At 47.4% G+C, this 144,179-nt stretch overlaps 2 protein-coding genes across 3 annotated transcripts in view; one reads left to right on the forward strand and one right to left on the reverse strand.

Moving 5' to 3' along the window:
* Positions 1-9,463: 9,463 nt before the first annotated feature.
* LOC144672721 (nck-associated protein 1-like) lies at positions 9,464-111,321 on the reverse strand. Of its 2 annotated transcripts, XM_078534666.1 has the most exons (31): positions 111,089-111,318; positions 103,859-103,969; positions 94,664-94,756; positions 91,141-91,197; positions 86,207-86,349; positions 83,340-83,430; positions 81,342-81,479; positions 79,769-79,817; positions 72,229-72,385; positions 69,714-69,770; positions 67,140-67,236; positions 65,224-65,333; positions 61,483-61,615; positions 61,037-61,118; positions 59,112-59,170; positions 56,183-56,328; positions 54,415-54,547; positions 52,843-52,962; positions 52,563-52,702; positions 48,488-48,619; positions 42,156-42,374; positions 36,950-37,080; positions 36,089-36,186; positions 35,556-35,649; positions 32,035-32,117; positions 28,806-28,886; positions 24,507-24,600; positions 19,722-19,835; positions 14,910-15,019; positions 12,130-12,219; positions 9,464-9,845 (listed from the first exon to the last, which is right to left on the reverse strand). In XM_078534666.1, exons 1-31 carry the CDS (start codon positions 111,182-111,184, stop codon positions 9,729-9,731), a joined length of 3,375 nt encoding a protein of 1,124 aa, XP_078390792.1. In that variant the 5' UTR covers positions 111,185-111,318; the 3' UTR covers positions 9,464-9,728. The 2 variants fall into 2 exon arrangements, 1 of the variants encoding a protein (XP_078390792.1); XR_013574154.1 differs by lacking the exon at positions 24,507-24,600 and having other exon boundaries at positions 111,089-111,321.
* Positions 111,322-129,192: 17,871 nt separating this feature from the next.
* Positions 129,193-144,179, forward strand: part of LOC144672643 (gametocyte-specific factor 1-like) — a 15,373-nt gene continuing 386 nt past the window's right edge. Inside the window, exons 1-5 of the mRNA XM_078534506.1 lie at positions 129,193-129,296; positions 130,390-130,528; positions 138,546-138,632; positions 141,721-141,792; positions 144,053-144,179. The exon at positions 144,053-144,179 is cut by the window's right edge and continues 386 nt beyond it. Of these exons, the coding sequence (XP_078390632.1) occupies positions 129,204-129,296; positions 130,390-130,528; positions 138,546-138,632; positions 141,721-141,792; positions 144,053-144,075 (414 nt within the window). The 5' untranslated portion in view covers positions 129,193-129,203 and the 3' untranslated portion in view covers positions 144,076-144,179. The remainder of the gene's footprint in view (positions 129,297-130,389; positions 130,529-138,545; positions 138,633-141,720; positions 141,793-144,052) is intronic.

Here is a 144,179-nt window from a genome sequence, read left to right on the forward strand (position 1 = left end):
GGACAGTGTGATAACCCACTGTAACACCCAGTACCAGAGTGTGAAAGGACAGTCTGATAACCCACTGTACCACCAGGACCCAGACTGTGAAAGGACAGTGTGATAACCCACCGTACCACCCAGTCCCAGAGTGTGAAAGGACAGTGTGATAACCCACTGTACCAACCAGTCCCAGAGTGTGAAAGGACAGTGTGATAACCCACCGTACCACCCAGTCCCAGAATGTCAAAGGACAGTGTGATAACCCACTGTACCCAGTCCCAGAGTGTAAAAGGGCAGTGTGATAACCCACTGTACCACCCAGTCCTAGAGTGTGAAAGGACAGCGTGATAACCCACTGTACCACCCTGTCCCAGAGTGTGAAATGACAGTGTGACAACCCACTGTACCACCCAGTCCCAGAATGTGAAAGGACAGTGTGATAACCCACTGTACCACCCAGTCCAACAGTGTGAATGGACAGTGTGATAAACCACTGTACCCCCCAATCCCAGAGTGTGAAAGGACAGTGTGATAACCCACTGTACCACCCAGTCCAACAGTGTGAATGGACAGTGTGATAAACCACTGTACCCCCCAATCCCAGAGTGTGAAAGGACAGTGTGATAACCCACTGTACCACCCAATCCCAGAGTGTGAAAGGACAGTGTGATAACCCACTGTACCACCCAGTGCCAAAGTGTGAATGGAAAGCATGAAAACCCACTGTACCACTCAGTCCTGGAGCGTGAAAGCACAGTGTGATAACCCACTGTACCTCCCAGTTGCAGAATGTGAAAGGACAGTGTGATAACCCACCGTACCACCCAGTCCCAGAGTGTGAAAGGACAGTGTGATAACTCACTGTAACACCCAATCCCAGAGTGTGAAAGGACAGTGTGATAACCCACTGTACCACCCAGTCCCAGAGTGTGAATGGACAGCATGATAACCCACTGTACCACTCAGTCCCGGAGTGTCAAAGGACAACGTGATAACTCACTGTACCACCCAGTCCCAGAGTGTGAAAGGACAGTGTGATAACCCACTGTCCCACCCAGTCCCAGAGTGTGAAAGGACAGTGTGATAACCCACTGTTCCACCCAGTCCCAGAGTGTGAAACGAGAGTGTGAACACCCACTGTACCACCCAGACCCAGAGTGTGAAAGGGCAGTGTGATTTCCCACTGTACCACCCAGTCCCAGAATGTGAGAGGGCAGTGTGATAACCCACTGTTCCTCTCAATCCCAGAGTGTGAGAGGACAGTGTGATAACCCACTGTACGACCCAGTCCCATAGTGTGAAAGGACAGTGTGATAACGCACTGTACCCAGTCCCAGAGTGTGAAAGGACAGTGTGATAACCCACTGTACCCAGTCCCAGAGTGTGAAAGGGCAGTGTGATAACCCACTGTGCCACCCAGTCCCAGAGTGTGAAAGGACAGTGTGATAACCCACTGTACCACCCAGTCCCAGAGTGTGAAAGGACAGTGTGATAAGCCACTGTACCACCCAATTCCTGAGTGTGAAAGGACAGTGTGATAACCCACTGTACCACCCAATCCCAGAGTGTGAAAGGACAGTGTGATAACCCACTGTACCACCCAGTCCCAGAATGTGAAAGGACAGTGAGATAACCCACTGTACCAAACAGTCCCAGATTGTGAAAGGACAGTGTGATAACCCACTGTACCACCCAGTCCCAGAGTGTGAAAGGACAGTGTGATAACCCACTGTACCAACCAGTCCCAGAGAGTGAAAGGACAGTGTGATAACCCACTGTACCAACCAGTCCCAGAGTGTGAAAGGACAGTGTGATAACCCACTGTACCCAGGCCCAGAGTGTGAATGGACAGTGTGATAACCCACTGTACCCAGTACCAGAGTGTGAAAGGAGAGTGTGATAACCAACTGTACCACCCAGTCCCAGAGTATGAAAGGACAGTGTGATAACTCACTGTACCACCCAGACCCAGAGTGTGAAAGGGCAGTGTGATAGCCGACTGTACCACCCAGAACCAGAGCGTGAATGGGCAGTGTGATAACCCACTGTACCACCCAGTCCCAGAGTGTGATAGAACAGTGTGATAACCCACTGCCCCACCCAGTCCCAGAGTGTGAAAGGGCAGTGTGATAACCCACTGTACCACCCAGTCCCAGATTGTGAAAGTACAGTGTGATAACCCACTGTACCATCCAGTCCCAGAGTGCGAAAGGACAGTGTGATAACACACTGTACCTCCCAGTCCCCGAGTGTGAAAGGACAGTGTGATAACCCACTGTACCACCCAGTCCCAGTGTTTGAAAGTACAGTGTAATAACCCACTGTACCACCCAATCCCAGAGTGTGAAAGGACAGTGTGATAACCCACTGTACCACCCAGTCCCAGAGTGTGAAAGTACAGCGTTTAAACCCAGTGTACCACCCAGTCCCAGAGTGTGAAACGAGAGTGTGATAACCCACTGTACCACCCAGGCCCAGAGTGTGAATGGGCAGTGTGATAACCCACTGTACCACTCAGTCCCAGAGTGTGAAAGGACAGTGTGATAACCCACTGTACCTCCCAGTCCCAGAGTGTGAAAGGACAGTGTGATAACCCACTGTACCACCCAGTCCCAGAGTGTGAAAGGACAACGTGTTAACCCACTGTACAACCCAGTCCCAGAATGTCAAAGGACAGTGTGATAACCCACTGTAACACCCAGTCCCAGAGTGTGAAAGGACAGTGTGATAACCCACTGTACCACCAGGTCCCAGACTGTGAAAGGACAGTGTGATAACCCACCGTACCACCCAGTCCCAGAGTGTGAAAGGACAGTGTGATAACCCACTGTACCACCCAGTCCCAGAGTGTGAAAGGACAATGTGATAACCCACCGTACCACCCAGTCCCAGAATGTCAAAGGACAGTGTGATAACCCACTGTACCCAGTCCCTGAGTGTAAAAGGGCAGTGTGATAACCCACTGTACCACCCAGTCCTAGAGTGTGAAAGGACAGTGTGATAACCCACTGTACCACCCTGTCCCAGAGTGTGAAATGACAGAGTGACAACCCACTCTGCCATCCAGTCCCAGAATGTGAATGGACAGTGTGACAACACACTGTACCACCCAGTCCCAGAATGTGAAAGGACAGTGAGATAACCCACTGTACCACCCAGTCCCACAGTGTGAATGGACAGTGTGATAACCCACTGTACCACCCAATCCCAGAGTGTGAATGGACAGTGTGATAACCCACTGTACCACCCAGTCCCAGAGTGTGAATGGACAGTGTGATAACCCACTGTACCACCCAGTCCCAGAGTGTGAAACGAGAGTGTGAACACCCACTGTACCACCCAGACCCAGAGTGTGAAAGGGCAGTGTGATTTCCCACTGTACCACCCAGTCCCAGAATGTGAGAGTGCAGTGTGATAACCCACTGTTCCTCCCAATCCCAGAGTGTGAGAGGACAGTGTGATAACCCACTGTACGACCCAGTCCCATAGTGTGAAAGGACAGTGTGATAACGCACTGTACCCAGTCCCAGAGTGTGAAAGGACAGTGTGATAACCCACTGTACCCAGTCCCAGAGTGTGAAAGGGCAGTGTGATAACCCACTGTACCACCCAGTCCCAGAGTGTGATAGGACAGTGTGATAACCCACTGTGCCACCCAGTCCCAGAGTGTGAACGGACAGTGTGATAAGCCACTTTACCACGCAATTCCTGAGTGTGAAAGGACAGTGTGACAACCCACTGTACCACCCAATCCCAGAGTGTGAAAGGACAGTGTGATAACCCACTGTACCACCCAGTCCCAGAGTGTGAAAGGACAGTGTGATAACCCACTGTACCAACCAGTCCCAGAGAGCGAAAGGACAGTGTGATAACCCACTGTACCAACCAGTCCCAGAATGTGAAAGGACAGTGTGATAACCCACTGTACCACCCAGTCCCAGAGTGTGAATGGACAGTGTGATAACCCACTGTACCCAGTACCAGAGTGTGAAAGGAGAGTGTGATAACCCACTGTACCACCCAGTCCCAGAGTATGAAAGGACAGTGTGATAACTCACTGTACCACCCAGACCCAGAGTGTGAAAGGTCAGTGTGATAGCCCACTGTACCACCCAGACCCAGAGCGTGAATGGGCAGTGTGATAACCCACTGTACCACCCAGTCCCAGAGTGTGATAGAACAGTGTGATAACCCACAGCCCCACCCAGTGCCAGAGTGTGAAAGGGCAGTGTGATAACCCACTGTACCACCCAGTCCCAGAGTGTGATAGAACAGTGTGATAACCCACTGCCCCACCCAGTCCCAGAGTGTGAAAGGGCAGTGTGATAACCCACTGTACCACCCAGTCCCCGAGTGCGAAAGGACAGTGTGATAACCCACTGTATCACCCAGTCCCAGTGTTTGAAAGTACAGTGTAATAATCCACTGTACCACGCAATCCCAGAGTGTGAAAGGACAGTGTGATAACCCACTGTACCACCCAGTCCCAGAGTGTGAAAGGACAACGTGATAACCCACTGTACATCCCAGTCCCAGGATGTCAAAGGACAGTGTGATAACCCACTGTACCACCCAGTCCCAGAGTTTGAAAGGACAGTGTGATAATCCACCGTACCACCCAGTCCCAGAATGTCAAAGGACAGTGTGATAACCCACAGTACCCAGTCCCAGAGTGTCAAAGGACAACGTGATAACCCACTGTACATCCCAGTCCCAGAATGTCAAAGGACAGTGTGATAACCCACTGTACCACCCAGTCCCAGAGTTTGAAAGGACAGTGTGATAACCCACTGTACCATCCAGTCCCAGAATGTGAATGGACAGTGTGATAACCCACTGTACTACCCAGTCCCAGAATGTGAAAGGACAGTGTGATAACCCACTGTACCACCCAGTCCCAGAGTGTGAATGGACAATGTGATAACCCACTGTACCCCCCAATCCCAGAGTGTGAAAGGACAGTGTGATAACCCACTGTACCACCCAGTCCCAGAGTGTGAAAGGACAGTGTGATAACCCACTGTACCACCCAGTCCCAGAGTGTGAAAGGACAGTGTGATAACCCACTGTACCACCCTGTCCCAGAGTGTGAACCGAGAGTGTGATAACCCAATGTACCACCCAGTCCCAGAGTGTGAGAGGACAGTGTGATAACCCACTGTACCTCCCAGTCCCAGAGTGTGAGAGGACAGTCTGATAACCCACTGTACCACCCAGTCCCAGAGTGTGATATGACAGTGTGATAACCCACTGTACCACCCAGTCCCAGTGTGTGAAAGGACAGTGTCATAACCCACTGTACCACCCAGTCCCAGGGTGTGAAAGGACAGTGTGATAACCCACTGTACCCAGGCCCAGAGTGTGAAAGGACAGTGTGATAACCCACTGTACCCAGTCCCAGAGTGTGAAAGGACAGTGTGATAACCCACTGTACCACCCAGTCCCAGAGTGTGAAAGGACAGTGTGATAACCCACTGTACCACCCAGTCCCAGAGTGTGAAAGGACAGTGTGATAACCCACTTTACCACCCAATCCCAGAGTGTGAAAGGAGAGTGTGATAACCCACTGTACCACCCAATCCCAGAGTGTGAAAGGACAGTGTGATAACTCACTGTACCACCCAGACCCAGAGTGTGAAAGGACAGTGTGATAGCCCACTGTACCACCCAGACCCAGAGTGTGAAAGGGTAGTGTGATAACGCACTGTACCACCCACTCCCAGAGTGTGAAAGAGCAGTGTGATAACCCACTGTTCCACCCAGACCCGGAGTGTGAAAGGGCAGTGTGATATCCCACTGTACCACCCAGTCCCAGAGTTTGAAAGCACAGTGTGATAACCCACTGTACCACCCAGTCCCAGAGTGTGAAAGGACAGTGAGATAACCCACTGTACCACCCAGTCCCAGAGTGTGAAAGGACAGTGTGATAACCCACTGTACCACCCAGTCCCAGAGTGTGAAAGGAAAGTGTGATAACCCACTGTACCACCCTGTCCCAGATTGTGAAAGGACAGTGTGATAACCCACTGTACCACCCTGTCCCAGAGTGTGAAAGGACAGTGTGATAACCCACTGTACCACCCAGTCCCAGAGTGTGAAATGACAGTGTGATAAAGCACTGTACCACCCAGTCCCAGAGTGTGAAACGACAGTATGATAACCCACTGTACCACCCAGTCCCAGAGTGTGAAAGGACAGTGTGATAACCCACTGTAACACCCAGTCCCAGAGTGTGAAAGGACAGTGTGATAACCCACTGTACCACCCAGTCCCAGAATGTGGAAGGACAGTGTGACAACCCACTGTACCACCCAGTCCCAGAGTGTGAATGGACAGCATCATTACCCACTGTACCACTCAGTCCCGGAGTGTGAAAGGACAGTGTGATAACGCACTGTACCTCCACGTTGCAGAATGTGAAAGGACAGTGTGATAACCCACTGTACCACCCAGGCCCAGAGTGTGACAGGACAGTGTGATAACCCACTGTACCACCCAGTCCCAGAGTGTGAAAGGACAACGTGATAACCCACTGTACAACCCAGTCCCAGAATGTCAAAGGACAGTGTGATAACCCACTGTACCACCCAGTCCCAGAGTGTGAAAGGACAACGTGATAACCCACTGTACAACCCAGTCCCAGAATGTCAAAGGACAGTGTGATAACCCACTGTACCACCCAGTCCCAGAGTTTGAAAGGACAGTGTGATAACCCATCGTACCACCCAGTCCCAGAATGTCAAAGGACAGTGTGATAACCCACAGTACCCAGTCCCAGAGTGTCAAAGGGCAGTGTGATAACCCACTGTACCACCCAGTCCTAGAGTGTGAAAGGACAGTGTGATAACCCACTGTACCACCCTGTCCCAGAGTGTGAAATGACAGTGTGACAACCCACTGTACCATCCAGTCCCAGAATGTGAATGGACAGTGTGATAACCCACTGTACCACCCAGTCCCAGAATGTGAAATGACAGTGTGATAACCCACTGTACCACCCAGTCCCAGAGTGTGCATGGACAGTTTGATAACCCACTGTACCCCCCAATCCCAGAGTGTGAAAGGACAGTGTGATAACCCACTGTACCACCCAGTCCCAGAGTATGAAAGGACAGTGTGATAACCCACTGTACCACCCAGTCCCAGAGTGTGAAAGGACAGTGTGATAACCCACTGTACCACCCAGTCCCAGAGTGTGAAACGAGAGTGTGATAACCCAATGTACCACCCAGTCCCAGAGTGTGAGAGGACAGTGTGATAACCCACTTTACCTCCCAGTCCCAGAGTGTGAGATGACAGTCTGATAACCCACTGTACCACCCAGTCCCAGAGTGTGATATGACAGTGTGATAACCCACTGTACCACCCAGTCCCAGTGTGTGAAAGGACAGTGTGATAACCCACTGTACCACCCAGACCCAGGTTGTGAAAGGACAGTGTGATAACCCACTGTACCCAGGCCCAGAGTGTGAAAGGACAGTGTGATAACCCACTGTACCACCCAGTCCCAGAGTGTGAAAGGACAGTGTGGTTAGTGAGTTGAAAAGCTGCTGTATATAACGGTTCAGTTCAGTAAGCTCAACTCTGACAGCTTCTTTCCATTCGCCTTGAGTCGCACTTTTGGAGGCTTCCATGACTGGTTGGCAGATCAGCGATCTCTGTGTCCGCTGATGTTCTCGAAACGTGTCTTCTGCTTCTGTTTGGACTTTGGCACAAGAAAGGGAGACAAAATCGGCAACAATGTGATGTTTGCTCCCGCAGTGTACAGGCCCCTGTTGTGACTTCAGTTATCTGGTGGCCTTACTGTTCCCTCCAAATTGGCACAATCCTCTTTGGCACCCTCTTCTTATAAAGTGTGTGTTTGGAACATTGGAGAATTATTGGTTCTTTTAGTGGAACAACATTAAAAAGAAAATTGAAACATGTCTCCATTTTTAATCCATATTTGGAGCAAGTTGACAAGCAGCAGAGCCAAGCGGTTAAACAGCGAGTGCCAATTTGCAATAAGGATACATGAGGCCTCGGAATGAGCAGTCGCTTGTTCCGTGTAATTTGTCCTTCGCAGGGCAGAGGAGCAGGTGGGTTTGCGGCAGTGACACCTTCCAGTCTGCACCTGGCACTGGAAGGATCTGCCAACTTGCCCCCTTTGACACCCAGCCCTCATATTACGCTGCATTGGTGACAAACGCATTTGAAGTTGCTCATTTGAGTCTCAATGCAGCTGCTGTGAGCATCATCCTGCTGCACAAAGCAGGCGTGACAGGCATCCTGCTCCGAAACCTGGGCAATGCTCAGATATTTGAAAAGAATGCTTATTAAGTGTTATTGCAGAATTCTGATGGAACGCACGTGCAGTGGTTAGAAGCAAGCCCCCTCGGCCTGACTTATGTGCAACTGTGGTTCTGTGCCTCCCCAGAAAACGTTACCTATTCCAAACTGAAGGCAGAAACCGCAGAGGGCTTTGGTTTTGTATAATTTTCTCCACTTGAAAAGAGTTAGGAATAAACATGCAGATTCAAAATCCTTTCTTTATGATGAATTCCCCCCACCCCCCCGTTACTACTATCTCTCCCACCCTTCTTAATAGCCCCATGCCCTCATTGCTCCCTCTGTTCCCACACCCCCTCTGTTCTCCAAACCCCCCTTCTATCCCTCAATGCCCCTCTTATCCCACCACTGCCCCTATTTCACCTTCTAACCCACAGCTCCCAGAACAAAAACACAGTAAAAACTGGGAAATAAGAATATTGGTCTGAACTGGTCTTGTAAACCTTAAAATGGAACACCAGTAAAACTGGGAAATAAGAATACTGGTCTGAACTGGTCTTGTATACCTTAAAATGGAACACCAGTAAAACTGGGAAATAAGAATACTGGTCTGAACTGGTCTTGTATATCTTAAAATGGGACACCAGTAAAACTGGGAAATAAGAACACTGGTCTGAACTGGTCTTGTATATCTTAAAATGGAACACCAGTAAAAACTGGGAAATAAGAATACTGGTCCAAACTGGTCTTGTATATCTTAAAATGGAACACCAGTAAAACTGGGAAATAAGAATACTGGTCTGAACTGGTCTTGTATACCTTAAAATGGAACACCAGTAAAACTGGGAAATAAGAGTACTGGTCCGAACTGGTCTTGTATACCTTAAAATGGAACACCAGTAAAACTGGGAAATAAGAATACTGGTCCGAACTGGTCTTGTAAACCTTAAAATGGAACACCAGTAAAAACTGGGAAATAAGAATACTGGTCTGAACTGGTCTTGTAAACCTTAAAATGGAACACCAGTAAAACTGGGAAATAAGAATACTGGTCTGAACTGGTCTTGTATACCTTAAAATGGAACACCAGTAAAACTGGGAAATAAGAATACTGGTCTGAACTGGTCTTGTATGCCTTAAAATGGAACACCAGTAAAACTGGGAAATAAGAATACTGGTCTGAACTGGTCTTGTATATCTTAAAATGGGACACCAGTAAAAACTGGGAAATAAGAATACTGGTCTGAACTGGTCTTGTATATCTTAAAATGGGACACCAGTAAAACTGGGAAAATAAGAATACTGGTCTGAACTTCTGGACTCTCTCCATTATCCTCTCTCTTCTCCCCCCCACGATGCTGCCATTGTCCACAACCACCCCCCCTCCCGCTTCCCCCAACCCCACCCTCTTGGATTCAGCTCCAAGGATCAATTTGAAGAGGAAACACACGTTGAAATCTCCTCCCATCCGTCGTTGTCTATCCTGTGGTCATCATGAGGGGTCTGTACACTTCCCGGAAGGCATTCCTCAGCAAAACATATGGGAAGGATGGCTCCAGCATATCCATTTCCAGGAAAGGGGACTCCTCAATTAACTGTGGAACACAATGACACTCATTAGTTCAGCAAAGGCCTCTCCCGTTAACCTTTCCCCTTTGCGACAGGGCTACATGTTAGTTGTGGTTCAGTGAGCAGCTCTCCTGCCTGAGAAAGCTGTGCACTTAAGTCCCAGCCCGAGTGTTGGATGGGCTGCTGCCTCAGGATTTCCTCTCCTTGCGTTTTCTCTTTGCCGCTGACACGCGCTTGCTTTTTTTTTTGTGTGTTATTGAGCATCGGTGGTTCGGTGGTAGAATTCTCGCCCAGCCACGTGGGAGGCCCGGGTTCGATTCCCGGCCGATACATCAGCTCTGTGATCCCACGAACAGCTGGGGGCACGTGTGACGTGTCCGCGGTACAGGAATTGCAAGAGGTCTCAGCTGCCCATCTGATGAGAAGAAAATCTCTATTGCCACTTTTCGTATCTTGTTTAAACTTTGAATTTTAAGTAATGCCTCTAGACCCCAGCTCCCAGGTCTCGCTATCACCCGCTCCCTCTTTCAGATTGCTTTTTGTGTCCGCTTTTAAATGCCAGAAGTGCTCAAAATCCTCTCACTCACCAAACTCCCCAAGTTAACTCAGCAGGTCTGACAGCATCTGCGGAGAGGAACACAGTTAACGTTTCGAGTCCGTATGACTCTTCATCAGATGTGTTCTGACGAAGAGTCATACGGACTCGAAACGTTAACTGTGTTCCTCTCCGCAGATGCTGTCAGACCTGTTGAGTTTTTCCAGGTATTTTTGTTTTCGTTTCAGATTTCCAGCACCCGCAGTATTTTGCTTTTATCCCCAAGTTAATTATTCTGCAGAAGTACTCCATAGAACTGGGCTCTGAGCAGTGCACTCCTCCTGACAGTCCGCCTCTCAGGTCAAATGGGCTTTTTCATGTGACAGGTTAATGACATGCTCCTTGTGACACGTGTTAAAGGGGAAATGACGCCTTCTGTGTGACCTGTCTCACAGGGAAATGCCACGTGCCCTGTGACCTTTGAGGCATGGTGATGCCAGGGGGGAGGCAGAGGCATAGTGGTATGGCAACTATGGCATAGCGGTGTGGCCACTCTGGACTAGTATTCCAGGGGCCCAGGGAAATACTCTGGGGACCCGGGTTCAAATCCCAACAGGGCAGGCGGCAAAATTCGAATTCAATAATAGCCTGGAATTAAAGGTTTGATGATGACCACAAAACCATTGCCGATTGTCATGAAAACCCATCTGATTCACTAATGTCCCTTTGGTAGGGAAATCAACTGTCCTTACCTGCTCTGGCCTACATATGACTCCAGGCCCACAGCAATGTGATTGACTCCTAAATGCCCTCTGAACAATGGCACTGAGGGACGGGTAATAAATACAGGCCTAGCCAGCGACGCCCACACCCATGAACGAATTTAAAAAAACTCCACATACAGTGCACTACAAGGTAATTACATGCACCGGGATGCATGTGACAATGACATGCTTACTCTGATCCATGTTACAGGATATAACGGGACAGTAGACAGGGAGAAACTGTTCCCGCTCGTCAAGGTATCGAGAACCAGAGGGCACACGTTTAAAGTGATTTGCAAAAGAAGCAAATGCGAGGTGAGAAAAACCTTTTTCACACAGCGAATGGTTCGGGTCTGGAATGCACTGCCTGGAAGTGTGGTGGAGGCAGGTTCAATCGAGGCATTCAAGAGGACATTAGATGATTATTTGAATAGAAACAATGTGCAAGGGGACAGGGGGAAAAGCAGGAGAATAGCACTAGGTCATAATGCTCATTTGGCGAGCCGGTGCAGACCTGATGGGCTGAATGGCCTCCTTCTGTGCTGTAACAATTCTATGATAACATGTATGTGACCCATGTTACAAACACTCAACGTTACAGAGTAAAAGGATTTTTTGAATACACCTTTAATGACCTTGGAGCTTTGTTGGGTAGATGGAATTTGGAGTGATCGGGACAAGTGAGACCATGGACTGATCTGAATCCAAAGTTTGAGAATGTTAAAAACTGAGCTGTTTCTGGAGTTGGTCCGGGCCAGCGAGTACAGGGGGGTAATGAGTGAAAAGGTTCTGATATGAGTAAGGACGTGGGCAGCAGAATTTTGGTTACATTTTCGTTTCGAGCATTGGGATAGCTGAGACTAAAGCTAACATTGCACGGGTGGAGGATTTAAGCAGCCTCCAGGCTGGGGCATTGGCAGAGTTGGAAGATGTTATGGAAGTGATCGGTGTTCAAGGTTAGTAATACTCTCTGTACAACACATTTACAGAGTAATGACAGGCTCAGCGTACCATATGAAGAATGAGGTAAATCGATTCTCTGTTTTTCACGAGTAGCTTGTCTGTCTCTTGACCAATCTGCAGTAGACTCATCGAGGCAAACTAAATCGAGAATGAGAAAATACAGGTGAATCTCGCCGTCAACAATGATCTACTTCTCTGGAAGAATTCCCTGGGGACACCGGGAATATTGTGCGACAGCAACATATGGTTAAAGCTCAGGGGAGAGAAACATTTTAAACCTGAGGGGGCATTAACATCCTCCTAGAATCGTAGATTGGTTACAGCACAGGAGGCCATTCAACCCATTGTGTCCCTGCTGGCTCTCTGCAAGAACAACTCACCCATTCCACTCTCCCTGCCTTTCCCTGTAGCCTACAAATTATTCTTTTTCGATAATGATCCAATCCCCTCTTGAAAGCCGCAACTGAATCTGCCTCCAGTACACTCTCGGGCAAATGTTTTCAGATCCTAACCACTCGCTGTGCAAGGAGCTTTTTCCTCATGTTGCCTTTGCTTCTTTTTGCCAATCACTTCAAATCTGTGCCCTGTCATTCTCGATCCTTCCACGAGTGGGGACAGTTTCTCCCCATCTACCCTGTCCAGTCCCCTCATGATTTCAAACACCTCTATTAAATCACCTCTCTACCTTCTCCGCTCTAAGGAGAACAGCCCCAGCTTCTCCAATCTATCCACATAACTGAAGTCCCTCACCTCCAGAACTATTCTGGTGAATCTTTTCTGCGCTCTCTCTAAAGCCTTCACATCCTTCCTAAGGTGTGGTGCCCAGAACTGGACACAATACCCCAGTTGACAGGAGGTCTTGTGGCACAGTGGGTAGTGTCCCTGCCTCTGAGCCAGAGGCTCTGGGTTCAAGTCCCACTCCAGAACTTGATGGCCAAGGAAAGTGCGTTCATAACGTGGCCAAACAGGTTGTGTATCAACTTGTAAATCCTTCCGACATGCACCAATGGCAGGTGGTAAGAGTGGGAGAGATTCCTGGTCAGCTATGTGATGGAAAGAAACTTGGGAGCCTCTACTACTATTCGTAGCTCCAGACGACAACATACATGTAAAAGCATGTTATCACAGCAATTTGGACTCTGAATGAACTGTAACCCACCACTCCAGTTGAGGTGGAACCAGTTTTCTATAAAGGTTCATCATAACTTCCTTGCTTTTGTGCTCTAGACCCCTTTTTATAAATCCCAGGATCCTGTAAGCTTTATTAACCACTCTCTCAACCTGTTCTGCCACCTTCAATGATTTATGCACAAATACCCCCAGGTCCCTCTGCTCCTGCACCCCCTTTAGAATTGTACCCTTTATTTTATATTGTCTCTCCACGTTCTTCCTACCAAAATGAATCACTTCACACTTCTCTGCATTAAATTTCCTTTGCCACTTGTCTGCCCATTCCACCAGCCTGTCCATATCCTTTTGAAGTTTATCATTATCCTCCTCACAGTTCACAATGCTTCCAACTTTGCGTCGTCCGCAAATTTTGAAATTGGGCCCTGTACACCCAAGTCTAGGCCATGAATATAGATCAAGAACAGCAGGGGTCTGAACACCGACCCCTGGGGAACCCCAATGTAAACCTTCCTCCAGTCCAAAATACAACCAATCACCGCTACTCTCTGTTTCCTGTCACTCAAACAACTTTGTATCCAGGCTGCCACTGTCCCTTTTATTTCCTGGGCTTCAACTTTGCTGTCAAGCCTGTTATGTGGCACTTAATCAAATGCATTTTGGAAGTCCAAATGCACCACATTAACCCTCTCTAGTACCTCATCAGAAAACTCAATCAAGCTCGTTAAACACAATCTGTTTTGAACAAATCCATGCGGGCTTTAATTCATTAATTCACACTCGCTAAGTTCTAATCCTCAGGGGAGATCACTGTCCTACATCTGCAGGGGGTTTGACAAATGGTCTGAGTTTCATTGTGGAGGCAACAGTGAATCTATCTGCCCCTGGTACCAAATGGCCTTTAGAAGCTATGTGCATTTCAGCTTGTGTGTATGCCTGTTTGTATGTTTGAGCATGTGTGTGAGAGGATGTGGCTGTGTGTGTGTGTGTTTGAGAGAGAGGGGGGAGAGAGAGGACATGTGTCTATATCTGTTAGTGTGAGCATGTTTTTTGTGAGTGTGTATAAGCTTGTTTGTAAGTGTGTGGGGCTACATGGCTACATATGTGATTGAGTGTGTGTGTGTCTGTCTGTGTTTGTGTGTGACTATAGATGTGGGAGTCTGAGTGTGTGTGTTTGTGATTGTGTATCTATGTGTGTGTGTGTCCACTTACATGAGTGTAGTTACGAGTGTGTGTGTCTAGGTATGACTGTGTGTGCTTGGTGCTTTCATGTGTGTTTGTGTCTGAGTGTATACATGTACACGAGTGTGTGAATGTGTCTGTAATTGTGTGTGTGTGTGTGTGTGTGTGCGTGTACGTGTGTGCATGTGTGTATATGCATTTGCTCGTCTGAGTGTATGTCTATGTAAATGACATGAGTGAGTTGAGTGTGTGTTTGTGTATGTAGGTGGCTGTGTGTGTGTGGAGTGTGTGAGAGCAAATGTGTGTGTAGAGAATGAGTGATTGTGAGCCTGTGAGAGTCCGTGTATGTGAGTGTGTACGTGTATGAGAGTGTGAGAGTGCCTTTGTGTAAGTTTGTGTGTGTGTCTATATAGGCCTATTTTCCCCGTAATGCTGCCTGTGGGGCTAAACAGCCATGACTTTCGATCCAAGTGTAAATTTCCACATCGCAATGATTGCAAACACAATGCTTCACTGACCGCCAGGAATTGCTTCAGATGAATTTGAATGTCCTTCTTGTGAATAGTGTAGAGGGCGGCTGCAATCTCATTGATGGCTTTGGCTGCACAGTGGATATTGTTACGGTGACCTGAAAGCAAAAAAAAACAATTCTTCAATATACAGGAGAGATCCAGACCAGCCTGTAATATACAGGAGAGATCCAGGCCAGCCTGTAATATACAGGAGAGATCCAGGCCAGCCTGTAATATACAGGAGAGGTCCAGACCAGCCTGTAATATACAGGAGAGATCCAGACCAGCCTGTAATATACAGGAGAGGTCCAGACCAGCCTGTAATATACAGGAGAGGTCCAGACCAGCCTGTAATATACAGGAGAGATCCAGGCCAGCCTGTAATATACAGGAGAGGCCCAGGCCAGCCTGTAATATACAGGAGAGATCCAGGCCAGCCTGTAATATACAGGAGAGGTCCGGGCCAGCCTGTAATATACAGGAGAGGTCCGGGCCAGCCTGTAATATACAGGAGAGATCCAGGCCAGCCTGTAATATACAGGAGAGGTCCAGGCCAGCCTGTAATATACAGGAGAGATCCAGGCCAGCCTGTAATATACAGGAGAGGTCCGGGCCAGCCTGTAATATACAGGAGAGGTCCGGGCCAGCCTGTAATATACAGGAGAGGTCCGGGCCAGCCTGTAATATACAGGAGAGGTCCAGGCCAGCCTGTAATATACAGGAGAGATCCAGGCCAGCCTGTAATATACAGGAGAGGTCCGGGCCAGCCTGTAATATACAGGAGAGGTCCAGGCCAGCCTGTAATATACAGGAGAGGCCCAGGCCAGCCTGTAATATACAGGAGAGATCCAGGCCAGCCTGTAATATACAGGAGAGGTCCAGGCCAGCCTGTAATATACAGGAGAGGCCCAGGCCAGCCTGTAATATACAGGAGAGATCCAGGCCAGCCTGTAATATACAGGAGAGATCCAGGCCAGCCTGTAATATACAGGAGAGGTCCAGGCCAGCCTGTAATATACAGGAGAGATCCAGGCCAGCCTGTAATATACAGGAGAGGTCCAGGCCAGCCTGTAATATACAGGAGAGGCCCAGGCCAGCCTGTAATATACAGGAGAGATCCAGGCCAGCCTGTAATATACAGGAGAGGTCCAGGCCAGCCTGTAATATACAGGAGAGGTCCAGGCCAGCCTGTAATATACAGGAGAGGTCCAGGCCAGCCTGTAATATACAGGAGAGGCCCAGGCCAGCCTGTAATATACAGGAGAGGTCCAGGCCAGCCTGTAATATACAGGAGAGGTCCAGACCAGCCTGGAATATACAGGAGAGGTCCAGGCCAGCCTGTAATGTACAGGAGAGGTCCAGGCCAGCCTGTAATATACAGGAGAGATCCAGGCCAGCCTGTAATATACAGGAGAGGTCCAGGCCAGCCTGTAATATACAGGAGAGGTCCAGGCCAGCCTGTAATATACAGGAGAGATCCAGGCCAGCCTGTAATATACAGGAGAGATCCAGGCCAGCCTGTAATATACAGGAGAGATCCAGGCCAGCCTGTAATATACAGGAATGATCTAAACCAACCTAAAATATTCAGGAAAAATCCAGAGGCACCTGTAATGTACTGGAATGATCCAGACCATCCTAAAAAATTCAGGAAAGACCCAGACCAGCCTGTAATATACAGGAATGATCCAGACCCGCCTGTAATATACAGGAATGATCCAGACCCGCCTGTAATATACAGGAATGATCCAGACCCGCCTGTAATATACAGGAATGATCCAGACCCGCCTGTAATATACAGGAATGATCCAGACCCGCCTGTAATATACAGGAATGATCCAGAGCTACCTGTAATATGCAGGAATGATCCAGAACTACCTGTAATATACAGGAATGATCCAGAGCTACCTGTAATATGCAGGAGAGATCCAGACTTGGCTGTAATATACTGGAAAGATCCAGCCCAGCCTGTAATATGCAGCTGAGATCCAGATCAACCTGTAATATACAGGGCAGATCCAGGAAAGATACCGACTCGCCTGTAATGTACATGAGAAATTCAGGCCAGCCTGTAACATAGAGAAAATATCCAGAATAGTCTGTAATATACTAGAAAGATCTAGACCAGCCTGTAATATACAATGATATATAGTATCTGTTTTCACACAGATCGCTACCCCTTGTGCTTTCTCTGATCATGTGTGGGATGGATATAAAAGTAGGGAAGTCTTGTTCCAATTGTAAATGGTATTGGTGAGACTGCACCTGGAGTACTATGTACAGTTTTGGTCTCTCTACTTAAGGAGGATTATACCTGCATTGGAAACAGTTCAGAGAAGGTTTACTCAGCTTATCCCTGGGATGAGGGTTTTTTTCTTTATTCTTTTACGTGATGTGGGTGTCGCTGGCTGGGCCAGCATTTATTGCCCATCCCTAATTGCCCCTTGAGAAGGTGGTGGTGAGCTGCCTTCTTGAACCGCTGCAGTCCATGTGATGTAGGTACACCCACAGTGCTGTTAGGGAGAGAGTTCCAGGATTTTGACCCAGCGACAGTGAAGGAACGGCGATATATTTCCAAGTCAGGGTGGTGAGTGACTTGGAGGGGAACTTGCAGGTGGTGGTGTTCCCATGTGTCTGCTGCCCTTGTCCTTCTAGATAGTAGCGATTGTGGGTTTGGAAGGTGCTGTCTAAGCAGCCTTGGTGAGTTCCTGCAGTGCATCTTGTAGATGGTACACACTGCTGCTACTGTGCGTCGGTGGTGGAGGGAGTGAATGTTTGTGGATGTGGTGCCAATCAAGTGGGCTGCTTTGTCCTGGATGGTGTCGAGCTTCTTGAGTGTTGTTGGAGCTGCACTCCTCCAGGCAATTTGAGAGTATTCCATCACACTCCTGACTTGTGCCTTGTAGATGGTGGACAGGCTTTGGGGAATCAGGAGGTGAGTTACTCACTGTAGGATTCCCAGCCTCTGACCAGCTCTTGTAGCCACAGTATTTATATGACTGGTCCAGTTCAGTTTCTGGTCAATGGTAGCCCCCAGGATGTTGATAGTGGGGGATTCAGTAATGGTAATGCCGTTGGACATCAGGGGGTGATGGTTAGGTCCTCACTTGTTGGAGATGGTCATTGCCTGACACTTGTGTGGCGCGAATGTTACTTGTCACTTGTCAGCCCAAGTCTGGATATTGTCCAGGTCTTGCTGCATTTGGACATGGACTGCTTCAGTGTCTGAGGAGTCGCGAATGATGCTGAACATTGTGTAATCATCAGCGAACATCTCCACTTCTGACCTTATGATGGAAGGAAGGTCATTGATGAAGCAGCTGAAGATGGTTGGGCCGAGGACACTACCCTGAGAAACTCCTGCAGTGATGTCCTGGAGCTGAGATGACTGACCTCCAACAACCACAATCATCTTCCTTTGTGCTAGGTATGACTCCAACCAGCGGAGAGTTATCCCCCTGATTCCCATTGACTCCAGTTTTGTTTAGGCTCCTTGATGCCACACTCAGTCAAATGTTGCCTTGATGTCAAGGGCAGTCACTCTCACCTTAAACCTTGAGTTTAGTTCTTTTGCCCATGTTTGGACCAAGGCTGCAATGAGGTCAGGAGCCGAGTGGCCCTGGCGGAACCCAAACAGAGCATTAGTGAGGAAAGTTTGAGCAGGTTGGGCTTACACTCATTGGATTTTCGAAGAATGAGAGGTGATCTGATTGAAACATATAAGATTCTGAAAGGGTTTGACAGGGGTGGATGCTGAGAGGATGTCCCTCCTCATGGGGGAATCTAAAACTAGGGGGCACAGTTTAAAACGAAGGGGTCTCCTGTTTTAGATGCAGATGAGGAGGAATTTCTTCTTTCAGAGGGTTGTTAGTCTTTGGAATTCCCTTCCCCAGAGAGTGGTGGAGGCTGGCTCTTTGACTATAGTCAAGGCTGAGTTAGACAGGTTTTTGATCAACAAGGGAGTCAAGGGTTATGGGGGACAGACAGGAAAGTGGAGTTAAGGCCACAACCAGATCAGCCATGATCTTGTTGAATGGCTTGACGGGCTGAATGGCCTACTCCTGCTCCCATTTCTTATGATTATGACCTTATAACCATTTTATGATGCAATGATTCTAGGAAAGATCCAGCGCAGCCTGTCAGGGCAGCACTCCCTCATACTGACTCACTATCAGTGGGCCAGCACTGAAGGTAAACTACACTGTCAGAGGGTCAGTATTGAGGGAGTGCTGCACTGTCAGAGGGTCAGTATTGAGGGAGTGCCACGCTGTCAGAGGGTCAGTACTGAGGGACTGCCGCACTGTCAGAGGGTAGGTACTGAGTGAGTGCCACGCTGTCAGAGGATCAGTATTGAGGTAGCGCTGCACTGTTGGAGAGTCAGCACTGAGGGAGCACCGCACTGTCCTAGGGTCAGTGCTGAGGGAGTGCTACACTGTTGGAGGATCAGCACTGAGGGAGCGTCACACCCCTCTTCATCCCAATCTATCAGCATATCTTTCTATTCCTTTCTCCCTCATGTATTATTTATCTCCCTCCCTACCCTGTTCTCCTATCTAGTTTCTTCCTTAAATGTATTTCCAGCAATTGCAGCTTTTCCTATTTCCCTTACCAACTGATCATTTCTTCATTTCCTGGGATCTTGCTATGCACAAAACGGACGTTATACTTTACTTCCACGATTACATTTCAAAAGAAAGGGAAGTACTTTGGGCCGCTTTTGTGGGATGTAATCAGGTGCTGCATAAATGCAAGTTATCATTCCATTTTCCTGACGCTGTTAATTGCCTGATTGCTGAGTGCTCAGAGTTTGTTACTTACCCTGGTGTTCCTGATTATACAAGGACATGGGGTCACTGGCGAGAGACGGGAGGGAGACAGCTATGTAGACCATCAGGAGGTTAGTCAGTCTGTAATCTTCTTCAGGAGAAATCTCTGGAAACAAAGAAGAGAGTCATTAGCAGTTTTGTACTCCTACTCAACTATGGATAGCACAAGAAGTCTCACAAAAAACACTGCAGTTTCAATTGGATAACAATAAAACAAGTGCAGGAATTGCGAAGCATGATTAACCTGCGCCCATTGGCTGAAAAGTGCAGGCAGGATGTCAACTTTGCGCTACCTGCTTGTTACCATGGTTTCTGCATGCTAGCAAACTGTTGATTGGCTGCACACATCAGCAGGGGCCCAATATCATGACTGTCTAGCACTACTTAAAGCCAGCCTTCACGATATGGGCAGGGAAGCTGCATTAGCGTTAGGATTAAAGTTAGAGTCAGGGTTAGGGTTAGAGCCAGGGTTAGCGCGAGGGTTGGCGCCAAGGTTGGCATTAGGGTTAGCGCTAGTTTTAGCACGAGGGTTGGCGCTAGTTTTAGCACGAGGGTTGGCGCTAGTTTTAGCACGAGGGTTGGCGCTAGTTTTAGCACGAGGGTTGGCGCTAGTTTTAGCACGAGGGTTGGCGCTAGGGTTAGGTTGTGGTTGCTGACATCATTTGGAACAGTTCTGTGCAACAATGAACCACAGGCGAGCGTGTGCATCAAGGTTTTCCAACACTGCAATGGCTGTCTTCGTGGAGGGAGAGGAACAGAGGAGAGATGTGGTTTACCTGCAGGGAAGCAGGAGGCCCTCCAAGCACTTGCTCAGAAAGTGCAGTGGCAAGAGAAAACTGTGGGGGTCCAGGCCAGGAATGTAGCCCCAAGAACATGGAGGTAGTGCGTGAGGAAGTTTAATGATCACACACAAGTGGTCCCAGTCGGTGAATGCATCTTCAAATGGTGTATACCACCAACTGCACCACAAGCCTCATCAACCCCCATCACTCACCGACAAGCAATCCCTATCCATCAGGGCTCATCTACACACCCTTCACCTCACCCTCACACACTTAGTCCCAACCCCAACTCCCACAGCTTGCACACAGTGTCAACTATTCAACTATGAAAGCCACGTCGCCCAAACACATTGCAAGACACTCCCTGCCCCACTTGCCTCTTTCTTGCAGTAGAACATGGCGTGTAACAGCAGGCAGCAGCAAAGAGGCTGGCGGAAGGCAAGTGCACCCACATGTTTTAACGGCAATGGGCGAAACAGCACTGGCCTATATGAAAGTGTCATCGCGGCTCCGAAAACCAGTGTGCGTTCTAGTACGCGGGCAGTCTGGTCTCCGACCAATCTGTGCCCTAAAGACCCCTTGTGGAATGGCCTCCAGCTGAGAGGCTTCTCCTCCTCCTCCTCCCTCTTCGAGCAGCTCGTCCTGCTCTACATGGCCTCTAATATTCTTCCCGTCGCGCTCAATGCTAAGCGGATGCCTTACTAGGCTCTCCATGTCTGGAAGCAACTGGTTAGTGCACAAGTCGCTAAGACACCAGAACAGTCCTTTAGCACCTTGTTGAGGTTACGGCCACTTGCAGAGCTGAAACGACGATGATCAGGGTAACCTGATATCGAACATTCCTGCTGTCATTCCACTTCTAGCTCATCCATCAATCTCTTCGGATTGAAAAGCTGCAGGTGGTGGAGGCACACAGTTCTCATTTTCTCCTCTCCGCTCGGCACAACCCAATCCTTGCCTGCTTTTTTATTTTTATTTCAGGCACCCATGAACTGGAACCTTCCCAGTCAGTGGGGAAAGAGGAGGGAGAAAATGAAGATGAAGAGACGCGATCACTTGATCTTGCACTCACAGCCACCAGGCCGCATGTGTCATTCATTCCTTCACGTGTGTGTTCTGTCTAAAGGCTTGTTGTCTGCTGGTGCTTTAGCCTGAGCCATTGCCAGTGCTGCTCTGCCATTGCTGTCCGCTCGCAGGGGTAGAGTGAGGGCACAGGCCCCAAGTCTATCTCAGTCGGAATGGGAATTGAACCCGTGCTGTTGGCATTTAGCCAACTGAGCTAACCAGCCCCCTCATATACTGAAACTGCGCTTATTTTAGAGGCTACAATGACAGCAGGGTCTGCACGTGTCAAGACACCAGGCACAAGTGTGCCTGCAGCCAGGGCTGGAGGAAAGGATATTTCAGGTGCCAGCTCGCCAGTGGGTGAGGTGGCACACCAATTCTACAGCAGGAGGACTCGATGGGTTAGGTTACAGAAAAGGGCTGATGGGTGCACACATCTAAATAATTGCCACACTAAACCTGCCAGAAATGCGCATTCGATGCCAAGCAGCATGGAGGAGCCTGGCACCAACAGGCCCTTGTGTGCAGCGCTTGGCGCTCACCCTTTCCAGTGTGGAATGGGTGGCGACTTCCAACAGCACACCCATGGAGCCAACCAGAATGCAGCATCTGCTGGCCAACATCTCAGCTCCCACTGCAGCACAAGCAGCCTTAGTGCTGCCGTCTAAGCTCAGTCTGCTGTCATGCAGTCTCAGCTTGCTGTCATCGCGGCTCCGAAAACCAGTGTGCATTCTAGCACGCGAGCAATCTGGTCTCCGACCAATCTGCGCCCTAAAGACCCTTTGTGGAAATGGCCTCCAGCTGAGAGGCTTCTCCTCCTCCCTCTTCGAGCAGATTGCCCTGCTCTACATGACCTCTAATATTCTTCCAGTCGCGCTCAATGCTAAGAGGGAGCCTTTCCAGGCTCTCCATGTCTGGAAGCAACTGGTTAGTGCACTGTTAAGGCACCAAAACAGAACTTTAGCACCAGCCAAGCTACTCCCTGAAGAGTATTGAAACGTTTAACAAACATGATAAAGCTCTAAAAACCTGTAGAATTGCAGCACCAGCCAGAAAAAAAAATAATGCAGCAACTAACCTGGAAGTGGTTTATGATTCCTTTAAATAGTGCTTCTTTCATGCCATTACTTGTTCAGCTGCGGGAGGCTAAGAGAAGGCGCTGCCTGGCAAAAATGGCAGCGTTGGCATCACATCAGTGTTACACGCCGATTGGCAGCATACTCAGCTTGCTCTGCTTGCTCTCAGTGGTTGCTAGGCATGCGCACAAACACATTTACCAAGATGGCGTCCAGCACACTTCCCACTGGAGTGTGCGCGCACATCGTGGATGTCATTTTTATTGTTTAACAGGCCTTTTAGCGCCTAAAAGTGGGCACTACAGAGCCCCAATTTCACTCCTAATATTACATCCCATCCATAGCATGCCTGGATCAGAGTTACATTGCATTTACATAGCGCCTTTCACGGCCACCGGACACTCAAAGTGCTTTCCAGCCAATGAACTACTTCTGAAGTGTCGTCACTGTTGCAATGTAGGAAATGCAGCAGCCAATTTGCACACAGCAAGATCCCACAAACAGCAATGTGAGAATGGCCAGGTAATCTGTTCTTGTGGTGTTGGTTGAGGGATAAATATTGGCCCCAGACAACTCCCCTACTTTTCTTCAAAATAGTGCCCTGTATTATTGTACATAAGCCCTGGACCAGGACTTGAATTTCTGATTTGGAGACAAGACCTGCTACCAACTGAGCCATGGCTGATTTGCACCCAGTCCATGTTTTGTGGTGTGTCATGGTTAGTGAGAGATCCAGTCAGTACTTTGCAATGGAACCAACATTAGATCGTGAGAATTAGGAGCAGGAGTAGGCCATTCGGCCCCTCGAGCCTGCTCTGCAACCCAATAAGATCAAGGCTGATCTGATTGTGGCCTCAACTCCACTTTCCTGTCCACTCGCCATAACTTTTGACTCCCTTGTTAATCAAAAATCTCTTTTTTTATTCATTCATGGGATGTGGGCATCGCTGGCTGGGCCAGCATTTATTGCCCATCCTTAATTGCCCTTGAGAAGGTGGTGGTGAGCTGCCTTCTTGAACTGCTGTAGGTACACCCACAGTGCTGTTAGGGAGGGAGTTCCAGGATTTTGACCTAATGACAGTGAAGGAACAGCCGATATATTTCCAAGTCAGGATGGTGAGTGACTTGGAGGGGAACTTCCAGGTGGTGGTGTTCCCATCTATCTGCTGCCCTTGTCCTTCTAGGTGGTAGTGGTCGTGGGTTTGGAATGTGCTGTCGAAGGAGGCTTGGTGAGTTCATGCAGTGCATCTTGTAGATGGTACACACTTCTGCTACTGTGTGTCGTTGGTGGAGGGAGTGAATGTTTGTGGATGTGGTGCCGATCAAGCAGGTTGCTTTGTCCTGGATGGTGTTGAGCTTCTTGAGTGCTGTTGGAGCTGCACTCATCCAGGCAAGTGGAGAGTATTCCATCACACTCCTGACTTGTGCCTTGTAGATGGTGGACAGGCTTTGGGGAGTCAGGAGGTGAGTTCCTCTCTGGAGAATTCCCAGCCTCTGACCTGCTCTTGTAGCCACAGTATTTATATGGCTAGTCCAGTTCAGTTTCTGGTCAATGGTAACCCCCAGGATGTCGATTGTGTCAAATAACTCTAACTCAGTGTTGATTATAGTCAATGACCCAGCCTCCACTGCTCTCTGGGGGTTGAGAATTCCAAAGAGTATTGACCCTCCGAGAGAAGAGATTCCTCCTCATCTTCCCAGAGAGGCAACCCGCCATTTGAGATTCATGATCACTGCCCTTTATTAATGGACACTCTCATCACTGCCACTCACCCAGCCACCTCTTTCTACATGTTATTTTTATTTCCCCCCCCAACCACCCCAAAACACCCCCCTCCCTCACCGTGAACTTACCATTCTTTTGATTTGAAAGCGCAATGACAAGGGCAGGATCCACCAGGCAAGAGGCCCCCGCTGCAGACATCAGTTCATAGATAGCTAACATATCCTGCAGGAGTCAAGAAACAAGTTACTCAGGACACCATTTCTCGAGGGGTATCGGCTGCACGTGACAGTCCCTATCCGCAGTGAAAGTGGGATTGCAGACCCCGGTGAATGTGAATGCCTAAGGTAAAAGCAAAATACTGCGGGCGCTGGAAACCTGAAACAAAAACTAAACTAGCTGGAAAAACTCAGCAAGTCTGGCAGCATCTGCGGAGAGGAACACAGTTAACATTTCGAGTCCGAATGACTCTTCAACAGAAGAAGAGTTTGATGAAGAGTCATACGGGCTCGGAAGGTTAACTCTGTCTCCCTCTCCACAGATGCTGTCAGACCTGCTGAGTTTTTCCAGCTAGTTTAGTTTTTGAAGGTGAATGCCTGACACACTGATCTTGCATTTTCCTTCAGGAGAATAGAACAGGAGTCTGATAGTTGTATCATTGGATGCGCAGCTCAGAGGTCAGCTTGCTAAATTTTTGTGTCAATACTAGAAAGTAACAGTTTGCATTTATGTAATTTATTATATATTTATTAGATATTATTTCTATACTTTATAGATCTTACTAAACAAAATTTGACACTGAGAGTGACGTTAAGACAGATAACCCAAAACTTGGGCAAAGGTCACTTTTAAGGAGGATAGGACGGTAGAGAGACGGAGAGATTTATTTGGGAAATTCCCAAGTTTCGGACCGCTGGACGCGTGGCTTCTGATGGTGGAGCGATTAAAATCGGGGATGCCTGAGGCCAGAATTGGGAAAAGGCAACAGTCCCGAAGGGTTGTGGGGGGCTGGAGGAGATTACAGAGATAGGGAGGGGCGAGGCCATGGAGGGATTTAAAAATAAGGTTGAGAATTTTAAAGTCAAGATGTTGCTTGACCGGGAGCCAATGTAGGTCAGTGAGCACAGGGGTGATAGGGGAATGGGACTTGGTGTGAGTTAGGACACGGGCAGCAGAGTTTTGGGTGACCTCAAATTTACAGAGGGTAGAATGTGGGAGACCGGCCAGGAGTGGGTTAGAATAGTCAAGTCTGGAGATAACAAAGACATGGATGAGGGTTTCAGCAGCGGAAGAGCTGAGATGGAGGTGAAGATGGGCGATGTCACAGAGGTGGAAATAAGTGGTCTTAGTGACGGCACTAACATGTGGTCAGAACTCATCTCAGGGTCAGATATGACACCTAGGTTGCAAACAGACTAGCTTAGTCTCAGACTGTTGCCAGGTAGAGGGATGGAGTCGGTATTAGGGAAAGGAGTTAGGAGCAGGGGCCGAAAACAATAAGATAAAAGCAAAATACTGCGGATGCTGGAAATCTAGAACAAAAACAAAAATACCTGGAAAAACTCAGCAGGTCTGACATCATCTGCAGAGAGGGATACAGTTGACGTTTACAATAACTTCAGTCTTCCCAATATTTAACTGGAGGAAATCTCTGCTCATCCAGTACTGGATGTCGGATAAGCAGTCTGATAATTTAGCACCAGTGGAGGAGTTGAGAGAGGTGGGGGTGAGGTTGAGCTGGGTGTCATCAGCGTACATGTGAAAACTAACACTGTGCTTTCGGATGGTGTCACTGAGGGGCAGCATGTAGATGAGAAATAGGAGGGGGCCAAGGATAGATCCTTGGGGGGACACCAGAGGTAACGGTGCAGGAGCAGGAAGAGAAGCCATTTCCAGTGACTCTCTGGCTCCGATTAGATGGATAAGAATGGAACCAGGTGAGAGCAGGTCCCACCCAGCTGGACGACAGTGGAGAGGTGTTGGAGGAGGATGGTGTGGTCAAACCGTGTCAAAGGCTGCAGACAGGTCGAGAAGGACGAGGAGGGAAAGTTTACCTGTGTCACAGTCACACAGGATGTCATTTGTGACTTTGATAAGAGACTGTTTCAGTATCAGGGGCAGAAACCTGATTGGAGGGATTCAAACATGGAGTTCCGGGAAAGATGGGAATGGATTTGGGAGGTGACAACATGTTCAAGGACTTTGGAGTGGAAAGGGGGGTTGGAGATGGGATGGTAGTTTGCAAAGATGGCGGGGTCAAGGGTCGTGTTCTGGAGGAGAGAGATGATAACAGCAGATGTAAAGGAGGAACAACTGAAGAGAGAGAACCATTTCCAGTATCGGCTAACATGGGGGCCAGGAGGGAAATTGGGTGGTCAGTAGTTTAGTGGGAATAGGATCGAGGGAGCTGACTGTGGGTCTCACCGAGAAGACAATGCAGGGAGAAGGGCTTTCATTAAGTCTGAGGTCTCCGAGAAAATTCAGAGATCTCTGAGGTATTGTATAAGACCATCTGAGACCGAATTTAATTCAGGGGGTTTGGTGTATTACCATAGGGCATGGAAAGGCGCTGGTAGCATAAAAGGTCATGATGTTAAGACAGTACTTATCAAACATGACAATCAAACTGTTGAGGTTCATTCCTCAAGGTTAATCAGAATTAATTACAAAATCTTGGGCTCCGAAATTGTTAAGGGGTCTATGTGCCACTCATAATGTCATTGCTTTGTACAGGGTATGGGGGTTTTTGATGCAATTTGTTTTGAAATTTTGGTTGTGCACTTGAATTTTATAGTTAAAGAGTGAAAAAGGAATCTGTTAATCACTGAGGGGCAGCATGTAGATGAGAAATAGGAGGGGGAATCGATAGATCCTTGGTGGACACCAGAGGCAGTGGTACAGGAGTGGGCAGTGAAGCCATTGCTGGCTCAATAATGTTTCTCAGAGACTTCCTCCCCTGCCTGGCATGGCCCAGTTGACCACATCTGCTAAGATGGCACTAATAGCTGAAGGTACCTATGACTGCGGGGCAGTGCCTGCAGTGAGTCAGGAGACGGGCAAAATCAAGAGGCTTCAACTGCCAAACAGGTTTGAGTGGCATAACCAACGGCAGTCCAGTGTGACCCATGGCAATGGCCACCTAGAGTGGATGGGAAGGGTCTGTTTACTTTAGCAGAGAGGTCAGTGACTGGGGGGAATAGATTTAAAGTGATTGGTAGAAAGATTAGAGGGGATTTGAGGAAAGATTTTTCACCCAGAGGGTTGTAGGGGTCTGGAACTCACTGCCTGAAAGGGTAGTAGAGGCAGAAACCCTCAACCCATTTAAAAGGTGCCTGGATGTGCACCTGAAGTGCTGTAACCTGCAGGGCTATGGACCGAATGCTGGAAAGTGGGATTAGGCTGGGGGGGCTCATTTTTCGGCTGACACAGACACGATGGGCCAAACGGCCTCTTTCTGTGCTGTAAACTTCCTAGGATTCTATGACAATCCTCCCCTTTGCAAGCACATGCTACACTTCTGTCGCCATCCAACAGGGGTTTGAATGCTGGGTCCCAGGCCTTTACCTTGGCGTCCCATCCCTTACAATTTTACAGCCACTCCTCGAGATGTCTCCTGAGCTACCAATTGGTGGGTGTGTTCACGGGTGGGTGTATTGAGTGGTGGGCGCAAACAAGCCAGGGTTTCCAACAGGGCTGGAGAGAGATTCAGCCAGGGCAGATCCAGGGTCGACTCTAAAGCAAATGCCACGCTGGGTTTTAGTGATTCTTTTCGCTGTTTTACACCTCTCGTTCCCTCGCCTGTCCTTCCCCGAAGGGGCTGCAGTGGATCCTTCACTCTCCAGGCAACCCTTCTCCATGAGTGAGCCTGTGTGGAGATTATTGGCCTGCTCTTCAACCGTAGCGGCCAATACATGCCCAGCTCCATCCTGTGTCCGATGAGCATTTACTTGCCAGCGGAGGTCAGTGGCTAGCCACCAGGGGTGGAAAGCGGGCTGACTAAAGGCAAGTTGTAGTCTCAACCGATGGCCTGCAGGAGGTAAGATACCTCGACACAGGCTGGTGGACTGGTGATGAAACCTGTTCTGTAGGTTTCACCAGAGGAAGTAGGGCAGTACATTCAGCCCCTCACGCTTTTTCGGCAATTCAGTGAGAGCGTGGCTGATCTGTAACTGAACTTAATCTACCTCACGTGGTCCCGCAACCCTTAATGCTGTAATCGAGCCAAAATCTAGTTCAGTGCTTTATTTGCGCAATCGTGTTGGACTAAAAGTTTCTCTGCCATTCATCTGATCCCCATGGGGTAACCCCACTGGAAAACCTGAGAAACAGCATAAAAGACCACTTACACCAATGTTGGCATGAGATGAAGTGAAACTGTGCCCTCCCGACTACCCCTCCCTCCCCCCACAATGTTACCCCACCCCTCATACCTTTGTGTCAGTGGCGGGGCTGATGATGTCACTCAGGATCTGAATGGAGCCCATGAGGAATGGGATGTGACCCAATAAAACCTGCCAAAGGACAAGAAACAACGTGAGCTCAATGTTTGCCAAGTTCAGTTCCCCGGAAGGTCCAGCAGGGCGGCGAGCTGGGCGGGGCCACACCTCGCTCAGCCAATCCCTCTGGCCCGTAGCTCCGTGGTCCCAGCAGCGCCCATGATCGAGAGGTGGCCACTGCTGGAACTACAGGCAGGCTCCACGGTAGGAGAGTCAGGGGGCCTGGAGTCAGAGGTAAGTCTGTGATTTTAATTGGGCCTGGCTGAGGGACTCCAGTGAGGGCGTGTAGGGGGCTGGGTTAGAGAGTCCAGGTGGGAGGGTTAAGGGGAAGAACTGATCTTGGGGGGAGGAGGGGATAATGGGCTGCTTCCGATGGGAACAATGGACCCCCCAAAGGAAGTTCCTATGTTCCTGCCAGATAGCAACTCATGCAGTGAAAGCCCATCATGCCTCTGCCTTCCCTGCTGCATGTGGAGGCTGAACAAGGCCCTTAAGTGGCTATTAATTGGAAGACGAAACAGATCAATTGATGTACTTGAAGGGGGGGTGAGGCTTAAGGCACACAACAGCAACAAGTTATATAACAGCGCCTTTAAGAGTGTAACACATCTCAAGGTGCTTCACAGAAGCATTATCAAACCAAACATGACACTGAACCACATAAGCAAATATTAGGGCAGATGACCAAACTCTTGGCCAAGATTTTAAGGACTGCATTAAAGTGAGGTGGGAGGGGTTTAGGGGCGGAATTCCAGAGCTAGTGGAGGAGCGTTACAAATCTGGGATGCTCATGGGACCAAAATTGGAGGAGCACAGAGATTTTATTTTGTTCATGGGGTGTGGGCATCCCTGGCTAGGCCAGCATTTATTGTCCATCCCTAATTGCCCTTGTTCAGAGGGCATTTAAGAGTCAACCACATTGCTGTGGGTCTGGAGTCACATGTAGGCCAGACCAGGTAAGGACAGCAGATTTCCTTCCCTAAAGGACATTAGTGGAAGGAGATTGGTTTTTACAACAATTGACAATGGTTTCATGGTGATCATTAGACTTATAATTCCAGATTTTCATTGAATTCAAATTTCACCATCTGCTGTGGTGGGATTTGAACCCAGGTCCCCAGAGCCTTACACTGGGTCGCTAGAATACTAGTCCAGGGATAACACCACTATGCCGCCACCTCCCCAATTTTGTAGGCTCGCAGAGCTGCTGGGTGTTATCGAGATAGGGAGGGATGATGCCCGACAGGGATTTGAAAACAATGATGAGAATTTTAAAATGGAGGTGTTGCTTAACCAGGACCCAATGTAGGCAATGAACACCGGGGTCATGGGCGAATGGGACTTAGTGGGTTTAAGGCGTTTTGGATGACCTCAAGTTTGTGGAGGGTAGAATGTGGGATGCCAGCCAGGAGCGTGTTGGAATAATCTCTTCAGAACATGGTTAGAAGCTTCAACACACTGTTACGATCCCAGCTGACGCTAATACTCAGATCCCAGAGCGAAACCTGGCTTCATCGATTCTAACTTTATTTTAGAAACCGTGGAGGAAAGTTACTGAGCAAATTCACAGGAGTCTACTGATTAACTTTTAATGCAAAGGATAAAATATTCATTAAAACAAGAAAAGTGAACGATATTACACCAGGCAAAATGGTTGGAAAGATCTCGATACAAACTCAAGAAGATGATTCAAATTCACACTATTCCTTTACCCCAGCAATATCTTTACAGACACACAAACTAGTGAAGAGTTAGCACTAGCTAGACACAAAAGCTTCTCGCTTGGGACTGGCACAGTTGCAAACGGTTTTCTCCTGGTGAATTCCTGAGCATTCACTTGACGTTTCTCACCCAACCTCACGTCTCTCCCCGAAAGACCCAAAAATCGCACTCTAAACTCACTGTCTCTTCAACTGCAAAGCAAACAAATGAATTCCCTGAACTCAGTCTTCCAGTGACACCTCTGCTAAACTGATCATTTTACAGAGTCCTACAATGGATTATTCCGTTAATTACTGTCCCAATAGCCTTGTAGTTTTCCTTCTAAGAGAGCTTAAATTCCCTATCTTCTCTCTCTCTGACACACACATGCTGAACACTCCCTCCCTCAACTCCTGTCTTTTTTGTTTTGCGTGTCACTGGATCACTGTTGCAAGATAACAGTAAGGCTTTTCTACTTTGTTTTATTCCTGGAATCATTGAGCTTTCAACCCCTTTTAAACCATCTCTTTAACTTCAGAGGTTGTAAAACCTGATTAAAATGTATATACACAAACAAACCCAAAAGACCTGAAACCTTTTAGCCGCAAGTCTAACCAGACTCCCAGGCACCAAGGTTCATAAACAAAACTAAAATGAAACTGAAACCATTTTTACCTTTCTCAACACACAAATGTATTATATATACATATATATATAAATTCAGCTTAAAATTATACATTGTTCAGAACAAAAAAAGAGACATGAGGAAGAAGGGAACAGACAGAGAGATACAGGGGGAGAATGGGAAGAGGTAATTCTAGTAGGAGGAGCCTTGTGTGGAATCTAAATGGGGAGATGATGGTGTATGGTAATATCACTGGACTATTAATCCAGAGGCTCAGGCTAATGCTGTGGGGACATGGGTTGAAATCCCACCACGGCAACTTGTGGAATTTAAACTCAATTAATAAATCTGGAATTGAAAGCTAGTCTCAGCAATGGTGACCATGGAACTATCATTGATTGTAGTAAAAACCCATCTGGTTCACTAATGCCCTTTAGGGAAGGAAATCTGCCACCCTTACCTGGTCTGGCCTACATGTGACTCCAGACCCACAGCAATGCAGTTGACTCTTAATTGCCCTTTTGAATGACCTAGAAAGCCACTCAGTTCGAGGGCAATTAGGGATGGGCAACAAATGCTGGCCTTGCCAATGATGCCCTCATCCCATTAAAGGAAAAAAGACTGGTACAATCCAGTTGGGCCAAATGGACTATTTCTGCACGGCCGATTCTATGTAATGTAATGATTACAGTAAAACTCAAACTGAGTGCAGTCAGCACCATGTGTGTGCAGTGCCTGTGAGCCAAGGTGGGCTCTTACTGAGTCTGTCCTCCTTTCGTTTATCTTTACAGCGCCTAATCCCCAGTGCAGTAACGGACAGGAAGTGCCTCCACTTACATCTCGAAGTGCTTCCTGTGCCATAGATCGGAAGTTCAGGATCACACCAATAATGGTCATCCTCTTCAGAACATTGTCAGCAGCTGGAACACAAAGAGGTCATGAGAACAATTGCTAGGGAACTGAGGACAGGGCCACATTTACTATCGCACTCGGTGCAGGAGGAGTTCAGCTGCACTTATATTGATGCAGAATACCAACACTGCAAAACTGTTTCCACCTATTGAAATGCTAATTTTCTCTACTCCTACATGTCCCTCGACAATGATTTTTGTATTAAACTCCCAGGCGTAGGTGAACCTTTCCTACCTACCAGGATCATTCCACTGTCTCTTGCTTTATAAAACTAGCTATGTAATTTGTTACACACAAAGAGTTGCTACACAACCCACGTAGGGGTTGTGTGTTTTGTAAGAGGCTTTATGTAAAACAAAAAATATTCTGAAGAGCAAAGTATTGGGTGTCCGAGTTAGGAAACAGACATCAGTACAACCCAGCAGAGCAGAACCCGAGATTGAGCTGGAGAATCTCACATGCTCAGCACTGTAAACTTAGCTTCCATCAAAAGCTCCCTGTACGCTGTCCTATCTTCCCAGGGCAGGTACAGCACAGGGTTAGATACAGAGTAAAACTCCCTCTACACTGTCCTCATCAAACACTCCCAGGACAGGTACAGCATAGGGTTAGATACAGAGTAAAACTCCCTCTACACTGTCCTCATCAAACACTCCCAGGACAGGTACAGCACGGGGTTAGATACAGAGTAAAGCTCCCTCTACACCATCCCCATCAAACACTCCCAGGACAGGTACAGCACGGGGTTAGATACAGAGTAAAGCTCCCTCTACACCGTCCCCATCAAACACTCCCAGGGCAGGAACAGCACAGGGTTAGATACAGAGTAAAACTCCCTCTACACTGTCCCCATCAAACACTCCCAGGACAGGTACAGCACAGGGTTAGATACAGAGTAAAGCTTCCTCTATACTGACCCCGTCAAACACTCCCAGGGCAGGTACAGCACGGGATTAGATACAGAGTAAAGCTTACTCTATACTGACCCCGTCAAACACTCCCAGGACAGGTACAGCACAGGGTTAGATACAGAGTAAAGCTTCCTCTATACTGACCCCGTCAAACACTCCCAGGACAGGTACAGCACAGGGTTAGATACAGAGTAAAGCTCCCTCTACACCATCCCCATCAAACACTCCCAGGACAGGTACAGTATGGGGTTAGATACAGAGTAAAGCTCCCTCTACACTGTCCCCATCAAACACTCCCAGGGCAGGTACAGCACAGGGTTAGATACAGAGTAAAGCTCCCTCTACACTGTCCCCATCAAACACTCTCAGGGCAGGTACAGCACGGGATTAGATACAGAGTAAAGCTCCCTCTACACCATCCCCATCAAACACTCCCAGGGCAGGTACAGCACAGGGTTAGATACAGAGTAAAACTCCCTCTACACTGTCCCCATCAAACACTCCTAGGACAGGTACAGCACAGGGTTAGATACAGAGTAAAGCTTCCTCTATACTGACCCCGTCAAACACTCCCAGGGCAGGTACAGCACGGGATTAGATACAGAGTAAAGCTTACTCTATACTGACCCCGTCAAACACTCCCAGGACAGGTACAGCACAGGGTTAAATACAGAGTAAAGTTTCCTCTATACTGACCCCGTCAAACACTCCCAGGACAGGTACAGCACGGGGTTAGATACAGAGTAAAGCTCCCTCTACACCATCCCCATCAAACACTCCCAGGACAGGTACAGTACGGGGTTAGATACAGAGTAAAGCTCCCTCTACACTGTCCCCATCAAACACTCCCAGGGCAGGTACAGCATGGGGTTAGATACAGAGTAAAGCTCCCTCTACACTGTCCCCATCAAACACTCCCAGGACAGGGACAGCATGGGGTTAGATACAGAGTAAAGCTCCCTCTACACTGTCCCCATCAAACACTCCCAGGACAGGGACAGCATGGGGTTAGATATAGAGTAAAGCTCCCTCTACACTGCCCCCATCAAACACTCCCAGGACAGGTACAGCACGGAGTTAGATACAGAGTAAAGCTCCCTCTACACTGTCCCCATCAAACACTCCCAGGGCAGGTACAGCACGGGGTTAGATACAGAGTAAAGCTCCCTCTACACTGTCCCCATCAAACACTCTCAGGACAGGTACAGCACGGGGTTAGATACAGAGTAAAGCTCCCTCTACACTGTCCCCATCAAACACTCCCAGGGCAGGTACAGTACGGGGTTAGATACAGAATACAACTCCCACTAAATTAGCTGAACATTTTGCCTCGCTCTACTTCATAAAGTGAGTTTACATTAGCGTCCGAATGGAGCAAGTTCTCAATAACACTTTGAACTCCAGCTCGATCTTCACTGCAGATTTGTTGAGGCAATTGATTGGAAATGACAGCAGACTGTGGGTTAATAATAAAAGCGACTGCCGTAACTGGTTGTTTTTTGGGATGGAAACAAATTGATCAGTTCGATTCTCCCCGAATCTATCAAAGTCATATCAAAAACAGACAGATCGTGAAGCAGTCAGGTAACGCATTGAAATGCATCATATCAAGCAGGATACACTTCAGGCCAAGGAACGCATTGTAAAGTAAAGTTTATGCAAGCAAGGTTTTGAGAAGGAATCTTTTAGGCAGGCAAAGTATCAGGTAGCTAATGTGTCAGACAGATAATGTACTGACAAGTGAAGTTTCGGAGTGCTACAGTCCTGGGCAATGTATCAGACCTAGTTTTGGACAGCACATGTATTCAACCAAGTGTTGGACAGGGGATGACCCAACAGGTACAGTATCAGACAGGTATTGTGTCAGGAAGGCAAAATATCTGACAATGGACTGCACAGGTAACTTGTTGGGCAGATTGAGACATTACAGAGATAATGTACATCATGAATCAGAAACAGATATCCCAACAGACAGAGAGCATAACCTATAGACACATTATCAGACCATCATTTGGTGGATGGCAATGAGATGCTGAGATGGACGTGTGGAGTGAAGAGTAAGGACGAGATCAGGAATCAGCACATCTGGGATCAGTGAAGATTGTGGGAGCATCGAAGAAAGTAGCCAAGAAGAGACTGAAGTGGGATGGTCATCTGTTGCAGAGAGAGAGAGAGGAAATGTGCTGAGGCAAGTTTTGGAGATGGGACTGGCAGGAAGGAGAAGAGGAAGGCCTTAGACCAGATGGAAAGCTGCGGGTGGCGAGAGGCTTAAATGCAGTGGGACTGGAATAGGAATGGGTGACTGACAGGAGGAAATGGAGGAGGGTGATCAACCAGCATGGTGGTGAGCCCAAGTGAAATGGGGGAAGCCGGAAGAAGAATGCAAGTTATCAGGCAGCACTGTGTGAGGCATGTAGAATATCTGAGGGATAAACGGTCAAAGTAGCAGACAGATAGACAACACATCAAACTGAAAGGTTATATAACAAATGTAGAATTGATAAATTATCAGACAGGTAGTGTTATAGCACTCACAGGTTAGCCGCTTTGCGAGTTGTGTCATAAAGTCTGGCTTCTGAAGATTGGACTTCACCTGGGCCAAGATGTCCATGTTCTCCACCACCAATTTCTGTTTAAACATAACTCCTGTTGTGAGATCTTGTCCAGCTTGAGGCCATGTTCTCTCTCCCCATCTCAATTTGACAATCTTGCTGACTACACCGTCTTGCCAGGCTTGTCATCGCTATCAATTGACCCACCTTGCTCAGCTAGGGCCTGCTTTGTCTGTACTGCCAGCCTTGCTACCCTCAGTGTGCCCCCCGCACCCTGCCCAACCCCAGCCTGCCCAGCTACCCACCCGCCTCCCCTCCCCCCCAACGAAATAACAAATCCGATATCCATTCAGATTTCAAATTCCTGCTCCAACAGATGGCACAGGCCTACCCACAGAACCCGGGCTGACTGCACCCAGGGAGCTGCTGAAGGTTGTCACTGGGTGGCTGGCATCATTCCCCAGGGGGTACACGCGCCAAGGAGTGCATCAGAGGGCCGGGTGGCACGTATCTTACCCTCAGCTCGCTCACTTGGGACGTGATGTGCCACATCAGGTGCTCGCTCAGGTGCTTCATCCCATATGGTCCAATCAGCTCGGCCAACGCCTGCATTTCTGCAAAGTTAAGATCGGAATCAGGAGCAAGGGTCTCGCAGTCAAAAGTGAACGATCAGAGGGGGTAGGCAGGAGTACACGGGTCAGTCACTGAAGTTCGAGGGCTATGGAGCACGCCTGCTGGATCCCAGGGATCACTGGTGGGAAAGGTTGATGCCCCAGAGCTATGATAGTGAGCATCACCCTCAGGTCCAGTATTTCCTCCCTCAGAAAGGTCCACCCACACCGCACGCTTAAACTACTACAGTCTGACCTCCGGACACCTCCTCTTAGTGCTTGGCCTCAGGGCTGTTTCCCTTTCCCGTGAGCAGGGGGTGTGAGCAGTGTCAGGGGGCAGGGTGAGCAGTGTCGGGGGGTGGTGAGCAGTGTTAGGGGTGGGGCATGAATGGTTTAAAATGGAATTGAATAGGCCCTTGAGGGAAAGGTCATGGCCCTGAAATGTTTCTCTCTGCAGACGCTGTCCGACCTGCTGAGTTTTTCCAGCATTTTCAGTTTTTATTGCAGATTTCCAGCATCCGCAGTATTTTGCTTTCATATCGGAGTGAGGAGGAGAGACTCACTATGGTGATTCGTACAATCGAGGGGAATGGCCAGTTTTGTGGGCAGGTCAATGTTTTTTTAAATTTAGTGCAAAAGATAGTGCATCATTTGCACTTGAAATTCCTCAAACCTTTGCACCAGATGGTGGATTCGGGGCAAATTTCAGTGTCAATATTGTAGCTGTAAACTATGATTAATTATTAATCGCAGCTTATTCACAAACCTGAAACATCGGAATATTCCTCAGCATTGAATACCAGCATATTTTCGACAGGCATGCTCACAAACGCCCTGACGGCAGGGGAGTGAATGATTATTCCAGTGCTGGTCTGCCTCAGAAGACTCTCCAAGTACCTATAAAAGGAGAGTCATTTCGATGTGAACCTCATGTGAAATGTAGACCGAAGGTTGGCACTATCTAGGTCATGCATCCACAGAGCCAAACCGACCAGTGCTGAGCCATCGGGTCTCACTGACCCTAAACAGACCACAGGTGATGCTCAGTCCCTGAACCAAAGCAGGCACGGACAGCTTAACCAGATTCCTCTCACCAAACCACAGCCAAAGCACCGACCCCATGGCCAACTTTGGATCCAACTACTGTGCTGCTTTCAAATCGCGATGTGACCAATAGGAATGAACTCCTTATATAGCTTACACTGAAAGGAAGCTGCCTGAACAATACAAGAGTAAGCTGGCATCTGGTTTAAACTGATTATGCTCTAAGGTTGCACAAATTGAGAGAATTCATTGTCATTATAAAGAGCTCATTCTTAATTTAAGCGGAACTTCCTTTGGGTTCACCTCTTTGGCAACAGCTATGAAGATAAGGTATAACCATTGGTATAGTCACTGACCACTGGTGTGAGTCATGCATTACAGTTGGTCATTGAATGGCAGTAGACATAAATGGACAACGAGTGTCTGTAGGTCCACATGTCAGTGAATGACAGAGATACAGACGTACAATGAGTACCTGTAGGTCCACATGTCAGTGAATGACAGAGATACAGACGGACAATAAGTACCTGTAGATTCACATGTCAGTGAATGACAGAGATACAGACGTACAATGAGTGACTGTAGGTCCACATGTCAGTGAATGACAGAGATACAGACGGACAATTAGTACCTGTAGGTCTACATGTCAGTGAATGACAGAGATACAGACAGACAATGAGTACCTGTAGGTCCACATGTCAGTGAATGACAGAGATACAGACGGACAATGAGTACCTGTAGGTCCACATGTCAGTGAATGACAGAGATACAGACGGACAATGAGTACCTGTAGGTCCACATGTCAGTGAATAAGAGAGATACAGATGGTCATTGAGCGGCAGTACCTGTATCTGCAGAATCTTTGGAGGATATAGTGTTAGTGAAGACAATGCTCAGTCCTGAGATTGTGTTCAATATACAGAGACCCTAAATTAACTTCTCCCACCAACCACACTTGCTCCTCTTCCATTACCTAGGAGAGAACTCAAAGGCCACGCTGTATGGTGTGGTGCACTTGGTCTGGGAACTCCCTTGAACATCAGGGGATACAGATACATAACGAGTGCCAGTTTTAAGTTTAGATTGTATGGAATGTTCTATTCCGGATAGGGAGATGGTGAAGGATAGAACTGGAGTCTAATTTTTACATGCTCACAAGTTTTTAATTGAAAGGATCAAAGATGTGTGGGCAACACTGATGGAAGTCTGAGTGAATCAGGCAACTGATGTAACAAACTGAGTGATGGCAAAGGAGGAACCCATGACTGCAACTCACCCGCTCCCTCCGCACTCCACCCACTCCCCTCTGCACTCCGCCCTCTCCCCCCAGGCACTCCGCCCGCTTCCCCCAGGCACTCCGCCCTGCCCACCGTATCCCACCACACTAAATCACACTCCATCATGTCACTCAAGGCTTCAGCATACTACTGAAGACTTGTTCTCCAGAACTTGCCGTGCCCCTAGCCAAGCTGTTCCAGTACAGCTACAACACTGGCATCTACCCGGCTATGTGGAAAATTGCCCAGTTATGTCCTGTCCACAAAAAGCAGGATAAATCCAATCTGGCAAATTACCTAAGGGCAGAATTTTACCTTCCACCATGAGTGCATCAGTAGTGGGGGTGAGCGTAAAATTCCTCAGATGGCCTTCTCACCGGGCTCCCGCCCACCTTTGCATCAACTGAGACCCTTAAGTGGCCAATTATTGAGGTGGATGTTTTCAATCCTCAGGCTGAATTCCCTTTTGAATGCCTCGATTGAACCTCCCTCCGCCACCCTCTCAGGAAGTACCTTCCAGACTCCAGCCACCCTCTGGGTTAAAAATCTTTCCTCACATCACTCACTCCTTTTGCCCATTATTTTGAATCTGTGCCCTCTAGTTCTTGATGTTCTCTTGAGTGGGAACAGTTTCTCACTATTTAACCTGTCCATACCCCTCAGGATCTTGAATCCCTCTATCAAGTCTCCTCTCAGCCTTCTTTTCTCCAAGGAAAACAGTCCCAACCTCTCCAATCTATCCTCATATCTACAGTTCTTCATCCCTGGAATCATTCTTGTGAATCTCCTCTGTACTCTCTCCAATGCCTTCACATCCTCCCTCAAATATGGTGCCCAGAACTGGACACAGTACTCCAGATGAGGCCGAACTAGTATTTTATACAAGTTCAACATGACCTCCTTACTCTTGTACTCAATGCCCCTATTAATAAAACCTACAGACCAAATGCTTTATTAGCTACTCTCTTAACATGCCCTGCCATCTTCAATGACTTATATGCAAATAAACCCTTTGATCCTGCACCTCCTTCAGAGTTTCTCCCTTTATTTTATACTGTCTCAGCATCTACAAGGCACAAGTCAGGAGTGTGATGGAATACTCCCCACTTGCCTGGATGAGTGCAGCTCCCACAACACTCAAGAAGCTCAACACCATCCAGGACAAAGCAGCCTGCTTGATCGGCACCCCATCCACAAATATCCACTCCCTCCACCACTGACGCACAGTAGCAGCAGTGTGTACCATCTACAAGATGTACTGCAGCAACTCGCCAAGGCTCCTTAGGCAGCATCTTCCAAACCTGCAACCGCTACCATCTAGAAGGACAAGGGCAGCAGGCACATGGGAACACCACCACCTGGAAGTTCCCCCTCCAAGTCACTCACCATCCTGACTTGGAAATATATCGCCGTTCCTTCACTGTCACTGGGTCAAAATCCTGGAACTCCCTCCCTAACAGCACTGTGGGTGTACCTACACCACATGGACTGCAGCGGTTCAAGAAGACAGCATAACGCAACCCTCTCGAGGGCAATAAGGGATGGGCAATAAATGCTGGCCTAGCCAGCGATGCCCACATCCCATGAAAGAATTTTTAAAAAAATCTCACCACACTCCATCATATCCCAACATAGCCCATGTGACTCCATTGCACCCAACACACCCTCATACCATATCATATCATATATCTCATCACATCTCCACCCCCCATCTTATCACATCATGTTCCGCTATCCCAACACATCCTCACATCCCATCCCACTCCATCACCCCGTCATATCCCAACACATCCTCACATTCCATCCCATTCCATCACCCCGTCATATCCCAACACATCCTCACATTCCATCCCACTCCATCACATCCTATTTAATTCCATTGCTCCCTCACACTCCCATTAATGTGTCAGCTGTGGTTCACTGACATGACTCTCGCCTCTGACTGAGTATTGTGGGTTCAAGACTCCACCTCAGAGACTTGAGCACTGTCGGAGGGTCAGTACTGAGGGAGTGTCGCGCTGTCAGAGGGTCAGCACTGATGGAATGCTGCACTGTCAGAGGGTTAGTACTGAGGGAGTGCCGCACTACACTGTCAGAGGGTCAGTACTGAGGGAGTGCTGCACTGTCAGAGGGCCAGTACTGAGGGAGTGCCGCATTGTCAGAGGGTCAGTGCTGAGGGAGTGCTGCACTGTTGGAGACCTTTAGTGTGAGATGTTAAAACAAGGCCCCGTCTGCCCTCTCAGCTGGAAGATCCCATATCACTATTCCAAAAAACAACAGGGGAGCTCTCCTGGTGTCCTGACATTTATCCATCAGTCAACATCACTAAAGCAGATTGTCCGGTCATTACAATATCACTGTTTGTGGGATCTTGCTGTGTGCAAATTGGCTGCCATGTTTCCTACTTTACAACAATGTCTACACTTTAAAAGTAATTCATTAGGCTGAAAGGAGCTTGGGACATCCTGAGGTTCTGAAAGGTGTAATATAAATGCAAGACTTTCTTATCGCATTGTATCGTATCATACTCCAATCACACCCCATCATGTCAACCCATCAGACCAAAACAAAGTCATCTATCTTATATTTATGGCCCCTAGTTTTGGATGTCCTACAAGCAGAAATTTCTTCCCTATGTGTATCAAAACTTTTCCTTATTTTAAAGACATCGACCTGGTCACCCCTCAGCTTCTCCTATCTTGGGAAAACAGCCCCAGTCTGTTCAATCTTCTTTGAGTGATATACCCTCTCAGTCTGGTATCATCCTTGTGAATTGCCTTTGCACCTTCTCCACTGCCTCAATATCCCTTGTTAGAATATGGAAACGAGAACCTAGTGTCGTATAGCCAAGATTCTATACGAGTTTAACACAACTTCTCTCATTTTCAATTTTAGCCCTTTAGAAATGAACTCCAGTGCTTTGTTTATTTGCTTATGGCCTTATTAATCTTCGTTGATAGTTATCATATATCTGATCCCTCTGCTCCTCTACCCCATTTAGGGTATCTTCCAAGGAGTATCTAACCTCCTTATTGTTCGTAACAAAATACACCACCTCGCCCTTACATATATTGAAATGAATTTGACAATTACATGCCCGTTCTTCTAGTTTATTTCATGTTTTCTAGTGTGTTAACGCCATCCTCCTCAATGCACAATTAACTCTGTTCCCCAGTTTGGTGTCATCCACAAATTTTGAAATGCACATCAAATTCCTGACTCCAATTTATTGAGCTAAATGGTGAACAACAGTGGGCCCAGCACTGCTCCTCGTGGAATACCTTCCCAGAGTAGCTGTCCTTCACCCCCTCTCTGTTTCCTGCTCTGTAGTCAGCTTGCTATACATCCTTCCGCTTGCCCTCTGACTCCCACATGCTCTGGTCTTCATCATGAGTCTGCTAATGTTGCACCTTATCAAAGGCCTTTTGAAAATCCAAATATATTACATCAAATATCTCACGTCAGAGCAAATGGATTACTTAGCAAAGTAAAAACTATGGCACAAATTGTAACCGAACACCGGCAATGAATTGTGAAAGGAGCAAACACACTGCTGAAATCTGGCACTCCAGCGAGATCAACAGAAATGGTCCAAACCATATTTGTGACACATTTTAGTTACTACTCTGTGTCAGGGAGCTTTCTACCTACCAGTTGGTGTAAGCAGTGGTCAGGGTAATTTCCCCATTGGCATCCACAGCTTGAGATTGCTGCAACAACACATCCTTGCAAATCCTGGCAACATCAATGTTAACATAATGGCTGATGGAATGTATAAATCCTATGAATGCCTTGACTCCGGACAGGACCTCGGAGGGTTTGGAAATCTCCTGTGTAGCTTGGTTGTAACCAGTTAGCCGCATAATAGCTCTGAAAGGCAGAATAAAAGAATTGAAAAGCTATCAGTCTTCAACTGGCCTAATACAAAAGAGCCAACAGCTTCAACCAAGAGAGCATTAACTAAAGGGCTGGGCAGGAAACAGATCGTGGAACCCCTTCTTAACAGCTGAACTATAGGAGAAACACTGAGGATATACCCTAATCCTTTGGGAACCCATAGGACTTCAAACATAGAAGAAAACTGGGCAAGGAGGAGGAACATGTAGAGGGAAGGAGGAGGTTTCTAGTACAGTGGGAGACGGTGGTGCAGTGGTAATGTCACTGGAGTAATAATCCAGGGGCCCAGGCTCTGGGGACGCAGGTTCAAATCCCACCATGGCAGCTGGTGGAGTTTAAATTCAATTAATAAATCTGGAATTGAAAGCTAGTCTCAGTGATGATGAACATGAAACTCATTAATTGTTGTAAAAACCCATCTGGTTCACCAATGCCCTTTAGGGAAGGAAATCTGCCATCCTTAATTGGTCTGGCCTACATGTGACTCCAGACCCACAGCAATGTGGCTGACTCTTAACTGCCCTCTGAAATGGCCAAGCAAGCCACTCAGTTCAAGGGCAATTAGGGATGGGCAATATATTTTGGTCTTGCCAGCAACACCCGCGTACCATGGAATAATTTTTAAAAAAACAATGTAATAAACATGGACAGGAACGAAGAGCCAAAGATCTTTAGTCTTTATCGTAAGTGAAAACATGAGGGGCAAAACTTTACTTCAAAAAATGATTTGCAAACAAAACCATGAGCAGAAAAGCCCTTTTGATATTGTACAATCTTCTCCTTCATTATGCTCACCAACATCTGCTCTGACCTAAGCAAAATACTCAATAATGTTTCTTGCTCTTCCACTGCAAAATTCTTCTTGGGACTTGCCTGCATCATGGACTCTTTGCCAAGGTTGAAGGGGTAACAACACTCAACAGGTGGCACTTCTGGTTGGCATATTGCTACAAACAGAGGATAATATAGAACCAGACAGAACTCGCAACACAGAAACAGGTCACTTAGCCCAATTGGCCTATACTGGTGTTTATGCTCCACTGAACCTCCTCCCACTCTTTACCTCGTTCCACACTGCCCCCACATCCCTATATTTTTTTTCTCCCTTGCGTATATATCAAAACATCCTTGAATGTATCTCTGCTATTCACTTCAACTGCTGCATGTGGCAGCGAGTTTCACATTCTCACCACTCTATGTGAAACGTCTCCCTAATTCATTATTTGATCAGTTAGTATATCTTATATCTATCTGACGTTGTTCTGGACTATGCCAACAATGGACGGAAATTAGTTATCACCCACTTAAGCCTGTCTCAACCAGGAGGCCCGAGTAATAAGAACAGAAAGTGCCGGAAAAGCTCAGCGGGCCTGGTAGCTATCTGTGGAGAGAGAAACTGAGTTAACACTTCGAGTCTGTGTGACTCTTCTTCAGAGCTAAAGAGAGGTAGAAATGTGAGGCATTTTATACTGTTTAAGAGGGGCTGGAGTAGGTGGAGCAAAATAGAGGGTCAGGGATAGGTGGGAGCTGAGGAGAGATTGACAAAGATGTCATGGACACTGGACAAAGGGAGTGTTAATGGTAGCGTTAAAGACTAAAGAAGATGCTGATAGTGGCATAAAGGTAAAATAGCAGAATGTGTTAATAGTAGAACGAGTCAGCGCTCTATGAAAGCACAACATGGAAACAAGTGACAGATGGCCCTGTGGGGCTGGGGGTGTGGTTTGGGGATAAAGGTGGATAAAATAAAATAAAAGAATGAATGAATGAATAAGAATAAATAAATAAATAATGGATTAAAAAAGGGGTAAAGATGGAGGATAGAGTTCATGGTCTGATGTTGTTGAACTCAACAGAGCTCAGGAGGCCCTAAGGTTTGCTTAAAAGTCGACCTTGGACCTCATTTCACAAATTTGAAATGTGCTCCCTCGTGCCGATCTCTTATTTAGAGACAGCTCACCAACTGCGTAATGATGAATGAGCTGGGCCAAGTGCTCCAAATGTCTGTAGGGAAGCACTTGAGTAAGAGTGCCCATCATAAAATTTTAAACTGGTAATGGAGAAGATAAGGAAACAATCTAAAGAAGAATTTCTAAATTGGAAGAGGACTAAATTCAACAGGATAAGAGGGGATCTAGCCAGGGTGAAATGGAACCAAAGATTATGTTATGAATGTGATGTTTTATAAGATGATTATGCTTTGGGACTGTGTCTTTAATTCCAGGTAAAATGAGGTAGCGAAGAGGGTCATGTGATCTGTTATGAATTCTGCCTGGCAACAGGCCAGGTGGCTTGGTTACTATGGGGACAGGGAGGCCGAGAGTGAGACTTACTGGGAGCAAAGTGTAAAATGTTCACACCTAAACAAAGGCAGGAGCAGCTGTGCTGACTGTGGATAGACTTTCAGTCTCCACGTGTTTGGACAGAAAAGAGAGACAGAGGGAGGTTTCACTGAGAGACAAAGGACTGCACCTAGTGTGGTCAGCAGAGAGGAGAGTTTGTCCCTTCTGCAGGCTACCCTGCAAGCAGAAACACAGGAGGAAAGAGGGTCCCTGGTCAAAGAGACACACCTCATGGGAATCTAAGGGATCTGGGAGATTCGTCCTAGCGTAGCTGAGGGTGGGGGAGGGCAGGGAAGAATCATCGGAGCTGGCCTTACTGCTGGTATTCAGTTTGGGACTTCTCCAGGAACTGAGGGGAGCACCTTTTGACGATTACTTGCTGTCACCACTCGGTGAAATGGGGAGAGGCCAACCCATTGGGAGCTGGGTGTGACGTTGGACTGTTTCTTGTGAAAAATCCTACTCTGTGGAGAGTGGAATGTAAACTACAATTGTGGCATGGGGGTTATGGTTGTGTTAAAACATTAAAGGGGGGATATCCTTTCTGTAGTTTAGAGCACTAGGTGCCTGCTAAGTAGTGTTTGGTCGCTGTTGCTTTTAGTTTGTTTGTTACAGTAAAAGTCTTTAAACTTGAACTCTTGCCATGCAATTCTTTTAAGTTGGTCACTGGGAATTCAAATCTCTTGTTTAAAGTTATCGGTCTCTGTGGGGATCGTAACAATTGACAGGAAAAGCTGTAACGAGTGATCTTTCAGACACATGCTGGATACATTCTGACAAGGGGTGAAAGGTCAGAGAGCCAAAGGCAGGGCTCCTCATAGGTGAGGGAAACAGAGAATATGTTGAAACAAAAAAATTGGGCATATGGTGTATGTCAGGTGAAGTCTTCAAGTGAGAACCAGGCCAAAAACAAAAATAAGTTGAGAGGGAAATTAAAGCGGAAAATAAAACTGGCAAAGAGAGAATATGAGAATACAATGGCAGTCAACATAAAAGGGAATCCAGAAATGTTCTACTAACATATAAATAATAAATGGGTAGTAAGAGGTGGAGTGAGGCCTATTTGGGACAAAGAGGGTGATATATACTTAGAGACAAGGACAAGGCTAGAATATTTAATGAGTTCTTTGTATAAGTGTTTACTGAGGAAGAGGATGCAGGTAAAATATTGACAGCAGAAGAGGTGGTAGCAGGAATGGATGGAGTGAAAATTGAGAGGCAGAATAGACTGGAAAAGCTGGCTATGCTTAGGATGGATACATCACCTGGTCCAGATGGCTTGCATCCCAGGCTACTAACGGAACTGAAGGTAGAGTTAGTGGAAGGGCTCACCATAATCTTCCAATCTTCCCTCAAGGAAGGGTGTAAGGACATTCCTAGTAACTACAGGCCAGTCAGTTTAACATCAGTGGTGGGTAAGGTTTTAGAAACAGTAATCAGGGAAAATATCATCAGGCACTTGGAGAGGTTTGAGTGAATTAAGGAGAGGTTTGAGTTAATTAAGGAGAGTCAGCACGGATTTGTAGAAGGCAGATCGTGCTTGACTAATCTAATTGAATTTTTTGATGAAGTAACAGAGAAGGTTAATGAAGGGAATGTGGTGGATGTTGTCTATATGGATTTTAAGAAAGTGTTTGACAAAATAACACATAAAAGTTTGGTGTTCCCCAAGGATCAGTGCTAGGACCGCTGTATTTTATATATAGGTATAAATGACTTGGAGTTTGGAATACAGAGTAAAATTTCAAAATTTTCTGATGATATCAAAGTTGGAGGTGTGATAGACAGTGAGGATGATACCAATTAACTACAACAGGATATGAATAGTCTAACAGAATGGGCAGACAAGTGGAAAATGGAACTTAACACAGACAGGTGTGAGGTGATGCATTTTGACAGAAAGGATAGGGAGAGGCAATATAGACTGAATGGCACAATTCTAAAGAGTGTGCAGGGGGCAGAGGGATCTGGGGGCTCATATGCAAAGCATATGGGATCTTGGGCTTCATAAATAGAGGTATTGAGTACAAAATCAGAGAAGTTATGCTGAACCTTTCTAAAGCTCTGGTTAGGCCCCTCTGTGTCCAGTTCTGGTCACCACACTTTAGGAAGGATGTGAGGGTCCTTGAGAGGGTGCAGAGATTTACCAGAATGGTTCCAGGAATAAGGGATTTTAGCTACAAGGTTAGGCTGGAGAAGCTGGGGTTGTTCTCCTTGAAGCAAAGGAGATTGAGGGGAGATTTGATAGAGGAGTACAAGATTATGACAGGTTTGGATGAGGTAGATAAAGAAAAGCTGTTTCCCATTAGCTGATGGAACAAGAATTAGGGGGACACAGATTAAAGGTTTTGGGCAAGAGATACAGGAGGGAATGTGAGGAAGAATTTTTTAACGCGACGAGTGGTAATGGCCTGGAACTTGCTGCCTACGAGGAGGGTGGAAGCAGAGACAATGAATGATTTCAAAAGGAAATTGGACGGGCACTTGAGGGAAATAAACTTGCAGGGCTATGGGGATAGAGCAGGGGGAATGGGACTGACTGGATTGCTCTACAGAGAGCCGACATGAACTTGATGGGCCAAATGGCCTCCTTCTGTGCCATAATGACTATGACAATGTTGGGATGCTTACCCCGCCAGCAGTGACTCTCAGGTTAAGTCCTGGGGAGGGGGAGAGGTCAAAGCAAGAGAATCAGGCAGCAGCCTTTGGGAGTGTTGTAGAGCTGAGAGGAGCACTCTTGCTCTCTCTAGCTCCACAGCAAAGATTTTTAAACATGGATTTACTGCTGCTCGCTAGGTGGCATCCACGCCCGGGAAACTGGAGGTGAGTTGGCCCGGTGCCCACTCCACTCAGGGCAGCTTGACTTCTCCTTATAACAAACATTAGGCCCCTCATTAGCAAATGTAAGGGGTCTAACGCTGGTTTGAAATGGAAGTTTGTAAATGATTTGAGCCCAGTATGACCTTGGGCATTTTACAGACATCATCGGAGTGCAAGCTGAGCTCTATAAAAGGAGTCACTTTTCCTGTCGTTGTTCTGCCTGAAAACTGGGTGAGCAATTTCTACCCCAGTTTCACCACATCCGCCCGAACAGAATGATACAGTTCCTATGCCAACTCTTCGCTTGATGCCTCTGGTTCTTTTGCCAATTACCTTAAACCTGTGCCTTCTGGTTAATGGCCCTTCTGCCACTGGAAACCGTTTCTCCCCAATCCATCAAAAACGTTTTCTGATTTTGAACACCTCTATCAAATTTCGACTTAACCTTCTCCGCTCTCAGGAGAACAACCCCAGCTTCTCCAGTCTCTCCACATTAACTTCAGTCCCCGGTTCTATTCTAGTAAATCTCCTCCGCACCCTCTCCAAGGCCTTGATGTCCTTCCTAAAGTGTGGGGCCCAGAATTGGACACAATACTCCAGCTGGGGCCTAACCAGGTTTGGCATAAGGTCCTTGCTTTCGTTACTCAGTGCCAATGTTTTTAAAAGTCCCGTCTGCTTTTTTTAACAGCCTTCTCAACTTGTCTTCGATACCTTCAAAGGTTTGCGAATGTAGGGCCCAATCAAAGCCCTTCATAACTGTAATTAGAGAGACCATCAGGCCTCTCCTTACTTTTCAATTGCCCAGAGAAAATAGCTCCAGCCTAATTCAAGTTGCCCCAGAGTCTGAACTGTTTGGATAAGACTGAAGGCCCTTGTTAATGGCACAGAGCAGACCAGCAGCTTGTACTGTGTTGGATACATTACCTGGTGAGCCGCACCTCTAGTTGGCTTGTCAGGTATTCATTGGGTAATATTATGTGGTCAAATACGATGAGCTCCCGCACATGGTTGATGGTCATGCAGTATTCAGTGAGGGTTAAGTGATGTTTATCCATGCTGTAATAGAAACATAGACTTAATGCTGCTTTTCTTGGTCAATCGCTCACAGCCTTTCGGAGCCCTTTAATTAAATGTCCTGTTTAGTTTGCGATCTTTGACGCTTTCTCCAGGAGCTTCTGACACACCCTGACGTGCCTCTTACCTAGGCCCAGAAAACGTAGGTACAGGTTGGCACATCGACCTGGCTCAGGGGTTAACCCAGTTAAATCACGCGGAACAGGGCACTGGTTACCATCCTGCATTTTTGCCAAGCCAGACCGGGGGTTATATGGGGCTGGGTGAGGAGAATCCCGCCTTTGAGTGACAGATGTATCTGCCGGCATTATCAGCGCCATCCTGGGGTACTGAATATCTCACGAATCTCCACATCTCAAAAAAAGGCCGGACAAGGTGACGGGGGCAGGGTTGAGGGTGGAGCAACATTAGGCAAACAATTCAAATCAGACATGATCCCAGGATCAATCTGAACTATGCAGTCTGAGGTAAAAAGTACCTGGAATAAATACTAAAGCAAAGTACTACAAATGCTGGCAGTCTGAAATAAAAACAGAAAATGTTAGGAATACTCAGCAGGTCTGGCAACATCTGTGGAGAGAGAAAGAGAGTTAACCTTTCATCAAAGCTACCTGGTAGATTAAAGAGCATCTGGTTTTGATTCATGTGAGTATCCAATTCATGTTAGCTCAATGTCACCTCGCAAAATAATTAACCTTTTACTATTAGAAAAGCTAAATTTATCTTCCCTATTCCTAAGAAAAATTTGCCTTTGTAGAACACCTTATCACATCTCCCAGGAATACAAAATGCTTTTTCTAAATTCATTCATGGGATGTGGGCATCACTGGCTAGACCAGCATTTATTACCCATCCCTAATTGCCCCTTGAGAAGGTGGTGGTGAGCTGCCTTCTTGAACCGCTGCAGTCCATGTGGTGTAGGTACACCCACAGTGCTGTTAGGGAGGGAGTTCCAGGATTTTGACCCAGCGACAGTGAAGGAACGGTGATATATTTCCAAGTCAGGATGGTGAGTGACTTGGAGGGGAACTTCCAGGTGGTGGTGTTCCCATCTATCTGCTGCCCTTGTCCTTCTAGGTGGTAGTGGTTTTGGGTTTGGAAGGTGCTGTCCAAGGAGCCTTGGTGAGTTTCTGCAGTGCATCTTGTAGATGGTACACACTGCTGCTACTGTGTGTCGGTGGTGGAGGGAGTGAATGTTTGTGGATGTGGTGCCAATCAAGCGGGGCTGCTTTGTCCTGGATGGTGTTGAGCTTCTTGAGTGTTGTGGGAGCTGTACTCATCCAGGCAAGTGGAGACATAAAATGACGTAAAACCACTGTCACTAGTCCTTAGACAAACAGTGAATGGGCAGTTAACCTGTCTCATCAATGGAGGAATGTTAGCTGAACTACTGGGACATCCATCTGAACCACCACAATAGGCAGGTACAGTCGTGATTCAATGCCACCCCCTCAGTATAACCCTGGAGTAACAGGTCAGGTTATCACAAAGTGACTTAAATTAGTGCATTAAGCACAACCCCCTTTAACCAGAACAAAAATGTCAACAGGGCAAATATTCCTACCCCAATACTAAAGCTGCCAACTCACACTGGCACTGCTGTAAGAGGTAAAGCAAGGGGTATGTGGGTGGGAACATGTGGACAGTAATATACTGCAGCTGAAACTTGAAGGAACGTGGCCACTTAAAGGTAAAGGATGACAACTGGAAGGTAGATTTTCAACTCTAATATTTCAGACACAAATGAACACCAGGGTCCAGCACCAAGGGGTCTCTGACACTCACCATGTCTAACTATGCACCCCCTACCCCCTCTCCCTGACGGTGATCCTCTCCGACTGTGACCCCCTCTCTATGACTGTGACACTCATTCTTTAATGTAACCCCCTTTCTCTGACTGTGACCTTCTCTCGCTGACCAAGACCCCCGCTCTATGACTCTGACCCCCCCTTCTTTGATTGTAACCCTCTCGCTCTGGCTGTGATCCCCTCTCTCTGACTGTGACCCCCTCTCTCTGACTGTGACCCCCTCTCTCTGACTGTGACCCCCTCTCTCTGACCAAGACCCCCTCTCTCTGACCAAGACCCCCTCTCTATGACTCTGATCCCCCCTTCTCTGATTGTAACCCTCTCGCTGTGACCCCCTCTCTCTGACTGTGACCCCCTCTCCCTGACTGCGATCCCCCCCTTTCTGACTGTGATCCCCCCTGACTGTGACCCCCTCTCTCTGACTGTGACCCCCTCTCTCTGACTGTGACCCCCTCTCTCTGACTGTGACCTCCTCTCCCTGACTGTGACCCCCTCTCCCTGACTGTGACCCCCTCTCCCTGACTGCGATCCCCCCCCTTTCTGACTGTGATCCCCTCTGACTGTGACCTTCTCTCTCTCTCTGGCTGTGCCCCCCTCACTTTGACTGTAACCCTCTTGGACTGTGACACTCTATCACTGACTGTGACCCTCTCGGACTGGGATGCCCTCTCTCTGACAATTATCGTCTCTGACTGTGACCCCCTCTCTCTGACTGTGACCCCCTCTCTCTGACTGTGCCCCTTCTCCCTGACTGCGACTCTCCCCTTTCTGACTGTGACCCCCTCTCTCCGACTGTGACCCCCTCTCCCCGACTGTGACCCCCTTTCCTTGACTGTGACGCCCTCTCCCAGACTGTGACCCTCTCTCTGACTGTGTCCCTCTCTCCAACTGTCTCTGACTAATGCCCTCTCCAGCTCTGGCCCTGTTTGCAGTGCATGTTGGCTGCTGGTGCCCTTGCAAAAGATGGCACTGATCTCCTAACCTTTAACCTGCAGAGTCAATTGCTCACTATCACTGCCGTGTAGCTTTTCCCTGCACATATATTTGGTGGCCATACTTCAGGTGTGAGTTGCTCCTGCCAGGTGCCAGCTGAACTCCCTGCCATTTCTTCCGCCATTGTGTGCCACATCATCCCACTCAACAAATATTGTCATATAAATACTGTGGCTACAAGAGCAGGTCAGAGGCTGGGAATTCTGCAGCGAGTAACTCACCTCCTGACTCCCCAAAGCCTGTCCACCATCTACAAGGCACAAGTCAGGGTTGTGATGGAATACTCCCCACTTGCCTGGATGAGTGCAGCTCCCACAACACTCAAGAAGCTCGACACCATCCAGGACAAAGCAGCCCTGCTTGGTTGGCACCCCATCCACAAACATTCACTCCCTCCACCAGTGACGCACAGTAGCAGCAGTGTGTGTACCATCTACAAGATGCACTGCAGGAACTCACCAAGGCTCCTTAGACAGCACCTTCCAAACCCACGACTGCTACTGTCTAGAAGGACAAGGGCAGCAGATAGATGGGAACACCACCACCTGGAAGTTCCCCTCCAAGTCACTCACCATCCTGACTTGGAAATATATCGGCCGTTCCTTCACTGTCACTGGGTCAAAATCCTGGAACTCCCTCCCTAACAGCACTGTGGGTGTACCTACACCACATGGACTGCAGCGGTTCAAGAAGGCAGCTCACCACCACCTTCTCAAGGGCAATTAGGGATGGGCAATAAATGCTGGCCTAGTCAGCGACCCCCACATCCCATCAATTAATTTTTAAAAAATTGCACTTATGTCTTTTCAGTCGCAAATGGCATTATTAGCTTCAAGCTCTTCATTCCGATATCTTGAGTTCCCTGAGCTATTGTGCGTCGCAATGTTGGAATGTCAGTACAACTAAGCCAAGTGGTCCTTGGAGCAGGAGTGGTACAGCCCTGAGACAGCTGCCCGCTCCTGTGCCATCAGCCTGGGCAGCTAGTACATTTACCCCAACGTCCTGGTACCAGGACACAGACTAGACCAACGGACAGCAAAAAAGCTCATCACTAACTGGCATCAATCACGCGTTGAGGATGTGGGTTCTCTGCAAGTAACCCAATGATAATTTCCTTCACCCACTTGGTGTCGATGAGTCTATCCTTGCGCTGGCTCTCTGTGCCCGGCTTCTCGCGGCTGGGCTCCGCTTTCTTGCTGACTGGTTTCTTACGCTTCTTGTTCACGGCTTTGCTGATGGTCTGTGCGGTGTACTTGGGCAGGAGCTGCAGGGAAAGGAGGTGCGTGTGTGTGTCAGTACGGCTCCAACGAATTTCTATCTCCGAGCAAAAACAAAGAGATATCCCCCCCCCACCGCCCACCCCCCCAACCCGCCCCCCGCCACCCCCAGCCCAGCCACACCCACCTTCTCACTGAGGTTCCGTTGCTCGTAGCAGAGCTCGATCATACAGATGCTGGCGTGTTTGGTGATTTCATCCAGGAAGTTGTTGCACAGACCAATGCTTCGTTTCTGGAGGACAGGGTACTGCACAGAAAGACACAACACTCCCATCAGATGCTGCGCTCCAAGCAACAACGGTGCCCCCAGGGCAGGTCCGCACTCCAGCCTGGGGTTCGGGCCCTGCATTTCATGTGCCAGAGTGACCTTGGCAGGAGGCGTCTCTAACCAACGTGCACCAGTACGCTCAGTCCCACCTCTTATAGTGCCTGATCTAGCTCTACCGTCTGGGAGCTTAATTCCCCAGTCTTGTGTGTGCCCTTAACATATACTGCAGCGGTGGGCAACTGTGCCAACTCCCATTGAAGGAAGAATCTCAGCCCATGCCATCTCGCCCTTCTATAACCCCAGCCAGTTACAACAAATCGTGCCCTCCCATCATTGCACTGCCTGGCTCTGTGGGGCAGTGGGCATCAGGTCTAAGAGGATGGGCCCCATGTCTGGTTATTGGTCTAAAAAAGAACCTCTTTTTCAGCTCCTTTAGGAATCTAGGAACAGGAGGAGGTCATTCAGCCCCTTGAGTCTGTTTTGCCATTCCACTCGATCATGGCTGATCTGTATCTCAACTCTATCGACCCTGCCTTGGTTCCGTGACCATCGATAACCTCACCCTACAGAAGTCTCTCGCTCTCGGTTTTAAATTTTTCAATTGTCCGGAAGGTCCCTTAATGGGGGAAGGGTTTCAGTTTTCCAGGACACTTTGTGTGAAGAAATGATTCCTGACATAAGGCCCGAACATCCTAGCTCTAACTTTAGGACTGGGCTGTGCCCTCGCCGACTGCAAAAGCAGAAAGGTGCCCAGATAACAGCTACATGGCAGCAATGCAGTGTGTAAAGATTCAAGGGGTCTCGAGCAAATGCCAAGTACCTTCAGCTCCCAGTTCTGCTGCTAAATAGAAAACTCCTTCAAAAAGGAGGAATCGAATGCAGAGAAGCCAGTTGTGTGAGACTGTGGCTGCAGTGCACTGTTCCTTGGGCTGTAGGAGCAGTCCGAGGCCCCCTTAACTCAATCTCCGAGACTATCCACCGAGATAATGGTAATGTCGCTGGACTAGTAACCCAGGGGCCCGGCCGAATGCTCTGGGGACATGGGTTCAAATCCCACCATGGGAGCTAGTGGAATTTAAATTCAATTAATAAATCTGGAATTTAAAGCAAGTCTCAGTAATGGTGACAATGAAACGACCATCAATTGTTGTAAAAACCCATCTGGTTCACTAATGCCCCTTTAGGGAAGGAAATCTGCTGTCCTTACCTGGTCTGGCCTACATGTGACTCCAGACCCACAACAATGTGGTTGACTCTTAACTGCCCTTGGGAATGGCCTAGCCAACCACTCAGTTCAAGGGCAATTAGGGATGGGCAACAAATGCTGGTCTTGCCCACATCCCATGGAAGTATGGAAAGAAAGTTAAAGTTGAGGAGAGTAGGTGCAAGAGGAACTGGAAGCACAGAGAGCAAAGATCTGCAGGGACTCACCTCCTCGGGGCACATGTCGTGGATACAGCTCGAGAAGTGGGAGCAAACCATTGGGAACGCAATCAGGTACTGCAGTTGTGTAGGGTCCTCGGAGCTTTGTGAGAACATCTTCTCAAACAAACGTGGGTAGAAGCTGCCACGGGAAAGGAGAGGAGAGAGTGTCAGAGCGTGAAAGCGCGACTGATCCCGGGAGAAGTTGGGGAAGTCCACGACACAGGCCCCCTTGCTCGCATATTTAGTCAACTTCAGTCAACAAGGGCTTATTCTCTATCGTGCCCCTCATGCCCAGAGAGAAACCTTCTCAGAGTCCTTCACACTGTGGGCGTCAGGGTGAAAAGTTAAGACGGAGGAGGTTAGTTAGTGGGCAGGGGTGGGGGGTGGGGGCGCAGTTGTTTTCAAAGGGGTACTGATGGGCTTTTCGATAGGATAAGGAGGAGGTGTCCGGGGGAGTGGGTTGTGGGAGCGCAGAGTTAGCGTTCAAGAAGGCAGGAGCTAATTGTTGAATGAGTGCCACTTTGGGGCACATTATATTGCATTGGGTGAACAGTTTTCAGGCATCAGCCCATAATGCAGGAGAATTGTGTTATCACACGCCCCTTTCCGACTCTCTCCACACACGTGGACTCTCAGCCTTTTTGGTGCAGGCTTGCTCTCTCTCTCAGCACAGATTCAGACATACAATGAGGCCTGGTGTCGCCGTCTCGCCCTTCCTCCTTCCCTCTCGCACACCCTGCGTGAGAAACGGGTTGGCTCCCAAACTTGAGCTCGACAGAATGAGATTTTCTTCCTCGACGGCCGGCCCTAAGGCTGGAAACTCCTCCCCTGAACACTCGGCCATCAGCCCACCCAATCCCCACGTCAGACGTGAAGCACTTACGAGCACAGGAACTGAGGAGCAGGAGTAGGCCATTCAGCCCCTCGAGCCTGCTCTGCCGTTCAATTAGATCATGGCTGACTGTCTCCCTCAATGCCACTTTCCCGCACTACCCCCATAGCTCTTGGTGTCATTCATATCTTGAAACCTATCGACTTTATGAACATGCTCAATGATTGAGCTCGCACAGCCCTCTGGGGTAGAGAATTCCAAAGAGTCATCAGCCTCTGAGTGAAGAAATTCCTCCTCAACTCAGTCCTAAATGGCCTGCCTCTTGGCCTGAGATTTTGTCCCCTGGTTTTAGACTCACCAGCCAGAGGAAACCTCCTTCCTACACCCACCCTGCCAAGCCCTGGAAGAATTTTTTATGTTTGAACGAGACCATGTCTCATTCTTCTAAACTCTAGAGACTACAGACCCGGTCTCATCAATCTCACCTCAAAGGACAGTCCCGCCATCCCAAGGATTAGTCACTCACTTAGAATAGTCGAACTTTCTGTTCTGAACGGGGATCAGTTGGCTACAATCTGGTGCACAACAGTGCAAGTTCAATCCCCATATCTACCTCCTTGTCTTGTTCCATGTTTGACTTGGAGCGGTGCCCCTTAAGCTATATAACCAACTGTCTCTCTCTAATGGAGAGAGATGCCTATGGTCCTTTGCGGACGATGGCTAATTTCCTACTGACTTCATCCTGAGACGAAGAATGTCAGGAGCTGTGACCTGTCATAGATTGTGTCGAAACGCTCTCCGCACAATGACATTAGGAAGAGAGAGGAATTCTCTGCTCACTCTCCTTCCAGGGACAAACAATGCTTTATGAACGTGGGCCAGGTTAATGGGTTTACAGTGAGCATGTGCGTAAGCGTCTGTGTGCGTTCGTTCTGTACATACCAGAATGGAGTGAGGTCAGATGTCTCCTCCAACAGGCCATGCAAATTGTCCAGCATCTTTGTGTGGAAGACAATGGTGTTCATGAGGGAGGCAAGCTTGAGATTTTCCCGTAGAACCAAAGGGGTTTTAGCAATACTGGTATAAGCCTGGAATAGAGAAGGAAACGGGTGTAACAAGACTGATGCCAAGGGAAAAAATCCATGATTCCTTATCATCAAATCCCATCAGGCTCCATCATTTCCCATCCATTTTCCATCACACTGCATCATTCCGCCACCTCCTCATCTCACACACCTCATCGCACCTTCACACACCTCATCGCACCTTCACACACCTCATCGCACCTTCACACACCTCATCGCACCTTCACACACCTCATCGCACCTTCACACACCTCATCGCACCTTCACACACCTCATCGCACCTTCACACACCATCACACTCAGTCACACCATCATATACTATCACATCACATCCCATCCCACTCCATCACCCCATCATATCCCAACACATCCTCACATCCCATCCCACTCCATCACCCCGTCATATCCCAACCCATCATCACATCCCATCCCACTCCACTGTCGGAGGCTATAATCAGGGAGTGCTGCACTGTCAGAGGGTCAGTTCTGAGGGAGTGCTGCACTGTCAGAGGGTCAGTACTGAGGGAGTGCTGCACTGTCGGAGGGTCAGTACTGAGGGAGCGCTGCACTGTCGGAGGGTCAGTACTGAGGGAGTGCCGCACTGTCAGAGGGTCAGTGCTGAGGGAGTGCTGCACTGTCGGAGGGTCAGTGCAGAGGGAGCACTGCAGTGTCAGAGGGTCAGTGCTGAGGGAGTGCCGCACTGTCGGAGGGTCAGTACTGAGGGAGCACTGCAGTGTCAGAGGGTCAGTACTGAGGGAGCGCCGCACTGTCGGAGGGTCAGTACTGAGGGAGTGCCGCACTGTCGGAGGGTCAGTACTGAGGGAGTGCCGCGCTGTCGGAGGGTCAGTACTGAGGGAGCGCCGCACTGTCGGAGGGTCAGTACTGAGCGAGTGCTGCTCTATTGGTGGGTCAGTACTGAGGGAGTGCTGCGCTGTTGGTGGGTCAGTACTGAGGGGGTGCTGCACTGTTGGTGGGTCAGTACTGAGGGAGTGCTGCACTGTTGGTGGGTCAGTACTGAGGGAGCACCACACTGTCGGAGGGTCAGTACTGAGCGAGTGCTGCTCTATTGGTGGGTCAGTACTGAGGGAGTGCTGCGCTGTTGGTGGGTCAGTACTAAAGGAGTGCTGCACTGTTGGAGGGTCAGTGCAGAGGGAGCACTGCAGTGTTGGACGGTCAGTACTGAGGGAACGCCGCACTGTCGGAGGGTCAGTATTGAGGGAGTGCCGCACTGTTGGAGGTTCAGTACTGAGGGGGCGTTGCACTGTCGGAGGGTCAGTACTGAGGGAACGCCGCACTGTCGGAGGGTCAGTACTGAGGCAGTGCCGCACTGTCAGAGGGTTAGTGCTGAGAGAGTGGTGCATTGTCAGAGGGTCAGTGCTGAGGGAGTGCGGCACTGTCGGAGACCTTTGGGGTGAGATGTTAAAACAAGGTCTGCCCTCTTGGCTGGAAGGTCCCATAGCACTATTCCGAAAAACAACATTGTCCTGAGGCTAATATCTATCCCTTAGTCAACATCGCTAAACCAGATTAACTGGTCATTATTATATTGCTGTTTGATGGGATCTTGCTGTACCCAAATTGGCAGCCATTTTTCGTGCAGTTCAACAATAACTACACTTCAAAGGTAATTCATTTGGCTATAAAAGAGCTTTGGGACATCCTGAGGTAGCGAAATGCATAATATAAATGTGAGACTTTCTTTATTATTACATCATATCCTATCATACTCCAGTCAAACCCCATCATGTCAACCCATCAGACCAAAACAAAGTCATCACACTCGATTACACCTCATTCGATTGCAGGTAGCCCGGCAGTGAAGGATAGAACTAGAGTCTAAGAGTTTTGCTTCCCACGGGCCGACCTGATCAGGAGTAAAATCGCATGAGATGATGTCCGGCGAGAGTCCCGACATCATCGGTCACTCTCGCGATATTTCACTTGGCGGGTGCGCACAGGGGTCGGACGCGCGCCCGCCGACAATTAGGCGGGTAATTAAGCCCCTTAACAGCCTCGTTATCTGTGATGTTTCGTAGCCCGTCCAACCTTACGGTTGGCGGATGGGCCAATCGGCCAGGGGGGGCTTCACATTTTTGATGGAACCTCATCCAAGGGCGGGATGAAATCTCCGTCAGGAGAAAAATAAAAATAAATATCTGGGGACAGCATTGTTATGAGGTATATTTTCAGGTGCTTGATTGCCATGCATGGACATTATTTTTTTGCAGCTTTTTTAAACCTTTATTTCATCATTTGCAGGTCTGCAGCTCCCTGAGGCAGCCTTCAGGGAGCTCTCTCGCAGCGATCGCCCATACCCGTGGTGACGTCATTGCCTGCCCTCTTCCCTCCCTCCACCCCGGCAACGCTGAGCTTTTTAGGATGCGTTTCACGGCCGAAAGTGTGAAATTGCAGCTGGGGGTTGTTTGCGGGCAGGGAGGGTCTGTTTCCTGGCTGCTCCTGGGCTGGCTGATCACGCGTGCCCAACAGCTGAAGAGTTCAGGCCTAATATTACACACTTACAAGTTTTTATTTACGGAGGGGCACATTCTGAATGTGCAACGTCAAACCCAAGAGCCAGTTTCAGTCGGCTCCTATGCAGAGGAGCTCACGGGAATCCCCAGTTAATGCCCACCACCTTAATTAGCATGCAATTAACAACTGCCCCCTGATGCCAATCACATTCCGTTGCATTCAATTTCATCCCATAATATAACCCCCTGCACCCTACAATATGCCAAGAGTGGGATACTGTTGTCTAATTCCTGTTGGCAGAAAGACGTCCTTACCTGAAGTCGAAACCAGTCTAGTCGTAATCCTTGGAAGTTGAATGCCTCTTCGTTGTCAACTACAGTTCACAAAACACAGAGAAAGAGAGAGAGAGAATCTCCTTTACCCCCCGTAAAATAACACAGACAGTATTCGTTATCCACCTCAAAGTATCAGAGTGCCCATTACCCCCACTCCCTAATATATAAAAACATTGCATTGTGAATATCTAGCTCATGTGTTTTCGACTATAGCTTTTGCTGTTGGAAATAAAATCTTAGCTGCAAAAAAATGGGACAAATTCAAGCAAAGCAAGCTTGGAGTCTCTTGCACTTAAAAGGCTGTAGCCATGTTGCATTAGGAGGTTAACAGCTAGAAAGGTAAGTTAATTAAAACGCTGGGTTTTAGAGATTGCCAGGACACCTTAAGGAGTGGCAGTTCAAAAGGTGACCTGTGTTTGTTTAACTAAGTCAGAAGAGGTGGAGCTATAAAAAGAAACAGTAGGTAGGCTTACTTAGCTAAAGAGCTGGAGACATGATGTCTGCAAAGCTTGCAGTAATGGCAGTCCAGAGGGATGTTTTTGTTTCGGGGCGGGGTGGAGCTAAATTAGTTCAAAAGCATTCAGTCAGTTCTGAAAGGTTGTAAAACCCATTTACTTTTTCAGGTCAAAGAAGAAACTGTAAATGAGGGATAATTAAGCTCAAGGTCGGTTTGAGGACAGCCCAGAGCAGGCTATGTCATTATGGAGATGGGTGGAACTTAGGAAGGCTCCCTGATTTCATTTTATCTGGGCGTTTGCTGGGAGAGTTGGTTGCAGTTTGGACCTCGTGCAGCTTGCAGCTCACTGAGGGAAGCTAGCCAGAGTAAATGACAGTTAGATAGACCAGCATTGTAAGCAGAGTAAAACATCAACTTCATCATTGACTGTGTGGCATGCGGGTGAGGCTTAATCTCAGTTTGAAACTTGTGAGGGAACAGAAGCTGCAAGATTGCCTAGTTTAAAGCTAGTGGGAGAACCTATAGTGGTCCTCATCGCAGTTTGAAACTTGGTGAGGGAACAGAAGCTGCAAGGTTGCCTAGTTTAAAGCTAGTGGGAGAACCTATAGTGGTCCTCATTGAGTCTTATTGCAAAGGAACGTAATCAGCTGAATTAGCTTGGCAGTATTAAAAAGTCATTAGAACAAGGGACTGGGGCCTCCATAGTCAAAAGATGGTAAATAAAGTTTTACATCCAAGAATAGCTAGAGCTGAGGAGAATTCTCCAGAGCATTGTAGCATACCTATGGGTGGTCCCTACAGAAATAAATAATGTTAAGATTTATGTGTCTTATAAGAGAATTCTTGGGAGAAGTAAGAAGTAAACCTAAGTGCACAACAATAAGCTATAGTGTTAACTTAAACATATTTGCTTTATTTAATTCTTCTATACACAATAAAGTTTATTTTGTTAAAAAATGAAATGAAATCTTGTGGAATCTTGAGGTATTTGGATTTAATTTTAAATGTTAACAGCCCCCAACTGGATTGTAACAAAATAATAAAACAATATGCAATGTTTGAAGTGTTGGAGCGTGTTAATATTTGAATGGTTTCAATAGGATCATAGAAATTTACAGCACAGGAGGCTATTCAGCACACCGTGTGTGCACCAGTTGGCAAGGAACCATTCAGCCTAATTGTCACTTTCCAGCTCTTGGTCTGTAGCCCTGTAGGATACAACATTCCAAAGCCTATATCCAAGTGCTTGTTAAATATGATGAGGGTTTCTGCCTGATCTACCAGTAGATGTTAGATGAGTTGGTGCATTCAGTCTGTCAGGAACCCGAGCTAACTGGTTCCAGAGGGAATAATTAATATTAGGTCCCCACGGCTAGGATTTTTGGAAGCCAATTGCAGAATCCAATGGCAGAGCTGCATGCTTTACCCGCTAAGTCTCGAACCATACCTTGTTTGATATTCAGGGATGTCAAGCTGTTCACAAAGGACGACATAATCACAGATTCTTCCTCCGGACAAACGCAGAGGTTCTGAAAAGGTGGAAGCCAAAACATTTCCAATCAAATCCTTTGAACGGTATATTTAACTGTGGGTGTGGGGTCTGTATGAAGTGACTAAATAGAGCACATTACACAAAAGGCAAATATTTTTAGAACTTTGATCAAATCGATTGAGCAGAAAATATTCCCCTTAGACCATTGTTGAACAATAGACCAACTCCAGGCTCATCGCACTGTAACTTTTCTGTCAGCAGATTGAATCGACACCCCCTGTCTATCCTACTCCCACTGATCCTAAGAGAAGTTGGTGTCTGCGGCTGACATCCCTCGTTTAACAGTGCTCAAAACCCCGCCCCAGAACTTCCTTCCCATACGACAGAGGCGTTCCATTTACCTGAATTGTTTCATTGAGAACAACTGCATCGAAGTGGGCCAGATAGGAGACAAAGTAGCGCTGAATCACCTTCTTAAACTTACGCAGCAGCGCTCGCAGTTCCTCCATCACGAACAGCAGCTCTGCTATGTTACTGGAACAGAAGGGGCACAATGTAACTCAGCTAGCCATCGTCTGAAACCACAAACTGGAGGCAAAGGGGCCATCTCGGCCCTCTCCCCAGCCTTTCCGACACATTCCCTCTGTTCCCTTCACCACAAGGCCTTTAAACTAGGCCGGGACCCCATGTACTTCAGCATGTGCTGGGCAATCCCAAACCCTATTATAAGGGGGAATCTAGCATTTGTAACTCAGTGACTGCTGCAGGGGGCTCCCTACATTGGGAGTCCAATTGGCCTCAACCTCCCCAAACTATGGGGCATCTTGGGCAGGAAGGGGGAGGGATATGGGCCTCAGGACCACGTGAGTGGGCCCCACCTTGGGGATGCAGGTCGGGATCAGTGGGGCAAGCAGCTGCTGTTCAAGCTCCACACTTCCACCTACCCCCACCCCCCCCAGGGGGTCCATCAACCGTTCCTGCAGTTTAACAATGACGCCATTTCATTGGCTGTAAAATGCTTTGGGGCGGCCTGAGGTCATGAAAATCGCTATATAAATGCAAGTCCTACTTACTTCTACATCTAATGGTGAGCTGTGCTGGCCTTGGTTCCAGCTACCTCTCGAGTAAAACATGTCCTGTGCTTTTTAACTGCTCACACTCCAGCAATACCCCTGACTTAATGAGGTGCCCGAAACATTGGGTGTTGCCAAGTTGCAGCAAGGTTTTCAGGTCCTGGTTCTGTGGAGAGGGTCCTTACACGGAGGACATGTCTCCCAAGCAGAGACCCTGCATTTGTGGATTCCTCGGTAGTTTTGTAACGAGACGTGTAATGTAACAATTAAGTAAATCTTCCTGAACTGCCTTCATGGAGCTGGCTTTTCTCTGGGACTCAATACAGGGTCACTGATTTTGTCTGCAGCCACCGTGTTGTTCAGATAGCTTCTGATATATCTCCACCCAATCAAACTTCTTTTCCCTCCGTACAAAGCAATCTTACTTCAACGCATTTGCTGCAGTTGTCAAGCATTTCAGAGAGTTTGTTCCAATTTTGAGACAGCGTAAGGCTCTCATGACACTGTCCCCATCAAATACTCCCAGGGCAAATACAGCACGGGGTTAGATACAGAGTAAAGCTCCCTCTACACCGTCCCCATCAAACACTCCCAGGACAGGTACAGCACAGGGTTAGATACAGAGTAAAGCTCCCTCTACACTGTCCCCATCAAACACTCCCAGGACAGGTACAGCACAGGGTTAGATACAGAGTAAAGCTCCCTCTACACTGTCCCCATCAAACACTCCCAGGACAGGTACAGCACGGGGTTAGATACAGAGTAAAGCTCCCTCTACACTGTCCCCATCAAACACTCCCAGGACAGGTACAGCACAGGGTTAGATACAGAGTAAAGCTCCCTCTACACTGTCCCCATCAAACACTCCCAGGACAGGTACAGCACAGAGTTAGATACAGAGTAAAGCTCCCTCTACACTGTCCCCATCAAACACTCCCAGGACAGGCACAGCACGGGGTTAGATACAGAGTAAAGATTCCTCTACACTGTCCCCATCAAACACTCCCAGGACAGGTACAGCACGGGGTTAGATACAGAGTAAAGCTCCCTCTACACTGTCCCCATCAAACACTCCCAGGACAGGTACAGCACGGGGTTAGAGACACATCTTCCCTTCACCCTCCCTGTCAGCATTCTGCAGGGATTGTTCCTTCCAGGACACCCTGTCCACTCCTCCATCACCCCCTATACCTCAACACCCTCCCACGGCACCTTCCCATGCAACCGCAGAAGGTGCAACACCTGCCCCTTTATTTCTCCCTCCTCAACGTCCAAGGGCCCAAACACTCCTTTCAAGTGAAGCAGCATTTCACTTGCACTTCCCTCAATTTAGTCTACTGCATTCGCCGCTCCCAATGCGGTTTCCTCTACATTGGAGAGACCAAACGCAGACTGGGTGACCACTTTGCAGAACACCTTCGGTCTGTCCGCAAGCACTACCCAGACCTCCCTGTCGCTTGCCATTTCAACACTCCACCCTGCTCTCATGCCAACATGTCCGTCCTTGGCCTGCTGCAATGTTCCAGTGAAGCTCAACGCAAACTGGAGGAACAGCACCTCATCTTCCGGCTAGGCACTTTACAGTCTTCTGCACTGAATATTGAGTTCAACAACTTTAGATCATGAACTCTCTCCTCCATTCCCACCCCTTTTTGATCCCTTTTTTCCTAATAATTATATTTTTTAAATATATTTTTCTTTTCCCACCTATTTCTATTATTTTTAAATGTATTTCCATCCATTGTTTTATCTCTACCTTTTAGCCTATTTCGATCCCTTCCCCCCACCCCACCCCCACTAGGGCTATCTGTACCTTGCTTGTCCTGCTTTCTACCCTTAATGTCACCATTAGCACATTCCTTAGCTAATATCACCACCGTCAACACCCCTTTGTCGTTTTGTCTATGATATCTTTGGCAATCTCTTCTTGGCCTCCACCTATCAGTGGCCCTCTATCCAGCTCTACCTGTCCCACCCCCCTTAAACAGCTTATATTTCACCTCATTTCTATATTTACTTCGTTCTGATGAAGAGTCATTCGGACTCGAAACGTTAACCGTGCTCCTCTCCGCAGATGCTGTCAGACCTGCTGAGTTTTTCCAGCTATTTTTGTTTTTGTTTCCCTGTCCCATTCAATATTCACTTGAGAAGTTCAGCCTGGGTTAGATACTGAGCAAAGATCCCTCTACACTGGCCCATCAAACACTCTCAGGCAGATACCGAGGTAGGTACACATACATAAAAGCCGACAGTTCAACCCCAGCCTCAACAGGTTTTTGGGGGAGAAAATTGCAGGTTTCTGCTACCATTTGTGTGAAGGAGTCCTCATGAATTTATCCCTTAAAAGCCTAGCTCTACCGATATGGCTGCAGCCTGCCCCAAGGTGTCTCTCGTCCATCAATAGTTTCCCTCTATCTACCATATCAACTCCTTTTAGTATCTTAAACACCTCAAATGGATCACCCTTTAATCTTCTATACTCAGAAATACAGCGTCATCAATGAAACCTGTCCTCCAATCTACACTATTAACTGTGCCACCCAACTTTGTGTTATTAGAAAATTTCTATATCTGACTCTTGATTATTTTATCCAAGTCATTTATAAATCTAGTGAAAAGGTATAGCCCCAGTACAGATCGCCGGGTGAGGGCACAGTCTGTCAATTCGAGTAGCAACCATTAGCCCTACTGTCTGTCCCCTACCTCCAAACCAGTTCCATACCAGAAATTGCGTCCAATTCTAAGCGCTCCTGTTTTTTGTGAAAAGTCTCACATGTGGAACCTTCGCAAGTGCCTTCTGGTAGCCCATATAAGTAAGATCCACAGACACTCACTTGACAGCCATGTTAGTTACCTGCTTAAAAAACTTCAACTTGCTTTGTTAGACTCGCCCTTTACAAACCTATGACAACTTACTCTGGGCAATTTGTATTTATCCGAATGATCCACTCTGTCCCTAATAACAGAATGTACCTCAGCTGAACCCCACATTAGCACCCGTTATAATATGACTGCGCATTTTCCTTTCTCAACAGATCTCACTGTTTGCTTTCAATTTCCCGCCTTCACCTGTCCACGTAGTCTTCGGGGGTCTTGGTTTTGGTGATGTTCTCAGCATGTCGCACAAGCCATGAAATCTCATCGCGGGAAAACGACAGCGCCATAAAAACAAAAAGGACCTGGATGGAGGAGAGTGGGAAGAAGCCTCTGAAATTCACAACAAGAACTGCAAGGAATTCATCAGGACACTTAGACAAATGGAAAGTTAATCTCTCATTTCCTGGCAGATTGACAGTGAAGGAACGGTGATATATTTCCAAGTCAGGATGGTGCATGGCTTGGAGGGGAACTTCCAGGTGGTGGTGTTCCCCATGTGTCTGCTGCCCTTGTTCTTCTAGATGGTTGAAGTCGTGGGTTTGGAAGATGCTGTCAAAGGAGCCTTGGTGCATCTTGTAGATGGTACACACTGCTGCTACTGTGCATCAGTGGTGGAGGGAGTGAATGTTTGTGGGTGGGGTGCCGATCAAGCGGGGCTGCTTTGTCTTGGAAGATGTCCAGCTTTTTGAGTGTTATGGGAGCTGCACTCATCCAAGCAATTAGGGAGTACTCCATCACACTCCCGACTTGTGCCTTGTAGATGGTTGACAGGCTTTGGGGAGTCAGGAGGTAAGTTACTATCTGCAGAATTCCCAGCCTCTGACCTGATCTTGTTGCCACAGTATTTATATGGCTGGTCCAGTTCAGTTTCTGGTCAATGGTAACCCCCAGGATATTGATAGTCAGGGATTCAGTGATGGTAATGCCATTGAATGTCAAGGGTCGATGATCGGATTCTCTCTTGTTAGAGATGGTCATTGACTGATACTTGTATGGCGTGAATGTTACTTGCCACTTGTCAGCCCAAGCCTGGATATTGTCCAGGTCTTGCTGCATTTGGGCACAGACTGCTTCAGTATCTGAGGAGTCGTGAATGGTGCTGAACATTGTACAATCATCAGCGAACATCCCCACTTCTGACCTTATGATGGAAGGAAGGTCATTGCTGAAGCAGCTGAAGATGGTTGGGCCGAGGACACTACCCTGAGGAACCCCTGCAGTGATGTCCTGGAGCTGAGATGACTGACCTCCAACAACCACGACCATCTTCCTTTGTGCTAGGCATGACTCCAACCAGTGGAGAGTTTTTCCCTTGATTCCCATTGACTCCAGCTTTGCTAGGGCTCTTTGATGCCACACTTGGTCAAATGCTGTCTTGATGTCAAGGGCAGTCACTCTCACCTCACCTCGGGAGTTCAGCTCTTTTGTCTATGCTTGAACCAAGGCTGTAATGAGGTCAGGAGCCGAGTGGCCCTGGCGGAACCCAAACTGGGCATCAGTGAGCAGGTTATTGCTAAGCAAGTGCCGCTTGATAGCACTGTGCATGACCCCTTCCATCACTTTGCTGATGATGGAGAGTGGACTGATGGGGTGGTAATTGGTTGGATTGTATTTGTCCTGTTTTTTGTGTACAGGATATACCTGGGCAATTTTCCACATAGCCGGGTAGATGCCAGTGTTGTAGCTGTACTGGAACAGCTTTGTAGGGGTGTGGCAAGTTCTGGAGCACAAGTCTTCAGTACTATTGCTGGAATATTGTCAGGGCCCATAGCCTTTGCAGTATCCAGTGCCGTCAGCCGTTTCTTGATATCACGTGGAGTGAATCGAATTGGCTGAATATAGTTCACAGCTTAGTGTTATTTGGTTGGTGAAGCCTGGGGCAGGGACAAATCCCATCACACACAACATCATATTGTGAAACAATAGGAGATATCACCAGCTCTTTCAGGAAGTGACGTTAGGTGATGCCAAGGTTATAAGACTGAGGGCTGTGGAGATTGGAAAAGATCAAAACCGAGCTCAATTTACTCCACTATGTCTTCCCTCCTTGTTTGATAACAAAAGCTCCCTATATGATCACATATACAATCTCAACAAGGTTATGATACCTTTGGTCCCAGCAGGCCAGGCTCCTCGGCTAGTATGGTGCTCAGTTCCTTCACCGTGCTTCTCAGGAAGATGCGTTTCTCTCGGTGTATGGACCCACTAAACACAGGACACAAATCAAGTGTACATGGCTCTGCCACTCGTCCCCCATGCACAAGCACACACATCTCCCTCTGCCGCCCACTTCAGATATACCTGCTCCACCTTTACAAACACAGATTCACCCTGATGCATACCTGGCCCTGAGTGATGGGTGTCAATCAAAATGGCAGCTTCACTCACAATTCCACTGCTAACAGTGAGGCCATCTTATCCCAAATTGATGAAAAATCCACCTCAAATCTGATCTCAGCGTCCATTTTCTGAGGCAATCAATGGTTACTGTGCTTGTTTAACCCTCTTAACGGTCTCTTCTCAGACCACAGATACTGGATTGAAGTTTCCCCTCGTCATCCTGACTGAACCCCGCGTGGGGAGGCCCAAGGCAAAGGCGTGTGGGGGACACCATTTTCCCTCTGGCAGGAACCATGGCAGGCCCTGACCCAACACACATGCATCAGAGTACTTTATCAGTTGGATAAAGTCCACTTCTGCATTCAATTGTATTGAAAATCTGATTTAAATGGGTCAAACTGTGGTTTGAGTTTTACAGTGATTTAAAGTCTCACACTCTCCCTCTGATGTTATCTCCCTTTCCCTCTCTCTCTGAAGCTATCAGACGCTGAGTCACCACTTAAATACCTGCAGCATATCCAACTTTCCCTGGCATCAGCATTCTCATCAAGGCAGGCGGATTCCTGAAGCCTGTGGGAACCATGTCGGGTACGTCGATGTGTGAATCTTGGGGGAAGCCTGCTTTGCAATCAGGAACCTTTTGGCAGGTAAGTTTGAAAGGTGTTGCCACCTCCAGGTGTCATAATGTAATGGTGTATGATGGTTTAAGTGTATTTCCAATGTGGTGATTGATCAAAGAGCTCTGCCCTTAAGAGCTAAGTGACCATTAAATTGAACAACATTGTGCAAGTTTTCGCATGCATCAGAGTACTTTATCACTTGGATAAAGTCCACTTCTGCATTCAATTGTATTGAAAATCTGATTTAAATGGGTCATCTGGATACTGTGGTTTGAGTTTTACAGTGATTTAAAGTCTCACACTCTCCCCCTGATGTTATCTCCCCTTCCCTCTCTCTCTGATGCTATCATCCTCCTTCCCTCTCACTCCCTCTCTCTGAGGCTGTCTCCCTCTCTCTCTCTCTGCCTCTCTCTCTGTGGTTGATCCCCTCGCTCTCTCTCCCTCTCTCTCTGAGGCTGTCTCCCTCTCTCTCTCTCTCTCTCTCTCTGCCTCTCTCTCTGAGGCTGATCCCCTCTCTCTCTCTCTGTGGCTGTCTCCCTCTCTCTGATACTATCTCAATCTTTCTCTCTCTGACACTGCCTCCCTTCCCTCTGTCTCTCTGACACTGTGGGTCAGCTTTTCATGTCAGAGACTGGAAGAGGGAGATGGGACTATCCCTGCCGTTGCAATCCTGCCTCCATCAGGAAATGGGAATTCCCTGGTGGATGGCCCCACCGGTAGACCCTGAAGTGGGTCTACCATCTCAATCGGAAGTTGGGATAGCCCGGGAGCGGATCTGCTGAAGGGCTCACCATGGCCTCAAATTCTTTTGCGTTCCAATGAGCCCTTAAAAGTGCAGGCATAGACTTGGCTGAGAGCCCAGACTCTCATAGAAGGAGTACCTCTGTTTACTCAGCTGGAGAGGGGTCTGGACTTAGCTTGAATGACAACTATATGAAGTTATAATAAGCCATTTTTTCTGTGATCCCTTCTGTCAATGGCTCAATGTTTATTTGAACATAGAGTCATTATTTGCACAAGATAAAGAAGTGTCAAGTGCTAATGGCTTCTGTTGATAATTTAAGGATTTGGTTGATTGACACTTTTACAACATTGTGGCAAAAGCAGTTTCTTTAAAGAAAATTATGAACGGGTTTTTTTAAGCAGTTCCATACGTGCTATTGTTATTATAGGGTTCACTGGTTCTGTAGAATGGATACAGGATGAATGGGCATGAAAGTGTCATCAGTTGGCATGGGGCTAAAAGGGACCACTGGGTGGGTGGGGGGCATGGGTTGGCATGGGGGGTATGAGGGGTCGTGGGGGTGGGGGAGCATGGGTTGGCATGGAGGGGCATGGGATAAGGCCTTTTGACCTTACCTTTCAAAAGGTTCCAGAGTCTAGACTATGGTTCCCAACTCCTCTGAAGCCCATGAAACACATGTCCTTGAGAAGCTGGCCTGACTCGATGAAAATTACAGTGTGCGGGGGGCATTAGGAGATAGCTACCCCGCAGTGGGGCCAGCCTGGTTGGGTGTGAAGGTGTGGGTTCACGACCCACACCTTTATCCTGCTCCAGCAAAAACTGGGGGTGCCGGGAATGGGGTCAGGAATCCCAGAGTGGGATTTTCAAATGGCTCCAGAGACCTTGCGTCACATGAAGATCTGGGCCAGTCTCTCTCTTTCATTCTCTCAGACACTGCCTCTCCTTCAGAGTCAATCGGAGTTGTGGGATTTCATTACCTTTTCGAAGAAGCTTCTTCTTTACATTCTTTAGTATCTGTGATACGCTTGTTGTATCTGTAAAATAACAGGTCACAATCACATCATCAAACCTGAGCACAATCCTGTAGCAACGAGTAATAAAGTAAAGAGAAATAACAGTGCTGAGAATGAAGAATCCAAAAACGTCAAACACTCCCACAGTAGGCAAAACACATGGTAAAGTTCCCTCCACACTGTCCCCATCAAACACTCCCAGGACAGGTACAGCACGGGGTTAGATACAGAGTAAAGCTCCCTCTACACTGTCCCCATCAAACACTCCCAGGACAGGTACAGCACGGGGTTAGATACAGAGTAAAGCTCCCTCTACACTGTCCCCATCAAACACTCCCAGGGCAGGTACAGCACGGGGTTAGATACAGAGTAAAGCTCCCTCTACACCGTCCCCATCAAACACTCCCAGGACAGGTACAGCACGGGGTTAGATACAGAGTAAAGCTCCCTCTACACTGTCCCCATCAAACACTCCCAGGACAGGTACAGCACGGGGTTAGATACAGAGTAAAGCTCCCTCTACACTGTCCCCATCAAACACTCCCAGGACAGGTACAGCACGGGGTTAGATACAGAGTAAAGCTCCCTCTACACCGTCCCAATCAAACACTCCCAGGACAGGTACAGCACGGGGTTAGATACAGAGTAAAGCTCCCTCTACACTGTCCCCATCAAACACTCCCAGGACAGGTACAGCACAGGGTTAGATACAGAGTAAAGCTCCCTCTACACTGTCCCCATCAAACACTCCCAGGACAGGTACAGCACGGGTTAGATACAGAGTAAAGCTCCCTCTACACTGTCCCCATCAAACACTCCCAGGACAGGTACAGCACGGGGTTAGATACAGAGTAAAGCTCCCTCTACACTGTCCCCATCAAACACTCCCAGGACAGGTACAGCACGGGGTTAGATACAGAGTAAAGCTCCCTCTACACTGTCCCCATCAAACACTCCCAGGACAGGTACAGCACGGGGTTAGATACAGAGTAAAGCTCCCTCTACACCGTCCCCATCAAACACTCCCAGGGCAGGTACAGCACGGGTTAGATACAGAGTAAAGCTCCCTCTACACTGTCCCCATCAAACACTCCCAGGACAGGTACAGCACGGGGTTAGATACAGAGTAAAGCTCCCTCTACACTGTCCCCATCAAACACTCCCAGGACAGGTACAGCACGGGGTTAGATACAGAGTAAAGCTCCCTCTACACTGTCCCCATCAAACACTCCCAGGACAGGTACAGCACGGGGTTAGATACAGAGTAAAGCTCCCTCTACACTGTCCCCAACAAACACTCCCAGGACAGGTACAGCACGGGGTTAGATACAGAGTAAAGCTCCCTGTCTACTGTGACTAGAAAAAACTATATCCACAGCTTTAACTTCTGATGTGCGATTATGTGCGTCTCACACAAATAATGTGATGAAAGTGTAATAATTTTCATGATATTATGGTGAGTTATTGTAAAAGCAGGTTAATAGTGGGGTTTGGATAGTTTCTCTATGTGTGTATATGGTTGGGGGGGTGGTGCGGTGGATTTAATTGAGTTGGAGACAGTCGGTCTGGAGGCTTTGACTCATCAAAAGAAGCTAGGTTTGAAATGCTAAATACATAAATATGGCTAAAGTTTTAGAAAGTGATGTGAGGAGAATTTGCACTTTTGAGATAAATCAGGGTAGTTTGAATTTCAAAGAGATGGTCGGATGTTACACCTAGCCAGAGAAGCTAAACCAAGCAGTGTGTTTATTTTTCCCAACAGTTACTGATCACATTAGCACCATAAAAAGATTTATCTTATGAGAAAGGTAAAGTTCCAAACACATCTGGGAACAGTGGAATTGACATTAAAGGGGTATAAAGGAGAATGAAGCTGTGTGTCAGGGGAGGCATTGTAAGATCTACCAGAAGTGTGAGAAGTCTCCAGTAGTTGTGTATTAAGCTGCTGTCTACAGAAACTGAAGCTGGGAAAAGCCACTTTGAATCCTACTGCCCAGGGTATTGCGGTGACTTGCTTGGATCTGTTAAAAATCTATTTTTTCAATGTTGCCTTAACAGGGGTGTAACTGGAAGCCAGATTAATTCGGGGTTTTAGGAGTTATTATAGTAGTAATTTGTAGACTTATGTATGTGCTTGAAATCTTTTCTGTTGTTAATAAATGTTTAATTTAGTTTTCTAAAAAAAAAATCTCTGAAGTCTTGGTGTACTTATTACTACTGAATTCAGGGCACGCATCTCGAAATAAATACAAATTGCAAAACCATTGTGACCGCGTGATCAAGTTTCCTTTGTAGATTTGACCCACCCGGCACACATCATCTGCCGCGTCGTAACAATAAAAGGAATTGACGTTCTGATGTGTTGTCACTTTCAGCGGTTTACTGACTTCTCGCGATGTAAAATAACGCGAAAGGGAGTAAGCTCTTTCTGATGGTGAGACTCGCATTAGGCTGGCTCGCAGCCGGTTGGCTACATTACCCTTTCATGCTGCTGAAGAGCTCCTCCGCCAACTTGTGATGGAATAAGACCTCATCCCTGAAAAGCTCGATGCACAGGCTGCACTGCATGGCGTCCTTCCAAAGCCTAAGGCAGGCTGGATCCAGGTTTAAACTGTTGTGACACAGCAGGAAGCCAACTAAATCAGTCAGAGAGAGAGTAGATTCATGATTGTCCAGGTTACATGGCACAGCACAACTAATAGAGGTCATTTTAACCTAATTCACTGGCTGGGAAAGTCAGGGATCAGCCGGCTTTATACCCATCCAATATTCGTCCCCACTGTCTTCAATGAAGAGTGAAATCGGGCAGGGTGTAAATCTACCTACCACTCCATCGCCTTAGTTTCCCGATAGGTGGATTGGTTTATAATTACCCCAATATCCCTCTGCACCGAGAAATTAAATGACAGCTTAGCACTGACTGCCCTGATTTACATTTAACAGTTGCCTAATATGGGTGAGAAATCTCACACTGAGGTTAGGTCTTTCTGTTGTGGTGATCGATTGTTTTCCTAATTGCTTCGCATTCTGTATCTTTTCCAAATATCTCCGACTCTCCTGTTGACTTGCCTTTTCGATATTACAGTCAAATGTCGGCAAGGGACCAATTCCTTGCAACAACAACTTACATTCATGTAGCACCTTCAACTTTATCAAATGTCCCAAGGCACTTCACAGGAGCGTTACACAACAAAATTAGGCAACATGAGAACACAAGAAATAGGAGCAGGAGGAGGCCATTCGGCCCATTGAGCCTGCTCCGCCATTCAATATGATCAGGGCTGATCTTGGGCTTCGATTCCTTTTTCCCGCCCGCTCCCCATATCTCTTAATTCCCTGAGACACCAGAAATCTGTCTATCCCAGCCTTAAATATATTCAACAATGGAGCATCCACAACCCTCTGGGATAGAGAATTCCAAAGATTCACAACCTTTTGAGTGAAGGAATTTCTCCTCATCTCAGTCCTAAATGATCGGCCCCTTATCCTGAGACTGTGCCCCCGTGTTCTAGATTCCCCAGCCAGGGGAAACAATCTCTCAGTATCTACCCTGTCAAACCCCTTCAGAATCTTGTAGGTTTCAATGAGATCACCTCTCACTCTTCTAAACTCCAGAGAATATAGTCCCAATTTTTAAAAAATTCATCCACAGGATGTGGGTATTGTTGGCTAGGCCAGCATTTGTTGCCCATCCCTAGTTGCCCTTGAGAAGGTGGTGGTGAGCTGCCTTCTTGAACCGCTGCGGTCCATGTGGTGTAGGTACACCCACAGTGCTGTTAGGGAGGGAGTTCCAGGATTTTGACCCAGTGACAGTGAAGGAACAGCGATATATTTCCAAGTCAGGATGGTGAGTGGCTTGGAGGGGAACTTCCAGGTGGTGGTGTTCCCCATGTGTCTGCTGCCCTTGTCCTTCTAGATGGTAGAGGTCACGGGTTTGGAAGGTGCTGTTGAAGGAGCCTTGGTGAATTTACTCAGCCTTCTATCATAGGACAACCCTCTCATCCCAGGAGCCAATCCAGTGAACCTTCACTGTACCGCCTCCAATGCAAGTATGTCTTCCTTAAATATGGAGACCAAAACAGTATTCCAGATGTGGTCTCAGCAAAACCTTGTACAATTGTAGCAAGATTTCCATATTCCTGTACTCCAATCCCCTTGCAATAAAGGCCCACATGCCATTTTCCTTCCTAATTGTTTGCTAACTTTGCATTTCTTGTACAAATACACCCAAGTCCTTCTGAACATCAACATTTAAAAGTTTCAGACGTTTTAAAAAATATTCTTAACCAAAGTGAATAACCTCACATTTCCCTCAATCTGCCAACTTATTACTCACTCACTGAACCTGTCTATATCTCTTTGCAGCCTCTCTGTGTCCTCCTCACAGCTTACCTTTCCACCTAGCTTTGTATCACCAGCAAACTGGGGTACATTACTCGTGGTCTCTTCATCTAAGTCATTAATATAGGTTGCAAATAACAGAGGCCTGAGCATTGATCCTTGCAGCACTCCGCTAGTCACAGTCTGCCAACTTGAGAATGACTCATTTATCCCTACTGTCTGTTTCCTGTCCATTAACCAATCCTTTATCACTCACAACTCCATGGACCCTTATCTTACGCATAACCTTTTGTGTGGCACCTTATCGAATGCCTTGTGGAAATCCAGGTAGACTGCATCTACTGGTTCCCCTTTATCTACCCTACATGTTACATCTTCATAAAACTCTAATAAATTTGTCAAACACGATATCCCTTTTGTAAACGCATGTTGACCCTGTCTGAACATACTACAATTTTCCAAGTGCATTGATAAATACTTCCTTATTGATACATTGTAGCATTTTCCCAATCACTGATGTCAGGCTAGCTGGCCTATAGTTCCCTGTTTTCTCTCTCCCTCCTTTCTTGAATAGCGCTGCCACATTTGCTAACTTCCAACCTGCTGGGACTGTTCTAGAAGCTAGGGGCTGAATTTTACAGGCCACCCACGGGTGGGAAGACAGGCGGGTGGGCCTGTAAATTAGGGTGCTGTGTCATCGATGGCGTACCCTCTGTCAGTCCACCTGCCCCCAACCCCTTCACAATTTTACGGGTAGCCGAGGAGGCATCAGGTGAGTTACCCATCTGTAGCTCAATCGAGGCCCTTACGTGGACAATTAACGCCCAATTATGGGCCTCAACCCACCACCGCTCCAATATAATGGGCAGCGGGAGAGGCTGTGCTCAACATGTAGCCCAGCAAGTTTAACCCTGCAGGCTGATGGTCAGTGAAAGAGGTGGGTGCTTCCTTTCCAGGCCTCATGTCAGTCAAAGTCCCCTCACCCACAGTTTGCCTACCCACGTCCACCCCACCCCCCCCTCCTCCCCTGTCCAACATGCCCCCAACCCTCCCTCACCAGGACCTGTCAGCCTGGCCCCAGTGAGATCCGGGACATACCTGAATGTCCGGGTCCATTGCTGAACGCCACCTCCTTGGCCTACCTGCAGTACCGGCAGTGGCCAGCGCTCCTGCTGGCGCTGCCGGTGTGGAGAGCTGCTGGTCTCCGATTGGCTGGCAACTCGATGAGGTGGGACGCCCTCCTGGAGATAGAGGGAAATCCTGCCTCATGCTAATTAAAGGGTCATCGCCCGAAAAATTAAAGCAGGGCGAGTCAGCTGAGCAAAGGTGGGCTCACCCCAGAAATTTACGCCACGGTGTGGGAAGCCCACCCTCAGTGTAAAATCCAGCCCTAGTGAATGTTGGAAAATCATAACCTGCGCATTCACCATCACTGTAGCTACCTCTTTTAGAATCCTGAAATGTACGCTATCAAGTCCTGGAGATTTCTCAGTGTTTAGTCTCCTAAGTTTCTCCAGTACTTTTTCTCTATTGATATTAATTACATTCAGTTCCTTCAGTCTCGTTGGTCCATTGGTTACCCTCAATCTCTGGAATGTAACCTGTGCCTTCAACTGTGACAGACACAAAAGATTTGTTCAACCTCTCTGCCATTTCTTCATTCCCCATGATAATTTCTCCTGTCTCTGCCTCTAAGGGACCAAAGTTTACTTTAGCTACTCTCCTCCTTTTTATATACTTGTAAAAGCTATTTTAAGAACACTCACATCCTTCTTAAAGTGTGGTGACCAGAACTGGACACAATACTCTAGTTGTGACATAACCAGAGCTTTAGAAAGGTTCAACATAACTTCCCTGATTTTGTACTAAATACCTCCAATATGAAGTTCAATATCCCATATACTTTGCTAACTACTCTCTCAATGTGTCCTGCCATCTTCAAGGATCTATGCACATGAATCCCCAGATCCCTCTGTCCCTGCACACTTTAGAACTATGCCATTAAGTCTATATTGGTTCTCCCTATCTCTTCTGCCAAAATGCATCACACTAAGTGAACAGACATTCCCAGGTGGGGCGGGGGTGGAGGTGAAAGTTGATTTGCTTACAGAGTCTACAAGGTCAGCATTGGGAAGGATAAATTGGATGAGAAGGAGATTGGCAAAATTAGCCCCTGGCGGGTTGATAGGGCGGGAAGGCCGATGAGAGAGTGGAACGGGGTAGTTTGGATTGTTGTCATGAGGAGGGGCTGCCGAGTGCCTCATTAAGCTCTTCGGAGTAGGCCAAGAGAGGCACGGAGGGAAGATCTAGGCTTTGTCTAAGAGGGAGTCAGGGCTGGGAAAGCAGCAAGAGAGCAGGAAGGACAGAGTACTGAAGGGCTGGGATAGGGGATTGGGAACGGGGTGGGGGTGGGGGAGAGAGTACCTGAGAGGGAAGGAGTGAAAAGAGGCATGACAATAGAAGAGATGAGTGTAAAGAAAAAGAGAAAAAAGTGGAAATAGAAGTGATGGGCCCAGGTCCAGAGCAGCAGCCAAAATGCACAAGTGACTGGACTGAGGGAGGTCTCGAGAGCTACATCGGCCGAGTTACATAATCATTAGGAGATATAAAAACCCCAGCGTAAAAGAAAGTAAATTGAAGATAACAGGAAGGAGTTCAGGGGTAAAGTCAGAGATTGCATGGTAGGATAGTGATGACTTTGACAGGGGGCAATTAGCACGGGGCATTGTCCGAGTTCAGAGACAGGTGTAGTGAGTGAAGTCCAGAAGCTGTTTGAGGGCAGGATGTCAGAGGACGGACTGATGGAGGTATTGTCGTGGGAATGAAGATGTAGGACGTACAGAGACAGTTGTAGCATTAGAAAGGTGGTGGCGAAGTTGGGCAACACCATAAAGTTGCTCTTTGGCCCAGGTGAGTGACTGAAGCAGAAAAACTGGGCGGCCAAACGCCAGGTTAACAGGAGGGTAAAGTGCCTCGATCACTGCAGTCATGGGGAAAGGTCTGGAAACGGATCCAAGTAACTTGAAATATTGAGGAAGAGCAGAAGATTAGAGATGGAAGTTGGGTGTTGTGGTCTAGCCAGTGTAGTCCAAAGCAGGAACAGCTTGCTGATGGCAAGAGACATGCAGGAATTTGAAGACAAGTTTGAGAGAAAATTCAGGTCCAGGGCTTTTCCTGATCTTTGCCAGACCACAAAAGGTAAGGTCAGGGGATGGGCTTTTAACAACAGACAGGGACCATTTAAACTAACAGTTAACATAATGTTTGGCTAAAGTGCACCCAGAGGAAACTTAAATAATAGAAGTGAAGATTTAGGAGGAGAAAGCGTATATAGATCTGCACATAGCAGATGATGGCCAGAGATAGACATGCAGAGAAGGGCTCCCCAGGGAGCTGATTGCCCGTGAGGCATCTTGACCCTGAACGTGAATCTTCTAACTTCTCAACCTCCTTACCACGGTAGCTTCAAAAATTGGCACAAGGAGGTTTAAACCAGGTGTATGATTCAAAATGCAGGATGTGATACTGCTGAACATACAGTTCACCTTTCAGCCATGTTTATCGGGCATGGGAAAGTGCACTAAAGGAGAGAGGGAGACTGACTTCACAAATCATAGAGCCCTGTTCAGTACAGAGTGAAAATCAACAGCTGAGGCAGAGATATTTGCAAAACAAGCACAGGGTGAAAGTAATCAGGCAACAAGCTGGTCATCCTCAAACAAAAGGCTGGTTACAGGCTAAACACCGGTGGTTTCTGTTATTGGGGGATGTAATGTTGGAGCAGTACCTGGGGTTGTAACACTGGTGCAATACCTGGGGATGTAATGTTGGAGCAGTAACTGGGAATGTAATGTTGGAGCAGTAACTGGGGATGTAATGTTGGAGCAGTGACTGAGGAAATAATGTTGGAGCAGTGACTGGGGATGTAATGTTGGAGCAGTAACTGGGAATGTAATGTTGGAGCAGTAACTGGGGATGTAATGTTGGAGCAGTGACTGGGGATGTAATGTTGGAGCAGTGACTGGGGATGTAATGTTGGAGCAGTGACTGGGGATGTAATGTTGGAGCAGTGACTGGGGATGTAATGTTGGAGCAGTGACTGGGGATGTAATGTTGGAGCAGTGACTGGGGATGTAATGTTGGAGCAGTAACTGGGAATGTAATGTTGGAGCAGTGACTGAGGAAATAATGTTGGAGCAGTGACTGGGAATGTAATGTTGGAGCAGTGACTGGGAATGTAATGTTGGAGCAGTGACTGGGAATGTAATGTTGGAGCAGTGACTGGGAATGTAATGTTGGAGCAGTGACTGGGAATGTAATGTTGGAGCAGTGACTGGGGATGTAATGTTGGAGCAGTGACTGGGGATGTAATGTTGGAGCAGTGACTGGGGATGTAATGTTGGAGCAGTGACTGGGGATGTAATGTTGGAGCAGTGACTGGGGATGTAATGTTGGAGCAGTGACTGGGGATGTAATGTTGGAGCAGTGACTGGGGATGTAATGTTGGAGAAATAACTGGGAATGTAATGTTGGAGCAGTAACTGGGAATGTAATGTTGGAGCAGTGACTGGGGATGTAATGTTGGAGCAGTGACTGGGAATGTAATGTTGGAGCAGTGACTGGGGATGTAATGTTGGAGCAGTGACTGGGAATGTAATGTTGGAGCAGTAACTGGGAATGTAATGTTGGAGCAGTGACTGGGGATGTAATGTTGGAGAAATAACTGGGAATGTAATGTTGGAGCAGTAACTGGGAATGCAATGTTGGAGCAGTGACTGGGGATGTAATGTTGGAGCAGTGACTGGGGATGTAATGTTGGAGCAGTGACTGGGGATGTAATGTTGGAGCAGTGACTGGGGATGTAATGTTGGAGCAGTGACTGGGGATGTAATGTTGGAGCAGTGACTGGGGATGTAATGTTGGAGCAGTGACTGGGGATGTAATGTTGGAGCAGTAACTGGGAATGCAATGTTGGAGCAGTAACTGGGAATGCAATGTTGGAGCAGTGACTGGGGATGTAATGTTGGAGCAGTGACTGGGGATGTAATGTTGGAGCAGTGACTGGGGATGTAATGTTGGAGCAGTGACTGGGGATGTAATGTTGGAGCAGTGACTGGGGATGTAATGTTGGAGCAGTGACTGGGGATGTAATGTTGGAGCAGTGACTGGGGATGTAATGTTGGAGCAGTGACTGGGGATGTAATGTTGGAGCAGTGACTGGGGATGTAATGTTGGAGCAGTGACTGGGGATGTAATGTTGGAGCAGTGACTGGGGATGTAATGTTGGAGCAGTGACTGGGGATGTAATGTTGGAGCAGTGACTGGGGATGTAATGTTGGAGCAGTGACTGGGGATGTAATGTTGGAGCAGTGACTGGGGATGTAATGTTGGAGCAGTGACTGGGGATGTAATGTTGGAGCAGTAACTGGGAATGTAATGTTGGAGCAGTGACTGGGGATGTAATGCTGGAGCAGTGACTGGGGATGTAATGTTGGAGCAGTGACTGGGAATGTAATGTTGGAGCAGTGACTGGGGATGTAATGCTGGAGCAGTGACTGGGGATGTAATGTTGGAGCAGTGACTGGGAATGTAATGTTGGAGCAGTGACTGGGAATGTAATTCACTTATTTTAGCACACATATCTGTGAACTGTTGAAATGTTACAGGGTGATACGTACTGATGATCCATCTCTCCATAACCTCCAGTGACAGGTATTCACACTGCATCTGAAGCAGAAAGCAAGAATTAAGTGATTATTTTTAAGCATGGTGCTTTGATCTCCACAGATTTTCATCTCCACCAATCGATGGCAAGAAACAGAATATTCCAGTGTCATTAATATCCCCAAGGAGACCCAGAGATGCTTTCATCTTGTTAATCTTTTACATTTTGCACGGGTGACACGTGTCAGGGCCCAGAGTGACAGGCGTCAGGGCCCAAGCGTGACAGGCGCCAGGGCCCGGCGTGACAGGCGCCAGGGCCCGGCGTGACAGGCGCCAGGGCCCGGCGTGACAGGCGCCAGGGCCCGGCGTGACAGGCGCCAGGGCCCGGCGTGACAGGCGCCAGGGCCCGGCGTGACAGGCGCCAGGGCCCGGCGTGACAGGCGCCAGGGCCCGGCGTGACAGGCGCCAGGGCCCGGCGTGACAGGCGCCAGGGCCCGGCGTGACAGGCGCCAGGGCCCGGCGTGACAGGCGCCAGGGCCCGGCGTGACAGGCGCCAGGGCCCGGCGTGACAGGCGCCAGGGCCCGGCGTGACAGGCGCCAGGGCCCGGCGTGACAGGCGCCAGGGCCCGGCGTGACAGGCGCCAGGGCCCGGCGTGACAGGCGCCAGGGCCCGGCGTGACAGGCGCCAGGGCCCGGCGTGACAGGCGCCAGGGCCCGGCGTGACAGGCGCCAGGGCCCGGCGTGACAGGCGCCAGGGCCCGGCGTGACAGGCGCCAGGGCCCGGCGTGACAGGCGCCAGGGCCCGGCGTGACAGGCGCCAGGGCCCGGCGTGACAGGCGCCAGGGCCCGGCGTGACAGGCGCCAGGGCCCGGCGTGACAGGCGCCAGGGCCCGGCGTGACAGGCGCCAGGGCCCGGCGTGACAGGCGCCAGGGCCCGGCGTGACAGGCGCCAGGGCCCGGCGTGACAGGCGCCAGGGCCCGGCGTGACAGGCGCCAGGGCCCGGCGTGACAGGCGCCAGGGCCCGGCGTGACAGGCGCCAGGGCCCGGCGTGACAGGCGCCAGGGCCCGGCGTGACAGGCGCCAGGGCCCGGCGTGACAGGCGCCAGGGCCCGGCGTGACAGGCGCCAGGGCCCGGCGTGACAGGCGCCAGGGCTCGGCGTGACAGGCGCCAGGGCCCGGCGTGACAGGCGCCAGGGCCCGGCGTGACAGGCGCCAGGGCTCGGCGTGACAGGCGCCAGGGCCCGGCGTGACAGGCGCCAGGGCCCGGCGTGACAGGTATCAGGGTCCTTAGTATGACTTATGAGGACATAGGTTAATATGCATCACGCGAAGTTTATTAAGGGAGTCCCCGCGTGAAGCAGGTAATATAAGTGGATCCAACTGTCAATTCGATGTGGTTCTGAAGAAACAGGGGATCAAAGAAAATGGTGGGAAGGAAAGTTGAGAGGCAACAATTATATATGCAACAAAAACAGCGGCTACAAAGGCCTTTTGGACTTTTTCTGTTGAAGCAAATTCTCATGTACTTTGGCGAACAAAGAGTCCGGTTGGAAAACGTGCTGGAATGAATAAATAATTGTGCTTACGGTGTCGGAGATAGCAGGATTGAGCATGGTGACTGGCACACTGATCACACTGAGCAGATGAGCACTCCGCCATTCCTCGGCCTTTAAGTTCCTCCTTGGGAAGAGGGCTTGCAGTGAGAGGAGAGCATCAGCGATGAGCTACAATAGCAATTCCACAGTGTCAATGATTCAACCGCAAATCTCGGAGTCATTTTGTCATCAGTCAACGTGTGGATGTATAATATTTGAGCAGAGAATCAGAGACTGCGGAGGGAGAATATCACAAAACAAGAACTTCCAGTCAGGTTCCTTGCCTGTGGCTCTGAAAATATCTTGTCACACCATCGGCAGCAAATGGTTGTTTGTTTCTCAAATCACTTAAAGACTCAAAGGATGATCCCAATGGATGTTTACTGGCGGGATTACACCTTAATCAGGTATATTAAGCATCCTGCTTATGTTTGCTAGGCAAGTTTATTTTCCTAATTACCTATCCTTGTGTTCTTTATCCCACCCTCCCCTTTTTCACTTGCTTATTATGGTCTGGATTTTCATCCTCGAGGCCGGTAGCGGGAGCTGGGAAAGTTCCCGGCTCGGTCCACCACCCTCGGGGGGAAAGTGACAGGGTCTGTCATTGCTGGGTGTTGGTGGGGGTGGGGGGTGGAAGTAGTGATTGCAGTCGGGCCCGGGAAAGGGGCCAAAGGGGCTGCAGGTGCCATTTCAAAGGTCCCGCCTCAGTGCAGTGAGATTTTGCCCCAGTTAAAATAAAAACACAAAGGCCCTTTCTCAGCCAAGAATGCATAATGAGGCTTGGCTGAGAACCCAGACATCCATTAGACTGTTGAAACACCTGAGTCCCAGGGAAAACATTGCTTGATTGACAGCTCCAGATCTCTGATCTATGCTGTCAATTGCACAATGTTTATTTATACAAGATTATGAGGTTTCAAGCGCTTACAGTTTCTGCTATTGATACTTTAAAGGGTCTGGGATGATTGACACTTTTATTGGGTCTAAGGTAAAAAGGAGGTTTTTTTCCCTGAAAGTTCAAGCCTTGCTGACTTGAAATGAATGCTGAAGAGAAAGAAAATCTCTAAAATGAAATGGGTGGATGCAAATGTCTGATAGTTTTACAAAAATAACTTCACGTATGAGGAGATTGTTAGCAGTCCTAGAGGAGCTGTGCCTTACAATGTAATGCTTTGTACAGAATAAGGAGGCTATTCTCTTATCTGTGTTGTAGCTTTGTTTGTATATATAAACTCTAATGCATATTGAAAGAGAGAAAGAAAGCTGTTAATTGTATATTAATTGTATACTAATTATATGCAGGCAGTGGACATTAACTGGGATTCATTCATGCGCCTATAAATAGACACAAACAAACAGTGTTTGTTGGGTTAGGAGGTGCATGCTTGTAACGTTGAAAGCTGTAAATAAATGCTTATGGAAGTATGTAAAGTTTGGCTTGAGTTCTATACCACACCATGTGGATTTCTGGATTATAACACTGGTGTAGCTTAATTAAAAGAGTTTAGGACCAAAAATCTGCATTTTTAATCAGGTTACTCCCTCCACCTGGAAGTAACCAAATTTAAATTTACTGTAAGTGCCTGGAAAAGAATAGTGAACCATTTAATGGTTTCATTGGTGCATACTAGTCAGTTTCTCCATAAATGAAACATTTCATGGCAAAAGCAGAACTTTCACAAAGTGCCTATTAGTGGCTGCCTGTCAAAGAAAACCAAGTAAAGTTTGTAGAACCTCCCCGAATCAGTGAGACAATTTTGACTTGGGGACATGGCCACTTCTGCGAGTGGGACCCGACCTGGGGCAAATTGAAACTTTAAACAGCAGAGAGACTGCTGAAAACACAGAGGCAAGCGATTTTTCGGCAGAATTCCCCAAATCTTTTGCGCTGGATCGGCCAATTCCCCCCGAAACCTGGGAGCAAAAGTCAGGGAAGCAAGTGGAAAACTCAACAACCCATAACATGGTTTAGAAGGGGAGAATGCCTACCTTCCAATGAGGTGTAAACTCCTCTGTTAGCTTCTTCAATGGATGGTCATAGTCCAGTAACATCTGCGCAAGTTTTGGAAAACTAGAATCACTAATTGAAAAAAGAGATGGGCAGTTATACGGCCGAATTGGCGACAATTATATGGATCAACAGCAACAGCTTATATTTATATAGCGCCTTTAACGTAATAAAGCAGCCCTAGGCGCTTTGGAAAATATGGCACGGAGTTACAGGAGGAGATAGCAGGTCAGGTGCAAAAGCAAAATACTGGATACTGGAAATCTGAAATAATAACTAAAAATGCTGGGAATGCTCTGATGGCATCTGGTGGAGAGAGAAATTCAAATGAAAGGTCCTTGACCTGAAATCTTGGGTGGAATTTTACGGCCCTCTCCCGCCAGTTGGATTTCCAATCCCGCTGAAGCCAATGGACTTCTGAACGGCTCACCATATTTTACTGTCCCCTCCCTGCTGTGACAGGGCCGTAAAATTCCTCCCCATTAATTCCGATTCTCTCTTCACAGATGCCGCCAAGCTTGTTGAATACCTCCAGCGTTTTCCGTTTTTCTTTCACAAACTCAGCCTAACCTCGTTGGTGGGAAAATTGTTGGAAAACATTCTGAGGAACAGGATAAACCTTCATTTAGAAACACAGATTAATCAAAGACAGTCAGCACGGATTTGTTAAGGGAAAGTCATGTTTGATTAACATGATTGGATTTTTTTGTGGAGGTAATAAGGAGGGTCGATGAGGGTCATGCATTGATGTAGTTGATATGGATTTTAACAAGGCTTTTGATAAGTTCCCACCTGGCAGGCTGGACACAAAAGTAAAAGCCTGTGGGACCCAAGGCAAAGTGGCAAGTTGGATCCAAAATTGACCCCAAGGCAGGAAGCAAAGGGTAAAGGTCGATGGTGTTTGTGTGACTGGAAGACTGTTCCCAGTGGGGTTCCACACGGCTCAGTATGAGGTCCCTTGCTTTTTGTGGTGTATATCAATGATTTGGACTGGAATGTAGGGGATATGATTAAGAGGTTTACAGATGATACAAATATTAGCCGTGTGGTTGATAATGAAGAAGGAAGCTGTGGACTGCAGGAAGATATCGATGGACTGGTCAGCTGGGTAGAAGAGTGGCAAATGGAGTTCAATCCAGAGAAGTGTGAGGTGAGGTAATACATTTGGGGAAGGCTAACAAGGAAAGGGAATCCACACTAAATAGTAGGATACTGAGAAGTGTAGAGGAACAGAGGGACCTTGGAGTGTGTCCACTGATCTTTGGGAAGGGTAATGGTTGATGGGTCTGCCTCCACACACAGGTTATTCTTATGATTCTGGGCAGGTAGATACCGTCTTCAAGAAGACACACGGGATACTTGCCTTTATTAGCAGAGGTCTAGACTATAAGTGCTGGGAGGTAATGCTGGAACTGTATAAAACACCAGTTAGGCCACAGCTAGAGCACTGTGTACAGTTCTGGTCACCGCACTATAGGAAAGATGTGATTGCACTGGAGAGGGTACAGAGGAGATTTTCCAGGATGTTGCCTGGACTGGGGAATTTTAATTATGAGGAAAGATTGGATCAGCTGGGGTTGTTTTCTTTGGAACAGAGGAGGCTGAGGGGAGACCTCACTGAAGTGTATAAAATATGAGGGGTCGAGGTAGAGTGGATAGAAAGGAGTTATTCCCCTTGGTTTAGGGATAATCAGGGGGCATAGATTTAGGGTGAGGTAGGAGGTTTAGAGGGGATTCAAGGGGAATATTTTGTCACCCAGAGGGCATTGGGGATCTGGAACTCACAGCCTGGAAGGGTGGTAGAGCCAGAGACCCTAATCACATTTAAACAGTATTTGGACAGGCACTTGACATACAGGCTACTGACCAAGAGTTGGAAAGTGGGATTAGGCTGGATGGTTACTGGTTGGCTAGCATGGACACAATGGGCTGAATGGCCTCTTTCTGTGCTGAAAATTTCAATGATATTCTTTTCTATTTATATGACCAAAAACTTGGTCAAAAAGATCTGTTTTAAAGAGCATCATTAAGGAGGAAAGTGAGGTGGAGGGGTGTAGGGAGGGAATTCCAGAGCTTGGGGCCCAGGCAGCTGAAGGCACGGCCGCCACTGGTGGAGCGATTAAAATCGGGAACGCACAAGAAGCTGGAATTAAATGAGTGCAGATACCTCAGAGGGTTGTGGGACCGGGGGAGATAAGGGAGGGGCGAGGCCATGGAGGGATTTGAAAATAAGGAGGAGAATTTTAAAACCAAGACGTTGCTTGACCGGGAGCCAATGTAGCTCAGGGGAACGGGACTTGGTGTGAGTTAGGACATGGGCAGCTGAGTTTTGGATGACCTGAAGTTTACAGAGAGTAGAATGTGGGAGAGCAGCCAGAAGTGTGTGGGATTGGAATGGATTAGTGTATGAGACTGTGGGATTACAATGAGTTGGAGTGGGAGACTATAGGTCTAGACTGGGTTAGAGGGGGAGACTACAGTTAAGAATGGCTGGCATGGTGTACTGTGGGGTAAGAATTTGTTTGCATGGACAATGTGGGTTGAATGGTTCGCATGGAAGAATATGGGTTGAGAATGTGTGTGAAATTGTCCCTCGCTGGAATGGAATTGTCTTGCAAGAAGAAGCAATCGTTTTGCACTTGGGGACAGTGTGCACCGTTACAATTTCATGATTATTATAATCTCCCCATGCCCCCCCCAGCAACCTCCAAGCTGCATTTGCCACACCCATTGGTTAAACAGCGACAGTTCCATTCCCCACACCCATTCACAGCTGAGCGACTCTCACCCTGCATACAGAATGTCACAGGGGCAGCAAGTTCCCTCTGCTAGTAACTAACTGCATTACCTTGATCCATTGGACATTTCATAGGCGCAGTTGTACATGCCGAGCAGGACCTTGCGGTCATCAATTCGAGACACCAGGAGGAACAGAGACGTGTAGGTGACTATCAAGTCGAGGTAGCCCTTGGTCAGATCATAGTTCACATTCTGGAAGTGAAACCATCTTTTGTAAATTATAGGTTATTTTTGTCTCTTTATCAACTTCAGTTGCACAGTCTGAAACAGTTGTTTCCTTGTTTGCATTTGGCCTGCTTTCAAAATGAGTTCATTTGTCAACAGGTTATAAGACTGTTATGAATATAAACTGCAGCAACTGGGAGATCTGTTAAAAGGACAAAGGAAAATTGTATGAACACATGGCCAATGTGTGTTACCATATTTGTGTTATTGTCTACAAGAGTATAGGCATCTGTACAGTGTGCGTGTGCCTGTCTGTGTGTGCGTGTGTGTGTGGGTGCGTGTGCATGTGTGTGCGTGCACGTGTGCATGTGTGAGAGTGCTCGTGTGTGCCTGTGAGTGCCCGTGTGTGCCTGTGACTGCTCGTGTGTGCACGTGACTGCTCGTGTGTGCACGTGACTGCTCGTGTGTGCACGTGACTGCTCGTGCGTGCATGTGTGTGACTGCTCGTGTGTGCATGTGTGTGAGTGCACATGTGTGCTTGTGTGTGCGTGTGCGTCTGTCTTTGTGTGTGTGTAAGTGTGAGTGTGTGTGCGCTGTGTGCGAGTGCGTGGGTGTGTGCATGTGTGTGTGAGTGAGTGTGCATGCGTGATTGTATATGTGTGTGTGTGTGTGTGTGTGAGTGGGCGAGTGCATGTGGGTGAGTGCGTGCATGTGGGCGAGTGCGTGCATGTGGGCGAGTGCATGTGTGTAAGTGCGTGTGTGTAAGTGCGCGCATGCATGTGTACGAATATGTATGTATACATGCTTGCGTGCCCACTGTGGATCAGGAAGTGGATAGCTCAAGAAGACCTAGCCAATGCTCAAGGGTTGATCATTGCTGGTGAAAAGACAACTCACTGCTGAGGAATTAGTCATATCCTCACTTTTCTGCAGGCCTCACAACCCTAGGTGACTCCTGAACCCAAAGAATGGGACTAGATCTTAAAAATCTATGGGGGCAGGGGATGCCTAAGAGTGATGAAGGTCTGTGTTGCCCAGATAACTGCAAATCTTGGGGGGGCAAACAGGATGTGAGCAAAAAGTGGCCAGTATGATGAGTGGGGCTATGTAGAACACACTGCCCAAACCAGCCACAGGCAATAGTACAGCTTGAGTTACCTGGAGGCTGCTTATCCTCCCTAGAAATAATGAAGATGAATGGAAAGGAGGTGGTCACTCTTATTGACTTGGAGTGCACTAAGCCGGTTTTCTGTTGGCTCCAGTACACCTTTCAGGTCAATACCACTGGACTACAACAGGAGTAATATGGGACTGTCTTTTCTGACACCACCAACTGCACCATTGAATCGAGCGGTGATTGTGTTAAGGGCAGAGAGAAGGGGAATTTCTGAAGGGAAATCATGCTTGACAAATCTACTGGAATTTTTCGAGGATGTAACTAGTAGAGTTGATGAGGGGGAGCCAGTGGATGTGGTTTATTTGGATTTTCAGAAGGCTTTCGACAAAGTCCCACATAAGAGATTGGCGTGTAAAATTAAAGCGCATGGGATTGGGGGTAGTGTATTGAGATGGATAGAAAACTGGTTGGCAGACAGGAAACAAAGAGTAAGAATAAACGGGTCTTTTTCCGAATGGCAGGCAGTGACTAGTGGGGTACCGCAGGGATCGGTGCTGGGACCCCAGCTATTCACAATATATATTAATGATTTAGACAAGGGAACTAAATGTAATATCTCCAAATTTGCAGATGACACAAAGCTGGGTGGGAGGGTGAGCTGTGAGGAGGATGCAGAGATGCTTCAGTGTGATTTGGACAAGCTGAGTGAGTGGGCAAATGCATAGCAGGTGCAGTATAATGTGGATAAATGTGAGGTTATCCACTTTGGTAGCAAAAACAGGAAGGCAGATGATTATCTGAATGGCTATAAATTGAGAGAGGGGAATGTGCAACGAGACCTGGGTGTCCTTGTACACCAGTCGCTGAAGGTAAGCATGCAGGTGCAGCAGGCAGTAAAGAAGGCAAATGGTATATTGGCCTTCATAGCCAGAGGATTCGAGTACAGGAACAGGGATGTCTTGCTGCAATTGTACAGGGCCTTGGTGAGACCACACCTGGAATATTGTGTGCAGTTTTGGTCTCCTTATCTGAGGAAGGATGTACTTGCTATAGAGGGAGTGCAGCGAAGGTTTACCAGACTGATTCCTGGGATGGAGGGACTGACATATGAGGAGAGATTGAGTCGATTAGGATTATATTCGCTGGAGTTCAGAAGAATGAGGGGGATCTCATAGAAACCTATGCAATTCTAACAGGACTAGACAGGGTAGATGCAGGAAGGATGTTCCCGATGGTGGGGGAGTCCATAACCAGGGGTCACAGTGTGAGGATATGGGGTAGACCATTTAGGACTGAGATGAGGAGAAATTTCTTCACCCAGAGAGTGGTGAGCCTGTGGAATTCGCTACCACAGACAATAGTTGAGATCAAAACATTGTATGTTTTTAAGAAGGAGTTAGATATAGCTCTTGGGGCGAAAGGGATCAAAGGATACGGGGAGAAAGCGGGAGCAGGCTATTGAGTTGGATGATCAGCCATGATCATAATGAATGGCGGAGCAGGCTCGAAGGGCCGAATGGCCTACTCCTGCTCCTAGTTTCTATGTTTCTATGAAACGCATTCAGGAGAATTTTCTTGATGAACATGTTTCTTGTCCAATGAGGAAGGGGCATTGTGGGTCTGGTTCTGAGGAGCGTAGTGAGTCAAGTGGAGGATGTCACAGTTGGGGAGCCTCTCAGGAAATATGATCAGTGTCGGAAGGCTTAGGTTAGTTATGAAGAAGGGCAATAAGCAATCGACAATAAAAATACTGAATGGGAGGAGGGCTAATGTCAGTGAATTGAGAAGGGATCCGGCCTGGATAAATGGGAATTAAAGGCCGACAGGTGACTCTGTAATGGAGCAATAGACGGTATTTAAAGGAGAGATGGTTCACAATCTAGGTCCATTCAAATGAGGGGGAAAGGGAAGATAAACAAAGACACAACTCCCTAGATGATGACAGAGTTAGAGTAGGAGGAAGCAGAGAAAGGGTAAATAACAGGTTAATAATACATAAGAGAATCAGGCTGAATATAAAACATACTGAAAAGTGAAAAAGGAAGTAAGAGGGGAAGAGAGACAGTACAAGAATAGATTGGTGGCCGACATAAAAGAGAATTCAAAGGCCTTCTAAAGGCATCTTAACAGTGAAAGGGTTTTCAGAGGAAGCTGGAGCTGTTCAGGGACCAAAATGAGGATTTACTGAGGGAGGCAGGGGGCATGTCTGAGGTAACAAAATGGAGATTTACTGAGGGAGGCAGGGGGCATGTCTGAGGTAACAAAATAAAAGGGGTTGTTAAAAGTACTTTGTCTGCTGAAATACTGGCTCTTGTGGAGGCAGTGGCTGTGGGATTCTATTTGTCAAATATTTGAACTGAGATTCTGTATAAGGGACATTCCGAAGATTGTATACCCATTGAATGTTGAGTAAATAATCATTCATTGTGGGATAATATACACTGTACAAAAAGTGAGATTGAGAAAAGGTAATGGATTGAGCTTGCTGGCTTGAAAAAAGTGGAGAGAAAGAAAATCTCAAATTAAGAGGGTAGATGCAAGTTATCAACTGTCTGATTGTTTTACAAAGAGAAGTGTATGCATGAAGAAATTGTGAGGGGTGCTAGTGGAGTGGCATCTCACAATGTAATGCTTTGTACAGAATATGAAGGTTTTTGATTTATTTGTTTTGAAATTTTGGTTGTCCATATTAACTCGAATCTTTATTTAAAAAGAGAGAAGAGAATCTATTAATTGTATTTTAATTGTGTTTAAATGAATGCAGGTAGTGGGCATTCACCTGAGCCCCCTATAAATCTACACAGGCTAAAATTGTGGTTATTTGGTTAGGAGGCGTATGCTTGTAATGTGCATCTCTGTAAATAAAAGTGTGTAAAAATTGTCTCCAGTTCTATCCTTCACCAACAGGATTTCTGGAAGAGAACACTAGTGCTTGGTTTGATTATTTTTTAATAGCTCCATTAATCTGCCTTTTCATAATTTGTCTATTTGCACTCCTATATCCCTTTGCTCATTTGTCCATTCAGATTCTTATTTTCTAATATGCAACTCCTTATTTTTCTTACTAAAATCTAACACCTCCTGTTTATTTGTATTGAAATTCATTCGGCCCATGGAACCATAGAAAAGTTACAGTGCAGAAAGAGGCCATTCAGCCCACCATGTCTGCGTTGGCCAAAAAAGAGAAAAAAGAAACTAGCCGCTCATCTTTAATCCCAATTTCCAGCATCTGGTCCGTAGCCCTGCAGGTTACAGCACTTCAGATGCAGATCCAGGTGCCTTTTAAATGAGTTGAGCGTTTCAGTTTCAATCACCAACTTTGGCAGTGAATTCCAGACACCCACCGCCCTCTGGGTGAAAACGATTTTCCTCATGTCTCCTCTAATCCTTCTACCAATCACCTTCAATCTGTGCCCCCTGGTAATTGGCATTATGCAGGTTTTACTAATGCTGTCTTATAAATTCTTGTGCTCCTCTTCAGCATTGACCATCAACCCCCACATCCAAAAAAAGGCTGTATCCACAAATTCCAAAGTGTAATTCATTGATAGAAATTGTAAATAATAATGGTCCCAGCACCATCCTTGTGAGACCCTGCTACCTGCTGTCTGCCACTCTGAATAGTTAGCCTTTATCACTATTCTTCTCTGTTTTCTGTCTTACAGATACTTACTATATCCAGTCCTGTATAAGATACTTACTATGTCCAGGTACATTTGATAATTATCCATTGAAGTCAGTAACTCATTCACATTCTCCTGTAAAACACAAGCAGAAGAACCTTCAGTATAGGGGAGGTGGTGGCATAATGGTAATGTCAATGAGCTCATAGCCCAGGCTAATGCTCTGGGGATATGGGTTCAAATCCCACTATGGCAGCTGGTAGAATTTAAATCCAATTAATAAAATCTGGAATATAAAGCTAGTCTCAGTAATGGTGACCATGAAACTATCATCGATTGTTGTAAAAACCCATCTGGTTCACTAATGCCCCTTTAGAGAAGGAAATCTGCCATCCTTACCTGGTCTGGCCTACATGTGACTCCAGACCCACAGCAATGTGGTTGGCTCTGAAATGGCTGAGCAAGCCACTCAGTTCAAGGGTAATTAGGGATGGGCAACAAATGCTGGCCTTGCCAGAGACACCCACATCCCATGAAAGAATAAAGGAAAAAAACAGAATTAAAGGCCAGGAGAAACAAGGCTTGAAGGTCAAGTTAAAAGGGATTCAGCTGCTTAGCACTATTGGTCTGGAATGCAGTGTTGCGCAGCATATAGAAAGATTTATATAATGCCCTTCATGACTCTTTCTTCCTTTAAAAAGCTTGGAGGTAAGGGGAGCAGACCTGTCGGAGTTCAAGGCATCGGGCAGTGAGGTTAAAAAAACCTAAAAGTAATGTCAACACAAGGGAAGGTGCTGATTGGTGAGCAGCGGGTGTCTTTTTTCAGAATGGGACTAAAGGTTGACAAGTCCCCTGGACCAGATGGCCTGCATCCTTGGGTCTTAAAAAAAGTGGCAGCAGATGTGTTGGTTGCAATCTTCCAAAAATACCTGGATTCTGGAAAGGTCCCAGTGGTTTGGAAAACTGCAAATGTAACACCCCTCATCGAGAAAGGAGGGAGACAGAAAGCAGGAAACTATAGGTCAGTTAGCCTAACATCCGTCATTGGGAAATTGCTGGAATCCATTAGTAAGGAAGTAGTAGCAGGGCATTTAGAAAATCATAATATAGTCAGGCAGAGTCAACATGGTTTTGTGAAAGGGGAATCGTGGTTGATAACACTAGTAGAGTTCTTTGAGGGTGTAACAAGTTGGGTGGGTAAAGGGGAACCAGTAGTTGTTCTGTATTTGTATTCCCAAAAGGCATTCAATAAGGTGCCACATAAGAAGTTACTGCACAAGAGCTCTTGGTGTTGGGGGTGATATATTAGCGTGCATAGAGGATTGGCTCACTAACAGGAAACAGAGAAGGTTCACTAGGCTGATTCCTGGAATGAAGGGGTTGCCTTATGAGAAATGGTTGAACGGGTTGAGCTGAAACTCACTGGAGTTTAGGAGAATGAGAGGTGATCTTATTGAAACATGTAAGATTCTGAGGGGACTCGAGAGGGTGGATGCTGAGAGGATGTTTCTCATATTGGGGAATCTAAACTAAGGGACAACATTTTAGAATAAGTGGTCTCCCAGTTAAGATGGAGATGAGGAGGAATTTCGGCCTGGATGTTCACTGAATTGGGATGACTCGGGAGCCCTTTAAAAGTGGCAGCTGGGACCTGATTCCGAGATTCCCAACCCCATTCCTGGGGTTTCCAATTTTTTAACAGGGCCTTTAAAGGGTGCGGGCATGTTTGGGTTATAGGCCCGCGTCCTGCACTCCTGACCTGGCTGGCTCCATTGTGGGGATAGGCATGTCCGAGTCCTCCACAATTTTCATGGAATCGGGCCAGGTTTTCAATGAGTCGTGGCTCATGGCTCCTCAGAGGTGTTGTGAACCATAGTCTGCATGAAGGGGCCTTTTAAAAGGGAAGTTCAAAAAGTCTTCTTCATGCCCCCTCCCCCCACCCCCCTCCCCCATGCCAAGGTACGCCACCCACCCACTCCCTTTGGTCCCTCATGACCCCCAGCCAAGGTATTCCCCCCACACCCATGACCCCTCATGCCACCCCCCATGCCAATCTACGGCACTTCCACGTCCATTCGCCCACTATACACTGTATAGGAGCAATGAACCCTATAGTGACAAGTAGTATGTATAAAAAAAAGTTTTTTTGAAAAAAGTCATTCATTGATGACTTTCCACTTGCTTAAAAAAAGGCTCCTTTTCATACAGGACAATAAAAGTGTCAATCATCCAGACCCTTCAAATTATCAATAGGTGAAACTGAAAGCACTTGAAACCCCTTTACCTCGTGTAAATAAACACCGTGAGATTGACAGCAGAGATTAGAGAGTTGGAGCAATGTTTTCTCTGTTAAGCCAAGGCCTCGTCTCCCTCTCAGCTGAATGTAAAAGAACCCATGGCACTATTTTGAAGAAGCGGAGGACTCTCCTTGGGACTCTCCAGCAAAAAATTGTCCCTTAACCAACATCACTAAAACGCGTTATTTCCTCATTATCATACTGTTGTCTGTAGGAGCTTGCTGCACACAAACTGAGTGCCACCTTTCCTACATTACATCAGTGACTACCCAGCAGATGTGCACTGACTGTAATGTGCTCTGAGATGTCCTGTGGCCACGAACAGGGCTATAAAAATCCAAGTCTCACTTTCACTGGAGACATTCGCACACCCCCACTCCTCTCACTTAGTGACATAGCAATATCCCCTCCCCTCCCCTGGAGTCACAGTGATCTTTAACACCACCCCCCCACCCCCAACTATCAGTTTACATTTACATCCTCACTATGGAGAGACAGTGATGTTCTCTACCCACGTCCAGAGACATTCCCCCTGCCCTTCGAGTGACACAGTGACTTTTCCAAAGCCCCCACCCCACACCTAACCTCCGCCCCTCCAAAGCATGCCAAAACATTGTGCCAAAATGCTATGGTTTATACATCATAACAATAGGAAGTATCTTCTTCTTCAGTTCTCTGCCTAAAGGCCAGTTCGCACCACAGCCTCCACCATGGGTAGGGCGGGGAGGTAGGTCCCAAATCCCCAGCTGAAACAGGGATTGAACCCCACACAGACCACCCAGCTCCCCAAGGAGTTTGAGTTGCTGTGGCACTTTTCCATGCATGTTGTAGTCTGGAGATATGCTAGAGATTCCAATCTCCTTCCACCACATGGCTGACCAGGAATCTCTCTCACTCTTACCGCCTGCCACGTATGTTGGCAGGATTTACAAGTTGATACACAACCTGTTTGGCCACCTTATGAACGCGCCTTTCTTGGCCATCAAGTCCTGGAGTGGGACTTGAACCCGGAGCAGGACTTGAACCCAGAGCTTCAGGCTCAGAGACAGGGACGCTACCCACTGCGCCACAAGATGTATATCCACGTGCTAATGCATCTTTCATTTCTACCAATCAATTGATTATACTGGTTACAGTTCAACTGATAAACATGTCGGCAGAAAGTGTCGGCAGTTACACCAGCTTCATGTCCTTGTCCTCATTGAATTCAAACTTTTATCTGTGCGGCTAAATTGAAGGACAAGTCAATTGGCAGATCCCGTGATGAGCGGGTGCATGACATCGATGTTAAGCCGCGGACTCACTCGGAATTCCATGACATCCACGAAGGAATGGTAGAAATTGGTCAGGTTCTTCAGAATTTCCGACTTCTCCTTCTGGATGTTGCTGAGGTGGCTCTGTGAGGGAATGAAGGGAACATTAAACTGAGTCAAGACTCTGCATATTAACAGGAAAAAATGGACGTTTCAGGTGAAGGAATCTCACTAACATGGGGTTTCAGTGAGGCTGGCCTGAATCACTCAGTTCGAGCTTGTTATTGAACATTGGGTCAGAAAACAAGATTTTAGTATGAGGAACTGTGGTGGCCGGGCAAGTAAACACGGCTGAAACGTTTTTTTTTATTCGTTCATGGGGTGTGGGCATCCAGTATCTATTGCCCATCCCTAAATGACCTGTGACAAGGGCAACTGAGACTCAACCACATTGCAGTGGGTCTGGAGTCACATGTAGGCCAGACTAGGTAAGAACAGCAGATTTCCTTCCCTAAACATTAGTGAACCAGATGGGTTTTATACAATAATCGAAAATGGTTTCATGGTCATCATTAGACTTTTAATTCCAGATTTGTATTGAATTCAAATTTCACCATTTGCCGTGGTGGGACTTGAACCCAGGTCCCCAGAGCATTACCCTGGGTCTCTGGATTACAGTGCAATGACAATGCCACTACGCCATTGCCCCCCCAAAGGGAAAAGGAAAGAGTGTGCCATCCACTAAGACCTTAACACATCCCCGGGACTTCCCAAATACCTTTTAGGTGCAGTTACTTTTATTACAGAGAAGTGAGGTGGCAAGTGGATGAAAACGATGGAGGGAGAAAATAAGCCTGCCAACTAACTCGGGTGTCAGGGAAACCAGGAGTGGCAATAAATGAGGGGCCACCACATCCCAAGCAGTCACATGTCAGCTGTGGCTCAGCTTGGAGCACTCTTGCCTCCGAATCATGAGATTCTGGGTTTAAGTCCCACTCTAGTGTCCGATCCCAAAAACCAAGACTAATGCACCTGAGGGAGCACTGCACTGTCTCTCAGATGATATGTTAAACAGGCCCCAGCTGTCTGTTCTGTTGGATGTAAAAGCCCTCATGGCACTATCTTGAAGAAGAGAAGGGAAATTCTCCACCTTGTCCTGGCCAATATTTATCCCTCAGCCAACATCGCAAAAAAGACATCAGGTCAGTATCACACTGCAGTCTGTGGGGACGTGCTGAGCACAATTGGCTTCTGTGTCTCTTACATTACAACAGAGACAACACCTCAAAAAGTACTTCATTAGATGTAAAGTGCTTTGAGACATCCAGTGGTCATGAAAAGCACTATATGAATGCAGGATGTTCTTTTCTGTGTGAGTCCTGCTTTGTGTATTCAAAGGCATCCTACACTCCCTCAACCCTGGGGAGAATACCGATCACTTGACAATTCATAGGTGGCCCTTCTCTCACATCCAGCTCTTCAACCTATTCCCTCATAACCTGTCTTCTCTCTCTCGATTTGGTGATTTCCCCAGTGAATTGAGGGGGTTTTTGCTTCTGGACAGGGAAAGGATCTAGGAGGGAAGAGTGGAAATTGGAATTTGCACTGAAATATAGTTCAACAAAAAAACTGTTGTGATTCACGGAATGTCTCCTGCTGCCTAATTCGGAAAATGGAGATCCACCAATTAGACAACGACTATGATCAACGATCCAGTGAAACTTGCCTCCTTTGTCTCTCCAAGGTTGAAAATGCTCCAACCTCATTGTGTTGAAAGGAAAACTCATTCTTGCCTGAGGCCTCAAATTGTGGATCACTTCACCTTCCTCAGTCTCCCCTCAAACTGTGGATCACTTCACCTTCCTCCACCTCCCCTCAAACTGTGGATCACTTCACCTTCCTCAGTCTCCTCTCAAACACTGGATCACTTCACTTTCCTCAGTCTCCCCTCAAACTGTGGATCACTTCACCTTCCTCAGTCTCCCCTCAAACTGTGGATCACTTCACCTTCCTCAGTCTCCCCTCAAACTGTGGATCACTTCACCTTCCTCAGTCTCCCCTCAAACACTGGATCACTTCACCTTCCTCAGTCTCCCTTCAAACACTGGATCACTTCACCTTCCTCAATCTTCCCTCAAACTGTGGATCACTTCACCTTCCTCAGTCTCCCCTCAAACTGTGGATCACTTCACCTTCCTCAGTCTCCCCTCAAACTGTGGATCACTTCACCTTCCTCAGTCTCCCCTCAAACCCTGGATCACTTCACCTTCCTCAGTCTCCCCTCAAATTAGGAGCAGGAGGAGGCCACTCAGCCCCTCGAGCCTGCTCCACCATTCAATAAGATCATGGCTGATCCGACTGTAACCTCAACCCCACATTCCCGCCGACCCCCAATGACCTTTCACCCCCTTATTAATCAAGAATCTATCTAGCTCTGACTTAAAAATATTCAAAGACTCTGCTTCCACCGCCTTTTGAGGAAGAGAGTTCCAAGAGCGAGTGGTTTACAGGTCCCCTAACAGTAACTACACTGTAGGATGGGGTATACAGGAAGAAATAATGGGGGACTTGTGAGAAAAGTATGGCAATAATCATGGGTGAGCTTAAACTACATATAGATTGGACAAATCAGATTGGCAAAGGTAGAATGGATGATGAGTTCATTGAGTGTTTTTGGGTTCTTTGAGCAGCACATTCTAGTACCAACCAGAAAGCAGGCCATACTAGATCTGGTAATGTGCAATGAGACAGGATTAATTAATGACCTCAGAGTGAAGGTGCCCCTAGGTAGCAGTGATCATATCATCATTGAATTTCACAATCAGTTTGAGGGATAGAGGAGTGGACCTAAGACTAGTGCCTTAAACTTAAATAAGGGCAATTATGAGGCCATGAAGACAGGGGTGGCTAAAGTGAACTGGGAAATTAGGTTAAGGGATAGGTTGGTAGAGATGCAGTGGCAAACATTTAAGAAAAGATACATTCCAGTGAGAAAGAAAGACTCTAAGGGAAGGACACTGGCCAACTAATTGTGAATCAGGAGGTGAAAGGGAGGGAGGGACTTAAGACAATTATAATCACCAGGGGACGGGTACTGAGAAAATGATTAGAACTAAAAGCTGACAAGTCCCCAGGTCCTGATGGACTTCATCCTGGGGTCTGAAAAGAAGTGGCTGCTGAGATTGGTTTTAATTTTCCAAAATTCCCTCGATTCTGGAAAGGTCCCATCAGATTGGAAAATAGTGAATGTAACTCCTCTACTCAGAAAAGCGGGGGAAACAGAAAGCAGGAAACTACAGGGCAGTTCGCTTACCATCTGCCTTAGGGAAATTGCTGGAACCTATTATTAGGGAGGTTATGTGGGGCACTTTGAAAATCTCTAGGCAATCAGGCAGAGTTCACATGGTTTTGTGAAAGGGAAATTGTGTTTGGCTAATTCATTGGAGTCCTTTGAGGAAGTAACAAGCCATGTGGATAAAGGGGAACTTGTGGATGTGCTGTCCTTAGATCTCCTGAAGTTGACAAGGTGCCACATCAAAGGTTACTTGGCAAAATAAGAGCACATGGTGAGGAGTAACATATTAGCATGGGTAGAGGGTTGGTTAGCTAATAGGAAACAGAGAGTAGTTCAGAGGAGGTTTACTAGATTGAGAATAGGTTAGACAGACTGGGCTTGTTTCCACTGGAGTTTAGAAGAGTGAGGGGTGACTTGATTGAAGTATATAAGATCCTGAACGGTCTTGACAAGGTGGACGTGGAAAGGATGTTTCCTTTTATTTGTGAGTCCAGAGCTAGGGGGCACTGTTTTCAAATTAGGGGTCACCCTTATAGGACAGAGGTGAGGAGAATATTTTTGAGGGTTGTGCAACTTTGGAACTCTCTGCCTCAGAAGGCAGTGAAGGCGGGGTCATTGAATATTTTTAAGGCAGAGGTAGATAGATTCTTGTTAGGCAAAGGGGATCAAAGGTTATTAGGGGGTTGATGGGAATGTGGAATTCGAAACACAACAGATCAGCCACGATCTTATTGAATGGCGGAGCAGGCTCGAAGGGCCGAATGGCCTACTTCTGCTCCTATTTCATATGTTTGGACGTTCATATGATTTCTTATGGGGTAGTACTGTGAAATTTGAGAGATGTGTTATTAATAAGATTAGAGAAGAATTTAAATTTTGGGAGTCAGGGTTGTGGAGCTTTAAGACACAATGGTTTAGATATTAAACAGAGTAGATCTGGAATAACTTTAAATGAGCAATCCAGTTTGGAGAGTGTTACTTCCATTCTGGTTAATCATGCCAGGTTATCACAGAAAGATGATGTTATATCTCAAGAAGAGACAGAGCAATTGTGAAACTTGAATGGTCAATTGAACTGTTGGGCATTCAGACTAGACCAGATGCTAGTTTTGATATGTTGGAATTAAGTACTATAGTGGAAACACTCTAATGTAGGAAAAGCTGGAAGGGCAAACAAAACATTTTCATTTTGAAATTAAGTTAAGGAAAACTTTTTTACGTAGCAAGCGATTAGGATCTGGAATGCACTGCCTGACAGTGTGATGGAATCACGGTCAATCGAGTGGTTAGGATCTGGAATGCACTGCCTGAGAGTGTGGTGGAGACAGGGTCAATCGAGTGGTTAGGATCTGGAATGCACTGCCTGAGAGTGTGGTGGAGACAGGGTCAATCGAGTGGTTAGGATCTGGAATGCACTGCCTGAGAGTGTGGGGGAGACAGGGTCAATCGAGTGGTTAGGATCTGGAATGCACTGCCTGAGAGTGTGGGGGAGACAGGGTCAATCGAGTGGTTAGGATCTGGAATGCACTGTCTGAGAGTATGGTGGAGACAGGATCAATCGAGTGGTTAGGATCTGGAATGCACTGTCTGAGAGTGTGGGGGAGACAGGGTCAATCGAGTGGTTAGGATCTGGAATGCACTGTCTGAGAGTGTGGGGGAGACAGGGTCAATCGAGTGGTTAGGATCTGGAATGCACTGCCTGAGAGTGTGGGGGAGACAGGGGCAATCGAGTGGTTAGGATCTGGAATGCACTGTCTGAGAGTGTGGGGGAGACAGGGTCAATCAGGAATTTCAAAAGGGAATTGGATTGTTATTTGAAGAGGAAAGATTTGCAGGAAAATGGGGAAAAGGCAGGGGGAGTGGCACTAGGTGAACTGCTCTTGCAGAGAGCCAGCACAGACACAATGGGTCGAATGGCCTCCATTTGCACTGTAGACGTTCTATGATTCTATGGGGAGTTTCCTTAGGTGCCCAAAGAACATGAAACTGGTCATTTTTAGCGATGCTTCTCACGCTAATCATCCTGATGGGTAATTTAGTGCAGCTTGTTTCATAATATTTAAATGGGTGAAAATAGGAAATGTTGTCCTTTAGCTTGGGAAGCTAAGAAAATAAAAACGATTGTTAAAACTACTTCAGCTGCTGAAACACTGGTTCCTGTGGAGGCAGTGGGTATGGGATTCTATTTGTCAAATGATTTTAGTAAGATTCTGTACAATGGCCATAATGAAGCTAGGATATTCATTGAATGTTATGCATATAACCTCTCCTTGTCGGATAACATACACTCTACTAAATGTGAGAGTGAGAAAAGGTCACGGATTGACCTTGCTGCTTTGAAACAAATGCTGGAAAGAAAATAAATCTCTAAAATTAAATGGGCAGATGCAAGCCATAAACTGTCTGATCGTTTTACAAAAAGAAATTCACATACGAAGAAATTATTAGCAGTTTGAGTGGAGTGGCATCTCGCAGTGTAATGTTTCGTATAGAATATGGGGGTTTTTGATTTATCATAGACTCACAGAATGATCACAGCACAGAAGGGGGCTATTCACCCGTCCGTGCCGAATCTCCACCTAGTCCCACTCCCCCGCCATTCCCCATAACCTTGCATTTTATTCTCTTCAGGTGTCTATCTAGTTCACCTTTGGAATCCCCGATTGACCCTGTCTCCCCCACACTCTCAGGCAGTGCATTCCAGATCCTAACCACTCGATTGACCCTGTCTCCATCACACTCTCAGGCAGTGCATTCCAGATCCTAACCACTCGATTGACCCTGTCTCCCCCACACTCTCAGGCAGTGCATTCCAGATCCTAACCACTCGATTGACCCTGTCTCCATCACACTCTCAGGCAGTGCATTCCAGATCCTAACCACTCGATTGACCCTGTCTCCCCCACACTCTCAGACAGTGCATTCCAGATCCTAACCACTCGATTGACCCTGTCTCCCCCACACTCTCAGGCAGTGCATTCCAGATCCTAACCACTCGATTGACCCTGTCTCCACCACACTCTCAGGCAGTGCATTCCAGATCTTAACCACTCGATTGGCCCTGTCTCCCCCACACTCTCAGGCAGTGCATTGCAGATCCTAACCACTCGATTGACCCTGTCTCCCCCACACTCTCAGGCAGTGCATTGCAGATCCTAACCACTCGATTGACCCTGTCTCCCCCACACTCTCAGTCAGTGCATTCCAGATCCTAACCACTCGATTGGCCCTGTCTCCACCACACTCTCAGGCAGTGCATTCCAGGTCCTAACCACTTGTTGCGTGAAAATGTTTTTCCTCATGTCGCTATTGCTTCTTTTGTTAATCACCTTAAATCAGTGTTCTCTCATTCTCGATTCTTCCGTCAATGGGAACAGTTTCTCCCTATCTACTCTGTCCAGACCCCTCATGATTTTAAACACCTCTATCAAATCTCCTCTCAACCTTCTTTTCTCTAAGTAAAACAGTCCCAACTTCTCCAATCCATCTTCATAACTGAAGTTCCTCTCCTGTGGAACCATTCTCGTGAATCTTTTCTGCACCCTTTCTAATGCCTTCACATCCTTTCTTAACTGTGGTGTCCAGAACTGGACACTATACTCTAGTTGAGACTGAACCAACGTATTATACATGGTTGTCATTACTTCTTTGCTTTTATACTCTATACCCCTATTGATAAAGCCTAGGGTCGCGTATGCTTTACTAACCACTTTCTCAACCTGTCCTGCCACCTTCAACAATTTGTTCACATATTCCTCAGGTCCCTCTCTTCTGACACCCCATTTAGAATTGTGCCCCTTATTTTATATTGCCCCTCTGCATTCTTCCTGCTAATGGACCACATCCACTCCTCTGAATTAAATTTCATCTGCCACATGTCTGCCCATTCCACTAGCCTGACTGTGTCCTCTTGAAGTCTATCACTATCCTCCTCACAGTTCACAATACTCCCAAGCTTGGTTGTCTCACCTGCAAAATTTTGAAAGTGTGCACTGCAAAGGATCTACCCAAGTCTAGGTCACTAATACAGATCAAGAAAAGCAATGGCCCATTACCGCTCCCTGGGGAGCCCCGCTATATATCTCCCCCCAGGTCGAAAAACAACCATTCCCTCTCTGTTTCCTGTCACTCAGCCAATTTCAGCCACTGTCCCTTTTATTCCATGCGCTTAAACTTTTCTGACAAGCCTATTGTGTGGCACTTTATCATACACCTTTTGGAAGTCCATGTACACCACATCGACCCCATTACCCTCATCAACCCTCTCAAAAAAACTCAAGCAAGTTAGTTAGGATTTGCCTTCTGCGCTGGCTTTCCCTGATAAATCTACGCTTGTCCAAGTGACTATTAATTTTGTCACGAATTATCCTTTTGAAAAGCTTTCTCACCACCAACGTTAAACTGACTGGTCTGTAGTTGTTGGGATTTTCCTTACACCATTTTATTTTTTGAGTAAGGGTGTAACATTTGTAATTCTCCAGTTCTCTGGCACCACCCCTGTGTCTAAGGAGGATTGGAAGGTTATGGCCTGCGTCGCCCCAATTTCCACACTTTCTTCCCTCAGTATCCTTGGGTGTCTATCCGGGTGAATTATCAACGTTAAGTACACCCAGCCTATCTAATGGACTGTAACTTCCAACTAGCGTGGAAAATGCTGGCCTGCAGGGATCAGAATAAATAAATGCACACTACCTGGTCTTGAAAATCACGCTGACCTTTCCGTTTGCCGGAGTTGCTTGGGGCCTGCATCTAAAGGCCCCTTGCAGGCCCCAAACAGTCCCGTCCGGGGAGTTGGGGGAGTCTTGTGGATGTGGGGGCAGTCCCACGGGGTCGGTCTGACTCTTTACAATTGTTACCCAGAAGTTAGGAGAGGTTTTAATTCTTCTAGCTTTCTCTGGGTAACTATTGGGATAACCCTGGCGGAACCATCCGAAGTTTGCAATTCATTTTCGGATGGTTCCCAGCACAGCGCAATTGCCCAGAGGAAGTGTGCACTTCTGGGCAATTGCCGTGCAAACCCTTACCTGGGAGCTTCCGAGAGGGATTCCTCAGCGCATCTTTGGGATACCCCCCAAATCCGACACTGGGGAGTGCGGAAGTTATCGACCTAAATCTCCTCTTTATTAATTTTTAGCCCAATCCAGTAGCTCTAAGACCTTCTCTTTCACTATGCTTTTGACTTGTTTTGAAATTTTGATAGCGCATATAAACTTCTCTTTTTCTTGAAAAAAAAAGAGTAGAGGCTCTGTTCGTTGTATATTAATTTTGCTTAATTGTCCGCAGGCGGTGGGCAGAAACTGGGGACTCACTTGTGTCCCTATAAATCGACACAGGCATGAACTGCAGTTGTTGCAGTTAGGAGGTGTGTGCTTGCAATCTGTGACTTTGTAAATAAATGTTTGTATAAGTGTGTAAAGATTGGGTCCAGTTATATCCTTCGTCAACTGGCTTTCTTGATTATAACATTCCCCCACCTCATTCCCACAAATCGTGGGATCCTCTCCTCCCTCAATCTCTCCACCAACCTGTTCCTTTCCTTCCTCAGTCGCCCCTCAAACTGTGGGGACTCCTTACCTTCCTCCATCTCCACGTAAACTCTGGGATTCTTCCCCTCCCTCTGTCTCCCCATCTCAGTCACCCCTCAAACTCTGAATCTCTTCAACTTCCTCAGTCTTGTCTCCTACAGTCCTGCAGCTTTTATAGCTAACTGTTCATGATCACAACTTTCTAACTTACCTTACATTCTCTGGGCGGGGTCCTGCATGCAACACCTTACCCCTTCCCCTGGTTTTCCATATAAGGTGGTTACCTAAGCCACATGGTCTTCTAAGATGCAGTGATACATTAAGACCTGAGGTGGTTAAGCTGGACACCATCCTAATGGACTCTGATTACAAGTCAGGCATTTTGTTTTTAATACAATTCACTAGGCTCTGACATGGGCTACTTACACTGTTGCTCCGTATATCAATTGTTGGAAATTTCCTGGTGATGCATTTGACTGCCGATTCCATGCTTTTCTCTGTCAAGTACGGCAGCTTTGCCTTGGGGTCTGAGCATGTCTGTGGGAGGTGGAAAAAAATGTCTTTTAAGAGCACACAACCCCAGGTGGAGCACCACACAGCAGGATTACACTGGCCCATGCACCAGCAGCAAGACACCAGTGACAAAGAACAACTTGCATTTTTATAGTGCCTGTTACGTCCTCAGGAGGTCCCAAAGCGCTTTTGTCAACAAAGCACTTCTGAAAGTGTGGTCACGGCTGCAATGCAGGAAACAAGGCAGCCAATTTGTGCACAGCAAGCTCCCACAAACAGCAGTGCGGTAAGGACCAGATTGAAGGATAAATAGTGACCAGGGAGAACTAGGTTTTACTAGGATGTTGCCGGGTCTTAAGGAGTTGAGTTACAGGGAAAGCTTAAACAGGTTAGGACTTTATTCCTTGGAGCGTAGAAGGATGAGGGGAGATTTGATAGAAGTTTACAAAATTGTGAGGGGTATAGACAGAGTAAATGCGAGTAGGCTCTTTCCACTTAGATTAGGAGAAATAAACGCGAGAGGACATGGCTTTAGGGTGAAAGGGGAAAGGTTTAGGGGGAACATTAGGGGGAACTTCTTCACTCAGAGTGGTGAGAGTGTGGAACGAGCTACCATCTGACGTGGTAAATGCGGGCTCACTCTTAAGTTTTAAGAATAAATTGGATAGATACATGGATGGGAGAGGTCTGGAGGGTTATGGACTAGGTGCAGGTCAATGGGATTAGCGGAATAATATTTCGGCACAGACTAGAAGGGGCGAATGGCCTGTTTTCTGTGCTGTAGTGTTCTATGGTTCTGTGGTTCTAAGAAAAGGTTCCTCATTACAAACATCTTTGAGAGAAAACGGCTGTCTAAAAATGACAACAGTGGGGGAGTGTGCCATGTTTAACTGGGCCTCCCACCACTGGAGAAGGAGATCGGGGAGAGACATTTGGGGAGGGCAGGAGGCAGAGTGGAGGGAGGGTGGTGCCTATATACATGTGTCAGCTGTGGCTCAGTGGGTAGCCCCTACCTCTGGGTCAGAATGTTTTGGGTGTAAGTCCTACCCCAGAGACTTCAGCACAAAACTGTAGGCTGACGCCACAGTGCAGTACTGAGGCAGTGCGGTATGGTCAGAAGACCTGTCTTTCAGGTGGACACCAAACCGAGGCCCTGTCTGCCCTCTCAGGTGGACAGAAAAGATCCCACGGCACTATCGAAGAGCAAGGGAGTTATCCCTGGGGTCCTGGTCATTATTTATCCCTCAATCAACATCACAAAAACAGATTAGCTGCTGGTTATTAATGCCGTTTTTGGGAGCTGGCCTGCTGTGTTACCTACACTACAGCAGAGACCGCGGTTTAAAAATACTTCAGTGGCTTGAAAAGCACTTTGAGACATTCAGTGGGTGCGAAAGGTGCTCTATAAATGCAAGTCTTTCTTTAACTATACGATCCTGGCTTGCAGATTAAAAATTGCCTCTTGGAAAACAGTCAAGTGCATTGGCTGATGCTGTAAGGACCCTATAAACAAGTTGGCAGTGTCAGTAAGTGACCCCAGGAGGCGTGCACAGTCACAATTGTCCTTGCAGTGTCCAAATCTCCTCCTCAAATCGCTCTGGGGGTCTCTCCCACACTCTTTACTTAGTGAGCAGACGTACAGAAATAAAAAAACACCAAACACTGCCAGAAAACGTGCTAATGGGTGGAAGCCTTTTGCTGAGCACGGTGGTCAGACTATCAGACAGGAAGCTGCCTCGCTAACAGGCTGCACATTGACGAGGCTCACATCCTGAGGCAAACAGAACAAGGCTTTACGCCCGAGAGAGCAACGCTTGCAAAAAAAAAAAAACAGGAAGTAGAAACAGGCGCAGCAACACAGCTGGTGTTTCTGTGGGCCCTTTGTGTGCTTCTTACAGCTCAGTTGGTAACACTCTCCCCCTCTGAGTCACAAGGGTGTGGGTTCAAGTTCCACTCCAGGGCCTAAGCACACGATTCAAGGCTGACCCCCCCCCACCCAGTGCAGTAATGGGAGAGCGCTGCACTCCCTTTGAATGAACCAGTCCGAGGCCCCATCTCCTTTCCAATGCAGGGGGTAAAAGACCCCACGGCACTGTGAAGGGCAGGGGAGTTCTCCCCGGTGTCCTGGCCAATATTTATCCTTCAACCAACATCACAAAAACAGGTTATCTGGTCCTTAGCACGTTGCTGCTTGTGGGATCTTGCTGTGTGGAAATCAGCTGCCACACTTCCTACATGACAACAGTGACCACACTTCAACGAGTTACTTCATTTAGCTGTGAAGCGCTTTGGGATGCCCTAAGGTGGTGGAAGCCGCTATATAAACACAAGTCCTTCTTTTTGTTCCCCCACATTATCCCAGTTTGAACGGATGGCTCTCAACTCCCCATTTCCTGAGCCAATGGCCCCTCCTTATCTTGAGATCTCGGGCAGTGTTGAGAAACAGAACCTGCCATACTTGCGCTCACACACACACACGCTCACGCACAATATGAGGCACATACACACAGCAAGCGCAGATGTTTGGTCATTTTAGCCAAACAAACCCAAAAGGTGGTGATTTCCACCAAACTCCTTACGTTACTAAACAGCTGGCCAAGGTGAGTTGGAAAGCTGGTTTAGCCAGTGTTTAGCACGAGACACCATCTTGGTAAAGGAGCTGAAGTGCGTGTTGGAAATGAGTGTCCGGAGGCTTGTTAAACAGCCGAGTGCCACTTAACGCCCCTGCTTATTAAGGAGGCTGCAAGCAGTCTTCCCTCTTTAAGCTGTGACATGTGTTGTTGCACAGACGCCCTGAAGTTACTCAAAGGGTGTTCAGAGGTTTTCTCCTTTAAGTTCATGCGTGTATGTGGACATTTAAGAGGCCACACACTCAGCAGGCTGTGTACAAAAAACCCCGGGGCTTGTGCGTTTAGCTGTAACATGTTAGGGCTGCAAACATACAAGCCCCTCGGGAGACACTGGCTGTCTTTGGACATAGTCTAATCATTCAATTAGAGCGATATTTCGTGTTGAATCCATGGGTTTCCTAGGCCTCCTGAGGTTCGCCAGTGAATGCAAGTCAGGATACAACAGTAAACGAGAGGGCTGAGTCAATCTCAGGCATATTTACCAAGAAATATTCATTAATCACAGCTGCTTTTTTTACATGCTTGTGGAAAAGGGCTTCTTTTCTTGTATTCCTTCATGGGATGTGGGCGTCGCTGGCTGGTCCAGCATTTATTGCCCATCCCTAATTGCCCCTTGAGAAGGTGGTGGTGAGCTGCCTTCTTGAGCTGCTGCAGTCCATGTGGTGTAGGTACACCCACAGTGCTGTTAGGGAGGGAGTTCCAGGATTTTGACCCAGCGACAGTGAAGGAACGGCGATATATTTCCAAGTCAGGATGGTGAGTGGTTTGGAGGGGAACTTCCAGGTGGTGGTGTTCCCATCTATCTGCAGCCCTTGGCCTTCTAGATGGTAGTGGTCGTGAGTTTGGAAGGTGCTGTCGAAGGAGCCTTGGTGAATTCCTGCAGTGCATCTTGTAGATGGTACACACACTGCTACTACTGTGTGTCGGTGGTGGAGGGAGTGAATGTTTGTGGATGGGGTGCCAATCAAGTGGGCTTCTTTGTCCTGGGTGGTGTCGAGCTTCTTGAGTGTTGTGGGAGCTGCACTCATCCAGGCAATTGGAGAGTATTCTATCACACTCCTGACTTGTGCCTTGTAGATGGTGGACAGGCTTTGGGGGAGTCAGGAGGTGAGTTACTCGCTGCAGAATTCCCAGCCTCTGACCTGCTCTTGTAGCCACAGTATTTATATGGCTAGTGCAGTTCAGTTTCTGGTCAATGGTAACCCCCAGGATGTTGATAGTGGGGGATTCAGTGATGGTAATGCCATTGAACATCAAGGGGCAATGGTTGGATTCTCTCTTGTTGGAGATAGTTATTGCCTGGCACTTGTGTGGCGCGAACATTACTTGCCACTTGTCAGCCCAAGCCTGGATGTTGTCCAGGTCTTGCTGCATTTGGGCACAGACGGATTCCTCATGAGGAGTTGTAAACGGTGTTGAACATTGTGCAATCATCAGCGAACATCCCCACTTCTGACCTTATGATGGAAGGAAGGTCATTAATGAAGCAGCTGAAGATGATTGGACCGAGGACACTATCCTGAGGAACCTTTTTAGTGAATGTCCTGGAGCTGAGATGATTGACCTCCAACAACCACAATCATCTTCCTTTGTGCTAGGTATGACTGCAGCTAGTGGACAGTTGCCCCCGATATGCACTGACTCCAGTTTTACTAGAGCTACTTGATGCCACACTTGGTCAAATGCTGCCTTGATGTCAAGGGCAGTCACTCTCCCCTCACCTCTGGAGTTCAACTCTTTTGTCCATGTTTGAACCAAGGCTGTAATGAGGTCAGGAACTGAATGGCCCTGGCAGAACCCAAACTGGGCATCAGTGAGCAGGTTATTGCTAAGCAAGTGCCACATCATAGCACTGTTGATGAGACTTTCCATCACTTTACTGATGATGGAGAGTAGACTGATGGGGCAGTAATTGACCGGGTTGGATTTGTCCTGCTTGTTGTGTACAGGACATACCTGGGCAATTTTCCACATAGCCGGGTAGATGCCAGTGTTGTAGCTGTACTGGAACAGCTTGGCTAGGGGCGTGGCAAGTTCTGGAGAACAAGTCTTCAGTACTATTGCCGGAATATTGTCAGGGCCCATAGCCTTTGCAATACCCAGTGCCTTCAGCCGTTTCTTGATATCACCTGGATTGAATTGAATTGGATGAAGACTGGCATCTATGATGCTGGGGACCTCCGGAGGAGGCCGAGATGGATCATCCACTCGGCACTTCTGGCTGAAGATTGTTGCAAGTGCTTCAGCCTTATCTTTTGCACCGATGTGCTGGACTCCTCCATCATTGAGGATGGGGATATTTGTGGAGCCTCCTCCTCCAGTGAGTTGTTTAATTGTCCACCATCATTCACAACTGGATGTGGCAGGACTGCAGAGCTTAGATCTGATCTGTTGGTTGTGGAATTGCTTAGCTCTGTCTATCACTTGCTGCTTATGCTGTTTGGCACTGAAAGTAGTCCTGTGATGTACCTTCACCAGGTTGACACCTCATTTTTAGGTATGCCTGGTGCTGCTCCTGGCATGCCCTCCTGCACTCTTCATTGAACCAGGGTTGATCCCCTGGCTTGATGGTAACGGTCAAGTGGGGGATATCAGGTTACAGATTGTGGTGGCATACAATTATGCTGCTATTGATTGCCCATGACTTCCAGTTTTGAGCTGTTGGAGCTGTTCTGGGTCTATCCCATTTAGCACAGTGGTAGTAACACATAGAGGGTACCCATAATATGAAGAGTCATAGAATTATTATGGCACAGAAGGTGGCCATTTAGCCCATTGATTTCATGCTGGGTCTCTGTGGAGCAATCATATCAGTTCCAGTTGCCCACCTCATCCCCGTAGCCCAGCATGTAAGGACTTGGGCAGCAGATTTTCAGATGACCTCAAGTTTACGGAAGGCAGAATGAGACCAGTCAGGAGTGCGTCGGGACAGTCGAGTCTGGAGGTAACAAAGGCACGAATGATGATTTCAGCAGCAGATGAGCTGAGCCAGGGGTGGAGTCAGTCTATGTTACAGAGGTGGAGGTGGTGGTCTTAGTGAGGCACAGATATGTGGGCAGTAGTTCATCATGGGGTCAAATATGACACCAATGTTGTGAACAGGCTGGCTTAATCTTAGACTGTTGCTAGGGAGAGTAAGGAAAAGATGTTTGGTGTAGGGACTGAAAACAATGGCTTCAGTCTTCCCAATATTTGATTGAAGGAAATTTCTGCTCAGCCAGTACTGGATGTCGGATAAGCAATCTGATAATTTAGCACCAGTGGAGGAGTTGAGAGAGGTGGGGGTGAGGTAGAGCTGGGTGTCATCAGCGTACATGTGAAAACTAACACTGTGCTTTTGGATGGTGTCACTGAGGGGCAGCATGTAGATGAGAAATAGGAGGGGGCCAAGGATAGATCCTTGGGGGACACCAGAGGTAACGGTGCAGGAGCAGGAAGAGAAGCCATTTCCAGTGACTCTCTGGCTCCGATTAGATGGATAAGAATGGAACCAGGTGAGAGCAGGTCCCACCCAGCTGGACGACAGTGGAGAGGTGTTGGAGGAGGATGGTGTGGTCAAACCGTGTCAAAGGCTGCAGACAGGTCGAGAAGGACGAGGAGGGAAAGTTTACCTGTGTCACAGTCACACAGGATGTCATTTGTGACTTTGCTAAGAGACTGTTTCAGTATCAGGGGCAGAAACCTGATGGGAGGGATTCAAACATGGAGTTCCGGGAAAGATGGGAATGGATTTGGGAGGTGACAACATGTTCAAGGACTTTGGAGAGGAAAGGGAGGTTGGAGATGGGACAGTAGTTTGCAACGATGGTGGGGTCAAGGGTTGTTGTTTTGAGGAGAGGGGTGATGACGGTAGATTTAAAGGAGAGAGGGACAACACCTGGAGAGAGAGAACTGTTTACAATATCGGCTAACACGGGGCCCAGGAGGGGAAGCTGGGTGGTCAGCAGTTTAGTGGGAATAGGGTCGAGGAAGCAGGAGGTGGGTCTCATGGACAAGATGAGTTCAGAGAGGGCATGAGGGGAGATAGGAGAGAAACGAGAGAAAGATCTGAGTTCAGCGCTCGGGCTGGGGGTGGGTTAGAGGAAGTTTGGCCCACTGGGCTAGTGGAAGGGAGGGACACAGCAGAGACAGCTGATTGGATTGTCTCAATCTTAGTGACACAGAAATCGATGAGCTCTCTGCACTTGTTGGCTTAGGAATAGTCACTCCTGAATCTTCGATACTCAAGAAATACAAGCCTAGACTACGGAATCTGTCCTCATAATTTAACCCTTTAACTCTGGTATCATTCTGGTGTGTCTGTGTGACAACCCCTCCAAGCTCATATATCCTTCCTGAGGTGCTGTAAAACAGAACTTCCACACGACTGTGCAGCTTTTTACTGCTTCAGTTAAAAAGTCAAACGTTAGCCACAGGGAGCTGACTGCCTGCGACTTCTTTGTGGTTTCCGATGTTCGGGCTGAAAATAAGGGAACTGCGACTCAAACACTTTTCCCTGAGCACATGCATTTACCTTCTTGACATTGTACATACGAACGAGAACCCCTCTCCCTCGGTCATTCAGGATGGAAAGCCTTTCAGCGAACTTCAGCTGCAGTGTTTGAGACATGCTGCCGCCAGAAAGTTTGGGATTTGACGGGATCGCGGGCAGGGCCTAGAGAAACGACAGCCTCAGTTGGGAACCATTCGACTAAGCTTCCAGTGACACAGTCTTCTGACAAAGCTATGGGGCCCCACCCTCCACCAGCCATTGGCGGAGCTGATGCCTTAGCAAACAGGCGAGAGGCATTTTGCAACTTCCTATTGGTTCACCAGCCTGTCAGGTTGAACCTTGACCGGCCCTTCTTCCACAGCTATGCATCATAAAACCACTTCCTGCCCTTCTGACCTTCCTCAAACATGTCGGTAACAAGCCGCCATCTTACAGCTGCCACTGACAACTCCTCAGCATCCTAACCAGGAACTCCATTTCAACAGCTCTGGGACACTTCAATACAGAACCATGCTCCAAACACTACGATCATAGAAGCAGCAGCCCTGCCCAACGTAGAGTCCAGACTACAGGAGTCAACTCAGTCCAGGCTGCGACACTATGGCCTTGGAGATTGGGCAGTGCATCACCTGCTTTTTTCCAGCTAGCCAGACCAATAAGATCCTAGTATAGGGAGTGCCTGCACATTTCCATATTGGCACCTTGGACAGGGCAGATGTGCTAACGGCAAGAGCGCACTTCAGGAACAGTCAAAGTCCAGAAAAATGCCTGTAAATTTGGCCACAGGACTTGTTCTCCAACTTTGATCATCCCAGCGCCTCACTTGCCACATGCTGATGTCACTCAGCACAACATAATGCTAACCAACAGGGTGACCCGTTACCAGCATTACTTAATGGGGTCGTGCAGGGTTTATAGGTTTTCGCTGAAAGAAAGAGACTTGCTGTCCAAGTTTCTCATCTTGGTCTTATTAGGATAGATACAAGTATACCAATACTGCACGAGAAAAGGGTGCCGATTGGTTGGCAAATCAACTCTGATTAGTCGAGACGTTGCCATGGAGAATCCACCAGGGAATTATTGTCTCCCACACTTTTGTTTGATTCAAAAATGGCACAATGCCTGGACATGTTCCTTTTGCCTGCAGAGGATAGGTCCCTGCATATGAATATAAGTAGCTTCTAGCAAGCATAAATGAGCTACAATGTGAGCCTGACTGATAATTTTAAATTGGGCGTTAGTGTAATTCTTAGCACACTCAGGATTGGTCAGTAAGTGCTGTCCAAATCACAGAATCACTTCTAACGTTAGGCACTCTGTTATGAGTTTTGCAGGCACGGGTTAGCTGAGTGCAGTCAGTACTCGGCCTATTGCAAACAGCCGAAGGGACATGCTGTTTGATATGATCTGCCAGTCATTGGGGCATACGGGTACGGCCTACGCACCTGGCATCATACAGGCACTGAAATTCAAGTACCATGTTACTCATTGGCAGAATTTCTTTTTGGCTTAATGGCAGCCTCCTGTTAGTGGCGAACACCACTCGTGTTGCTACTGCATAGTAGCAGGGTGAAACAGCTTCACCTGTTGTGCAAGTTTTTGAGATACCTTACCCTTCCAGGATAATCTGAGGTAGACTGGGCAGTATTTTACAGGTTCGTTGCTGGTTTACTATTTCAAATTGATGGACATCTTTTTGGTACGTCCTATCGATCTGGAAAGTTCACTTTGTCTCCACACAAAGAGATCTTGCTAGTCTTGCACCATTATTTGCTGTACGATAGTTTGACTGCAGATATGGGTGATCTGGTTGGGCTGCCCTTGGGAGCCAGAGGGCAAGGCGAATAAGCAAGGAAGACAGGGCGTGGGGGAAACAGGAGCAGCTCAGCGAGGAAGGGGAGAGCACTGTGCAGGAGGCCAGACCCACAGCAAGTCTTCAAGGGGCACAAGAAACAGGAGTAAGCCATTCGGCCCATCGAGCCTACTCTGCCATTCGATAAGATCATGGCTGAATCTCTACCTCAACTCCATTTTCCCACCCTATCTCTATAACCCTCATTCCTCTCAAGAGTTCAAAATTTTATTGATCTCTATCTTGAATATCCTCAACACCTACTCTGTTAATTTCCCTAACAATGTTATATGTTTCAATGAGGTCACCACTCATTCTTCTAAACTCCAGAGAATGTAGGCCCAGTCCACTCGATCTCTCTTCCTAGGGCAGCCCTCTCATTCCAGGAATCAATCGAGTGAACCTTCATTGCTCTATGGCTGGCCTATCCTTCCTTAGGTAAGGAGGCCAAAACTATACACAGTGCCCCAGGAATGGTCTCACCAAAGCCCTATATAAATGCAGTAATACTTCCTTACTCTTGTACTCCATCTCCCATGCAATAAAGATGAATATACTATTTGTCTTTCTTAATTACTTGCTGTACCTGTATGTTAACTGCTTGTGATTTGTGTCCACATTCCTCTGAAGCCCAACATTTACTAATCTTTCCTCTTTTAAAAAATATTCTGTTTTGCCAATCTTCAATACCAAAGTGCCTAATTTCACAGTCCCCCAATACTATACTCCACCCTGCCACCTTCTTGCCCAGTGATTTCACCAATCTATATCCCTTTTCAGTTGCTTCACACTCTCCTCGCAACTCACTTCCTCACCCAGTTTGATATTGTCAGCAAATTGGGATGTATTCCACTTGGTTCCCCCCCAACCAAGTCATTCATACAGATTGTGAAACAATGTGGCCTCTGCTGTCGCAAGACGGCTGCCTACGCACCCGCACTGGTCCGCGTATGCATGGAAATCTACTGGCATTATTCCGCTGCCCCCAGACTGCCAATATCAGTTTACGCAAGCCCTTTGCGCACGTGCAGTTAAGGGCTGCGCGGCTTGGTGACATCAGAAAGATCGCGCATGCGCAAATTTCAAAATTCAGTGGTCAGAAGGTGCGTCCACAGGGAGTGTTGGGCAGTATTTATGGGGGTTCCCATCTGCTCTTCCTCACCCCCATCCCCACCTTCCTCTCCCTGGGCAAACACTCTCAGGGGATGCCCTGCCAATGCTTGCTTCTGGAAAGGCTATTGTGGGCGCCATATGCTTTCTCCAGGTTTCATGGATGGCAGACAGAGCAGAGCACAGTCTTCACCGTGAAACCCAACGATTTACTATCACTCCTTGTTCCACAGGCAACTCTGCAATTACTCCTGGCAAAAATGCACTTTTTTCAAGATATCTAGCTACAGGAATTCTGGTTACAAGCAGCTGTGATTCATTCCAGCAAGCTGGTATCCATGACGGAGAGAGTGCAGTGTCTTGCATTAAACCTGTGGCTTTCCTTTATATACATCATACTTTAAATAACCCACAATGTACAAGTTAATACAGTTTCACATTTCTTTATGTGTGCCTGTTACAAGGACACCGCTGCCCAGCTGTGATGATTTCAGCAGCGCCATCTTTGATCCTGGCCGCTGCCTACTTGGGCGGTTTAAATGACATCACAGGGCAACGCGCTCCAACTGTGCACGCATGGCGTTGGCAGGAAACGCAGCCATTGTAAAATGCTGAGGCCCAAGCACTGGCCCTTGCAGCACTCCACTGCATACACCCCGTCACCCCCAAAAATGGCCTGTTAATTCCAACGCTCTGTTTTCTATCCATTAACCAATCCTCAATCAATGCTAATATATTACCCCAATCCTGCGCAACAATCTCTTTAGCCACACCTTAACAAATGCCTTCAGAAAATTCAAGTATATCACACCCACTGGTGTACCCGGAAAATTGTCCATGTGAGGCTTCTTGCACATGGCTCTCACCTGGTCAAAGAGCAATGTCTCCATATGGGTTCATGTATGAACAGGAGGAACACCCAATTCTGGTCCTCCAGGATGTCCTTTACCTGGAAGGGGTGGGGTGGGGAGGCCATGTCTAGATGGAGGCCAGGTGAGAAGGGCTGAGCACTTGCCTGCTGGCTTTGAGATGGAGGGAAACCTGTAAAGGACATACTCACTAAACGTATCATTTCAGTTCGTTCACACAGCCACTGAGGTGTCGATGATGTGGGCTGCAGGTAACTCTGCCTTGGGAATGGCTCTCATCCAGATGAGGAGAAGGAGGGCCCATCGCAGGTTGGCACAGGGCCAGGAGGAGCAAGGGCCTGAGCAGCAAGAGGCAGCGGGGCCTCTAGAAGGTCAAGATGAACATGGACCACTGAGACGGCGAGAATTGGCCCGACCATGGGTGTATCGCTGGCGTGGTTCTTATCTGGAGGGGAACAAGAGGCAATGCCAGAGGTTCCCTCGTATGTCCCGGGATGTGGTTGCTCACATCTGCCAGTTTCTGCGGTACGAGGTGCGGCCGCACGGACTCTGGAGGAGTAATGTGGAGCTCCTGGCCGGCAGTGAGTGAATGTCTGTCCGGGTGCCCTTTAAATCTGGCACCAGGACCTTTGACCCCATGAGGTAACAGCAGGATGGGTGACCGCCACGAGATTGGCCGAGCTCCTCATGAATGCATAATTAATGAGCTGAAAAGCGGGCAGATCACACCTGTTCGCCCGCCCCATCGACAAGCGGGGAATCGTGCCGACTTTCCCACCCGCCACCAGACTCAGGGGGGAAGTTTTCCATTCTGGACACTATGTTGCCAACTGAAATGTGCTTCTGTTGTTGCGTGGAGAAGATGTCAGCACAGTGTGTCCAGGAGAAAAGTCAGAGTTTCACGGGTGAAGAAATGAATTCTCTCCGAGGTGAGGCGGGAGCCACATGAGGTAGAAAATCAAAACTGCCCAGTATCCTGGACGTCCTTATCCTGGAAGGAAGTAGCACAGGTAGTCAGCTCAAACAGCAATGTGCCAAGTGTGGTGGATCAATATCGGAAGAAACATAATGGTTTGATGCCTTAGATAATAGGGAGCTGACCGAACATCTGCCAGGATATAAACGTCATTTTCTAAAACTTGAAATCTTAGTTTTTTTAGTCGCAAGTGCAGAAAGGTTGCATGGGATGTTGTTTTTATTTACTAATCGTACGAGGTATTGTAAAACGCAGTTGCCTTGGAGATGGCTCTGACCTTGAGAAGTGTTATCCCTATTCACAACGCTCGTCTTGGGCCCAGCAAGCAAGGTGTCTCCAGCAGTCGTGAAAAGACAGCAAGAGTTTAAAATAAAAAATGTCACCTCTTCCTTTAGGCAAAGCTGGCCCATTATGCTCGGGAGCGCTTGTCGAGTCTGCAGCTTTGGGGGCAGGAGCTCCGCCATCGTCACGGGCACACAGGTAACGCTAGGCCCACGCTGCTGGTGAAACTTGACGCTCCTCGAGTGGTCAGACTCGGACGGGGCTCGGGACAGCGAGAGGCATTTCCAACTTGCCTCAGCAGATTTGGATCGAGCTGGTTCAAAGTGCCATACATCGCAAAGAGGTGACGGGACAGGAGGAGAGTCAGTTTATGTGACGAGACGTAGCTGTGATTTTTTTTTTCCCTCTGGAAGACGCACGGGTGTCCACGGGCGCCTCAGACGGCGGAGGTGAGCTGGCAGCATCATCCGAGATTCCTGAAAAGGCGGGGGGATGCGGAGGGGACAGAGGGGAATGATTCACACCAAGGTGGCATGGCAGCTGCAGCAGAGAAGGGAGAGGAGTGTCGGGAGAGTGAGATGTCTGATTTGGAAGGTAGTCCTAGTGCTGGTGAGGCTTCTGTGGTAATGTTAAGCATTACAGTTCGTGAGGAAGGAGAGGCCCATGGCTGCTATGATGAAAGCAAGGCGCTCAGAACTTTGCCTCGTCTCCCTCTTCCCTCTATTCTCCCTCTTCCCCAAAGCGGAAGCTCCGCCATCTTCATGAGCACACGGGGAACATCGGGCCCATGCTGGTGGTGGGCAAAATGCAGATGGTGCAAATGGCCTGGCGTTCCTCGAGTGGTTAGACTGGCAGCAGGTTCAGGATACGGAGAGGCATCGGGGCCATTTCTAAGCTGCTTGCGCAGGCGTTGACCGAATGGGTTCAGGGTGTGTGCAACGCAGAGATGGATCTCAGCTCAGCATCGGCAGGTTCTATCCCAGCATCAGCAAAGAAACAGCCAGCTTCTCCAGCAGCACAATGAGGTTCAGAAATGAAACCCTGGATGAAACGAGGCAGGTTCTGGCTCAGATTGTAGTGTCTGCACCTTCTGGCCAGCAACAGCCCACTGCAGGGGCATCTGCTGCTGGGCACGCCTCTGGCACAGGGAGAGGGCACATCACGGTGATGGGAAAAACTGTAGGATCAGAGTCCCCTCCAACTGGGAAGTTTATGGAACATAATTTCAAACCCATGGACATGCTGTGACCTCATGATTGGAACTATAAATTGCAAAAAGCCAAGCTGCAGTCAGCAGTACAGGACCGGGCAGCAAGGGGTTAATTCGGACATTTAGTTAAGTGAATCATCAAAAGGGTTTGGACATTGGCCGACTGCTGTCAGGGAACAATGGTATCAGGGAAATGCCATTACCCACCATCAACTAATGTAATAGTCTGATTACCCAATACAATGGCACAAAGTGCATATCATCAATATAATACACTCAAGGAATTATGCAACTAAGGTCTGCACCACAGGCAATAGTACTGGAAATGGGTCATTCAAACCCTCATTAACTTCGGAGCCAGGTGCTGTTACTGTGCTACATCAAACAGCAAGAGAATTGCTCATACAATGAGAACTGATAACATTTATCTGGATACATCTTCCATGGAAAACCCTGTATTGTTTCAGCCAGCAGGAGCTGATGACATTTGTCTGGACTTTGCCTGGAATCAACTAAATGGACATTGGAACAACAGGAAATATGTTTTGGCATGTCTGAGTTAAATTATTATAAAAGAAGAGCAGGTCTGAGTATCTGGGCTGCAGTTGGAAGGAGGGTCAGAACGGATGAGACCATTCATCCTGTAGCGGCACTGGGTGGCTGCCCTCTTTTGCAAGGCTGACCACTGCTGGCACCACCCCCCCCATGCTGGATTAGTGATGCCGCTGTCCCTCCTGTGGCCAGAGTGGGGGTAGAGGACATCATGGCGGGACTCTATGGCGTCCAAAAGGTGTTCGAGGGACACGTCATTGAGCCTGGGGGCTGCAGTCTTTTTGCCCTTTCAGGGTCATCCTGTCTTCCGTGGAGCAGTCCTGGGCTGGAAGCACTGAGAGGCATGCCGCGGCTGGACTGTAAATATGGCGCCCGGCAGGATGTAGCAGCGAGGTGATGGTGTGGTGGGCGAATGAAGCCCACGCGCCACGGAAATGCTGTGTTTCCCAGGAATGCATAATTAATGTGGCGCGATTGGGACGATACGGAGTGAAAAGCCACCATCACTCACTACCGCACTTAGTGCAAATGTGGAAAAGCTCCGCTCTCGGTGTTTTTTGCCGGTACCTTGTAATTGGTTTCGGCCATACCTTGCTGATATTGGTCTGAGAGTTCAGGACAAGACATGGCATTTTTGTAGGTTTAAACCGAGTCATGGGGACTTTGTGTGGAGTTAGCATTTTTGTAAGTTTAAGTCCGAGTTGTGGTGACTTTGTGTCAGGTACTGGGAATGAGCTGTTTTACATTTTTGGGGTTTTGCACTGTGGGGTTGTAGGTGATTCAATAAAGCGATTGCGAAATATCAGAAGAAACTTATCTCGCTGGTCATTCTGGTTAAGCCATACACTTGTGAATCTGGTGTCACAAACTTGAGTGTGGGGACAAGGGGAACCCTTACAAGACACAGAGGGATTTAAGGTCCCTCTACCTCATAATCCCCTCCCACACTTTTATCATGAGGGTGTATTTTCTGTTTTTTCATTGGTTTGCGTTATGTTTTTTTATTTAGTGTTATATTTACCACTATATTTTACTACATATTGTGTACTATTCCATTGGACCTGATATTTATTGTTTTGTGGTAACTATGGTTTTATCTAATGTGTTGTATACCCTTAAGAAGAATGTTATAAAGGAAGGTCACATGATCTTGTGTAACCATTAGTGGAGTATTGCGGGCTATCTCTGTAGTCAGTTGGAAGTCAGTAGTCTGCAAGTGAGCAGCAGAAGTATGTAGATGGAGTCTGGTGTAGAAACACACATGTGTAGCTGCTGAGCACCTTGTAGATAAACAGAATGTGTTCCACCCAAGAAGTGTCTGCAGAACTATCCTACCTAAAGTACCAACTCGGTCACCCTGCAACAAGCGTGCAAGTGTGACTCACAAGTCACAACAAACTGGCGACGAGGATAAAACGAAGATAAAGCGGAGACCCAACAAACTTGCGGCGAGGGTGCGACAAATTGGTGTGTGTGTCAAGAACACTCATCTCAGCAGAAAAGGGATACTCACAGATAGAAAAAGAGGGCCTGTCAATCACCTTTGGTGTCAAGAAATTTCACCAGTATGTACACGGCCACCATTTTACTATCATTTCAGACCACAAGCCATTGCTAGGATTGTTCAGCGAGGACAAGGGTATACCACCCATAGCCTCAGCAAGAATACAACGATGGGCTCTAATCCTGGCAGAATACAAGTATGCTTTTGTACATAGGCCTGAAAATCAAATTGCAAATGCCAATGCGCTTAGCCATTTGTCTTTACAAGAAAATGACGAAGATGTCCCAGTTCCACAAGAACTCAGGTTATTGTTAAATTTCTTAGATTCCTCGCCGGTATGTGCTCGACAGATCAGAGACTGGACAAGTCGGGACCCAGTCCCATCTCAGGTACGAGAACAAGTGCTACATGGTTGGTCACAAGAGCCTGAATCTGACAAAATGAAATCGCACTTTAACAGAAGACATGAAATAACCAGCCAGGATGGTGTCTTATTGTGGGGAGTACGAGTGATAGTTCCTCCAAAGGGAAGAGAGCCATTGTTAATTGATCTACACAGTGCCCATCCAGGAATTTCCCGAATGAAGACCATAGCACACAGCTATCTATGGTGGCCTGGGATGGATGGAGAAATAGAGAGTTTAGTGAAGAATTGTTTGCAATGCCAGTAACTGCAAAAGTTGCCAGTGACAGCTCCATTACAGCCTTGGGAATGGCCGGGAAGACCATGGGTACGATTACACGCTGACTATGTGGGACCTTTCATGGGGATAATGTTTCTGCTCATTGTTGATGCCCACTCAAAATGGATGGACAGATATGAGGTGAAGTCACCAACGTCTTCTGCTACAATCGAGAAACTACGTCAAAGTTTTGCCATCAACGGATTATCAGAAGTGGTTGTATCTGATAACGACACAGCATTTACAAGTGCTGAGTTCCAGCGGTTTATCAGCCTCAACGGTATCACTCATGTGAAAACTGCACCGTAACACCCTTCTTCGAACGGACTGGCTGAAAGAGCAGCTCAAATGTTCAAGTCGGGCATGAAAAAGTTAACTGGAGATTCCTTACCAACAAAGCTAGCACGCTTTCTTTCTCATTATAGGACCACCCCTCACACAACAACAGGTGTCACACCTACAGAGTTATTGATAAAACACCGTCTCAGGATGAGATTGAGCTTAATAATGTCGAACTTGTGGGGGGCGGGAGGTAAGGAAGTCAGAAAACTAGACACAACTGGCATAGTCGTGAGAGGAAATTTACCGTGGGAGAGACGGTATAGGTGAAGAACTTTGGAGATGGACCAAAGTAGTTACCAGGTGAAATAAGTGCAGTGACTGGACCTCTATCTTACCATGTGAAGGTGGAAGGCCGGGTCATACGGAGACATGTGGATCATTTGAGGAAGAGAGAGACAAATCATCAAGAAATGATTCCACCAGTGTTCATGACCGAGTCAATGTTTCCTGCTGAGAGAACTCGACTCAGTACAGATGTGGCAGATGTGCCTGTTGTACCTACACGAGTTGAAGAAACAGATCTGTCCGTACCCACCAAAGAACCTGATGTTCAGGCAACTCCAGAATATGAGGTTCCTAACAAAGCATTTAAAGCTGTGGAGCTGAGACGTTCTACACACCAAAGGAAGCCCCCAGAAAGACTGAATTTGTAAATTCCTTATCAGTGTAAATAATTTTCTGTTTTGAAAAGATTGTAATTGTAAATGTAAAAACATGTTTCTGAGTAAAGGGGGAGAGATGTGGTATATATGCTTTTATCTAATGTATATTATACCCTTAAAAAAATGTTATAAATGAAGATCACATGATCTTGTGTAACCAATAGTGGAGCAGCTCGGGCTACCTCTGTAGTTAGTTAATAGTTAGTTGGAAGTCAGTAGTCTGCAAGTGAGCAGAAGTATGTAGATGGAGTTTGGTGTAGAAGCACACATGTGTAACTGCTGAGTACCTTGTAAATAAACAGAATATGTTCCACTTAAGAAGTGTCTGCAGAACAATTCTATCGAAAGTACCAACTTAGTCAGCCCACAACAAGCGTGCAAGTGCGACTCACAAGTCACAACATGTTTGTACTTTAAAAAATATATTTATGCCTTTATTTAAATATGCACTGATCTAGGTCAGATTCGTTCTTTATTTGAGCCTTGTTTATTATATTTAAGCATTCGTGGTTTCTGATGGTTATGTAACAGATTAGCAGTATTCTTTGTGAAGTGTTCTGAAAAAATCTTATTCACATGACACTAATGAAAAGCATTACAAAATGTTAAAGTATTGGAAAACATAGAGAAGAAATACAATTTTTTTTTGTTTAACCTTTTACTTGAACAGGTGAAGTTTCCCTTCTTCCGTGGTAACTACCTCAGAAGTCTTTGAAGTGTCTGGTACTGAAGTATTGTTTGACTTCCAGATCCCAGTTCTGTTGTCTGGTTTCTGGTGGGAGGGAGGGAGGGAGAGGGAATTTGCAGCAGTGACCAGCTGATCTCTAGCCTGGGCCTCCTCATGGGCCTCCAGAAGACATGTCTACACCTGGGTCCATGTTGCACTCCTCTGCCTCTCCCATTGCTGGTGCTAACTCGCCCTCAGGGTGAAGGTCCATTCCCTCCTGGAGGCCAAAGTTGTATAATGCACAACATTTTTAATAATTCTTTGATGGGATGTGGGTGTCGCTGGCAAGGCCAGCATTTGTTGCCCATCCCTAATTGCCCTTGAACTGAGTGGCTTGCTAGGCCATTTCAGGGGGCAGTTAAGAGCCATCCACATTGCTGTGGGTCTGGAGTCACATGTAGGTCAGACCGGGTAAGGGTGGCAGATTTCCTTCCCTAAAGGGACATTAGTGAACCAGATGGGGTTTTTACAACAATCGATGATAGTTTCACGGTCACCAACACTGAGACTAGCTTTATATTCCAGATTTAATATATTAATTGAATTTAGATTCCACCAGTTGCCGGGGTGGGATTTGAACCCGTGCCCCAGAGATTTAGCCTGGCCCTCTGGGTTACTAGTTCAGTGAAATTACCACCTCCTCTTTATGTGCTACCACAATCTTCGACACTTTAACAGGAGGGAACTAGAAAGTGCCCCGGACTTGTCCAAGCAATAGAAACGTGACTTCCAACACCCCTATTGCTCTCTCCGCCTATCTGACATGTTGAGACATGTGTGCGGCTGTATCTTTCCTGCACTGCGTTGCTGGTCCTGAGGTGGGGTGTCATCACCCACGTTCTCAGCGGGTAACCTTTGTCACCCAGTAGCCATCCTGAACTTCGCAGTGATGCGCTCGGGTCTTCAATTGGGCATCACAAAGAACGGAAGCCCTTCCTGTCAATGTCTGAGACAGGCTCGTGTTTTGGTGCCTGCAATGGAATATGTGTTCAATGGGTAGCCCCAAGCGCTATGGGGAGACCAGCAATCACGTGGGGGATGCAGTGAACTACTCCCTCACCTATTCTCCAGACATGTCAAACTTAATGAGCTCACAGCTCCTGTGGTGGATTGCCTCAGTAACCTGGTGGCTGTTGGCCCTCGGAGCACTCTGGGAGATGTCGGGCATGCCACCAGAACCTGACGGAGATAAGCCACATGCATAAACATTCAGTGCCGCTGTTACACTCTTTGCCAAGTGATAAGGTGGTGCAGCACTTGGAGCTTGGCATCAGATCCTCCTGCGAGATAGCACAGAGGAGGCCGATCGCTTCCCTGCTGACGTGTAGCCACCTGACGCACAACTCCTCCGATATCATTTCACACGCCAGCCTCTCCCTATACATTCTCAGGGGGCGGGTGCTTTACCTTTCTGGTCAGCAAGCAGCTATGGTGCCTGATCCTTCTTTAACCAGCATCGAACCCTCTCCCTAACTAACAAAGTTGCAGCACGGAAAGCGAGATTTCTGAAGCACCCAAAAAGTGAACCCATCTCCAGCTCACCGTTTGAATCCGCAACGGATTCCGGAATACCTGTTCCCGTGATATCGTACATCAGCTGACAGACTCTGGTTCTCTCTCCACCAGATGCTACTGAGATTTTCCAGCATTTTCTGTTATCATTTCATATTTCCAGCATCTGCAGTATTTTGCTTTTATCCTATATCACATAGCCCTTTTAAGAAAAGATGCTAAAAATCCACATTGCATTAAAGAGACATTTAAAACTGAAGTACACCTATATTGCATAGCCCTTAAAGCATGTTAAACAGGCAGATGGCATGGAAAGGTTTAAAGAAATCGCATATGTAACTTTTTGAAACATCCTGAAGAGCTGTAGATCATTTGAACACCAATTCTTAAACATTCAAATTGTTGTAAGGAATCTTCAGGAGTTCTAGTGGCTACTGCCTGCGCTCTATAACTATCAAAACCTGTTACCCTGGGGGAGGTGGCGGCTTAGTGGTATTACCACTGGACTGGTATTCCAGAGACCCAGGGTAATGCTCTGGATTTGGCAGAAGTTTGAATACAATTTTTAAAAAAAACTGGAATTAAAAGTCTAATGATGACCATGAGCCCATTGTCGATTGCTGTAAAAACCCATCTGGTTCACTAATGTCCTTTAGGGAAGGAAATCTGCCACCCTCACCTGGTCTGGCCTACGTGTGACTCCAGACCCGGTTGACTCTTAACTGCCCACTGAACAAGGGCAATTAGGGATGGGCACGAAAAGCTGGCCCAGCCAGTGACGCCCACATCCCATGAACAAATTAAAGAAAAACCCCGGTCAAATTATCTCGGCAGATCAGTGTGCCATTTTCTGTGCAGCTTCTGAGTGTCTACCCCAAGTCTCTATGGTTTCTGTACAGTTCAGTGAGAGGCCTGGAACTTCCAGAGGAAACATCGGAGCATTTCGGGCAGCGTAGAACACCCTCCCAGAACGTTTAAATTCCCACGGATCTACCACGCTGACCTGGTGCGCATCTCCGAGTTAAATTCCAATTTCGCCGGTACTGATACCAGAAGCTGTGAGCCATTATCTCTGTATCCGCTCAATCGAAACCTTTCAGAATTTTGAAGACCTCTATTCGGTCACCCCTTCTGTTTTGAAGAGAAAAGAGACCCAGCCTGTCAATCCTTTCCCGATATGTAAACCTACACATTCCTGGGATCATCCTTGTAAATCTTCTCTGCACTCTCTCCAGCGCCTTCCAAATCCTTATTATAATATGGCAACCAGAACTGCACATGGTGCTCTCAGTGTGGTCTAACCAAGGTTCTATACTGGTTTAGCACTTTTTAATTCTAGCCCTGTGGAAATAAAGCCTAGAGCTTCGTTTATGGGTAGGATTTTCCTGCCCTACCTGCCGCTGAGATCGTCTGGTCCCTCTGAAACTCAATGGACTTTTGGCTGGGCTGTCGAATGTCCTGTGGTGGGTCTCAACATGACAGGGCTGGTAAATCCCAGCTTTCATTTTAATGGCCTTGCTAATCTATGGCACATCTTCGAGTGACTGTATTTATACTCCGAGATCCCTTTGTTCCTCTAGCCCACCTAGACTTGCACCTTCCAAGTCATAAGTGATCTCCCTATTCTTCCTACCAAAATGTACTACCCCACATTTATCTGTGTTGTGGCTTATTCAATCTTGAACACGTCCGAGCTCTTAACAAAATCATATTACTGCACCTGAAGATGCTTTACAAAGAGCTTTTAAAAATTCCTACCTTGTTACAGAAAGATCCCATCGTCCCACCAAAGTAGAATAGTTGATGTAGCACGTTGGAGGCCATTCGTCCCATTGTGGCTGTGCTGGCTCTTTGAAAGAGCTATCCAATTAGACCCAGCCCCTTACTCTTTCCCCTTATAGCCCTGCTAATGGTTTTATCGAATTGCCCTTTGAAAGGTCTAAACCTGTTTCCACCACCCTTCCAGGCGGTGCATTCCAGATCACAACCACTCACTGCACATTTTCTCTCTCATCTCGCCCCCTAGTTCTGTTGTCAATCCCCTTAACTTTGTGTCCTCTGGTTACCAACCCTTCTGCCAATAGAAACAGTTTCATCTTATTTACTCTTTCAAAACTCCTTATGAATTTGAACACCTTCATATACAAATATATTCAATTAGCCAACCCAAATGCTAAGTCCCTCACGGATTTGAACTCATCTTACAGGTTGAAGGAAAGACTGGTACTAGTCTGAACTGGAGTTCCATTGTAAGGTATACAAGACCAGTTCAGACGAGCACCAGTCATTTCCCAAGTTTTACTGGTTTTTCCTTCTGGGGTTTGGAAGCCATAAAAAGTCTTCTTTTTGAGACTTAAAGAGGAACTAACGCCACCACTGCCCTCCCAGCCCACCGAGTCTGCTGTAGGCCTGTGTTGGCCTGTCACTTTTAGCTGCTTCAGGCCCTGTTAGTGGGGTAGTACAGGCCTCAGCTGGCATTGGGAGTTTAATGTGGTCGCATAACCCAACCGGAGGAGGGGAGGGGAGGCGTGGGGGAAGGAATAGGACAAAAGGCATGTTTACAAGAATGTCTGTGAAAACGTGGAGATTTCAGAGCTCTCTCGCTGGGCCACAAGTGAGGCTTCATTTTACTTAGAAATAGTGTGTCTCATGATTCACAAGAGTTGACATGTCTGCTACTCATGCTGTTCACCTGCACTCCAACATCATCCAATTAAACATTGGGAAGACTGAAGACAATATTTTCAGACCCCACTCCAAACTTAATTCCCTAACTACCGACTCCATCCTCTCTCTAGCAACAGTCTGAGGTTAAGCCAGCCTGTTTGCAACTTTGGCGTCACACTTGATCCTGAGATGAGTTTCCGATCTCATGTTCTTGCCATCACTAAGACGCCTAATTCCACCTCCATAACATCGTCCAACTTTGCCCCTGTCTCAGCTCATCCACTGCTGGAACCCTCATCCATGTCTTTGTTACCTCTAGACTCGACTATTCTAACCCAATCCTGGCTGCTCTCCCACATTCTACCCTCTGTATATTTAAGGTCATCCAAACCTCTGCTGCCCGTGTCCTAACTCACACCGAGTCCCATTCCTCTATCACCCCTGTGCTCACTGACCCACATTGGCTCCCGGTCAAGCAACATCTTGATTTTAAAATTCTCAACCTTATTTTCAAATCCCTCCATGGCCTCGCCCCTCCCTATCTCTGTAATCCCCTCCAGCCCCACAACCCTCCGAGATCTCCGCGCTCCTCTAATTCTGACCTCTTGTGCATGCCCAATCTTTAACTGCTCTAGTTGGTGGCTGTGCCTTCAGCTGCCTGGGCCCTAAGCTCTGGAACTCTCTCCCTAAACCTCTCCACCTTGTTTTCCTCCTTAAGACACCCCTTAGGACCTACCTTTTTGACCAAGCTTTCAGTCACCTGTCCTGATATATGTGGCTCGCAGTCATACTTTGCTTTATAACCGTCCTGTGAAATGCTTTGGGACATTTCATTAGTTGAAAGGTGTTATATGTATAATTATATAAGTTGTTATTGTGCTATGCATAACTAAGCATACAAAACACTTGTGCACTACAGGTGTTGGTTCCCCGAGTATTAGTGGAGCTACCAAAATTAGCATCCTCCCATCACAAGCTCCAAACAAAGATTCCAGTCTCCTCAGCCAGTTGTGATTGGACAACACTGCTAAGAAGGCAATGGAATATGGAAATCCCTGTGCCACAATTAGAGGATAATAGATCTAAGGGGAGGGGTTGAGAGGATATAAACATGGGGCCTTGCTTGCTCATGTAGTAGTTGAATTTTGTTTTTAGCTTGAAAGAATCAGCTGGTTGTGGTTTGGTCAGACCTGAAGGGGAAGAACATCATTTCAGAGCAGGTATGAGTTTGACAAGCCTATAATCTCCTTTTAGGCCTTTATCTTTATCTTGTGGTGTGCTTGATTATTCTTAAGGAGATAGGTTATGTCTGATTATTAAGCCTGAACTAAGTTAGTGAAGACTGAGTGACAAGTGATAAATATACATGCAAGGTGTTTATGTTTTAATGGATTGGGGGTGAGGGGAGTCCCAGATGTTTTGGGGGCCTGGGATTCTATATTGTACTTGGAGTGTTGTGGTCTCTGTCTTTGCTTCATGCTCTTCCCCCCCCAGCACCCAAGTACTTGCCTGAATGTTGCACTACTGGGTGTATTCTTTAGGCATTCTGTTCAGAGCTCCCAGCTTACTGCAGGGACATGTGGAGGCCTTCAGAGTTACTAAAAGCAGTCAGCAGAAAAAATTAAATCCATAACTAACTAGTTAACATACAAGTTCAGCAGGTAATAGGGAAGGCAAATGGAACATTGACCTTTATTTCAAAGGGAATGGAGTATAAAAATAGGGAAGTCTTGCTAAAACTATACAAGGCACTAGTTAGACCACACCTAGAATACTGTGAACAGTTTTGGTCCCTATATCTAAGGAAAGATATACTGGCATTGGAAGTAGTCCAGAGAATGTTCACTAGGTTGGTCCTAGGGGTGGAGGGATTTGCTTATGAGGGGAGGTTGAGTGGGTTGGGCCTGTACTCATTGGAGTTTAGAAGAATGAGAGGCGACCTTATTGAAACATATAGGCCTGAATTTAGCCTGCAGCGTGTGCCTGACACGCCAGAGCGTAATATGATGTCGGGCATGCGCCCCAACATCATCGCGCACTCGCACGATATTTTGTTTGGGCATGTGCTTGAGTTGGCTGCGTGTGTGCTGATAATTGAAAGGCCTAATTAAGGCCCTAATTAACTTGGAATTTTTAGGCTGCCTGTCCAACCTTATGGTTGACGGGCAGGCAAAAAGGCCAAGTGGCGCTTATGTTTTTTAGGAAACCTCATCCACGAGCGGGATGGAGTTCCCTAAAGCTAATCCAAATTAAATAAAAGCTTTCTTTTGAAATTAAAAACGTGTCCCATCTCATGTGACTAGGACGTTTCATTGGATTTTTATTGTAATTATTCATTTTCTTTTTTCAAAAAGCGCTTCAATCTCCCTGAGACAGCTCCGTGCCTCGGGGTTGATTGAAGCGCTCTTTTGCGTGCTAGGCCCGACTATCCCTCCTCCCCGCACGGGCAGTGCTCAGCGCTGCCGCTCGCGATCCATGCAGGGTGGGCCTTAATTGCCCCGCCCGCACAAAATCGCGGTGCGGAGCTGATTGTGGGCGGCGGTCAGCTTCCCCGACCACTCCCGCCAGGCCTGCCCGACACGGGGAAAAATTCAGGCCATAAAACTCTTAGGGGGCTTGACAGGGTCGATGCTGAGAGGTTGTTTCCCCTTGTGGGAGAGTCTAGGACCAGAGGGCATAATCTCAGAGGAAGGGCTCGCCCATTTTGAAATAGAGATGAGGAGGAATTTCTTCTGGGGGTAGTTAACCTATGGAATTCTTTACCATAGATGCTGGGTTGTTAGGTATATTCAAGTGGATATAGGCAGATTTTTAATCAGTAAGGGAATCAAGGGTTATGGGGATAAGGCAGGAAAGTGGGGTTGAGGATTATCAGATCAGCCATGATCTCATTGAATGGTGGAGCAGACTTGATGGGCTGAATGGCCTATTTCTGCTCCTACGTCTTATGGTAAACCCAGCTTTGGGTAGAAAAGCCCCTGAACGGCAGGGTACAAAGAGCCATGGCCAGCTAAGTGCAATCATATTAACAAAATAAGCAGATAGCACTATTTTTCCCATCCCCTGCCTAACCATTTCTGATGTGCCAGCCAGGTTATAAAAATAAAGCCTGAAGTTGTGAGCAACTTGCTTCCGATCAGTCATGTAGATGATAATGCCTCTTTTCACCTTAGCCTGACCTGAGTACAATGGATTCTGACCAGCTCCTTGTCTGCCCCTACGACCAGAGCCACAAGATCAGAAGCAGTCGCTTCCCTTACCACCTGGTGAAATGCAGAAAAGTAAGTTCTCACCTGTTTTGCAAACTAGCTTGGTTGAATTGAATTGTAGGATGATAATGCCTCTTTTTTCTAATAATTATTATATATTTAAATTTTCTTTTCCCACCTATTTCCATTATTTTTAAATGTATTTCCATCCATTGTTTTATCTCTACCTTTTAGCCTATTTCGATCCTTTCCCCCACCCCCACTAGGGCTATCTGTACCTTGCTCGTCCTGCTTTCTACCCTTAATGTCACCATTACAACATTTCTTAGCTAATATCAACACCCCTTGTCCTTCTGTCTATGACATCTTTGACAGTCTCTCCTTTACCTCCACCTATCACTGGCCCTCTATCCAGCTCTACCTGTCCCACCCCCCTTAAACAGCTTATATTTCACCATATTTCTTTAGTTCTGTTGAGTCATACAGACTTGAAACGTTAACTGTTTTCCTCTCCGCAGATGCTGTCAGACCTGCTGAGCTTTTCCAGCTATTTTTGTTTCCAGTGCTCTCTCTGTTCCTTTCACCCATCCTGCAGGGTCGGAGAGTTTCTATCATTGTTTGTATTTGGTTTCCTGCACTTGATTTGCCTGAGACCTGCTTGCTTTATGTCCTTTGCCAGGGAGCTGCTTGACACCTAAGTTTTGAAGTAGGTGGGGTGGGGTTGGGCGGGGGGGCTTAAGGAGGCCTTATCAGATCTGTTTTGAATCCAGAAAGGTGTTGATCTTTGAAGTGCTGTTGTATTTCTAGCCTGCCCATAGCCAGAGGGGGTGGGGGAGGGCAACTTCAATACCCTCCAATTGTAGCAGGGTGGAGAGGGTCCCCTCCCCTGTGGATTTAGTACACTGAGTTGGTTTTGACTGCATATCAGTGAAACTACAGACCCCAGATTGTCTGCAAAGTTAACTAAACCAAATGGCAGAGAGGGAATGGGCTGGTCACCTTTGTAAAAATGTAAAAGAAGGCACTCCCTCAGTACTGCACTGAAGTGTCGGCCTTGATTTTTAATGTTCAAGTCCCTGGAGCGATCTTTGCTTCAACATAAAGATGAGACTGTCTATACGTATGTATTTTAACTTCTTTCCGCAATTTTCTTTTTCCCTTCCAGAATCACCCAGAACTGGCGAACGTTATTAAAGTCTGCCCCTTCAATGCCAGGCACCGTGTCCGCAAGCCTGAATTCAAGCAGCATGTTCTCCAATGTGACGATGGCAAACTGGCTGCAGAGGACAGTGAGCAGGGGGCCGGTGAGATCACCATAATCAGACCAGGCCTGTGCGTCGGTGGTGGAGGGAGTGAATGTTTGTGGATGGGGTGCCAATCAAGCGGGGCTGCTTTGTCCTGGATGGTGTCGAGCTTCTTGAGTGTTGTTGGAGCTGCACTCATCCAGGCAAGTGGGGAGTATTCCATCACACTCCTGACTTGTCCCTTGTAGATGGACTTCCTCTTTCTTGAAAGAATTTCATAAAATTAGTTGAACATCACCTTTCCTTTTGAAATGCAATTTGACTGCACTCTATTTAATTTTCACTTTCTAAATGGTTTTCTATTGTTATTTGAGTCAGCAGCCTTTGTGATGGAGTAGATAGGTGGTCAGAAGTTCAGTAGAGGGTCAGATAGAATGACAAGGTTGTGAACAGTCTGGGTTAACCTTTTTGCCAGGGGAGAGAGATGGAATAGCTAGGAAACAAAGTTTGGCGGGGACCAGACAATGGCTTCAGCCTACCCGATGTTTAATTGGACAAAATTGCATTTGTACTGGATGCTGGATAAGCAGTGATAAGTTAGCCAGTGGAGGGGTGCAGAGAGGTGGTGGTGAGGTAGAGCAGAGTGTTGTCAGCATAAGTGTGGAACGTGATGCTATGTTTTTGGATGACCACTGAGGGGCAGCACTGAGATTGGGGACGCAGGATCCTAGGGGGTTGGGGGGAGAACTTCAGAGGTAAGTGATGTGGAAGAGGGAGGAGAAGCCATTGTAAGGTGACTCGCTGAATCTAAATGAAGAGATGAGAACAGAACCAGGTAAATGTGGTCCCATCCAGCTGGACAATGGAGGAGAGGCATTGGAGAATTGTGTAGCCACCATGTCAGGGGTTACAGAATGGGTTGAGAAGGATGTTTCCTGCCAGCTGTCTTCTCATGATCCTGCAACAACTGGAAAGTTTCCCTCAGGCCTCCAGTTGGCCTTTTTAACCTGACTATCCGTGCACAGCTGCAAAAAGAAATGGAAAGGGCCCATGCATTTAAATGAACTGACCATATATTGCATTATATATAAAAAAAAAAAATTAGGTACATTGAGGAAGGGTTAGTTCACCATGGCATCCAACATGACTGATACCATGTGACTTTGACAAGGGCTGTTTCCTGTGGGAGGGCTAGAAGCCTGTTTGGGGAGGTTTAAACATAGGGCTGAATTTTCCGTTCGTCAGGCGGGTGGAGCTGAAGCTATCGAGGGTGGCCAAGGACCCGATCGCCACCGGTGACCATGGCTGCGCTGCCATTTTGCGTGGGGAGGCCAGTTAAGGTCTGCCCAGTGCATTTCACACTCCCATGGAGAGCGGGACTTTTAAAATTGCACCAGGTGCGTACAGACTGCTGGTTCCATTGGGGAACCGACAGTCTGTACAAAGAAAGGCCAGGCAGCCTCCTTTAGGCTGATCACCATGGCCAGCTCCAGGTTGTGCAGACCCCCTGCAGTACAGCAGGCTGTGGTGGAGGGGAGGGGAGGGCAGGGTGTGGGCCAGGAGCAGGGTAGGCCAGCAGGGAGCCAATGTGCCCCTTGCTTCTCTGATGCCTGCCTTGCTGCCCTTGTGGAGGAGGTAGCAGCCCAGCGAGAGGTCCTGTTTCCCCAGGATGGGAGGAGGAGGGCTCCCCACGTCACGAAGTGGGTCTGACAGGAGGTGGCGGAGGTGGTCAGCTCCCTGGATGTTGTGCAGCGCACATGGATCCAGTGTCGCAAGCGCCTCAACAGTTTGTTGTGCTCTGGAAGGGTGAGTACCATGTTGTCCTTGGCCATTTAACCCAGCAGGTAGCCTTAGCCTTTGAGGCGCGGGGCCCACCCCATGTTATTGAAAGTGATGGACGCTGAATGTGTCCAAGGTGGCGGTTGGGAGCAGCCATTGTATCTTTTGCTAACCGATCACCAGTCGTGTGGACAGGAGCCACTGGAGGCCTCAGATGGGCCACTGGTTGTGGTGTGGTGCGCAGAGTACATGAGCAATCAGCCCCAATGAATGATGTTCTGTTCTGCAGGAGAAAAATCCACACACTATATCTAGAGTGTTCGCGCACTGGTGGTGGCCAGGCCCAGGCTTCTCATCCTCAGCCGGTTTGAGGAACAGGCTGTGGAGTTGGAAAGCCGCCATGCAGCCAGGTCAGCAGGTGTCGGCGAGGCTGGGGTCCAGTGGCCAGGTATTTGAGGTCCACAGTCCCATCCACTCTGTCTCCCCACCATCCAAAGCACTGATGGTTGCTGCAATCGTTAATGCTGCAACACTGCTCATTCACAGACTGAGACAGTCAGACGTGTGGGTCATACACAAAGCTCCCTCGGCCCCTTGAGGATGTGCGTCTCTAGCACCTTCCAAAGTCGCCTTATCCCATTTCTGACCACTATCCCCATGGTCTAACATGCCATGGCATCGCTGCTGCACATCCAAAGACTTATTACATCTTAGGAGGGTTTGTACCTCCACCACCCTTTCAGCCAGTGCGTCCCACATTACTCTGTCCAAAAGGTCCTCAGCACCTCACCTGTCAACCTCATGGCACTCAACTTAAATAAATGCCACCACGTTAGTCATCCCTGTGCCAAGGGGAAATGTTGCCTTCTGTCCACCCGTTCTATGCCCCTCATAATGGTATGAAGGTCAATGTGACCTGTCAATCTCCTGTGCTCCATGGCAAATGTTGCAAGTGTTTGCAATGTTTCCTCATAACTCCAACTCTCCAGGCCAGCATGCATCCAGGTCAGGAACCTCTGCACTCTCCCCACTCCAGTACCATCCCTCCCATGAAGAGCAGGTCATAACTGAACACAGAAGTGTAGATGTGGCCTCGACAGCATTTTCTGCACTTGCAACATGACCTCCCTTTTCCTACATTCTATTCCTCGGCTAATAAAGGCAAGTCTGGCTTCGACCTTGTTAAACACCTTATGTTCCTGTTCTGCTACCTTAACAGGTCTGCCCAGCAAGGTCCCTGTAATCATCCTTGCTTTCCACAGTCCTACCATTTCTCCTGTATTCCCGTACCTTGCTTGTCTTGCCCAAGTGCATCACTCACACTTATCCACATAACATTCCATGTGGCATTCCTTAGGCTATCTGACCAGCCTGTCTGTATGCACATGTAATGTTTGGGCCGCCTCTTGACTATTTACCACCCCACCAATATTCTTCATCTTAGGTTCTTGAAGGTTGAGCGCATTGAGCCTGGGGGGGAAAGGGATGAATTGTGTTACTGACTGAACACTAACTGATCCACTGTCCTTGTTGTTAACTTCAGCATCACCACCGCATGGCCACCAGGCGGACGTGCAGAGCCCCCCCTCCATACCTGAGGAGGGTCAGTTGGCACTACGTCACATTTCAGCCAGCCAGGCACCAGCGCAGTGGCTACCACATCGGTGGGGAATATAACGCCGGCTAGTGTCCTGGGGCACAGTGGAGAGGGCACTTCACAATCGCTGGAGGAGATGGCACGCACAGAGTGCCGATGGCACCAGCAGCCAGAGGACTGCAGGAGACCAGGCACATGCTGAGTTGGGCAGTGATGATGTGCCTCTGGAGATGTCACCAATGCAGCAGCTGCAGGACAAGCGCCAGATGCTCCCGCACACCCGGCCAGGGTTGCATGAGGGTGTGCTTCAGTTGGTCTCTGGTGGAGGAATCCAGGCAGAGTGTCAGTGATGGCATGAACCTCAGGACAGAGCTTCAGGCTCCCTCCACTGAGATTGGCGACTCTCATGGAGAGGAGCTTCCAACAGATTGATAATCATCTGATTGGGTTACGCTCGGACCTGCAAGCCCTCACAGCGCTAATGGCCACGGGTGGTCATTGGCAATGTGGGAGATGTTCTGGGCACTGCCTGCCCCAGCTCGGTGCCCATCCATCTGTGGTGAGCAGGGAGGTACAAAGCGACCTCACATTGGCACAGCAGCTGCCTGTTGTCTCTGCGGGCTCCTCTCGGGGTGCTCTGGATGAGGGCAGCAGCTCCTCCGCCCCTCTGCCAGTGACCGTTGAGGCTGCGACGATTGGGGAGATGCCAGTTGTGGAACTGGCAGCTCCCTCCCAGGCGGGGCCAGTACAGGCTCCACAGGCCAGAGGACGTCTGCCAAGGTCACCGAGGACAGCAGAGTCAGCAGGCTGGCTCACAAGCCACTCTGAGCGATGGGGCGGCACCTAGATGTAGTACCCGCAAACAAAAGCACAAGGCACGTTAGGCACTCCACGGGTTTGTCACTGGTGATTTTCTGTTGGCCCAAGATTAGGGAATTTATATTTTTAAATTTTGGAATGACGATTTGATTTTGTTGGACCATATCATGGATGAAATTAAATCCAGATGTGTTACCATGGATGAGGGCAGCTCCTTTGTGCTGCACTTGTATGTTTTACAGACATATCATGAGTGTTTGAGTGGACATTGATGTTTCTGTGCTAAGCCCTTAGTTGCAGCTGATAAGGTGGAAGATGTAGCACCTAAGTGCCACGTGTAGAAGCGCCAGGCAATGCCAGTCCTGCTGATCCATGTGTGTGGAGCTAGCTGAAGGTTCGTTGGGTTAAAGTGTCCCGGGTGTCCCTGCCGCCTTGGTGTAGTGCCGGGTCAGTGTTCAGCCCCGCAGCATTCCCCTGTGCCTCCTCATCCTCTGAACCACTGCTGGACTCATCGTGTGCAGCCGCATCCAGTGCATCAAGGTTTTCATCAACTGCATCCCCCCCCTTTCCAGTGCAAGATTGTGGAGAGCGCAGCACGCTACCACTATCAGAGACGCGATCTGGGGGGTATTGGAGTGCGCCCCCTGAGCGGTCCAGGCATCGGAATCACATCTTGGGAAGACCGATGGTTGTCTCCTCCACAGCCCTTGTGGTGCCCTGGCTCCTATTGTACCGCTGCTCAGCCTCTGTTCTTGAATGGTGGAGAGGTGTCATGAGCCACCTTCTGAGGGGATAGCCCTTGTCACCCAGCAGCCATCCATCCAGCCGGGCTGGAGCACTGAAGAGCCCCGGCACCTGGGAGTGTCTGAGGATGTAAGCGTCGTGGGAGCTGCCTGGGTACCTTGCACAGACTTGTAGAATCAGCATCCTGTGATCACACACTATCTGCACGTTCATGGAGTGGAATCCCTTCCTGTTGACGAAGGCACTGGCTCACCCACTGGCGCCTTGATGGCCACATGTGTACAGTCTATTGCACCCTGGACACAGGGGAAGCCAGCAATGGCCGCAAAGCCTCTGGCTCGCTGTGTCTGGCTGGCCTGGTCCCAGCGGAAGTGGATGAAGGTCAATGCCTGTCTGAACAGAGCGCCTGTCACCTGCTTGACACAAGTGTGGACAGCTGATTGGGAGACACCGCACAGATCACCCACCGAGCCCTGGAAAGAGCCAGAGGTATAGAAGTTGAGGGCAACTGACCTTTAGAGCCACTGGCATGGGGTGTCCACCCACACAGTTAGCGGAGATCTCAGGCCCAATCATCTGACAGATATAGTTTACTGTCTCCCTTGAGAGACAGAGCCTCCTTCGGCCCTGCACCTCAGACATATTGAGGTAGCTGCTTCACCGCCTGTTTACCCTGGCAGCAGGATAGTGGCGTCTTCTGCGGCCCCTTCCACCTTGGACTACCTCTTGGCCCTGCACCCCTTGTGCCTGCGCCTCTCCTCCCAAAGGTGGCTCCCCTGGAGGCTGATTGTCCACTCCTGGCCTCCTCCCCCCTTCTAGCCCTCCCTTCCTCCTCAGAGGAGCTGCCTGCAGTGGACATGTCAGATCCCATACCCAGGCTGAATGGAGGCCTCTGGAAAGCTGCAGGCCTGATAAAGATTCCTGACTGCAGAGTGCTGACCTGAAGGTTCAAAGTACAGAGAAAGCTACTGGAATTCGTTCTGAGCTGCTACAGATCACACAGGCAAGTTTAAAACACTTGCTGCAATAAATGCTTCACATAAAACACTGACAACCCCACTGAGCCTACATATCCCGCCCGTGGATGAGTTTTATTTAAAAAGTCACTTACCCGCCTGCACGTTGCGCTGTGCTGAAGATCTCACGGGCACCCCAAAATCGGCGTTGATTGCTGAGTTAAGGGCCTTAACAAGGCCTTTAATTAATGGCAGGCGTACACCGCACTTCATCGCGCGCCCTCCCAGTGAAATATCACAATGGCGCACGGTGACATATGGACGCTCGCCTGACATCACCGTGCGCCAGTTTAAGTGCTGACGTGTGGGGCATGTCCCCCTGCGCACATCACCCAGAAAATTCTGCCCATAGTGTTCCAAAGGTTGGCATGAGCTAAAGAGGAACAAATGCATTCAAGGACTTTGGAGAAGGGGAAAAGAAGCAAGCCGTGCATTTGTATAGTGCCTTTCACGGCCTCGCAGTGCCCCCAAAGCGCTTTGCAGCCAATGACGTGCTTTGGTGGTGTAGTCACTGTTGTATTGTAGGAAACGACAGCCCGTTTGTGCACAGCAAGCTCCCACCAATAGCAATGTGCTGACTAGTTAATCGGTTTTTGTGTTGTTGACTGACTCTCGGAATTATTACAGTGCAGGAGGAGGTCATTCGGCCCATCGTGTCTGCACTGGGTCTCCGAATGAGCTTTTTGTCTTGTGCCATCTCCCTATAGCCCTCCACATTCTTCCTTTTCAGATAATAATCCAATTCTCTTTTGGAATCCCCGATTGACCCTTCCTCCACCGCGCACTCATGTAGCGCATTCCAGATCCTAACCACTCGATTGACCCTGTCTCCACCACACTCTCAGACAGTGCGTTCCAGATCCTAACCACTCGATTGACCCTGTCTCCACCACACTCTCAGACAGTGCGTTCCAGATCCTAACCACTCGATTGACCCTGTCTCCACCACACTCTCAGACAGTGCGTTCCAGATCCTAACCACTCGATTGACCCTGTCTCCACCACACTCTCAGACAGTGCGTTCCAGATCCTAACCACTCACTGCAGGAAAAAGTTTTTCCTCATGTTGCCATTGCTTCTTTACCCAATTGCTTAAAATGTGTCATCCCTACCCCCACCCCTCCTTCCACCAAAAGGAACTGTTTCTCCCTATCGACTCTGTCCAGACCCCCATGACTTTGATCATCTCTACTAAATCCCCTCAACCTTCTTATCTCCAAGGGAAACAGCCTTTTCTTCTTGAATCTCTTTATAACTGAAGTTCCTCATCCCGGGACCCATTCCCATGAATCTTTTCTGCATTCTCTTCAATGCCTTCACATCCTTCCTAGAGTGCGACACACAGAACTGGATGCAATACTCCAGCTGAGACTGAACTAGTTCAACATAACCTCGTGCTCTTACTCTTGTATTTGGGGAGATGGTGGTCTAGTGGTGATGCCTCTGGACTAGTAACCCAGAGGCCCAGACTAATGCTCTGGGGACATGGGTTCAAATTCCACCACAGCAGCTGATGGAATTTAAATTCAATTAATAAATCTGGAGCTGAAAGCTAATCTCAGTAATGGTGACCTACTGTCGATTGTTGTTTAAAAACCGATCTGGTTCAGTAATCTCCTTTTTAGAGGAGGAAATCTGTCCTTACCTGGTCAGGCCTACATGTGACTCCAGACCCACAGCAATGTGGTTGACTCTTAACTCCTGAAATGGTCTAGCAAGCCATTCAGTTCAAGAGCAATGGGGTGGGGGGAATGGGCAACAAATAAGGCCTTGCCAGTGATGCCCACATCCCATGAAAGAATAAAATAAAGCAATGACTGGGCTGGGAATCTTGACCCATGACATCCCAGTGTTATAGCATCTTTGGTGGAAACCTTGTTCTTCACAGACTGGGGTTGGAGTCTGGGGTTTTCATGCTTTGAGGCTTGGTTTCATACTGTGAATATATTCACCCGCACATGCCTTTACTTAAAAACAGCATTTCCATTTCCTGTTTTTAAGATGGTTGATTTGAACATTCCTCTTTCCCTGGGAAGCCTGTTAGCTTTCATGTAGACAGAATGGATTTTTTTTTTCAGTATCTGACAAGTCTCATTACATATTTTTTGTGTAATTTTTCCAGGATCTAAGCATTCATTTGGCTCCACAAACTCTGCATGGCTGGCTGATAACGTAGAGAGATCTCCCAGTGGAGAAAACTGGGATGAAGGTATGAATGCTTTGCTGAACATCTCTCAGACTCTGGGATAGGTGTGTCCTTGTGATATTAAATCTAACCACTGCTCCCTTTGCTGCTACAGATATTTGGTGTGGTAGCGTGCACTTTCCTCTGTGGGGTATTTGTATCTTCCTCTCGAGTTTTCTTTTTTGGTTCATTTTCTCCATCTACCCTCCCCCCCACCCCCCTCTTTTTTTCTCATAGGTTTTTAATTTTGCTGGAGTAGGGTTGTGATGTCAGTCATCCTCTAGCTTGTACAGGTGACCATTTTAAGGTGAGCCCAGTTGGTGAGTTATTTGACACTGAGGCCTATCTTTGAGTCCTCAGCAAATTTGGCTATGTGGCTTTCTATCTCATTCTCTGAACTGTGAATAACTGAGGTCCCAACACTGATCCTGGTGGGGCACTGCCAATTGGAGTACCCCGCTCAATGTCCCTACTCTGTTCCCTGCCACTCGCTCCTTTCCTATCCAGGTCAATAATCCCAGAGCTTTACCTAACAAGTCTTTTATGAGAAGCTTTGTCAAATGCTGTCTGGAAGTCCATTATAAATAACACCCATAGACATTCCTCTGTCCAATACTTTAGTCTCCTCTTTAATCAGGTCCGTCAGGCATGACCTACCCTTTACAAAACCACGCTGATTCTCTCTGGTCGAGTGAACATTTTACAAGGTGTTCAGTCACCTTACACTTAATTATAGACTCTAGCAGTTTCTCAATGATGGATGTTGGGCTAACTGGCTTATAATTCTGATTTTCTTTATTTCCCTCCCCCCTCCTTTCTTGCAACGCAGAATCAGAAGTGCAATTTTACGATCTAAGGGAACAGCTTCCGAATCGAGAACTTTGAAAGGTTATAAGTTAGGGCAGGAAACAAAGGGTAATTGTCGATGGATGTTTTTGCGAATGGAAAGCAGTTTCCAGTGCTGTTCCACAGGGCTCAGTGTTGGGGCCCTTGCTGTTTGTTGTTTATGTTAATGATTTAGACTTAAATGTGGGAGGCATGATTGGGAAATTTGCAGGTGATGCAAAAATTGGCCATGTAGTTGATAGTGAAGAGGATAGCTGTCAACTCCAGACTGATATCAATGGTTTGGTTGAGTGGGCGGAGAAGTGGCAAATGGAATTATATCTGGAAATGTGTGAGGTGATGCATTTGGGAAGGGAAAACTCAATAAATGGGAACTTATTGAGGGGTTGAGGAAGTGAGAGACCTTGGAGTGCATGTCCACAGGTCCTTGAAGGTCATAGGACAGGTGGACAAGGAGGTCAAGAAAGCTTATGGAATGCTTTCCTTTATTGGGTGAGGTATTGAATGCAAAAGCAGGGATGTAATGGTGGAACTGTATAAAACGCTGGTTAGGCCACAGCTGGAATGTTGTGTACAGTTCTGGTCACCACATTACAGGAAGGACATGATTGCTCTGGAGTGAGTGCAGAGGAGATTTACAAGAATGTTGCCAGGGCTTGAAAATTGCAGCTATGAGGAGAGATTGGTTAGGCTGGGGTTGTTTTCCTTAGAACAGAGGAGGCTAAGGGGTGACTTTATTGAGGTGTACAAAATTATGAGGGGTCTAGATGGGGTAGAAAGAAAAGACTTGATTCCCCTAACTGAGGGGTCAATTACCAGGGGGTATAGATTTAAGGTGATTGGTAGAAAGATTAGAGGGGACATGAGGAAAAACTTTTTCACCCAGAGGGTGGTGGGTGTCTGGAATTTGCTGCCTATATTGGTGATTGAGGCTGAAACGCTCAACTCATTTAAAAGGATCTGCATCTGAAGTGCTGTAACCTGCAGAGCTACGGACCAGGCGCTGGAAGGTGGGATTAAAATGAGCGGCTAGTTTCTTTTTTCTCTTTCTATGGTTAACGCAGACATGATGGGCTGAATGGCCTCTTTCTGCACCGTAACTTTATGGTTCTATGGCATCTGCAACGTTCTCGCCTACTTCCTTTTAAAGCCCTGGAGCCTGGAATAGAAACCATCTGACCCTTGGGATTTGTCACTCTTTCACACCATTACTTTCTTCGTTACTATTACTTTGAGTCCCTGTTCCTGATTCAATGTTAATCCCTTAGAATTTCCAGTACACTAACCTCTTCCACTGTAAATACTGCCAAAAAGTAATTATTAAAGTAGTGGTAGATGCAAGTGTAAAATTACACACATTGATTAAGTGAATAAAATATATTTTCAGTTTTTTTGATGTGGGCAAAATGTGAGATCATTCACTTTGGACCTGAAAAGGATGGAACAGGGTACTAAGCTAGAAACAGCGAAGGTCCAAAGGGACAGGTACAGAGATCATTATTTCCTGTATCCGTTCATGATGTTTTAATCCGAATGGCTAATGGAATGTTGGTCTGTATATCTGGAGGACTAGAATACAAGGGGATAGAAGTCAAGATTCAGCTACACAAGCCCTGGTTAGACCACACACAACTGTGAACAGTTCTGGGCACCACACCTTAGGAAGGATATATTGACATTTTTTGAGGGAATGCTGTGGAGACTTACAAGAATTGGGCTTCATCAACAGGGGCATTGAGTATAAAAGCAGGAAAGTTACACAACCTTTCTAAAGCTCTGGTTAGGCCCCAGCTCGAGTATTGTGCCCAGTTCTGGTCACCACACTTTAGGAAGGATGTGAGGGGGAAAAAACAATTTTTGTACAGTGAAGTTGCAATGACTTGGAACTCACTGCTGGTGAGGGTGGTAGAAGCAGAGGCAATTGAATGATTTCAAAAGGAAATTGGGCACTTAAGGGAAATAAACTTGCAGGGGAATAGGATTGACTGGATTGCCCTACAGGCAATTGGAATGGACCTGATGGGCTGAATGGCCTCCTGTGCTGTAAACAACTCTGACTGAACCATCAGCAATTAAAGCTCATTTATTTTCCTTTTTACTTCATCCTGTTGTGTTGCATCTTTTTTTTTTTGTTTTAAAAATCATTTCTTATCCTGCTGTTTGTATTTTCATTCCATGTTCTCAGTGGATCTAACTCTGATTGATAAAGCAGAATAGCTGGTTAGGATGAATTCACATCAACTGCTGTTTTCTTTCCCCTCTGCAGAGGAGGAAGAGGCCTCAACTCCTTTTGTCTTTGGTGAGAGTAAATTTCTTAATGGCAAGAAGATTAGGGGAGGTGAGTGTACTCTGGTGAAATGGATTGAGAAACTGTCCTTGTTTATAGGATCAGAAAGACCCTCTGGCCCCCAGAACAATAACTTTACATCCTGTTGATGAGAACGAATAAGTAAATGTTATACACACGCGGTGATGTAAATATTATACTTTGGTATGCATGTTCTCTCCCTCGACATCTTTGAAAACAACATCCCAAATTGCTTCACATGCCACTTGAAGCAGAATTGCAATCCTGAGTTTTCTGGATGAGAACTCCAGTAAAGGAACTGGATGACCAGTTCCTCTGCTTTGATGTTGATTGAGGAGAAATGTTGCCCAGGCTAAGTACTCTGCTCTTCAAACTATTGCCGTTGGATCGTAAATGGCTTATAAAATAGACAGACGAGAAGCCATTTGGTAGTATAGAACATGGGTGTTGCTGAAAAAGACATTTTTTTGTTGAAGCTTTTTGTCTTGCGAATTGTCCTAATTTCAGGCGAAGCAGCATATTTATACAGTATGAGAAGAGAGTGCGTATTGGTTGGCAAGTGCACTCTGGTAGTGGTGTTGCCATAGTGAATACACCAGTGGATGGTGACTGACAGTTAACTGCCGAACATTATTTGAAATTTAAACCAGGCAGCTTGACTCTAATTGGTCAAGACATTGCCCTGGCAGAAAAAGCTTTGACAAAAATGTCTCCTTTTAGCAGTAGACCGACGAGACCTTTGGTTTAATGAATCTTCTGAAGGGTGACACCTTTAGCAATGCAGAATAACCTCAGTATTGTACCAGTGTTGGTCAAGTCTGAGTGACATTTGAATTTTGGACTTTTGAAACAAGTTGGCCAAATATAGAGCAGTGTTGGGTGACAGTTGACAAGTGCAGCAAAAATCTTTTCTGGAAAGGGTGACCACCTCACCTGCGTACAATCTCTCAAATAAAAGAGTGAAGATGATCATTTTATACTGCTCTCCTCCACTTTGCTTATCGGATCTATAACCATTTCCAAACTCCAGCGCACCAGCCAGATGCAAAGCTGTCCCTTCTGAATTTGAACTGCTCTTTCCAATCACATTTAGTCCTTCCAGATGTTGTGATGTCTCCTAAGCTTTATCATGGTGCACTGTTGTACCAGCCTTTTGCTTGTTTCATGTTGTGGCTCAGAACAATATGGCTGCCCCTCCAGAGAAAACCAGCCCATTAAAGTGCATATGTTGTGTTCGAAGCAGCCATTTATCCAACCAGCCAGTGTTCATTTTAATCCTCCACTTGAGCAGTTTGCTAATTCCACATACTCGGGCTGTCCCCATCTCCTTTTTTACTTGCCCTTCAAATTGACTACCTATCGAACCTAATCTTAACTGTTGTCCTGATCTCCGCTTCAACCACTAATTCCAGTTGTAAATTCCACACACTTGCAGCCTCTTTGAGTCCTGCTCTGTCCCAAATCACTTGAATCATTGATTTTGGAGGGCGGGATGAATGGAAATTGGGTCAGGTATAAAACAAATGGATCATTTGATGTCATCACCAAAGATGAATTTCACACCCTTGGACTCTGTCTTGACAGAAGACTTCTGAGGTGATCTGTATACAAGTGTATGAGAGCAGGAGTGGAGAAGGTAAATTCCAGATCTCACCTTTTTTAAAGTTTGAACTGATGGGCCCTTGTCCAACTTGCAAGTAAAAGATCTCTTTAAAGAGAGAGCAGGAAGTTGTTCATGATCAACATGTGGAATGAACTCTTGGATGGAGTAGTGGATGAAAATGCACATTTCTGATATAGGAACACAAATAGGTACAAGAGTAGACCATTTGGTCCTTGAGCCTGGGGGTGGGGAGGTCAGCAGTTGGGCCTCTTTTTTTTTTAAAAAAAAAAATCATCAATGGGATGTGGGCATCGCTAGTTAAACCAGCATTTATTGCCCTTGAGAAGGTGGTGGAGAGCTGCTTTGAACTGTTGCAGTCCATGCGGTGTAGGTACACCCACTGTGCTGTTAGGGAGGGAGTTCCAGGATTTTGACTCAGTGACAGTGAAGGAACGGTGATATATTTCCAAGTCAGGATGGTGAGTGTCTTGGAGGGGAACTTCCAGGTGGTTCCCATATGCCTGCTACTTGACAAAGTCAAGTCTTTGGTTTGTGCCTTAGTAACTTTCTCCTGGTTGACTATCAATGGCATCTTAATGTTAAATGTTGGGATAACCATGTGTTTGAAATTCTGGCAGGCACCTTCCAATGACTAATGAACTGAACTAAATTTAACTTTGTTTTCAGGGCACGAGGATCTGCTTCATTGAACATGTGAATTAGGAGCAGGAGGAGGCCATTCAGCCCCTCGAGCCTGCTCCATCATTCAAGAAGATCATGGCTGATCCAATTGTGACCTCAACTCTACATTCCC

This window comes from Cetorhinus maximus, chromosome X (genome assembly GCF_964194155.1).
Source record: "Cetorhinus maximus chromosome X, sCetMax3.hap1.1, whole genome shotgun sequence".
In the NCBI taxonomy this organism is placed as follows: domain Eukaryota; kingdom Metazoa; phylum Chordata; class Chondrichthyes; order Lamniformes; family Cetorhinidae; genus Cetorhinus; species Cetorhinus maximus.

Coding starts and splice junctions, on each gene's coding strand:
- LOC144672721 (XM_078534666.1), bottom strand. CDS start 111,184: ATGTCTCAAACACTGCAGCTGAAGTTCGCTGAAAGGCTTTCCATCCTG. Junction 65,334..67,139: donor CTGGCCTGCTGGGACCAAAG/GTATCATAACCT, acceptor TCCTCCATCCAG/GTCCTTTTTGTTTTTATGGC. Junction 42,375..48,487: donor CTAGAGGTGCGGCTCACCAG/GTAATGTATCCA, acceptor TCTGCCTTTCAG/AGCTATTATGCGGCTAACTG.